The sequence below is a fragment of the Paramormyrops kingsleyae genome, chromosome 11, assembly GCF_048594095.1.
Source record: "Paramormyrops kingsleyae isolate MSU_618 chromosome 11, PKINGS_0.4, whole genome shotgun sequence".
NCBI lineage: Eukaryota > Metazoa > Chordata > Actinopteri > Osteoglossiformes > Mormyridae > Paramormyrops > Paramormyrops kingsleyae.
Window position 1 is genome coordinate 9,659,207 of NC_132807.1, and position 124,991 is coordinate 9,784,197.

Here is a 124,991-nt window from a genome sequence, read left to right on the forward strand (position 1 = left end):
ACCAATCAGGTGGCCAGCAGCCAAAGGCACATCCACCAATGAGGTGGCCAGTGCTGAGCGGTGCTGCCCTGGAAATCCGTGACGGAAGGTACTTTCACGCTAGTTTAGTTTCGGATGCCGCGCTGCGCGGGAGCCCCCTCCCCGGCAGCCACCGGACGCAGATCTCTCCCGTCTGTTCCGCTTTGCCAAGATGGATTACACACCAGAGCTTGTTACTTGCTGTTAAACCTGATGATACCCACCGATTCCATCATTACGCGGTGTTTGGTCCGTGGGTGTCCTCTGAGGCGTGTAAATTCCCGGAGGCTGAAAAAACGCAGTAAAGTCCCTTAACGGCAAATGCCACAGCACCTGCCCAGCCCACAGGCGGCAATAATGGACAGACGCAAGGAGGCCCTTGCTGTCCTCTCCTAGACAGAGCGGTGGCCGGTCTGCTGGCCCGCTTCCCCGCGTCTCCATCCATGCTGGATTATCTTATTACCCCACGCTACTCGCGGGCTCCTGCTCCCCAGCCAAAGCCGGTGGAAACTGCAACTCAGGCCAAACGCAGAGGAAGCCACACCACAGAGATATCCTTATGCTACTGCAGGAAATGCTTTAAGTGCCTATGTGTTTTTTAGAGAGCTCTGTTCCACATCGGGAATCCCACACAGATATTTTAAAAAATCTACTCGCTTCCAAATGATACATCCTGGAACAGCAACAGAGAGGAAGGACTTGATGGACGGTCCTGTAATTACAGAACACACATTCACCTTGAGTCACCAGGTGCATGAAAATACAGCATAACATCAGAGTTTTGTATCAAAATAAAAGTTGTTTTTTGACATATTTTCTTAGTATCTGTGGGATTAAGAAAAAACATTCTAAAAAAATATATTCTGAAAGGAAGACAATATTATGTTGAAAACAGTAATAATACATGGTTCAGTGAAAAATGTGGACAGTTGTAGAAGGTGGTGTAAAGAATGTTTGTGCATCTTTGTGTTTGTGAGTCTAGGTGTGCGGGTGGCTGTTTGTACAGGTGTATGCAACTCTTCATGTGCATGTGTGTGTGTCTGTGTGTGCACATGTGTATGCTTGCGTGTTTGTATGCGTGTGCTTCTGTGCATGCGCCTGTGTGTGTGTGTGCTTGAGTGCATGAGCATGTGTGTGTGTGTGTGTGTGTGTGTGTGATCCGACTCGCGGCCGCCCAGCATCCGGTACGGGGGCGCGGGGTGTGAGGCCCACAGCTCCCAGAGGATCCGGCTCCTCACACCCTGGCAGGCCTTCCAACAGAATGCGTAATTCTGGAAGAGGCACGACTCAAAGAGCCAGCCGATTTACAATTCAAACAGGACCCCAGCGTCTGGGCTCTAAAGTTGGAAACACTTTGTTTTTCCTGAGGCTTCAAGCAGCGGTCAGAAAGCCCTGAAGCCATTGAGAGAACTCAAACACCATTTTCTATGCTCTCTCCCTCTCACCTCACTCTGTTCACTATGTCCTAGTTTTTCATTTGTTTTAGTTTTGTTAGGTGCCGCTGTGGCCTCTTACCTGCGAGGATGGGGGTTCGAATCTGGCCTGCGCTCTCCGTGTACGACGTCTGCTTGTTCTGCACATGTCACTTGGGCTGCCTCCCGCTGCCAGCTGGTCTCTCAAAATTCCCCGTTACGTTTGGGGCATGACCTGAAGGAGACCGTGATGCCATTCAGCGCGTCCCCTGCCGGCCTTCTGCTGCCGGACCAAGATAACCATCCGGAGGAGGGCTGGACGGCTGGATGCATGTGGCCACACGCAGTGATGCACCCCCCTCCTGCTTTAGTGAGAGCTGCAATCCTTCCAAGGCCGAACGGCGGCCCGGCGACAGGGACGGAACGTAATGTGGCCGCTACCGACCTCGCCAAGGAGGTCTGCGCTTTTAGCGGCCGTAACAGCGCGTGGTGCTGTCCGAGCGGTAGCTCTGGTCGTGACCCCCAGGAATGACTGGCTCCTCAGTGGTTAACTTGCCTTCGTTATTTTAGGCCAGGTGATGGTTTGGTCCTTGGAACCGCAAAAAACGAGAGTCCCTGAAATATAACAAAATTCCTGCGGACATTCACGGGCCTTGATTCATGCCCCAGTCACATGGCCTGTCCTTGGCGGGCCGCCCTTTTGGCTCCTCCCATGCCGTCTGCGGGCCTTTCCGTGGCCTCACACCTCGGCCCATAAACGCCGAACATGCAGTTATACAACGGCACACGGCTCCCTGCTCCTTGTCCCTAATCCAAAGCTAATACTTCTTCCCTTGCCAGGTGGCTTTTTTTTTAATGCCGGCATGTTTGGACGACCCACTTCCCCGTCCATGAGATCCCGAGGTGACTCTGAGGCAGGCCAGCGCCGGGGTGTTGCCTCCGGGACTAACACGTCGGCTGAGAGCAGGCAGATGGACTCACAGAGGCGGCTTTAACAAGGGCTAGCTTTTGTTTGGGCTGGTTAAGGAGGAGTGTGTGTGTGTGTGTGTGTGTGTGTGTGGCGGGGGGGTTCCCACTCCCCTGTCTCTTGCTCTGATTACTGCAGTTTTGGCAGCTGACTTTCAGTAATGAACGCCGGGCTGTCAGGGAAATTACTATCTGCCTGCTTTACAGAGGCTCTTTATTGCAGACAGTCACTGTCAGCTGGGCCAGTCAGCTTATTAACGACAGACACTAACTGCCTTCAAAATGTTCCGCACAAATTGGAAGCCAGAGGAAAATCAGGTTATGCTCTCTCAGCGAGCCGCTGCAGGCTAATGCTGACGTCTCGCAAATCAGACAGCGGCAGAAGAGAGAGGCGGAAAAAAACCCACCATCGTTTTTTTTTTTTTTTGAAGGACGCCTTAAAACCGACGGCACTTGTTCTTCACTGCAGAGCCGCTACAAGAGCAGCTGTCTGGAGGTGCGAGATGAGGAAGTGCGGGAGCGATCTGGTGTCATCGCAGGGGCTCCCGAAAGCCGGGTCTGTTGTGTTTATCCGACTTCCAGCAAACATGATGCAGGCATGAGCGGATTAACAGCAAGCCGGTGGGCGTAACAGAGATGGCCTGGGGAGAAATGTGTGTGTGTGTGTGTGTCTGCTGTTAGCAACAAGAGGTTCAGTATTCAAGTGGGACATGGACCCACAGCTGTTCCATGTATCACGCCCCCCCGCCCACCCCGAAGCTGAGCAGCTCGAACAGGGCAGGTAAAACGCAGGCCTGACACAGCTGCATGTCAGCCCCTCGCTGGCTTGGTGTCAGGGAGTCGCAACAGATCAGTCAGAGCAAAGGCAGAGTAAAGGTGGAGCAAAGGTGGAGTACAGGCAGAGTAAAGGTGGAGCAAAGGCTGCTTACTGATGGGGATGATCAACCTGAGTGGTGTACATGCCCCCAGAACCCGGCTGGGGATCCGTCTCCTGGCTTGTGGCTAAAGCTGCATTCCTCCCTCCTGGCAGCAGGTGATTTTCCACCTGGGCGACGTGCAGCTGTTTTTGGGATGACCCCCTCCCGCCCCCCGCCCCCTAACGGTGAGAATTTGCCCCACGAGGCGGCCTCCGGGCCTCACTGCCAGGAAGAGGGGGAAAACTCATCGTTCCAGAAGAACAGGATGGTCCGGCACGTGCGTGACTCTGCTCTCAGAGAAGCCCTGAACCTTACAGGGAGAAACACGGGCAGCATGATCAGAGCAGGACCATTCAAAACGGCGCCTTAGTGTGACCCACAGCCAGGCTTTGTCTGAGACATCAGTACTGGTACCTTCATCTGAGCAGGGCCGGAAGAAAGGCCGAAAAAATGCGAGATAGCAGGAAGACAAAAGGAGGATGAGGAAGGAATGTCACGCTCCTGCCAGTTCAGACAAGTCCCAGATCTAAAGAAAGGATCCTGTATCGTGTAGACGGGCACACGTCCTCCGATTGGGCCATGATAGCCCACGAAGAGAGGGCAGGTGGGTGTCTGGGGGCCCCCGAGCGCGTGGGCCGGACCTGCCGTGCCAGCTGATCTCCGATAGCAGCTCGTGTTTCAATTTCAAATTTAGCATGGGGGTGGGGGGCACCTGGAGGCTCTGCTGTCAGCCCGAGACGCTCCATCAGGGAAGCGGCTCAGAAGCCACACTCAGCATGTCCTTGTGATGTGTGTCGAGATCCAATTTGGCATCCATCTTTATTGTTGTACTGTGTCTGTATACTTTATGTTTTACATATAAGCAGCGGACTGTGTGTGTGTGTGTTTGTTTGTGTGTGTGTGTGTGTGTGTGTGCAGTCATTGGGCATGCAGCTTGTGACAGCAGCTCTCAGCTCTATTCCGAGGCTGTGGGTGACATCCAGGCCAGGCGGGGGGGGAGATGAGCATCCTGCTCCCTCTAGGCTGTGACCAGTGTGTCCCCATATGGGGGGAGGGGGAGACCTCCCAGGGTGTGCCTGTGTATGCATGTGTTTGTGTGTAGTGACTGAAAAACAGCAGGATGTAGCCAAGCAGACAGCAGAAGGGACTGGAAACACCAGCACTGTCACCATTTTTAATGGAAAGCAGGTGTGGGACAGTCTACACACAGCCCGTCTACACGCAGCCCGTCTACACGCAGGCCGTCTACACGCAGGCCGTCTACACGCAGCCCGTCTACACGCAGCCCATCTACACACAGCCCGTCTACACACAGCCCGTCTACACGCAGGCCGTCTACACGCAGCCCGTCTACACACAGCCCGTCTACACGCAGCCCGTCTACACGCAGGCCGTCTACACGCAGGCCGTCTACACGCAGCCCGTCTACACGCAGGCCGTCTACACGCAGCCCGTCTACACGCAGCCCGTCCATGTGCAGGCCGTCTACACGCAGCCCGTCTACACACAGCCCGTCTACACGCAGCCCGTCCATGTGCAGGCCGTCTACACACAAGCCGTCTACACGCAGCCCGTCTACACACAGCCCGTCCATGTGCAGGCCGTCTACACGCAGCCCGTCTACACACAGCCCGTCTACACACAGCCCGTCTACACACAGGCCGTCTACACACAGCCCGTCTACACGCAGCCCGTCTACACGCAGGCCGTCTACACACAGGCCGTCTACACGCAGCCCGTCTACACACAGCCCGTCCATGTGCAGGCCGTCTACACACAGCCCGTCTACACACAGCCCGTCTACACACAGGCCGTCTACACACAGCCCGTCTACACGCAGGCCGTCTACACACAGGCCGTCTACACACAGCCCGTCTACACGCAGCCCGTCTACACACAGCCCGTCTACACGCAGCCCGTCTACACGCAGCCCGTCCATGTGCAGGCCGTCTACACACAGCCCATTTACACACAGCCCGTCTACACGCAGCCCGTCTACACACAGCCCGTCTACACGCAGCCCGTCTACACACAGCCCGTCTACACGCAGCCCATCCACGCGCCGCAGCACGTCCTTGTGCAGCCTGTCCACGCAGAGTATGTTCCCCAGCCCCCATTCACCCTGGGAGTCGTCCCCACTGCTGGATGTCCCTCCTGAACTGCTGGGGAGTGATGGTCCTATGAACCCTTCACCTTTCGGATCTCCCCGGGCTGACAGGCATCCCGTCCTTTAGGAACGCTTTGTAGATAGACACAGTGGGTGGAGAATTTGGGGGTTGGGTGTAGGAGGTAAACTCAAAACTTCACAAAACATATGGCAACAACGTGGGAGATGACAGCAGCGAGCGTGTTGGGACAAGGCCGGGGGGGAGGGGGGTTCATTTTGGGACAAGGAAGGGGGCAGGGGCGGGAGAGCAGTAACATGATACCTACAGCAGGAGTGACTGCAGGATCCAATGCAGCATCATAACACTAAACTGGGAACTGACACGTCAAAGGAAGGTTCCTGAAAGTTCTTCCGACTCTGTCACAACCCGACTGCCTACTGTAAGCCAAACGCTGTTGTCCGGATCACAGCATAAGTGCGGTTTACGCCAACTGCTGTGTGTGATGGCTAATTTCCCTCTGAGTCACAGCGAGTCAGCTGATCGAGCTCCCTGGGGACACAGAGTCTGGGTGCAAACAAGTGCTTCTGGTTCTGCCTGCCCCCCCCCCCCCCCTTTTGCTAGATGTGTGACCAAGAAGCCCCCGTCTGCCACCCCTTGCTGAGCTCACGGGTCCTGAGCACGGGGCGAGGCTGTGAAGCTGAGGTCAGGTCCCCAACGGGAGGGCATGGGCTCTCACGGCGCACAGCGTGTCGACACGGCAGGCCAGCAGGCAGACGGCACAGCGTCGCTGGAGGAGTGTGTAATGTCACGTTTCTCCACGGCCTCCGGCTGCCTCCCAAGGCCTCCCCGCCCCCATTTTTGCTCTCGGCTGCTATTTTGCAACCGACTGTAAATTAACTCACCAATCCGCTTTAAATTCGGCCACAACGCCCAGCCACGCCGAGGTTAGCATGTGTCCACCGCAGCCTGGGTAAGGGCAGATCGGGCGAGACAGGAAGCCACCGCCACCAAAGCTGCTACGTTTCAGAGGCTTACCATTTATCCTTGGTCTAAGCCTTGCTGCAATTAAACCAATCAGCCTCAGGCTTTCATCCCACCAATCAGCCCCAGGCTTCCTTCCCACCAATCAGCATGTAGCCACTGCCTGCCAGATCTACTTACAGTTTTTCTCATTTGCTAAGACACGCTCAGTGAAACTGGGATTCACTTGATCTTCATCATCACATTCTTAGCACAGGAGAAGTCTTCTCTTTCAAATGCCTTAACACTTTTTCATTTGTTTCGCACATTTTTCACACCCTTTGTCAAAACAGTCACCACAGATCTCATTGAAAGATCCCAAACTCCATTGGATTCACTGTGTTGAACAAAAGGAAAACATCTATTAACAGCTGATAGAAAGTACTTGCATAATTATGAATATCCAATGTACCTGTGTGAAACTTGTTTGCACAACTCTTCAATCAGCAATCAGTCTGTACACCTATAAATCAAGGTGTATATCAAGGTTTTTCACTGGGTGCAAGAGAGGATATTGAATGTGATGTGGATGAAGCCAGGTGGCCCCATCGTCAAGGCAGAAGAGACTGAGTATCAATAGTGGATATTTCTTTTTATTTATACTTTATTGTAATAGATTTTATTTTTATTTTCTTAGCATCTGATAGATGTTATTTTGGTTTACATGTATTTTCTGTAATATTTACAGTATTTCAGGTTTTGGCCACAGTTTGAAAAAAAAGAATGTCACGGAATCAATAAAATTTGCATCAAAGCATTTCTGATTCTGGATCCAGTTCTTTGCAAGAAGTCAAATTTGACACAGCCTATGTAGAAAGATAACAGTTGGCACTGGTAATGACAGCTATGTAATAGGCTACAATGACAAGCAATGGTGCACTGATTCGCACTGAGCGCTGCATTTTGAATTTTGTTGTCCATCGTGTAATGATTGATTGAAAGAATAAATTAATTTGACCACAAGTTGTGGTGTTTGATGGAAATATTTGCTTATGTTGCATGTTTTTAATGTTTTGTGAGTGTTAGAGCATTTTGCTAACAAAATGAGTCATTTTGGCCATTGAACTTCAGTTTTATCCTGTGTGTTAACTGTTTTGAAAATGTGATGTCAGAGTGGGCAAATGTGTTTAAGCAATCGAGAAAAACTGTAATTAAAGGTTCATATGCTGCTCCGACCCCACCCCGTCTTTTCGGGTCACTCTCTCTGACCTGCAGGGCTGACATCCTGCTTCCTGCTTGCATCACTTCCTTTGGCTTTGCATGTGCATGGTTTCTGTCGCTGGACACACACACACACACACACACACACACAAACATAACCACCCCCAGAAATTCTATTCTCCTATATTATGCTTATTTTGTTATTTTGTTACTACTAGTAATACTACTAATACTACTATTATTATTATTGTTATTATTAATATTATTATTATTATTATTAACCATGCCTCTGAAGAATTCTTAAAAGCCTAACATGTCATGTTTCAATCAGCTTCCAGGGCCAGAGGTCCGGGATAAAAAGGTTTTAAATATAAAAATTTATTACAATTTATTAACAACTACGGGGACATTACCTGAACATTTTGCATAAAGTGATACATGCATTTCCCAGCCACGTACCCAGGACACGGGAGACTGACCCAGGCAGTGCAGTGCTGAGGATGCCAGTGGACTGCAGGGCGGCGCTCTGGCCAGCTCAGGCACACCGTGGTGAGGATGCCAGTGGACTGCAGGGCGGCGCTCCGGCCAGCTCAGGCACACCGTGGTGAGGATGCCAGTGGACTGCAGGGCGGCGCTCTGGCCAGCTCAGATACACCCATTCACACAACTGGCTGGAGTCTGAGAGAAAACCTGAGCATCTGCAAGAAAGACACAGGATACAGGAAGATCATGAAAGCTCACAGACAGACACACAGACACACACACAACGGGGCGAGATTCCAAACCCCATGGCGCCCACTACAAAAACAGCCAGCCATCCTTCATGTTTTATTTGACCTGTGTGACCTTGCCAAGGCGGAGTCCTTCCAAAGCAGCCAGTCGATTAGCGACCTAAGGGCAGACAGCACAGACAGGGGGTGCTAATTAGCGGGCAGGGCAGCTCCTTTAAATGTCAGTTCCGGAGACCACAAGCTATAAAAATCTATTATGCTTTATGACAGAGCACCGTGGCCGGGCCGCTGAGCTGGTGATAAGCACTTTTAAAAGAGCATTAACAAAACGCGTCGGGAAAGAGGGAAAAGTGGAGGACAGGAAATTGGCCCCTATGATGAGTGAAATATGAAGTGATTTTTATTGACAGTGCAATAACCGTTAGCCCGCTAAATGTGCTAGCCTGGCCATTTAAGGGTTTTCGACAATTAAAGACATTGACAGGAGAGTCATCAGTCCGAGTGTCCACCCTTGGCAGCGTGCAGTCGAACCTCAAGTGCGTGCTACAGGGCAAAAGGGGGCGTAGAGGGGGGGACTGGCTGAGGGACGACAGAAACGCTTGGGAAAAGCGACAACCCAAGCCTACTAGACAGTGGCGCTTCTCGGCGGGGCCTGGGTAGGGGGGCCTGGGTAGGGGGGCCTCCAACTGCGGCAGAAATTTTCATTGGCTTTATGTTTTAGTTTTTCCTTTTTTATCCACATTTTCAATTTCGGCTTAGTTTCAGTTGGATTTAAAAGTTCATAAATGGCTTTGCTTGTTACCTGAAAATAACTAGTGTCAGTTTACTTTTTATTTAGTATTATTTTGCTGCACTATGTTGAAAGCCTTGGATAAGGTAGGTGGTTGATAAGAATAGGATAAAAGACGATCGTTTATCTCGACTCTCACACCAAATCAGCTGAATGAGACCAGTCATGTTGTGCAGATTTTTGTTCCCGTCAAAACGACAGGGTTCCTCCTACGGAATGCCTACAAATAACTAACAGATGCTAAATTGACGATAAGCTGATAAGAAAGATATTTAAGTCATCCGGGAATCGTGTTTGAGAGTTTTTAATGGCTTTGTTTTTGCTGATTTGATTTAATGCTTTTTCATACTTTTAAAAGACCTGCGGGTAAACTGATTCTGAAGGGAAAGAAAACAAAGATATGCTTTGGAGAAATTTTCCTTATGCATTTCGTAAAAAACAATAATAATAATAACGTGTAATTGGGCTTCCTCTTGTTTTGTCATTTTAGCTGTAATCCAGGATGAAAGGAAGCCGCATAAGTGGCATGATCACTGTAAAAGTTCGTTAAGTAACCAGCTAACTTTGGTCTCGCTGGCTTTTGTTACGTGAGCTTTTTTAGATAACCATCACTGCCTATGACAACACACCTGCCTTAATCGTAAACAAGGTCATATTCTAGGTGATCTCAAACTGGACTTCAATTTCGCCATTTACGTCAACAAGTCGGTTAGCATGACCTTGGAAGGTCAGGTTACAACGCTCACTTACGACGTCACCATCTTCTGGGCATTTATGATTTAGCTACATAGAAGGTATCTGGTTGTAAAAGGCCCCGCTTCACGCTATGAAAATATGAAAAGTTTTTTTCTTTCTATTTCATTTTTATTTTTGTTATAGTAAACATTTCAGTTTTTGTTGTTTTGAAAACTGATATATTTGTTTCAGTTAACAAAGACATTTTTTGATTTCTAATTATTGTTTACATTAATGTTAATAACCATGACATCACATGGGAGCTTCTGGAAAACAACCACACAGCAAAGGCTGGGGAAACTGAATGGGATAAAAAGTAGGGCTTCGTAAGCCTGCGGGCAGCTCGACCAAAATGTCACATCAAGTTTGGAAACCTAAAAATCATATATGAAAAAGAGAAAACACACTTCCGATCGATGGGGAAAATCTACTCTAAAATTCTGTACCAGACTGGACACTGGACTCCGACTGCCGCACATCAACACCGATCAGTTGGATATCCTCGACTGACATGCTGGTGTACTTTTTGGGAGACTTAAAGCACTGTAGGAATGTGAGGGATGATTCGCAGCACATTCACCCTGAATAAGACCGAGAGTGCCTCCTTGTGCCAGATTCGGAGGTTGGATCGGTTGAGAATGTTGACAAAGCCTTTCTCAACACCACGTTCCTTTCACCCACGCCCGGAGAGAGACTCGTCACTGCATCTCAATCAGTCTGCAGGCTTACCTCCAGGACATCTACACGAAACGCTGTAATTAACACAGGGCTTTTAAGCTCAATAACACCAGCAACACCTTGGAGAGTCGGGTAAATGATCTCACCGAAAGCTTCCATCTATAAATCATGGGTGTGTCTGCACCTCGACATACCTGGCTGTGGAGCTCCAGCCCAAAGCATAGTTATAAACACCCCCCCCCCCATGGCATGCTCAAAAACACCTGTCAGCCCGAGGAACCTTCATTAGAGAAATGGCTTATTTTCAGAGAACATCTAGAGTGCAAGGTAAGATGTGCATGTGTGTGGAACAAAGGAAATAGAAGCTACACTTCGCATGAAATCCTGGGGCAGGACTGATGACGGTCCTGGTGAAATACAGGAAGTATTTTGCACTTCTCTTTCCTTCTGTCTCTCCACAAAGACATGGTGTTGAGAGAGCAGCCTTCCCACACTGAGGAGCTCTCGGCCTCGCCATCGACAGCGATCTGTGCGGCGCCGACTGATCGCCGCGTCACGGCACACGGAAATGGCCCGTGGTGTACGGTGGCACTACTTTAATGGTGCCAAACCCTGGAGAAAGGGCAGGGCAACCGCCAGCTGAACTCAGTGGTTTAGCCTGACAGGAGGGACAGCCCCTCTCAACAAGTGTGTCTTCCACAACAAGCAGAAGAATGTGTCTGGGGGGAGGGGGGGGTTACAGGGGGAGTGGCAGGTGGAGAAGCTTCCGCGGTAAGAGCAGCAACTCCCAGCGGCGCCCTCGATCTCCGGTGTTTGTTTACATTCTTTGTCACTCCTGAGGCAGACGAGCAGCCCCCATCGTAAATCTGTCCCCTGCCTGGTAAGCACAAAACCTCCCTTTCATTAGAGATCTGTGCCCATACCCCTGCGCAGCCCCCCCACCCCGCCCCCGGCGGCAGTGCGCTCTGCCTGGTGTGACAGCCGGCAGTCAAACCATGGCAAACGCACAAGTGCCTGACAGGTGACTAACTGGTGCTTAATCAGCCACTGAGGACAGAGACAGCTTAAGAACAGTAATAATAATAACCATAATCATAAATTAGGATCTACGAGCAAAGGGCGTTGCAGGTTGCACTGCCGTTGTAGCCTGCAGTGATGCCAATCCAGTTCCAGCCCAAACACTCAGCTGTATAAACGGGTCAAGCTTAAATTGCAAGATACATGAGTCAGCAGGACATGGCGGACGCTCCCTAATTACAGCCGCTGTCACTGTAGGGAGGGGCTTTCTTTACAGGCTCCAGCCAAGCCTTGGAGTGCAGGAAGGGACGTACAGAAGGGCAAACATTCCAGGTGTGTGAATGAGATGCCAGTGATTCTCTTTTGTCTGTTTGCACAATAGGTCGGGATTATAGTGACAGATGAAAGGGAGCAAAGTCCTTTCAGGTGAAGATGGAGCCGAACGTTAATGCAGACCAAATGCTGCTGCATGCACTGGAACAACTGGGAACTGTGGAGTAATGAGAACAAGGACAGCCAGTGGGGGGGGGGGGGGGGGGCAGGGGGGATTACAATACCCCCCAAAACCCCCAAACTGCGGACAGCAGCTCCAAGACAGAAGTTCTGCTTTTCGTTTTGCCCCAACCCGCAAAATGGATGATCTCTGTCAGTAATGACTTGAATCCTCCAGATCTTAAACCTGACACTGCTGCACTGCCCTCTAGGTGGCGCTGTGAATCCCCATCACGAGTTGCGCAGACACCTCTGTGGCATTCTGCACAACCTTGTTAGGAGTCCCTGGGTACATCTTAACTACTCAAAAGTTCAGGCACTAGCATTTGGGTACCCAAGTCACAACCTGTTTTTAAACCTGATAACCGAGGACAAGTCTCTGCTGAAGCCTTGGCCATGGCGCAGTGGAGCCGTCGGATTGCGGTGCTGTTCACACTACACAACTTGTCGTCTTGTGATCATTAAGTCATTGCGGTTCACACACTACAGGACTGATCAACAACCGGGGGTGGGGTCACACACACTACAAGATGTTTCACCATGAAGAATCCACCTGGTCTCCAAGGTCAGAATTACACAAGGATATCGCATATATATATATATATATACACACACGCATCTCCCTGAACACTAAGAACAGTCTCTAAACAAATGTAACAACTTTTTACACATCTCATTGGCTGTAGCTGTGACACTTTTCACATCTACAGGATTTGCAGTCGCTGACAAGGTCTACATATTTTGAACACAACATTTCTTGCCTGCATGTGTGACTCCATCGGGTCACGTCTTTGAACAGTTGAACTGATTTGCCAGCCCCGATCATACACCGATTTGCTTTTGTCGGTCTCCATAAACTGTCGGCGAGGCGAAAATCAGGGGTAAAATAGGATCGTGTCCTTTACTCTATGATGAGTGAAATAGTCATGCTGATTTTCCCAATTCAGGGAATGATGGCGTCCAGGATGGGAGCATCGGCACACGACACGGAAAACTTCTACCACAAGTATGCGGGTATTGGCTTTATCGTGCAGAAGTGGGCCGGCCCGGTTTGACCGCAATCCAGCATCGCTGCTGATTTCCTGGGGGCTACTTTGTGGAAAGGCTTGAGCTAGCACATTAGCACTTAATTCGCCACCTCAGAGACGTGTGGTCTCCAGGGCTGCCAGGAGCAACAGACCAAAATAGACCTGCCCTCTTCCTCTGTGGCTGGGCTGAGCTGTTGTAAACGCAGGGGGAGGGGGGTGACACACTGCAGCTTTGAAACCACAGACATGTGTGTCAAACCACGCCTCAGGCGGGCTCATTCCCAGCATCATGCCCGGCCCCACCCCTCCCGCCCCCAGACTCCGCACGCAGGTAGTGGGATGATCTGAAATACACTGCACACAGCTGTGCCTCACAGATCGACTGCAGCGCCTGGCTCCGAGTTTGCAGTCGTACCACACTGGATCAGATGGAACCGGTAGCTGTTTTTTAAGTTCTGAGCTTCAGTCATGTTGGCGTGACAATCCTGCCCCAAAGGGGGCCAGCTGGCGACCCCTGCTGCCAGATGCAGGACAGGCACCCAACACACGAAGGTGAAAGTGGAAGCAGGTTTGCTAAGAGTGATATCTGATTGCTTCATATGGCCTTATGGGGGCAGCAGCGGCAAGGGAAGCACCATAAGTCACCTGATTTGGCCAGCTGGAGGTTGGGGGGCGCAGCAGGTAAGACAATTTATGCCACGGCCCGGGGGGGGGGTGCAGTGAGGGCGGAGGCGCTGATCGAGCATCAGATGATAGAGTGGTGCAGACTGACTGCTGAGAGCAGATAACACAATGAACATGGAGATGTGCAGTTCTGTGACTGGGCCATTAAGGGCTCTCAGCTGGCAGCGTTCAGGATGAAGTCTCTGCTTTACAGCTGGCACAGCAACATTAGTGCTGAGCTGAAGTGAGAAAAGAAACAATGAGCCACATCAGAAGGGCTGCCAGCCAACACGGGGGCAAGGAAACGCTTCTAATTAGAATTCATTAACAACGGGGAAAGACTATTTTGTTCCTTAAGTACTGTATTAGCTCACATCAGCAGCCCTGAAGAGGGGCAGTACGCTGCGGCTTTTTACGATGGGTTAACCCAAGCAGGACAGGCCTGACTGTGGACTGGCCAGAGTCTGATCTGAGCAGGACAGGCCTGACCGTGGACTGGACCAAGTCTGATCCGAGCAGGACAGGCCTGACCGAGGACTGGCCAGAGCCTGATCCGAGCAGGACAGGCCTGACCATGAACTGGCCAGAGTCTGATCCGAGCAGGACAGGCCTGACCGGGGACTGGCCAGAGTCTGATCCGAGCAGGACAGGCCTGACCGTGGACTGGCCAGAGTCTGATCTAAGTAAGGCCAATCAGATATTGACTGAATGCAGCATCTCCTGATGACTCTCTCTGGCCTGATTTCTTTTGGCTACTGAGTACATTTGGTCTCAGTTTATTTCTAGCTCTGTATCACAGAGGTACAGATCCTGGAGCAGAACCAAGATGGAGATATCCAGATCTGCAGGACAGCCTAATTTCAGTTTAACTGCAGTTAAACTGAGAAGGTCTCAGACCTGTAGAGAACTGGCACCACACTCAAAGCACACTCTCGCTAGCAAGTCTGCCGCTGGAGTCCAGGGGAGTTTATTTACAGTGAACTTGCAGGGTGGATTCCTGACCGCTTCAGGGCACTGAGATGGGGGCCGGTGCTGGACAAGATCGCGCTCTCCCCCCATCCTCTGGGGGTTTCTCACGCTCCTCCGGTTTCCTCCCCCAGGCCAAAGTAAAACCGCTTTGGATAATGGGTCGGTGTGAGAGTGTGTGCACGTGTGTGTGTGTGTGTGTGAGTACCCTGGGATCGGGCTGCCGTCTTGTCCAGCATGAACCCTGCTTCATGCCCTGTGGTTCCTGGAACACACTCCGGACCACAGCGACCCCTCCTGGATAAGTGGGTAAGTGCTTATTGGACGTGGACAGACTGGCGAGAGCTGAATGCTGTGCAGCGTGTAACAGCACTTGACCTGTTCTGTCTCTTGTCACCTGCGGTTTCCCCTCCTCAGGTCTTCTGATATTTTTATCATGCTACTGAAAAATAGAGACTAAAAACGTTCCCTGCATAGCTCTCTGCTCAAAGCTCATCAGTGATAATTTAGTCACTCAGGGAATCAGCAAGGATTAGTTAGCTAGCCAGATATGTCATCTTTAATAATACCTTTTTAGTATTCAGTTTTAAATGAATCATAATTAATCAGCCCAACTGTTTTCTGTCTCCTGCTTAGCTCTCTGGCTGGAGGGCTTGCTTGGCTCCATCACCATCGCTCCATGAGGTGGGCTACATAACGAGGGGCTTCCCGCCACAGGCTGGACCGGCAGCCATGCCCACCTCTCAGCAGCAGACCGGGCGCAACCGGCCTGATATGTCAAACTTTCAGTAAGGAGAGATTTAAAGTAGGACTTGCTCCTTTTTCTTCTCTAGTTTCTCCTAAATATATTTGTGAAGACTGTTTGTGTCCCCTGTTCTGGATTTTGGGCATGTGAAGGGGCTCCCAGCAGTGAGTCAGCACCCAAAGCCCAGAGACAGGCTGACTCATAAAGACTGCCCCCCCCCCTTCAGAAGAACATGACATTAAATAACTAATGACTTTGCTGGCATTTTTTTTTTCACGTGGGAAGGAGGGGGGGGGGGTTTAGTTCAGTCCCCAGACCTGTGATATAAACCCAGAGCCACACTCTGTCTCGGGGAGAGTGTTAGGTAGGTATAATATTACTCCCCAGGGAGGAAATTACTTTTCTGCGGCAGGTCTGGGTCCATGCAGCAGGATTAATGCCGACACAGTCACATGGTAAATATGACACAGTAATAAACACCTGCTGGCCTATAATAACCTGACACGTCAGCGGCTTGTGCCTTACAGTGACGTGCACGGACTTTTCGAGGGGCAGGTGCTTGAATGGGGGGCGCGGCTGAAAAGGGCACTCGGGACATCAAAGGGGCGAAAGGCCCCTGCCGGCCCCCTGTGCCTGGCGCTTCCTGTGGTGTAGGGGCCACGCGGGAGGGTCACGCATGCAGACCAGCTTCTGCAGGCTTAAAGAAAGGCTGAAGTTACTGGTGGATTTCACACAGCTGACTGGTGCAAGACTAACGCCCCCTCCAGGCCCAATGGGAGTCGGGCCGCAGGGTCCTGCCTGAGCGGCAGAACTTACACTAATGACAGTGGCACGTAATTGATGGTGGCAATTATATAATAAATGCTTACATTTACCAGTGTCTATAAAAAGGAATATTCGCCTGTTCTCCACATTATTACTGCAGCCAATTAAACATATATTTTCATATTCAAGCATCAGAAGCTTATTAGCTGTTTCGCTGAAGAACCAGCCAGTGTCAGCATAACCAGCATGGTTAATTAATGTATGCTAATATGACTCATACGGGAACTGAAACAAGAATAATATTGACCTTCACCGTGTTTGAAGTCTAAGGATAGCACTCACATACAAAACGTATTTCTCACAAATGAACTTCCTTTTCAGCTTAGAATTAAATGCATGTTCTTTCCTGGAAATCATTGATTTTTTTTTCCAGCAGAGTGCCTTTAGCTTCCTGAAGCCCAGTTATGTATAATGACGTAATGATCGTCACGGCGACCATGTGCACCCTGCTGGCGTTTGTCTGCTTGCCAGAGAGGCTTGTGATTGGACTGGCTTTCATGAAAGAACATTAAACAAACAGAGACGCGCTCGCTGGAGAGGCCCCACTGTTTGCTCCCCTTTTGTTCTCCATCTGTACGGCGAAACTATGTTTACAACATTCGGCAACTACCCAGCCCCCCCCCTCCCCCCCCCCCACCTCGGATTCCCCGTATACAGTGTCAATAATGACGGAGTCATAGATGTGGGAGGGGGGGTGGTGTTATTGATTTCTGCCGTCAGGGACACCAAGTCCCGTCCTTGATGCTGTGGTGAGGCCTCCTGGAAAAATGAACCTTTCCTAAAAGAGTAGGCTGGTGCGGAGAATCCCATCGCAGCGCGGCGGTAATCCGGGTTAAATGTAGGGGCCGAAAAGAGCTCTTGAAAATGGCAGGTCCACTAGCCAGGTGCTCCAGTGTGGGTCGGGGGTGCTCCTTTCAATCTCCGCGCCTGTCCGACCTTTACACTCCTTTCCCATGCCGACGGCACCCTCTCACAAATGAACCAACCGTCTGAAGAAAACACAACTCTGAGTGAGAGTTACAGCTGGGTCTGCCCCCCCCCCCCCCGCCCCGGTGGCAGCTATACTGTGGAGATAACAGTAGGAATCTGAGGCCAGCATCAGTGGCTGCTCTGGGAGACATGGGGGGGGGGGGGGGGGTTAGTCGGTAAGAAGCAGGAACATCCCCGTCAAACACAGAACCGCCCGTGGCAGAACCCTGCATTCCCCACGGCTGTTCTCCCAGTACTTGTTTATAGCAGCTGCTCTTGGGTTCACTGGGAGATGATTGCACTCAGCGCATGGCTACACACATAGCAACCCCCCCCCCCCCTTGTGTGTGCTCTGCTAATATTGACTCTCCAGCCAAACGCTGCCAATGTTGAGTTAGGCCATTCACAGTGGTGTTTGACCAGCATTAGAACAACATTGAGATAACAGCACAGGGTTACTGCCCTAATGACGCACTGGTGGCACAGACCCTCACGCCACGCTCGCCACATTCAGGGGCCCCTATCAGGTGCCAATCACTAGCTATGAAATGTTAAGGGATCCCGTGAGGTCCGGCATACGACCTATCACAAATTAGCATATAAAAATATACTGATGACTCATGAAAGATAATGTAATGAGAGAGCCATAGAGATCTTAGTTTAGCTTTCGTTACAGTCTGTACTGAAGTTCTAAAGCGACCAGGAGTGTCTTTCATTTCTGCCTTTTCTTTTGCTTTTGCTAAAGGAACTGCAGCCGGGGGAACTGGGGAAGAGGCCGGGGAAACCGGGGAACCGCAGCCCGGGGAAACGGGGAACCACAGCCGGGGGAAATAGAATTAAGGAACTGCAGCGGGGGCAACAGGTGAACTGCAGCCAGGGGAAACGGGGAACCACAGCCAGTGGAAACGAGGAACCACAGCCAGTGGAAACTGGGAACCGCAGCCGGGAGAAATTGGGAACTGGGGAACTGCAGCCGGGGCTACAGGTGAACTGCAGCAGCTGTGAAGTGAAACTTCTTCAAAAAGACTGTCTATGTCATTTGCTTTGCCCACTTAAGCCCTTAGAGTAAATGTTTTCCAGCCAAGCAAAATCCATGTTTCTTGGTTGCACAAAAACAGCCAGTATGTGAGATCATTAAATCTGTTATTTCTAACCAAGCTGTCAGTTATTAAAACAACTGCAGTCCATCGTCAATACGTTAGTAAGGTAAGAAGTGAATTTCGCTAAGCCTGCTAGTCTTTGTGCATGTAGCAGGGATGTGGTTTCAGGTTTATTCACTGCTTTCAAACATTGTGGTACTGTGACACCAGGGAAGTGAGTCAGTCGGAGACTGAGGGAACACAGAGGCCAGATTCAGATTGGCTGTTAGTGGCGGATGCTACTGCCATCTGCAGGATGAGCACATCACCCCCCACCCTCATGTTCGAGGCACATTATAATGCTCTGGGTTATGTTTTCACCATGTACTTCAGTCCCAGTCAACCATGTAGAATGTAAAGTGGAGCAGCCCGAGTAACACAGCGCAGGTCTGGAGCGCTGCTGGCCGTCAAAGCGCTCTCTGATCTCGCTGCCGCCATCGCCCCCTAAGACTGCAGAGCTCATTAACCCCCTCCTGTCCTGCTCCTCCTTCACCTCGCCTGTCCTGTCCTTGGTGCCACGGTGATAATGTTTTTATCCCCTAAGAAATTAACCTCAGGCGGACTCCCTGGAATCTGGTATAAGCTGCCCCTGGGTCAGTTTAATGATTTCATTTAAGGATCAGAACATTAGTGCAGCGGGGGGAAGTGGAGCTGAATGCAGGTCAGCATGCGGGTGGTGGGGGGGGGGGGTTTGGCAGCCAGAGCCTCGTCGTTTCCTACAAAGAGGGAGCCCGCTTCTCACAGCAACGGATGTTCTGTTCAGGGTCCGATGTGACTCTTTTGTCGACCAATCAGCAAATGCTACTCCTATATGGTTCCGGAGGGCGAAGGTTCCGAAAGGAGGTCCACGTCACCAGGAACCCATAGGTAGCAGGAGGAGCCACACCAGCGTGTGAATGACATGCCGTAAAAGCACACCAATAACAATAATTACATTGTTTGCTATCGCTCCCTCCACCGCCCCCTGTAATTATCCAGTTTGCTTGCACTTGGCACAGTCCAACAGACATGCTTTATTGTGCCCTTATTGAGAAACTACACCTTTTTTTATAACTGTTTTCAAGGAGCCTCGGCCAATGAAACGTTAGGTAAATATTGGACTTGGCAGGACAGGCAGAACACACCGGATCAGTAAAGCTATTGGCACCGCGGATTGGCTCAAGGATTCAACCGCTCAAAAAAAAAAAGAAAAGGGGGGATGAAAAGCCTGCTCTCTATTAGAATCTACTAGGTGTTTCCGCAAACAGAGGTAATTCTAGGCAAACATGGGTATTGGACAAGGTTCCCAGCCAGTGTTAGCTCAGCAAACCCAGACCTGGGCAAACAGCTTCAAAGAATGTGGCTACCTCCACATAACCTTTGATGTGGGTATTGATCTTGCTAGGGGCCTGTGAGAGTAGGGGAGGCGGAGGATACTCAGAAGGGGATGGAGGGGGGGATTATGAGGAGTGCGGGCCAGGGATGAAATGCAAATGCCTGCCCGAGGGGCATGTCACCCCCGTGGCCCTGACAGCTGGCTGTGCCTGTGATCAGCGGCCTGACAGCATAGCAAACACACCCAGCAGGCCTCCATGACAGCCCAGATCCTAGGCTAATATGGGCTAACATGCATCTCCATGCTACTGATGCAGGAATGTGGGCCAGATCATGAGCTAACATGGGCTAACATGGGGCTAACACGCATCTCCATGCTACTGATACAGGAAGGTGGGCCAGCGCATGAGCAAACATGGGCTAACATGGGGCTAACACGCATCTCCATGCTACTGATGCAGGAAAGTGGAATAGCGCATGAGCTAACATGAGTTAACATACAATTCAGCGCTGCAGATGCAGTGGAATACAGCAAGTACTTAGACATGTGACACAGTCATGCAAAGAAAGGCACGCAAATTCTGTATTTCAATACGCGTGACACCAGCATGATGAGACTGAGAATCCGCTCCTACGCTCTGTTCTACAGGTCCATTTACTCACACAGCTCTGTTAATTCCAGCGTAAACATTGCTATTTGGTGTCTGTGGACACTCCCATCATCACCGCGCTCTTCCGTAACACTCACGCTACTCAAGTTCATATTTATTTAGGCGCTTAAGAGAAATGCAGAAAAAGTAAAATAAAAAATCAAAAACAGAAAGCTTTTCATCAGCAGTCTTTGCAGCGCTGGAGCGTCTAAGAGCCAGCACCACTAAGAGCTCTTGTAGCTGTCCGCCAGAACAAGAGATCCTGTCCTAGGAAATAGTATTAGTGCATTAACTTAGAGGAAGGAGCTGCATCGTCTACATCAATACCCCAGATTTCTCTCACCCCCTCTGCCCGACTATTATGATCACTCTCAGCGCCCAGCCCAGACTAGGACTCTACTGCCACGGGTCTAAAGCCTACCGATTCAGAACATTAATCCATCCTTGGCACTATTAACCAGATCCTATACCAATCCAAACCTCTTCCAAGGGGCTTCCATTCCATTTTCAAATGCACACTTCATAGCCCCAAGGTGGGCAAAATGTTCCAGTCCAGCCAATGAGAGCTAGACAGACAGATGATTCATAATGATTCAGATGATTCATTCATAATGGTCATTGAGGACCATTCAATTATATTATGATCTGACACTCTGCACCCATTGGTTCCTTTTTGCTGTCCGATAAAAGCGCTGTGTTAAAAGTTTTCTATAATGTTACAATCATTTATTAGAAATGACCAAACGGTTACTATGTGAAACAATACTGCAGGCAAAATTTCAATAGAGAGCGCTTCTTAAGTAAATGAAGTTGTATCGATTTTTCTTTTACCTGTTCCAAAAATGAAAATAAGTAGCAAATGTGTTTCTCACACATGAAGCTCAGGGAAACCTCTACATACAACACAGAAGATTCTATCAGACTTTACAGGTTAGACAAAGACATTTTGTGTCTATGCAGAACAATGATCACAAACACAGAGCCACAAATATGGACAGCAGAGGAAGTGAAACCCGCATCTAATCTGACCGCATATTGATCCATTAATCAATAACTGTAGTCAGTCCCATGGCAGTAGGCCAGTCCATCACAGGGCACAAGGGAGGGGACACCCTGGGCGGGATGGCAGTACATGGCTTTGTACAGACAATCACACACTGCAGGCAACTGCACGTCACCAGTTTACCAAATCGCATGGTTTTGGACCCCAAGAGGGAACCTCCATAAACACAGAGAGAACAAGCAAAGTCCAGAGTGGGAAACAAGAGGTTACAGGGCTACTGCACCACCATACCATCACACACCAAAAGTTAACAATCATGTTAAGACAACTGCCCTCCTGCTTGTCCTTGTTTACAAGGTGTTTCTTGTGCAGCTTCTTCAGCAAGCTGTCGCTATGCCCACAGCCGTGGACAGCAGCCCCTCTCTCCCACGCCTTTGTTGCCACCAGCCTGGGCGCTTCCCTCTAGGTCAGCTGACCTACGTTGCGCTGTCGCTTTAAGGTGAGGCGAGCTCCAGGAGTCACATGTTAATGAGCTGCTGGGCTCTTCTGTCTGAGCTTTGATGTTATCAAGTATCTTGTCATGCTTTGTGCAACCTGCTTTGAAATAGTTTACCTAGGTGATTGAAATACCGAAAACTGGCATAGTAAGGCAATGCAAAAAAAGGTAAACACACACACACACACAAAGACACACACACACACTCAGACAAGCGCACATACATATGCAAAGATAAACAAAAACACACATATTAAGACACAGACAGCACATTTCCAACTGTCGATTCAGTAGCTTGTATAGCAGAGTGGAGTCAAGGTTAGGGTTAGTGTTGCACGCTCTGTTTCACTTGTGGCCAGCAGTGACTCCCACCGACAGGAGAGCCCAGGATGGCCGGGCGGCCCTGCGATAGTGACGCACGGTAATGCAGATGAATGTCCAGAACAGGCATGTGGGATGTGGACTGGGCCCAGTCAGCCAAGCTCCACCAAACCTCAAACCATTCAAGTCAGCAGGCATCACGATGGTGCCAAAGAGGATCCAGGCCACGCACTCGGCCCAGCATTGATCTGACCCTGGGTAGCTTCCTTTTTCCCCTCTCACACATGCCGTCATGCTCCATTGAAGAAAATACCCTCAGTCCTCTCAATAGCCAGCAGTAAAACCACAACACACTCTATCTGTGTGCTTCCATGAAAGAATGTTATCGAACAGTCATTAATGCTGTAACCTGAGTGTAAAGATTACTGGGTGCCAAAGGTTCCTTAAGTAAATCATGCACCACACTTAAGCAGAGATTATCAAGGTTGTCAGCTACCCTAGAACAACGAGACTGGAGGAAAAAATGTGAGTATCAAGCTGTCCCTGAGCCAGCTGATATCCCTCAGTGACTCTTACTTTATGCTCACATTGTCTCTGGCCAAACATCATCCACGGGTGGATGAGTAAATAAGTTACTCATGCGACTATTAAAGAGGTTCTTTGGGAGGGGGGGGGGGGGGGGGGGATTTTGTTCCGTCATTTATGGAGACCGAGGAGCAATACAAACAGTTTGCTGTGTCAATACCCGGTGCAAACAAAATCTGCAAGAGTTTTACTGCTTAATAAAGCATGTGTGTGCTTGCATGTGTGTGTGCAGTTGGAAGCGGAAGGTTTATGGGAAGGAGCCAAATCTCTAAGCACAGGGACAGCAGGGAGAAGGCGGCGGCCATGTTTGTGTGCAGAGACATCTTGGTGGGTGTTGGAGGTCTGGAGTGACTTCAAAGAAGCTGCGGTTTAAACCACAGCACATCATCGCGCTCCTGCATGAGGCGGGGGAAGGATGGCACAGCTGAAACCCTGTTTAGCCATTTGACAGTACCCTCAAATCCTAGGCTTTACCTCCCGAGGATGCCCATAGATCATATAGAGAGAGGGGAGGGAGAGAAAAGGATGATCCCTTCAATCCATCCTCCAAAGACACATCAGTGACAATGCAAGCGAGCTCGAGTAATCAGCAGCCCCGTTTCATCAAAGCTCAAAGCAGGCGGATGTAAAGGCAGGAACAGCACTGCACTGATCACTTAAGGTCTGGGCATGATATGACCATGCATGTTAACAGCCTGGAGGGGCTGGAAAGCGCCATCCCAGAAGGAGCAAGGTTTCAAGAGCCAGACGGGCCCCACTTTCAATTCATTACAGTTGCCACGGTACAAAGAGTCCGTGCTTCATGTGATGTCATTGTCATGCAAGCTGCTAGCACAACAGGCACCTGGCTGTGCCCTGGAATTAATGTCTGGATTCGGCTTTAGATGAGCATTATGAGTGCAGTTTTACATTCAATGGGTTAACTGTGCCATTCACAGGTCCCTTTCTGAGCCAAAACACTGGACAACAATGAAGATGTTTCTAAATTGAAAAGGTCCAATCCTTCATGATTTCAACGTGTTGAACACAGATATGACCATGAAGAATTTTCATTGGTTCTTGTCTTAGCGATACTCCATGTAGCCCGTGATGAAAGCTGTATTCAGTAAATACAATAAATACCTAGCTGAGAAATTCACTCAGCTCAGTGGTGCAACAATTAAAGGAGGACTTTTTGTAGGTGCTCAGTTTAGAGAGCTCTTCAGAGATGAGGCGCTTGACAGTCTGCTTTAGGGTGATGAGAAAATAGCTCGGGATGCATTTCCTCAGGTGTGTACTAACTTCCTCAGGATGTCACGGCAAGAAACTACAAGAATGTGGGTAACGACCATCGTTGCCATATCACAAACTTGGCTGCAACATGTCCTTAAAGATCCACTCAACATCTGCGGTGTGGTTAATGATGAGCACGGTGAACGTTTTCACAGTGACATCACGACAATGGATACCGGGGAGGTGGTCAGCTGGAATGTCGGCCGACTGCTGTTCGACGCTCGCCAGAGCTGCTCCTGAGCAGGTCTACAAGTGACGGGACAGCAAAGTCGCAAGCATGCTCGCATTTCTGTTCTTACACGTCTTATCTACACATTTCTCAAATACATTTTGAAGCTTTGCGAATTTTAAAGAAACCGTAGCCAGTTTTGTGTTTTCATTGTTAAATTCCCGCTCAGAACCTAGAAGTTAATCAGAAAGGGCTACTTTTACTTTTGCAACAATTTGCTGTCCAGTGTAATCAGCCACTACAGAAAGCTATCTCCCCTTACTTTGGCTGTATTGAAAATAAACTGTAATATGTGTAATTCATTCTGTTTTTCCTTTGGTTTTGCAGAGTCCGAAGTCCTCATGCTGCATGGTTAGCCAGTTTAGCAACAGTGCTGAGAAACCCACTAACTGTGTATCAATCATGAAGACACATTAATTCCCACCACAGTCCATGTTGATATCACAGGTACTTCAAGATGGCTCCTAGTGTTCTGCCAATGCATGGTGGCATCTTGGTGTGAGATGGGCATCTGCCCGATGCGCTTAGGTTGCTTGTGCAGCGACAGCTGCTGAATCACGACACTGCTGTGAAGGTCGTTTGCAGGGGTAAAGCGCCGTTTGGCAACAGGAATGCCTCGTTAGAGAAAAGCTCTTAATCACTAGTGCTAATTAAGTTCACGACCATGCTCACGCTTGTATTTCTGACAAATGGTTGTCTGTGATGGACCGCTTTTAGAATGCATGGGGGTGGAACGTTCTCTGTCAGCCCTTATAAGAGGTGTGACCTGTGACGATCACAGCTGGAGCGACCGAAGGCTGGCTCTACACCGCCGCTGAGAATGAGGACACGGAGGAAGAGTGGCCCTGGGCAACCAAGGCATGGCGGATATGTCACAAAAGCAGAGAAATGCAAGCCTGGCTCTCCCCCATACATGCAGTCTGTGCCCCCCACTCCGAGCTCCCGCCCCATCTGCACCTAGTAACCGCAGTGAGAGACACCAGAGAGAAGGCGGACACATTCTCTCAAGATCATGCCAGGCATCTTCCCCAAGGGATCCATCCCAGCAGTGAGCGGGGTGAATGTTGGGGGGGAGGCATGTCACAGGGCTGAATGACAATCGCCTATTTCTGGGAGCTCATTGGCAGTTCACCACCTCTTGGTTCCAGCATGTTAGCTAATGTGCAGCCACAGACCTGGCATATTGAGATGTAATGCTGTGGGCATTTGGCAGGCAGGAATACACTTTGTTCATGCATTATTTAGGAAGTTTCCTGCTAATTGAGTTTTAATGCGAATGACTGCTCTCCTGTGTATGTTTGACCGAGCGGGGGAAAGTTTATAACTGAAAAATGATAGCACACAGCTTTTGGGTTTGACAAAGAGGTCAACAGCAACACTGGACGAACAGGCACAAATTTAAGGTGGACCACGATCTCCCAAGGGCTTCTCAAGTGGGTCATGACCACGGAACAACCTGACTTTGTGGCTCTTTGTCCACTGTTGGTGTAGTTTCCTGTCAGTATCCCAAGTCCTTCATACACTGCCATCTGCTGTATAGAAAGAGCTTACCTAAGCATCAATGTCAAAAATGAGGATCTGCACATAGTTCAAATCTCTTAGCATGTGCTATCTCAAAGGAGTAAGTCTCACAAGGGTCTTATGGGGACCATCAATTCATTTCTATGGGCATAACCCTAATTCCAACTATCAGCAGTGTGTTCTCTTCTCTTACTGGATCATGTCTGTACTGCTTCTTACAGTTGGCCATCAGCAAGGTGTCCTGGTCTCTTACCGGATCATATCTGTCCAGCTTCTTACAACCAGCATGGATCGATGTCAACAGGCCCCTGAACGTTGCTGGATCATCTGTTACTGCTGTGCCACCAGAAAAAGAAAAGGGGAGGCAATTAGAAGTAATTGAAAAAGTAAACAAATATTATTGGAGGAAAAGACATGGGTTCTGCACAATGACTTTAATATGCCTGCTATAAACATGCAGGAATTAGCATTTTAAACGACCAGACAACGTGCGTTGCCGGTCCGTGGAGCTCATTAGCGGCGAGCTTACTCGGAATTATTCAGCACGTCCACCCCCCCCTGGCTGGAGATAGACGGCCCAAAGGAAAGGGAGAAAAAAAGAAAAATAAGAGCCTGAGTCTTCATGAGAGTCGCTCACCCAGACAGCAGATAAAGCAAAGCAATAATTTATTTTAAAAATCCAGACCGACTAATTAACATTGTGAATTCAAGCAGAAAGGCTGTGTTCCTCCGACAACTTTAATTGCATTGATGTGCACAGGGCGCGGCAGTGGCTCATATAGAGGGCTGCATTTGCTCAAACACTAATCAGCATTTCCTGCCTCCTTAAAGATCCCCCCCATCGCCCGTTCCTAGACACAGCGCTGTTTAGTTTCGCCGGACTGCATTTATTTGTTTTATTAGGCGCATTTTACATTTTGTTCGCCAGTTAGCAATGGCAAGAGAAATTACTCTTATTTCAATGCTCTATATTAAATGTGCATGAAAATGTTTTAAAAACACACATACATTATACCAGGGGTCACCAACATGGTGCCCGCGGGCACCAGGATGCCCCCAAGGGCCACATGAGCCACCCGCGGACCTGTTCTAAAAATAGCACAACTCAATAGTGAGCAGCATCTAAAATTTAATTTTATCCTGTTACTATTCTTCTTTAATCACATTTGCATTTATATAGATTTGAAAATGACAATATCTAAAAAAAAAGCATTTCAAACATGTTTATTATACATGAAGTTTAGATAAGTTTAGGAGGGTGTTTCAGACTGGTAGCCCTTCGTATGGCTCAGTACCTGTGAAGTAGCTCTCAGTTTCAAAAAGGTTGGTGACCCCTGGCTTATACACTCTTTGGCATGCTTTCTGTTTTCTCAGCATGGCTGGTTCGATTATTCAGGATTCTTTTTTAATAATAGGATTTTATGATCAATGTAGGATACAGGCTTTTAGGCATCAGTTATTACATTCGAATTCCCTACTCTCACGGACCTGTGACCAGGAATCTGAAGTATCAATTATTATTACTCAGAAAAGGTCTTCATATTCCGTTCACATATGTCTGTAAAGTATATTAAAAGTAGAATAGTGATAAGTGGATGTCTATTAAATATAAAGTTTTAACACATGTAACGTTGGTTACATCCTGAAATGAGCATTGGTTACTGAAGAATTAATTGTTACTAAGCTAATTTAATTACTCAGTGGGGAGAATGGATATCGTGTCATTGAATGGTTGTTTGGAAAAGGACAAGGTTAAAAGTGTTAGAAATAAATAATCCCCATATCATCTCCCACGCCTTTTTCTTCATCTACAATACTTTAATGTGTTTGGGAGTGTCTGATAAGATGCACAAAGTAAACCTTCTGCATGCACTACTTATGCTGGTCTGAATTTTCCTACACATGCACACTTTGTGGAGTATCTGCAGAGCACCGGCTCACGGCAGCCAATCAGTCTCCGTGTTACACTCACTCGAGAGGAACGGAGAGAGCCCTGAGCTACTCACTCAGGCAAATGCGGAGAGTTTAGTGTGGCTGAAAGCTCCGGGATTTAGGCTGCAGCGCAGCTCTACAGCCATACAGAGCTGCTAAACGCCTTTCACAGAGCAAAACTCATTAAACGTGGCTCCAAGCCCATAAAGAAGCCTAAATACAGTGTAACGGCCTAAGAACACTTCATATGATAAACGCTGAGATCTGATCCAAGCCCACGTTAGTCCCCAGACCACTGGATGTGCAGGAATGGCTTACATCGGCTTACAGCAGACCTGGAGTCATTCCCTGACCTCTCTGCCACTCTTTCACTCGATCTATACGCTTCTCTCTCTCTCCCTGGCTCTCTCCACTCCACTATTTTTCCGTTTTTTTAATCCCGAGTTGTGTAACACCTCTAATGTTCTCACACTCATCGCGGCCCCCAGCTCAGAGAACAAGTGATTATATGGTGGAGTGGCACCTCACGCACAGCGCGGTCAAAAAGGCGAGCACTCCACGGCGCACACGAGCGAAAGCATGATGGCTGCTCAGAGTGCCGGGCCCTTGACCTCCTCTGAAGGGCCCACTGTTAGTCACTCTCCAGCAATTTCCAATTGAAACAGAACCAAAGCAGGGGTCACTTTTTCTCTTCTTCTGCCCGCCCACTGGATCTGATCCACTCCAGGAATGCAAGGAAATACATCCATCACAATTGTCAGGGATGATGGCCAAAAGAAAAATGCAAATAAAGCAACCTCACTATTAAAAGAGTTATGAACAGATAATAATAATGATGATGATGATGATGTGCGGTTGCACGGTTGCATGTATGAGTGTCCAGGAACTAGCTGCCATCCCACCCCGGGGTTTCTCATCGGGCCCACATCCCACCCCGGGATTTCTCATCGGGCCCACATCCCACCCCGGGATTTCTCATCGGGCCCACATCACACCCCGGGATTTCTCATCGGGCCCACATCCCACCCCGGGATTTCTCATCGGGCCCACATCCCACCCCGGGATTTCGCATCGGGCCCACATCCCACCCCGGGATTTCGCATCGGGCCCACATCACACCCCGGGATTTCTCATCGGGTCCACATCCCACCCCGGGATTTCTCCTCGGGCCCACATCCCACCCCGGGATTTCTCATCGGGCCCACATCCCACCCCGGGATTTCTCCTCGGGCCCACATCCCACCCCGGGATTTCGCATCGGGCCCACATCACACCCCGGGATTTCTCATCGGGTCCACATCCCACCCCGGGATTTCTCCTCGGGTCCACATCCCACCCCGGGATTTCTCTTCGGGTCCACATCCCACCCCGGGATTTCTCCTCGGGCCCACATCCCACCCCGGGATTTCTCCTCGGGCCCACATCCCACCCCGGGATTTCTCCTCGGGCCCACATCCCACCCCGGGATTTCTCCTCGGGTCCACATCCCACCCCGGGATTTCTCTTCGGGTCCACATCCCACCCCGGGATTTCTCCTCGGGCCTACATCCCACCCCGGGATTTCTCCTCGGGCCCACATCCCACCCTGGGATTTCTCATCGGGTCCACATCCCACTCCGGGATTTCTCCTCGGATCGAATCCAGGCTCTCCGAGTCCCTGAATGCACATGCATGAACTGACCGGCAGGACCCAGTCAGAGAGACTCTGCAGGTCCATGGACGCTGACCCAGGGACATCTTCAACCCGGACGTATCACTCGGCCGCCTCCCACCACTGTCACTCCATTGCCACATCTCCACAGATAACCCATAATCACTCTTCTGGACCCCTGGTCCTCCCCGCTCCTCATTAGCAACGAGATCAACAATTATAATTATGGGGATTGATTGAGCTCATCTTTCAAGTTCCACTCCCAGCATCTGAAACATTTTCAGGTTCTGTAAATGGAGCAATTTAGATAATTGACTGTACAAGCACCATTAACATAACCCACTCTGCGGCACAATTAGATTAATTCACATAATGGAAAAGCCCTTGTACCTTTATTGTTCTTCATATCCAATTTGAGGGCCCATCCTGGAAGGCGGTCCCCAGCCTGGGCCAGTGGTGCTGGGATACTGGGACCACAGCAAGCAAGGGGGGAGGGGACTGGCATGTGACATGGAAGATGACAGGGCTGGCTGACATGGGGGTGCCTCAGAGAAGCTCCTCCCCTCCCAAGTGAGACAGGGGTCCAACCCTTCCTCATCTTCAGATTCTGTCACAATGGCAACAGCTAACCCCAGATTTGGGCTACACAAAAACACCGAATTTCTAAATGTATAAATGTACGTTTCCTCAAATTAATGTTAAAATAATTACACAGATTAGCCATAATCAATAACAGACATTAATAGACCATTAATAGCTTGATGCAGTGCATCCAGTATAGCAACTAATTCTTTGACTTATTTGTTATAAGTAAATAATTGATTAATCGAAAAAGCAGAAATGCCTGTTACATCCATCCATCCATCCAGCCTCCCCCTGACCGCTTGTCCTGGTCAGGGCTGCAGGGGGGCCTGAAGCCTGTCCCAGGGGGCAGTCTGGACAGGATACCACTCCAACACAGGACACGTACACTATGGGCAATTTAGAGATCTCAACTGAATATGTGACCAACAGAGGATGAACCGTCCCCCTCAATCTCCATGCATGCAAATCAGGAGACTGATGAGTAATGTAAGGTGCAGCAGTCTGTCGGGAGAAGGTGCTGCCTCCGGTTTGCAGTTCGCTCAGCGCGGGAGCCGGAGGAGAGCAGAGACCACCTGCTGCAGGCTGACCAAGTCAGCAATCAGGCAAAACCCTGCTGGGGATGGAAGCAACGCACTAGCATTCACACACTGGTTATAAGCACTCACTAAAACGAGGCTTATATCATTAATGCGCGTCTGTGCATTAGGAATGAGGATTAACTCAGCGTTCATGGCGCTACGCTGCCCAACGAGCCATCGCAGAAATGAGCTCATGAGCTCTCTGACCAGATCCTCGCCACGCCAGCTGATGAGACTGACAGCCAGCGCCGAGGCTTTATCGGCAGAAATGCATCCTAAGCTATAAAAGTTATACATACTCAGTATGAAAAGAGGCCTTTAATGTTCAATGGATCTATCCATCCATCTTCCAGTCCAGGATCTCAGAACAGTCTGCAGCCCATGCCAGGCTGCGTAGATCAGGAAGCGGGGGACGCCCTGGAGGAGATCCGCGTTAGGATCCCTCAGGTGCTATCTGGATCGCTCTGCGCAGCATTCAGGGAGCGTGCCCGCGCCCAGCACGCCATGTTTTTCGCACGCTGCATGTCCTCCGTAAAGCGCATGTCCGCAGACGAGACGCCAAGCCTCTGTCCTGACGGTGGCGAAGCTGCTCTCCAGATCGGTTCATCTCCTGCTCCAGTGTGCAGAGGTTTGCCGTCTCTTAAACACGGTAGCACATGATCCAGCGTTTCGCCTGGAAGGGTGACAACTGCAAAAGCATTTTTTTTTAAATCTCTTCCTCATAAACCACCGCAGATATTTCAGGTTTCTTGCCCCAGGCCACATTAAAAAAGAAGCACCCTTGTGACCCCAGTCCCCAATAATAAAGCTGTATGAGCTCTTTGTCCATGGAGCACCCCCCCCCCCCCCTCCTTGATTACTGAACAAATAAACACTGGCTCAGGATAAATAAGCCTGCTGAGTTGGGGAAGAATTTCAAATACTCAGAAATTAATTTTCCATGTGGTCTTGAGCATTGGAAAAGATATTTGGTAAATATTTCAGAGGAATTTGGCATTATTTGAAAGAGGATAGCTACCCTCTTCTCCCCTAAAACCGCTCTTACACATGCAGGCCCCCTGCGCCATCGCCATGCTGCACACCTCCTGCTCAGTTCTGGGTGCTTCTTCCCTCCCTCCTAAGCACACTTGTTTATTTTTCCCAGGCTTGCTACAAGCCCCCCCAAGAAGGTTCTGTGTATGCTGGGGCATGTGGACATAAAAGGTGGGGGGATATCCACAACAAGCCATCATTTACATCAGAACAGAAACAAACGACTGCAAGGATCCCGAGCTTCCTAAGGAATAGTGCGTTTTTTACGCCAAGAATCCATCTCATGTGGCTTCAGGCAGGCAGCCAGCTAAATTTAATATGGATTTATATACAAAGAAAGTGCCTAGTTTAACATAATGAATATTTAATCATGCATGGACCCGGTAAAGCAATTTCACAGAGGTAATTGAAAGCAGACTATTTATAACAAAAAAGGAGGTAAACTGTTGATCCAGAGGGGCCTGAAAATCTCACGTTGGATTAAATATTTACAGCGCTGACATACACTTCAGTGAAATGAGGTTAAGTCGTTCCCTTTGGTCCTCCGACGCTGACCCTTTTCGTTGAGCGTCAGCCCCCCCCCCCCCCCCCCCCCAGGATGGCAGGCTCAGCTACCTGCTTGTGGGACGCGGGGCCTTGACAGGGGAGCGGACGCAGTGCTGGGGGCCAAATCGCATCTGCTGTGAGGGACTGCACTTCAAACTCAGAACACCCAACAAATGCAAGCGTTTCTCTGTGACTGACGAGCGCATATATGAAATAATTTATTTTTCATCATCGCCTTTGATTATTGAGAAAGTATACAGGCCAGCGACGTCTTAAAGTAAAAAAGCCAACTAAACTGGCACAGGCTTATAATTAGGCCACTGAAGCTTATTTTACCCCCCAAAGACGAACTCAAAAAACGACAGGAAAAAAAACACAAAACACTCGGGATATGGGCAGCTAATAAAAATTACACCCCCAGCCCAATCCATAATGTTCGGTCTCAGCAGGAAAAAAACTGCAGCAAGAAAAAAGGAATAGAAAACCATTTAAGAGGATTTAACTGCCAGTAAGTGTTCACTTTATTTCTGCAAAATAAAACAGGTTATCAGGTTTATTTCTGATTCCTGGCGCCCTTAATAAATCCGCTTAACCACAGCATTACAGCTTCATTCGCCGCAAATCTGTCCGTGGCAATAACACGCACCACCGAGCACAGATTAATTTAATAACTATTTAATATTCTCTGTAAAAAAGGATTTGAAATTCCACAGCACACAAACCTTTTATACGGAATGAAATATTGGTGTGACTACAGATTGAAAATTACGTGATTATTTAATTTATAAGCCATACTCCTGCTTTGCGGCTACTTCTAGTATTTTGTCGCATTTCGTAGCACAGCGATAAATCTTACCCTGATTTATGGCAGGATTTAAACACTTAAATGGCCAATACAAATTAACCATGACACCAGGGTGTTCATTTTTAGTACGGGTAAGGTGCATCGGGCCAAAGAAAAAAACTGTTTGATTAATGATTTTTACCGTCTTCCCATTTACGTATTACACTACATCTTCTCGCCGCCATTCGAGTTTTCCCCGATTTCTAAAAAATGTTCTAGTTTGCTAATAATTGTGCAACAACGTGGCCTACTGGCTTTGGCTGATTTCTTCAGCGCCATCACTGGACTTATGGGCTAGTTATACGGGTTTATTTTATCCGACTTCCACTTGCGGATGGACCCCCAGGTGCACAGCACCCCTGCCCGCTGGACAGTGTCCGGTCGCCTCTCAATCACTGCAGATCACGCCTTCGGTGAGACCCGACAAAGCCTTTGTCACGCCGGTCACGTTCGCCTTGTTGCGGTGATCTGAACAACGGCGCGTGTCCGTTTCAGCGCGTCACTCAGCAGCGCGCTGCCGTCCTGTGGCGTGACTAAGGGCGACTCGCGGCTGGGCAGCGCGCCTCATTCTGGTTAGCCCCAAAACCCAATGTTTTCATGGACTTAAAAAAAAAACCTAACCTCTACTCCAAAACCCTACAATAGCAGCTAAAATAACAAGGATGTGGGTTTGTACAACAAGATCATTTACTCAGAGGGGGGAAAAGATATCTGTTTCCCATTACTGCAGAGACACTAAATATCCAGCAATCAGCAAACAGAATTATGCGTAACGACTAACATCAAATGTATGTCATTACAAGTGGTGGTGACGGTACAGCCAGCTTTAGCTGGCTTATAAGAAAATAAACAGAGTCAGCTGCAGACTATGTAATGAGAATTTGCTACATTTTGTGGCTGCCCACAGCAAAGGTCCCATCTGTTTTCTATTACACGGAAAGCCAAGACTTAAAAAAAATAGAAACTCATCGTTGTGCTACACTGACATCTCATGGCTGCCGGAAAGATCACACTAGCCGTGAAGGAAAGCACCAAAGCACTTCACTAGCGTGAGAAGAGTGAGTGGAGGTGAGTGAGAGCAAGCAGATGACTGACCCGCAGTCTGGCAGAGCGGCTGGTGAATGAGCCCCAAGCAGCGCTGGTTACATCGTTTGTTGTCTGCCTCATTGCCGCTTTCGGTCTCTGTGTAAACACTGGTCCACCGAAAGGCCAATGTTAAATATTCCCTTTACCTCCAACAGGCAAAACAGTATTTAAGAAGACAAAAATATTTTCTTTCACGTTTACACGGTTTACCTTAAGTCCAAGTTTACCTTAAATCTTTACTTTGGACTCGCCTTTTATTTTGGTGCCTTAAACTCTATATTACAGGAATATATCAAAATTTTCACAAAAATTCTCTTTCATGTTTGAAAAGAAAAAAATAAAAATAAAACGTATTTCTGCTATAAAGAAGTTTTTATACATGTCTGTATAAGAAAATCTTCCTTTTTCTCTAATGAGTCTGAATGACACCAAATCACAGATGCACAAAGATCATCTTTTGCCCATTCACTGTAAGAGTCATATGCATACACCTTAGTAAGGTCCTGTGTGCCCTGTGGAATATGGTATGGACAGCTCTCACAAGGTTTTTCTCATTACAATAAATCAACTTAAATAAATCAGCCGATATTCTCTTATTGTCTTTAATTTCCTGAGCAATCTGGACCTGGGTAAGGAAGCACCATTGTCCAGGGCTGAGATGATCACTGTGCAGTCAGGACAGTAAAAATATATATAAATAAAGCTTTGTTTACCAGAGTGACATTTTATTTCAGACACAGGACTTTGCTTGCAGAGAGACTTGCCAGCAGAACAGGGTCATTCTGAGTATTTTCATTTCAGGATAGGGAGACGGTAAACATGAAGACAAATAACCTTAAACTGCAGTATTTGGTGTGACCCGTAATTTATCTGACTGAGCTACTTACAAGCCACCACCACCACCACCCCTCCCCCCCCCCCAAAACACACAGGTTTGGCATCTGTGTTCTGAGTGTTAAGGGAGAATTTTACATCAAGGTGAAACATAGCAGTCAATGTTAAATGTGCAGAAGTACTTCAAACAGCAGGGCATTAATAGCACTATTAATGTGTGTGCTTAAATTGGGGGGGGGGGGGAGGGAGGAAGTTTGGCCTAGACAAACAGGCTGTCTGACGCTGGCAAACAGCAGCCCCGCACCGGCTGCAGCCCTCAGGTCACCGCGTCTGCCGCCCTCGGCCCTGGCTCAATATTTGCGCTTTTTCTCAGTGGATCGTTTTGTTCACTCACAAAGTGGACACAATTGCGTCTTTCACACCGCACACGCAGCCCCGCCTGCGACGGCCCCCTGTGTCCACGGCTGCGTGACCCACCGCAGCAGCTGCAACACAACGCTAACAGTGGGCTACTGTCCCCCCCCGCCCCCCTGGTCGTCGTCACTCACAAAAAACAGAAACACTCTTGCACGGTAAATGATTTGATTTTCTGTGTTTGTCCTGATGGGGACTTGCACGCCCTCAAAGCAAAACCGCATATTACACACAGAGGTAATTTCAAGAAAAAAAATACTCCCACAAAAAAACACAAAGACACACACAGTCATCAAATTCAATTGCAGACATGGCCCCGTTCATACAGTTTTACTCACACACACCTTCACAATCACCCTCCCTTTTCTTCAGCTGAATCGCTGACCTCGGTCGAGTGACACTAAGCCGAATTTTGAGCTTTATTTCTTTATTTACCCGCAACGGTAGATTCGGCAGATAATCCTCCCAGGCTTTCCTCTTTGATTGTCCCTTTATGATATTAATAACCCCTCCATTTTCCCAGTATTTACATCACTCCCCTGGGGGGGGGGTGGATTGGTGTGGCCCTCTACCGTAACCAGAAGATATGTGATGACATTCAATTAGAGGAAACTCTCAGGTCTCTAGGGTCCTTTCAACAGGTGACTGAGACTCAAAATGAGGAAACGCAAAACAAGTCAGATTCACACAGCCTGTAAACCTCATTGTGTGCTTTAAACACTGTGACGGCTGTGCAAACACTCTCTGTGTAATTAAGGCAGATGGGGGGGGGGGTGACTGTGGAAGAGCCTGTCATTTTCTACAACAATGGTTTAAGAGAATGTCTGTCATGCGGGGGGAGCGCTGTGTGACCCACCCTATCTTCCCTTTCAACGCCCAGCAAAATGATCAATGCCTGCATTCATGCATACTGGAGAGAAATGGGCACGCCGCTGCCTTGTAAGGGGCCGATTTCCAGGCGCAGCTGGGAAGGGAGTGAAAAGCAATGAGAAACTGTACCATAGAATGTGCTGGGAGGGCCCTGTTAGGGGAGTTTACTCAGCCAACAAAGACTAATAGCAAATACCACAAGGTAAGTGAAACACAGCATCCCCGTGATCTGTAGATAACGGTATATCTGCTCCAAAGGAATCCAGGAAAATACATGACAATATTAAAAAGTTTAATATTAATAATAATAATAATAATAATCATAAACACCACAATTGTCACCAATATGCAGGGGTGGATTAACTTACCTGGGCCACTAGGCTGACATCTGCACAGATACTTGCCGTTTTTAACTTACCGTTCCATTTTTCTGCAGGTGGGGCGGGGCCCTGATGTTTGACAGGGCCCTGGGCGATAGCCTCACACAGCCGGAGCAGTAATCTGCCCCTGCCAATAGGCAACAAACAGTGGCAGTTTAAAAGTTCAACAGGAGGTGAAAGGTATCCTACAGTGGTCTCAGGCAGACTTTGTAACCTGAAGTATATTGGTTCAAGTCCCAGGGGAGGACACAGTAAATTAACCTTGAGTAAGGTACTGAACCTGAACAGCTCCAGATGTAAAGAGGGATATACATCTGACCAGCAAAATGAAATAACTAAGAGAAAAAATAGTCAGGAATGACAACCTACTATTGACTATTTATAGCCAGGAAGCTGCACTGCTGTAGTGAGACCTCGCAGGTGAATGAGAGCAGTTTGATATGAAATGGATATGAGAGCATAAGCAAAGCAAAAAGAAAAAAAAAAAAACGCCAGATTTCACATTTTCCATGCTGCTGGAGAAGCAGCTTGATTACCTTCAGCCCTGACAGAACTGGTTCAGGGCTGTTGAACAAGGGCTCCCCTCCTGAATAGCTGCTGACAGACAGACAGCAGGACAGGCTTGCCCTCGCCTCGCTAAACAGTCACTCAGCCAGCCCGCAGGTAGGAGCCATACACAAACAAGAAAAAAACTGAAACAATGGCGCAGAAATAATACTAACAAAAGCTGACACGGCAGCATGTGAATTCCTCCTCAGACGGAATGTCGTGGCCTTCGAAACAGCTCCGTTTCTGTTTGCTTTGCATGCGCAAGCCCTGTCAAAATAACAGTCCTCAGTGTTCATCATTGTGGTTTGGCAAGCCAGCAGAACACAATGCTCTTATGCAAACACCGGCACCTAGGTAAGAGGGTATTAATGCAGCCATTAGCAAACGCGCACAAAAGGGGGATGCGCGGAAAGCTGCAGGCCTGTCTGATGTTTGTTCTCACAGCGCTCAAAGGCTGCCTGCTTACACAGAACAAAGGCTCCAAAGGAAGGTCAATATTTTCACAGGCAGTCCTGGAACCTGAGCTAGTGGAGCTGCAGTCTGGCTGAGAGTCATCACCCGGCTCGTTTAAAAATCACACCAACACCAGTCTCAGTTTAGCCCTGGGTGGGGGCTCACTGCTTTTAATTCAGAGGTTAATTTGCCTTAGAACAAATGCTGAGCTGAACCTTAGAGCTGTATTACTTTTAGCTCAGTTAAATTAGAGAATAGTTATTTTTTTTCTAATCACAATGATGTTTGTGCGACTGCAGCACTTGCTGCGTTTCGCATCCCAGAATAGTTTGACAATGAAAATATATTTGCACAAAGGATAATTTGCACATTGAACATTAGCCTTTTGCTGCCCTGAAATAGGATTAAAAACACGCTCTGATTCGGAATCCTCAGTTAACATTGAAGACCTAATGAGATATGGTAGGTTAAATCGGGGAAAAGCTATTTCAATAGTGGAACCTGATTTGCAGCTCATGGCTGCCACCTACTGTTTAAACTCTATTACACTATGCGATGATGTATTTAACCCTTGCATTAATGAACATAAATTATAGCTTTTGAGTAAAATGTAGGTTTAATGTATGAGTAAGAGGGTGTAAAATAAATGCTAATATCAACAAAAATGGGGGGGGGGGGGCCTTGGGAATCACCTTGAGTACATTCAAGGCATACCCATGTAAAGCACTAATTATATCATATGCGCACCTGTTGTGCAATGCACCATTTCTCAAGAGGGAAACACACCCTTTACCATAGTGACAAAGCAGCTGCCCTCATACAAACATTTTTATTGTTTTTCATATATTTAATCATAGTAAAACATGGACTGGGAGAGAATACAGATTTATATGCTTAGACAAGCCAGAAAACGTAATTTTACACAAATGTATTTAACATACATATAATAGCAAGTGACTGCATAGATATCTAAATACACTATAGTATACAGCGAAGAGCGGATAGTTAGGGCCAGGAGGGTGAATGTCGCGAAACGTTTCATAAACGTGCCCTTTTACAGGCATTACCCCGAAATTATAAAAACCAAAGTAGTACATTAAAGCATCAGATTCCAGAAAGCGCCACCGCCCTCAGAGGCGGCTATGCCATCCGGAAACCATGATGGATCTACATCTCTGGCCTTATGAATGACCTCCATTATGCTGCCGTTTCGGAAGTATATGTACAACCAACTCCATCACACAAAAAACATTTATTGCACAAGCAATGTGAGGATTAAATAGAAAGTGGCACTTGGTTCCACGATTGTAGTGAATATGCTCTTCAAGGTTTTCTGCGTCTGTGGGAACAAATTAAAATCATTTGTAAAGTTTGTTCCCCCACCTAATGACATCCAAGAGAAAAATTAACATTATTCAGCGATTCAGAAATCAGTGAGTGAGGATCTTACTTCTGATATCCATGATGCTGATAGCCAGGTCCCATTTGGGAGCCGGCCCTCATCTCCACAGCCACCGAGCACTATGCAGGAAGAGAACACCCAAAAAGCATTATTACAGAAGCACCACACCTCTGGGAGAACATTGCTCAAAAGCCCTGTTCATTTATAAACTGGATTAGGGGGGCACACTTGTCACTGGTGCATAGGTATTTAGCGATCACCAGTTTTGACAGGTTACATGAACCAATGTCTCAAATTCTGTTAAAAATTTCCCCACACTAAAGAACGTTGGAGGAACACAGCTGCTGAACATCCCCACCTGCATTAGTAGGTAGCAAAATTGAAGGTGAGCAACGCCCTTGGTTTGTACTTTCACCCAATGCAAAGAAATGTGCCTGTACTTTATCTGTACAAATATCACTCTCTGCAATTTAAATACACCCACAGCAGCCAAGTCTCCAGACTGTTTGCTGCGACTAACGGTTTTAAACAATGTTCCTGGGTTCTGACCCTCAAGGCAAATATCATTTATTTTTAGATTCTGTCCAGACACTCCTCCACCTTGCTTTTAAACTGGGTGTTTGGAAAGAAGATGGTCAGGAAAAACCAAGCTTAGTCATACTTCACATAAACCTCTAAAAACCTGATCTAACCGAGTATGTGTCAGCCGCTTACAGGTGTACCGTCTACATGGTCACCAGAGCAGCCAATCAAGTGAAAGCCTGCAACCGATTTCTCAGCCGGTGGATCCTTTGTTATTCAATGATCCAAGGACAAAAATACACATACACCTCGTTTATATTGCAACATAAAATTATGTCTATACATTTGTATCACTTTGTTGAGTTATTACATAATGTACTATTATCCATCTGACGTGTCAATCTCAGCCAGTATTTAAAACATCACCAATATTCAAAGTTAGGCAATATTATTCAAAAATACATCAGTTATCTGCATCAGTCAATTTCCGCATCGGTATAACAATGATGGTCACTGAACAATAAAATAAAAATCATTTTAAAAATTATAATCGTAGCAAATGGGACAGTGACACCAACTTCGGAACCTGGAAAGGGCACACTGCTGGTTAACAGACCTCCTTTACAAATACAAGAAGCATTTGCTCTTCACTGTAAGACTAGCGGTGCCCCCCCTGTGACCACGTGGTGTAAGAGTCCTCATGTGTCGATACAGCTTACAGAAGCACAAGGTTTGGTGCGACATCGCCCCGCTTATGCAAACAAACAGCAGAATCCATGTCATGTATGAAAGGTTGCATTGGGGTGTGCATCCAAAAACGATTCATTGTGAAATCCTATTTCCCCCCTACACACGAGATATCAAAGGCTGCTGAGGATTCACCAATTTTCAGTCTACAGTCGATCGTTTCCAGTCCAATTTCCCATATGTCCTGTCATCACCCAAGTTAACAGAATTAACCTATGTTTTATATTCTTGTATATTTTGTATTATGGTTTTATTATTTATATCGTTCTTTTGAATTCATTGTACGGTGTCATTGAATGCATCATTGTATTTTATTATTATTATTAATTATTCTTTCTGATTTTAGATGCTCTTTTTGCAATTTCTACTTCACCTGACTTTAATCCATTTTATATTTTGGCTCCAATTTTGACTACTTTCCTCAGATTCCTCCTCCATGACTGAATCCCATCCATAATCACACTAACAAACAGGTCACACGTCAAAAACGCATTCCAGCTCTTTTCCTTGAAGGCCATGGGGAACATTCATGTCATTCTCTCAAAAGGAATGATAAGTCCATCAGACCTCCAGCTTCACATATGCAAGTCATGATCTTTCCCCACAATCTGCTGCAGGCCACGTCTGTCATCTGAAATGAGTTCTTCCATTGTTTGCGACAGAGAATGTAGCCCATTGGATTTCAAAGATTTCCATCCTCTGATGTCCAATTGTTGTAAAGTCAACACTTTGTTTGGAGAAACAAGGTGGTTGGACTCACAAGAGCTGATTTGTGAGCTCCCCCCCCCCCCCCGGTTGTCATTCAGGTCTCCAATCACTAGTCATGTTTTTTGCATGTTCATTTACACCTGAGTCTAGTCAGGAAAACTTTTTCCATCCATAATAATAGAAGCATAAGCCTGTATAACTGTAATAACGAATGGATATGAAACCTATCACCATACAAACAAGGTGGGAAAACGTTTCTTGAAGAATGAGAAGGGCCAGTTGAGACTGGAACATGGGCTGGGTTAGGCCTGAGGGCCCAGGTTCGCCCCACCCTCCTGTGTGTGCGGCAAACAATTACGCTACTATTCATTACACTTCCAGTGCTGGATGAGATCCAGGGTGTCACAGGATGCCTCTGGAATCAGCTTTAACCACACCTTCAACACACCTAGCAGCTGTCCAGCACCTGAAATAGCCTGGAGAAAAACACGAGGCGGCATGGAATGCAAAGCTGCTTACTCTAGTCTCCACGTCAGTCCAGTCACCGTCCATGGCTGCATCCTTCGGGGGGTCATTTCCAGATGATCTCCTCTTGCGACTTGGGGGTGGGGGGGATAGAAGAAAAAAGCTGTTTGACTCACCCATTTTACAATAAATCATTGAGGCTTAGGTTACACTGCAAAAGACCCTGAAACCCTAACTTCATTTTAAAATGCATTTATTGGGCTAATCTGCTCCAATGAAAGTGGAGGAGGAGATACAGACCTGGGAGCCACAGGCAACTCCTGCTTCAGAGTCTCAATATCTGTGAACTGAACTGCTTGGCCGCCTCCTCTGGTTTTAAACACTTCTCCCTGCAGGACAGAAACATGCAGGAGGAGCACTTAATCGTCCACTGCTCAAGACAGCACCAGGATGATCAACAGAGTAACCACCCCCCCCCCCCCCCCCCAACGCAGAGACCTCCATTTCAGACAGAAGAGCAGAAGCAAGACAAGCCCCAGATAATTGGCAGCACTCTATTTCAAGAAGAACCATTACCTTGATAAGTTTGGTCTGAATCTCTCCGTCAGATGCAATCTCCTGATGAGTCAGGACATACTTGTCGCATTTAGACAAAGCTCTCTCGCTGGGTGCAGACACCTTGATTGCATTGGGTAAATTCGGCTGCATAACAGTGTCTAATTCCAAATTAGTGGATGGTTTGTGATCTACCCATCTCTCCCCACCTGCCGAGTGTGAGCGTCTGTGCAGGGGGCGAACCGGGGGCCCAGTCTATTCAATTAAGAGAGTAAAGCAAAAAAAAAAAAATGGTGATTTTAAAAACAGGGGGGGGGGGGGGGGGGTGTCACCATTACATTCCACCAATTAGATGACTTATGGCGTCATACAAATGTAAGTTGTACAAATTGTTGGCAAAACTATAAAACATATATAATCATAAATTTCTTGTAGGTTGTCAGTAACAGGAAATGCAGGAGGCGACTTGGAAGTTTACTTCGCGTTACAATAGCATGCATAGATCCAGCCACAGGATGCTACTGGGCAGAGACTCACATCCACACGTGTGGCCTTTCGGGGCCAGCTGTCGCTGATCACTAGGTTCACGCTTTAAGGCTTTGCCAACTTTCATACAAATTACAGATGCAAATATCACAGTCACTGGATACACAATCAGCCAAAATCACTTTTAAAGCCCTCAGCAGATTCATATCTAGAACCAACTACGTTATGATTTGGGGCCTAAGACCTCAAAGCCGGCTTCAGTTAAAGGAATTTCAGACATCTGCCTTTGATTCAGCCTAAACACTTCCTGACACCTTCAAGGGCAGGACTTATCAAGAATGTTTGCCTTCATCAAGTTTAGAATTTGCTTTCTCTACAATGCATGTTGAATTTTAAGTGACAGAGCCATAGTGGGGAATTGAACTAGCATAATGCGTTAGAGAAAATTCATCAATGCAGCACCATGTGTAGATTGGGGGGGGATCAGCTAAAAACTAACACTACAGTACACGTCATGCCATGCAGATTTTAAATCACAACACAGAAAGGAGACAAGAAATCAGGAACAGCCAAAGCATAATCAATGTGACTTACATTTCATATCTAACTCTCTAGTATGAATCAGTGACTATTACCTACAATTACTTGTTTTAGATCAACAAAGTACATAAAACTGAATTAGAAAGAAACCACACTTATGACAGTATGTCAATCTTGCAATGAACAAAATATACACATCAACTGGTGAGCATTTTGCCAATTTGACAGAATAACCATCTTCATTCTGCGATAGGCTGTCAGGAAACCACCCAATGCGAGGAGCAATATTTGATGGAAGGTGGTCCCTTTCTGGACCATGTTAGAGTCATGCATCCGCTTTAGCACTCTCCACTATCCATTTACTTACTAATTCATCTGTGCTTGGTGGGGGTGGGAATCAGCAAAAACCTGAACTAAGTGCTGATCGAAAGATTTGCAGAGTGAAGATGGAAAGTTAGTTTCAGTTCCTAAAACTCAGCCACAGAAAGCTAATGCATAGTAAATAAACAGGCTAATTCTAACCCGAAAAATCTACCTATAACAACTAGAGAACGGAGGCACTAACCCTTTGACCCAAATCCTCAAAGTCTACATCACTCGGCTGGACAGGGACTTCGCTGTCAGTCCAGCACCTGCCCCTCCTCCTGACGAGTTGGTTGGGGGTCCTAACCCTGCCTGGCTCCTGTAGCCTATTCCTACAGCTGGGGGGAGACAGACTAGCCTGCCTGGTGCTTTGGGGGTCTCGCTGCTCCCACTCCGAGACAGCAGAAGCTACAGAAACACTGCTGGAAGAGGGGGGGCTGGGTTCTTGCCTGACCTGGGGGCGGCTGAGGAGGCCATGCTGGGCAAGATAAAGGGGAGACTGCAGAGACCACAAGTTAGTATACAGCTGGTGAAATGTGCAGCCCGTGGACCTCAAAGAGCAAATTCCATTAATCTGAACTAAAGGAGAGACGTCTTTCCCCTGTCCTGTGTACAACGCTTGGTATTCGTGTAAATGATCCAACTGCCACAACTAAGCTAAACAGCTTGCTGCCAAGTGTATGACCTTGTAGTAGGGCTGGGTGGTACCAGTAAAATATTACATTGCGATTATTCATATGTGAACATTCATATCATCATCAGTATGGATATCGTATCGTGATATAGCATAAAAACATGTTTTCTTGCCTAATTCACAGTAATGATGCACTATTTGTACACAAATTCCATCAAGGTATGAGTCTTGTTGGCATAATTCATCATTATAGCTGCATGCCTCATACCTCAGTAAAGCAATTTAGTCAGAAACACTCAAAACTACCTATCATATGTTACTGCTGGCTACATATGACACTATTAGAATATTCAAAATACTGTGATATCGTTTACTGCACATCACCCAGCCCTACCTTGTAGCAGGCAAGTCACTCAAATAGTTGACAAACTGCAGTTTCGTATTTGCCATGATATCTCACAAGTTTGCTCACTGGCTACAATGAATCTAAGAAAACTACATTTTTTTTACATTAAAATGCCCAAACACTGCCAAGTTCACAGGTAAATTAGAAACAGAGTGATGAGCCCAAAGCACCCATAAGATGAGAATGGAGGAGTGTAAGTGTGACCTACTGGTGCTGGGGAGGGGGAGGCCGAGCGTTTGGGGGCCACGCGGTCCTTCTCCCGGGACGGCCGCTGGGGTTTGCCTGGCTGTTCTGCTTTGTTCTCCGTCACGATGGCCTTCAGCTGTTTCAGCTTCTCGTCCTTCACCCACAGCTTGTTCTGCATCTCCAGCTGTTTGGCATTGACGCGCCTCTCCTGGGTGCCATATGGGCAGGACAGAGGCTCCAGCTTGCTGAATACTCACAAATACGCTCAGAGTAGCTTTTTAGGTGCGCGGCCGGCCTGAACACTTACACACTCCTTCTCCCACTTCAGCTTGACGTCCGTCACCATGCCCTGCATGCGAACCTCCATCCGCTTCTTCTCAGACAGCTCTCTCTGCAGCTTGTGCTCTCTGTTCTCCAACTCATGCTGCAAGGAGCGCTTATCCTCCTCGTAGATGTTTGTGGTTTTCTGCAAAATGTCGATCTACATACAAGAATATCAGATAGAAACTAGCCCTGTGAGAAAACTAGGAATTAGGGAATTCCAAGCACCAGTCTGGGTTTTACCTTGTATTCCAGCATTTTTGATTTCTTTTCTAAACGATCTATTTCGGTCTTTTGGTTCAGGATGACTTTGTCCTTCTCTCCCAGCTTCCCTCGCTGATCATGAATTAAGTTCTCCTTGGCTGAAAGGTTGCCATCAAACTCCTGGAGCTTTGATTTCATCATGTTGGCTAGGAAAAAGAACACAAGAGATTCAGTCTAACTTTTAAGCGCTGATTTAGGGTAGCGGCTGGTGATATGATGATTTATCATGACTGGTTGCAACTGTAACCAAGATAAGCATTTCAGAGCAACAACTGTGGCCCCATACTACTTAACACTATTATTATAATGACAGGACAAACCGGGAAGCCCCTATTACATGATGCTTGAGTGTTCAGGGGATGTAACAGTACAACAGTGTTAAAGGGTAAAAAAACAAAACAAAACTTTAAAGCACTTTGATGTACAGAGTCAGTTCCTTTTATACATACAGTATTTCACATATCTTAATCATTAAGTTGATTAAAATGCAAGGACAGAATTCCTGGTGAAGTGGTCAATTAACGCTACTACATGCATTCAGATTTGGTTGGTTCTCATCGTACTTTTAGGTAGAACCATGGCCAGCCAGCAGGCGATGCGCCGTGATTCTAACCAAAAAACACAATTCGACATTCTTACCAATTGTCTAACACTAGATATGGGTGCAACCATATTACACCTAAGACATACTAAAAATTATTATTAACCTGGGCCACTTAAGATTTCTTACCGGTTTTATTAAACTCCTCTGTGATCATCTGGCGGATCCTGTGCCTCTTCTCCAACACCTCAATGAGCCTGGGCAAGGTTTGGTCATCAGAGGGATCTGTAATCTCGCTGGGGGGCAGCGGTGGGAAGCTTTGCAGAAGCTGGATAATGACTGAAGCACCATCTGGGGGTGAATACCATGGAAAACCTTCAAGCAAACCACCAGCGTCACCCTCCTTTCAACAGCACCGTTCACTTTCTGCTGGCCTCCATTTTGAAGCGTAGAAGTTACCTGCATTAATGGGTCCCCCACGTTCTTCCAGACGCCGAGACAGCTCTTCTTTAAAGGCCTGATTTCTTTGCCGACGCCCGGCAGTAAAGCCACAAATTGGCCTGTCCACTGGCCGCGCCACCTCCACTTCCTGTGTCATTTCTGCAAACCGCATTACGAGCTGCACAGGACACAGACACACCTTTAACACTTGGGAAAATGGCAAAACTGCAACTACATGCACAAATGCTACCCAGTACTCAGTCAAACTAAGTGGCATTCCACTGCACCATGAATGTTCAGCAGAGCACAACCAGGCCAAACTAATGCCTGATAAACACAATGGGACAGTATGCAGTCAGTGCCTGTATAAATCAATAGAACAGCTATGAAAAAGCATGCACACAGTCACTGGTGGTCCTACACAACCACCCATCCACGTATGTACCAGTGTCTTTTTTTGCCCTATTCTTGCACTATTTTGCACTGATGTACTTTATATGGATCTACAGAATCAAGTGTGAATTCCACAACCATGAACACAGAATATAGACTTGCATAAGTGACTTACCAAAGTTTCTTCATAATCATCAGCTTTGGGGTTGACACAAACTATCATCCTAACCTTTCCTTCTCCATCAAAATAGTTTTTAAATAGATGTGTCACTTTAGAATCTCGGTATGGCACCATCTAAAGAGGAAGGAACAGCTTTCAGGGTTGTCATCCATACATTAGCTGTAATCAATCTAAGTGAAGATTGCTTGCATTTCCCAAACAAACCCAATACCAACCTTGTTTGTTCCACACATTTGGTTCTCACGAAGAACCTCGATACACGTACGCAGTGTCATCAAAGACTGATTGATGTTGCCTGTAAGGTTGAAGTTAGCAAATGAGTGAGGGTTCCCCAAGGTAAATGACATCATCATCCCATCGACTCCAGCGTCACCTGCTTCTCGCAGCCGGTTCCCCTCAGCCCGAGTCCTGCTGGTTCGCTCACTCCCAGCCAGGTCTACCAAGCACAGCTGGCTCACAGTCACCTGGTTCTTGTCCTTTAGTGGAACGACAGCATTTGTAAGAAGCTCAACACTGAAATATACCTTATTCAAAATAAAATAAACAGTGGGGGGAGGGGAACCCTCATTTCCACACAAGCTCAGCCAACAGACCGGGTGCGGGGCATGATGTACCTGAAGAACATTGTCACCATCCGCATCCAAAGGTGCCTGGGCCAGTTTGATGATGAACACACTATGTGAGCGGCTGGACTCCCGATTCAGCTGGGTGTTTGCAATCCTGCGTCTCTTTTGACCTGCAAAATGAGCCAAGGTCAACTCGCTAATTCAGAGCACAAACTATTTTAAGCGTCCAAAACTAAAACATACCTCTCCAGAAAACCTCAAAGGCTTCTTCTGTGGACTTTACTTCAACTTCTGTACATCCAGCAACATACATATTGTGATTCTGATCTTCTCGCAGAATTTTAGACTGAGGCGGTCTACAATAATAATAATAATAAAAAAAGTTAATTCTGATTACCCACAAACTAGCTATTACGAGAAGTTGACCAGCATCATAAATCATCATAGCTCCTCAAGCTAGCAAGCAAAGGTTAAGCGCCAAACCACAGCGGCACAAAGGGGATCAAGCTCTAAATGAAGAGAACGTATAACACTGGAAAAAGCACAAGCATCAACCAGAGTTAAGAGCACTGTTATTTTTTCCATGAGACGACAAAGAGGAACATTCAGAAATGACGGCAACCTAAGCATATGTGGAAAGCATATACACTGGCCACATACATGAACTCAGTGTTCCGCAGAGGTGTGCCTCCACCGTTCCACCTAATGAAGGAAGAGACATTTTCATCTGAAAGCTAGACCAACACCAAGACTAATCATGCACCAGTGTGCCGATAACATGGTGTCAAGGGTGAATACAGGCAACAGCTTCAAATCTGAAAAGTACATTAGAAACTTACTTTGGTTTAATTAGGTCTATTGTCGCTTCTTCCAGAAGATCATAAATGTAGTTGTTATATATTTCTACATAGGAAACGAAGACACTGTAGCTGCTGTCCTCGTCCACTCCTTCCGCTTTGCAAGCTTCCCCTGGATTGATCATGTCAGCAAACTCTGGGTCGAGTCTTTGCCTGAAATAGATCCAAAGAAATAAATTCCACTTTGGGTTTCATGGAAAGGAAAAACCTAAAGCTACAACTTTCTTGGTTTGTTAAACAAGCACCTTGTGAGGACCGACACTCTACTCTTGGTTTTTGTGTCTAGGAAATGCTACTGTTCTGATCTCTTAGCTGTACCATTGTAAGTGCGAAGATGACAAATGAATGGATCTTACCTACATACTACCAGACCTTTATGATCATATATACACAGCCTTAAACCAGCAATACTGTGAAGCAGACCATTCTCGTGAAGAAGACTGATTAATTTACTTACTTGGAAGATGGAGTTTTCAATAATGACTGCTGGCTTTCCCTTTTCTGCCTCTCTAATAAGGCATCAACTTGATTTTGGATCTCCATGCCATTCTTATCATCAGTTTTAAACACCTAAAATGCAGATTATGTCAGATATCCAGTATGGTCGACTAATTGAGCCATTTCAAAGAAGGTCCACTCACAAATCGTTTAGCTTGGTATGGGCCTATGCTGTTAAAGATCATGTCCAGAGAGCGAGGAAGGAGGCCACCTTGTCCAGGAGATCCAGTCATGGTAAAGGTTTTGCCACTACCAGTGACACCATATGTGAATAGTAAACCTAGAACACACACACTAAAATCAACATTCAAGAGTAGATTTTGAGCTCCAAAGAGCTCTGAATGTTTCACATATTGAGGAAGATCAAAGCCTTTCTTACCATTTTTACCATGAATCAGGTCTTCCACAAGTGGCTTTGCCACATCATTAAACAGCTCGACCTGCGAAGTCTTAATTCCAAACACTCTCTTGAAAGAATACTGTGTCTATAGAGAGCCAGAGAACAAAACTCAGAGGCTTAAAATAGCAATAAATCAAATTAAACATGAAAGCACATGCTGATGACTGTAAATAACATGCAGGCATACCTCTTTGAACTCGCCATTCCTGTTGGCTTTGATGCCATCTGGAGGATGCAGCTGAATGGTGGTACTGCTGATCACCTCGATACAGCACTCCTCATCCTCAGTGGCAGGTGGGCGCACACGGCAGTACACCTGGACCACATGCCCAAAAAGCAGAACATGCAGACACATTCAATAATCAAGTACAGAAAGAAATGGGATAACAAGGAAGTTTTTGACAACACAACTGACGTTTTTTGTAGGTTGACATTAAACATTATGAAGTGACATTTCCTAATATGATTTAGGTGATTTGGTTACATTCACACTATCACCACACAGCAATTAGTGTTATTAGAAAAAATGAATAGTAAATGTACTACAGCGCAGGGTCATTTACTCACACCAACAGGATCTTTTTGGTTGCTGGATGGTTTCTTTGGGACAGGTCTCCGCGGAGTTTTACCTTTCCTGCGTACAAAATAATTTGGGAAGAGGATCAAACCATCACCTTAAACAGTACTGGATACCACCCCGTACTGCAAAGCGTTATCTATGACCTAATATGTTTTACAACGTCCGCAGGCTGCTTTAATTAGCCAATCGGGTAGCTCGTTTCAAAACTAGTTTCAAGTACTGTACAAGCACATGATTTGGATGTTTCATTTCAAAGCGACTTCAGATATTCTGCAGAAATATGAAATAGATATTGTAGCTAAATCCCACGAATAAGGCCCCACCGCACATACTAATGTACCAGCAAGTCTAATGACGCCATTGTCGTAACTTCGTGAGCTTCGGCTAACTAACGAATACCAAAAGTTGTTTATACTTTGGAATACGTTTACAGCTGAATGACATAAATAATGAAGACACAAAACATCTTTAGCACGACGATGCATATCCTGACATTACTGGCAAGGTGCTTAAACAGCACCGACATCAATAAGTTTCAAATACAAACGGCAAGACAGTAAACAGACAAAGCACGAAAAAAGACCACCGGTTCATGCTGCGGGGCTTCATATTATATGCAAAGATACCCACAGGTAAGTAATGCACTGTAATTAAATAAGTAAACTTTATACACTCACACAGGCCGGATCATTTTTGCCGTTTTTGTACTTCTCGCTTGGCACGCTCCAGTCACCGTCCTTTTCTGAATTCGTCTTAATTCGAAATTTCCCTCCTCCTCCCAGACAACGGCTTTTTCAAATCGCACCAATCAGCAGTCGAGCTGACCACCGGAAATCCAGCCCACTTACACTTACGCATTTCCGTAGTCTGTCAAAAATATCTTGCTCATGTACAGTGCGATAGAAATTGAAATAAGGATTGCTTTGACTAAATCAGTTCTTTTGAGTCCGTTCAATTTAAAGATTTATTTAGATTCGTTCGATTCTGAAACGTCCCTTTTTGGTATTTTGCATTTCATTTATTTTATGCTCCATTAATTGAATGTTTATAAATGTTGTTTATTCATTATACAGATTTCATTTTTAATTATATACTATACAGTGCTTAGCGTTATGCCGTCCATACTGACTCTTTCAAACGTCCATACATCATTACACTGGAAGGTGGCAAACGAGAGGGTGTCTCGGTCTTGACGAGCATGGTCCAGTTGACTCCTTGAACGAGCTGAACGAATCGTAATATTCAGTTGAAGGATTGTCTCGAAAAGAAAACAATCTTTCATTAACATAGGTCTAGTTAATTAACACGTTTGTTTCTACGTAACGTCCATCCATCCATCCATCCATTATGTTCTGCTTATCCGAGGTCGGGTTGCGGGGGCAGCAGTCTCTGCAGGGAAACCCAGACTTCCCTCTCCCCGGCCACTTCATCCAGCTCCTCTGGGGGAATCCCAAGGCGTTCCCAGGCCAGCTGAGAGACATAGTCCCTCCAGCGTGTCCTGGGTCTTCCCCGGGGCCTCCTCCCAGTGGGACATGTCCAGAACACCTCACCAGGGAGGTCGTTCTCCATGACCTCCCCAAACTCCTCCCATACCCGAGTTTTTGCCTCAGCGACCACCGAAGCTGCGTTACGTTTGGCCCGCCGATACCTGTCAGTTGCTTCTGGAGTCCCAATGGCCAAAAAGGCGCCTCCCCCGGGACATGTGAGAAGTTCTGCTGGAGATAGGTGTTGAAGCTCCTCCTGACAGAGGATTCCTCCAGATGTTCCCAGAAGACCCTCACTATTCACTTGGGCCTGCCAGGCCTGGCCGGCTTCCTCCCCCACCAGCGGAGCCAACCCACCACCAGGTGGTGATCAGTTGACAGCCCCGCCCCTCTCTTCACCCGAGTGTCCAAGACATGTGGCTGCAAGTCACTATAAAGTCCATCTATAAAGTCCATCATCGAACTGTGGCCTAGGGTGTCCTGGTGCCAAGTGCACATATGGACACCCTTATGCTTGAACGTGGTGTTCATTATGGACAATCCGTGACGAGCACAGAAGTCCAATAACAAAACACAGCTCAGGTTCAGATCGGGGGGGCCTTTCCTCCCAATCCCGCCACTCCAGGTCTCACTGTCATTGCCCACGTGAGCATTGAAGTCCCCCAGCAGAACAAGAGAGTCCCCAGGGGGAGTGCTCTCCAACACCCCTTCCAAGGACTCCAAAAAGGGTGGGTATTCTGAACTGCCGCTTGGCGCATAAGCACAAACAACAGTCCCCCCACCCGAAGTCGAACGGAGGCTACCCTCTCGTCTACTGCGGTAAACCCCAATGTACAGGCACCTAGCCAGGGGGCCATAAGTATGCCAACCCCTTCTCAGTGCCTCTCCCCGCGAGCAACTCCAGAGTGGAAGAGGGTCCAACCCCCCTCAAGGAGACTGGTTCCAGAGCCCAAGCCATGCGTTGAGGTGAGCACGACTATATCTAGTCGGAACGTCACAACCTCGCACACCAGCTCAGGCTCCGTCCCCATCAGAGAGGTGACATTCCATGTCCCTGGAGCTACGTAACGTCAATTTCTGAAATTTTTAATTATTGTTAGCCGACTAAAATCTAATTCAAATAAAAAATAAATATATTTCAATAATGCAATTTAAATGGTAAATTTGAAAAATAGCACATATTTGTGTTATTTATGTTGTTATACAGTGATTGGCATTTCTTAGGTGGTTACGTGAACAAAGATCGAATGAGAAATACATGGCCCAAAAATAAGATGCAAATTCATGTAATGTTTTTTTTAAAAAAACACATACATTTTTAAACGGCTGCAGTAGTCTCTGGTTTGGCAAATAACTGAATTATGTAGTAATTCAGCAAAGAGAATGGAGAATGAAACAAGGGAATTGCGATGTAATCTATCCAGGATTTTCGTACAGCGGTAATTTATTGTGAGCAGCCAGTTTAAAACTTGCCCTTTGTATAAGTTAGTAAAACATACCTTTCATTCATTTTAAATCGAATGTCATTAATCACGCAAGTTGGCCACAACTACTAAGTATCTAGCCAGTAAGCTGGCTTTTAAGAAAGTTGTAATGTGCGTATATTACCACTAGATGGCCACACCCCGAAGCACACGGTTAATACAGCATAACTATTAGTGAAGTAAATCTTGACTTTGTCTACAATTTTCATTAGAAACTATTATAGAAATTGATATTTTGGGGCATGTTGACAAATAAAAATTTATATAAATGTGTGGAGCAAGACTTAAAATAAAATACTTCATTTTTAAAATTATTATATTAACTTTTAATCAATTATATTATATTGTATATTGTGACATTATTATGAAGCTTTGAAGAAGAAAAACAGCAATCCTAAAGACAGAAAGGCATCTAATCAAAATGTCCCTATTTTCTTTTCTACTTTGACATTTTGTACCTCTTATTACATTTTCAAGAAGCCTCGAGTGACTTTCACTTTGAGGGAAAAAAAACAATGCAGTAATTTATCCTGCGCAGTTGTACATAAAAAAAAACATTAATTCCATTTAGTGAAAACTGACAAACACCACAACACATCTCTAACAGGTAGACTAAAACTAATTTAATGGTGGACTAAAATGAGGCTTGTGGTGAATCATACCATGATACAGTCTTCGGCTGAGTAAAAGCACCTGCTCCCTGAACATTAAACCTGGTACAGACTCAACAGCCCACAGACAGACCAACCAACCAGCCCACCAACTTGTTTAGTAAATAAAAACAAAGACCACTTACACCATTGATTAAAAAAGCAAAAACACAATTACAAATAAACGGTTTGCTTTATTAATTGCAACAGACCACATGTAAAGTAGATATCTGCATTAAAGAAAAACCTGAGTGTCAGCTGAACATACGAGCAATAGTGCATTGTTCTTTTCAAGAACTAACGTGAGTTGCAACTAAGCTTCGATAAACAATACACGATGTATTTCCCATACAGTCGTTCATAAGAGAATCAGTTGCCAGTAGTTTGTCCTGTAAGGTTTTACCATTTGAAGTAAAAAAATACATACATCAAATGCAAAAAACAAAGAAATCAACCATCATCAATTATAAAAGGGATTAAAACATTATTTCTGAATGAGTGCAATAAGTATAAATCAGATCTCTCAAAGAAAGGCAGGCCTCCTGCTGGCCTCCGAAAGGCCCAATGCTGATCGTAAGCCTGCCCGCTAAAAGCTGACCAATTCCCTGTACCAGAAGCACCAGTGAAATTCAGCAGCTAAAACAATAGCTTAGAACAATTTCTCCTCTAGAGAATCATCCTTGTCCTTCTAAAGTAACGTATATACGATTTAACTTCACCAGAAAATGGTGTGTATTTCCACCTCTTCTGCGATTACTCAAACACAATACAGTAGTGTGTCTATTTCCTGGGAACCTAAACCTAAATTGTCCCTCAGTGTGATTTAAATTTAACTAGTGATTTAATAAATTACCTTTATCCTAAACCAGTGAGACAAGATCAAAATGTAATTCAATATTTAAAAAGATCCGAAATACAAATTCTGCAACCAAAAAAACCACAAGTATTACACAAGAAATGTATAGCTTTAAACTGAGTGGTATTCCTGCTTCTTTAAAACACATAAAAGACAGGAATTCCACAGAAAGCTGCCTGTCTGTATTACAATCATAATGTCAATGTTAAATTGTTCTTTCAGTGCACTGCACATTCTTTAAAAGAAAAAAAACAAATATGGCACTTTATGTCAGTTCTTTCATTAATGGTTACATTAGAAAATACAGACATTACTTAATCAGTAAGACTTTAGAGACGAGACACATGTTCTGTGTCACCCAGCCTGAAAGGGTCAGTCACAGCATGGTGTGCTGCTTATGGCTCTGAAGGTCTCTGGTCTATAAACAAACAGCTGCGCTTTTCATTATACATCATCCTATGGACAAGATTATGGGCAAAGCAAGGGATCAATGTGACTCGAATGGCGTATTATAAGGAAGTAAGATGACAGCATAATGCTGAACTGCTTGTTCTACACTCCACTGTATTGAAAAATACCTTGCTGGTAAAATCTATAACTGAAATAATATAGTTTAAACAGTGAACTTGTTACAAATATATCTATGTAATATAATACAACTGTGTATAATTTTTTTGTCTCAGTAATTACTCAAAAACACAACATGTCAGAGAAGCATAACACTTGTACCTAGGTCAGTTATTTTAGCATAATGCTGACCTTGCTTGGGTATTTTTTTTAATTAAAAAAATAGGCTTTATCTAAAACAGTCAAAGTCTTATAAGAACTATATGGTGTATTTAAATGCATAGAACTTGCATTTAAGTCCTTTACATTTTGATTCCTGTATAGAGTCTGGCAAATGCTATATAAAATGTATAGTGTTGTCCTTTGTCTTTGGTTGCCTCTATGCTTTATGACAGTTTGCATGTGGGGCTCCGTGTGGAAACCCTTGGTATCCAATCTCTGCAGTCTAGGTTTCTTCTGTGTAGAGCATGACAGCACAGACCCTGACCCAGCACTGCTATGGCAATGGATAATCCGCTTGATTATCATGCTCCTCGTTACGGTGCCTCCCTTCAGTTTGTGCTTGAGTCTGAGGACCTCTTGGCTGGTGCTTAGCCGCGAACATGGTTTGCGATGTGGAGCATATTGTCTTGGGGAATTTTAAATTCCTTCCTTCTCAATCTGTATCACACACATATAGCCTAGACCAGGAAGTTTTGGTCCAAAGGTTTAGTCCTGGTGTGGGGATGGCTTACTGCAATCCCTGATAGCTGTAGGACAGGACTTGCTGGGCATCCAGAAGAGTGCTTGGCTGAAGGAGAAGATGATGAGAAGGCTGAGCGTCAGGGACAGCAGCAGCGCACCAAAGCTGTTGTTGAAGCTGGTGGGCAGCCCGTGGACTTGGAGCCAGGGCTGCCGCAGTGACATGTCCAGCAGAATGGCCTCCATCTGGACGTAGGTACCGATGATGCCGCACATGTGGAAGAGCTGATGACTATGACCTACAAGGGGTGAAACACAAGCCCCAGATAGCAAACATGACTGGCCAAGTAAAACCAAGACAAAGTGGAACATCTCCACTCACAATACACTCATTGAGGACATGCGGCGTAGCAAACATGCATGACTGAGGTGTCTGTCCTTCAGTCAACTACCGTGCCCCTAAATAACAGCCGGATGTGGTATCCTCACCGATGTAGTCAAAACGCCCAGGCGCCAGTCGCTCAGGGAGGTGTGTGATGAAGAGGAAGACGGTGAGGAAGGCCAAGGTGATGTGGCAATAGTGCAGGCCATTGGTCTCATTGTTTGTGCAGTCGTCACCGATGCACACGGATATCTGCGGAAAGGATAGCAGTTCAAAATAATCAACCTCTGGTAAAACTGTACATATGAATCATGCAGCCATGACAGACTACATTTCAGTTACCTCTGCATTCTGGAATTTATAAACTGGCATGTATTTACTCACTGTACCCCCACACATATATAGACCAAAATGTGTGTAACCTACCCTGTAAAACAGAGGGATGTTGTCAAACAGGTACGGGTACGCAAAGGCCAGAACTCGCACTGCTTTGCCCAGAGTTGGACTTTGGAGCTCAGTGAATCTGCCAGAAAGAGTTTCATTTCAGCATTTTCAGTTACACTTTCATCTCATCATTTCCATCTGTGCTTTCTGATATGACCTTTCTAATAGACTGCATGTCAGCAGAATAATCCATACTACAGTACACAATGGCATAGGACATAGTTTGATGATGGGGGAGACACAACATAATAATTTAAATACAAAGGTTTATTTATTGGGGGGATGGATGAATGTGATCTGTCTCATTTGCGCAATGAAGTTGCATGTGATTGTGCACTAGGACTGTGAAACATTCCTGGTTATTCTTCCTGTGATCTATCTGTACAATTCAATTTTTTGGTTTTTAAATTAACGCTATGGCTTGGATTCAAGGGATTTCTTCATAATTAGAGGCACTGCGTAATGAAAGTATATTAACTCTATGTTCACTTAAATGTGCAATAAAGAGTAAAAAACTTTCACAGCTTGACTCAAAGCTGCTTAAAGACTAGCGCTTGCGATACAGTACAGTAATGAGCAAAAACTATATCACATAAATTAATTTATGCATATCCATTTGCTTTCTAAACAATATTAACAGGTATAAACGTCTATATGCATACTGTTAAATAAATGTACCAAAACAAAGCATTTCTCAGCAGAAATCAAAAATGCATTTTAAAAAGCCTGACCCTCTTTCCAATCCCCACGGATTCAGGGTTAGTTAGCAGAGCACCAGGCTCCATGAAAGCACAAGCAAGCCGCTGGTTACCTTTTCACAGTGTCGCGGTTATATTGCAGAAATGGCAAGCCAAGCCTTGAGAGAAGCAGTTGAGAGGAAGAGAGCAGTGAGTATGCAGCAATGCAAAGTCATTATAAAAGGTCAGAAAAACATTGACACATTTTAACATTCAGTCTATTAACCCCGAGAGGCTGAGTTCACTGCAGGAAGTTTTAGTTTACCAGCTTTGTGCAAATGAATACAGGGCAGGGCTAAACCGGCCATCTGGCATATCGGGCATTTTGGGGTATTTTAGGTATGTGAGTTGGCAAAACTGATTGCTTAGCAAAAGTTATTGAGGAGGGAGCAGAAATTCCAGGTCCGATTTTTGATACCAGTCCAGCCCTGACACAGGATCAGTTTGGATTGCATAGGAAACAGCAGATGAGCGTTGACTGGATAAAGTGCAGGCTACATTTACAGGCACTCCTTAATTAATGGAATCAGCAAGCAAGGCCCCCTGCCCTCTGCAATGGACGGTACTCTGACACTGGTGTTGGTTTGGCCAAACAAGGAGGGGGACAAGCACACAGATAATCAGGGCCTCTTTACCTCGAGTAACAGGCCAGGGCGGTGCAGATTACCGTGTTAAATACTGCCACGGAAACATAGTATTGGTGGAATACACCACCCACCCATCTGTCTGGGAACACGTATGCAGAGTAGGTGACGGCTGAGCCTGACGGCAAAAGCACACACAGACATACACATTAAGACAGAAAAACAAAGGAACCACTGGAGGAACGACATAAAAATATCCCCTTTTTTTGATTTAAAAAAAAAAAAAGCACAAAGAGTTCTGATTTGTTTGAGGTTAAGGACCATTAATTTCATCAGAAAGAGTCCATTGGAAGACGATGTATGTTGGTGTGCGTGCATCTCATAGTGCTGCCTGGTGAAATTTGCGTGCATCTCATAGTGCTGCCTGGTGAAATGTGCGTGCATCTCATAGTGCTGCCTGGTGAAATTTGCGTGCATCTCATAGTGCTGCCTGGTGAAATGTGCGTGCATCTCATAGTGCTGCCTGGTGAAATGTGCGTGAATCTCATAGTGCTGCCTGGTGAAATGTGCGTGCATGTCATAGTGCTGCCTGGTGAAATGTGCGTGCATGTCATAGTGCTGCCTGGTGAAATGTGCATGCATCTCATAGTGCTGCCTGGTGAAATGTGCGTGCATGTCATAGTGCTGCCTGGTGAACTGTGCGTGCATCTCATAGAGGTGCCTGGTGAACTGATAGTTCTCATAGTGCTGGCAAGTGAAACGTGGGTGCAGCTCTGCTGGACATGGTGGCCATCGGTGTCGCTCACCCAGGCTATAGAAGCTGAGAGCCCCGTAGTCGAAGAAGAAGCAGATGTGCCTGGCCCGTGTGGACATGGAGCTGAAGGTGTGGGCACAGCTGGAAGTCAGGGGGTACAGGCAGCAGGACGCCAGGAATACCAGCAAAGGCCAGGAGTAGGCGTCGCGCAGGCCATTCTGCATCAACGCCACCATCAGCAGCTTCCACAGGAAGTACCTGCGTGGGACAGCGAGCGGCTGATGGGCGGCCCAGTGCAAGGCCAGTGACACGGCATGTGCATCCCAGCAGTGACGCAGCTACATCCACCACGAGGAGCAAGCTACTGCAGACCACGCAAAAAATGACACAAATGTCCCATAAAGCTATGAAAACGAGGGGGGGGGGCATATTTCTTTGGCTAAAACATATGCGAGTAACAATTCAAGCAATAATAGGTTTAATGAGTCTATTCACTTTGCCCACCATTGCAAGGTTTCACATACGGGGTTCAAGTGAGTCTGGGGAACTGCAGACACCCTGGGAAAGACAGACACACACCAAGGGCAACGTCCACCCATCTGTGCTATCCATCCATATTACAGATGTGGATGCAATACAGGGTCATTTGGGGGCTCGAGCTCATCACAAAGTAGGGGGCGCCCTGGGCGGGATATAGACATACACCATTACACACTGGGGGAATCTTAGAACCACCAGTTCACTAAACTGCAAGCTTTTGGACGGTGGGGGGTTATCTCAAAAACAAGTAGAAAGTGTCCAGGGTGCGGCGGACCAAATGTACAATGTAACTCCTTCAAATGCAATAGCATTTGGATTAAATGTTTATATTTCACACATATGATGTAGTTCAGGGGTATATATATTGGCCCCATCTGATAGCTGATTGGCCCATGGAGTGCCCCCTCCCCTGTCACTCACAGATTTAAAACATATCATTGGCTAATGATAAGCCAGGCCCCTGTATGAATTATGACAATTCTTATGTCCTCTTTAAAATGTCAGAATCACCCCAGATGTTGCTCCAGTACAGGACATTTAGAAATGTGGAAGTACCATGGTCAGCTCATCACTTACCTTGGTCTTGTCATCACTTAAGGCATAAACGGTGGACACTGACGTTCACACTGAAAGCCCCCTTTAACTCTGCCTTGCCTGTGTCACTTTAAAGATCCCTTCATAACTTCCTAAGCCTGAATGACGGGAGCTTCTCAGTCTCATTATTAACGCTTTGCTGATTAAACTGGGCCTTTGTGAAATTCACTAATGACTAGTGACTGTACCTGTCCATTCAGCTGCCTTCAAGGCCTCAAAAGTGTATTGATGCGACCATGCGTCCTCAGCAATAAGAAATGGCAAATTTCATATGACTCTATTAGTCTGCGGAGCTAAAACAAATGACAACTAATTAGCAGAAAACACATTACAGAACTTTAACAAGGAATGCCCAAACTGGCCTTGATACCACACGCTGCTGGGGGAGTAAGACACCCCACTGGAGATACACTGTGCACTTGCACACGCTGCTGGGGGAGTAAGACACCCCACTGGAGATACACTGTGCACTTGCACACGCTGCTGGGGGAGTAAGACACCCCACTGGAGATACACTGTGCACTTGCACACGCTGCTGGGGGAGTAAGACACCCCACTGGAGATACACTGTGCACTTGCACACGGTGCTGGGGAAGTAAGACACCCCACTGGAGATACACTGTGCACTTGCACACGCTGCTGGGGGAGTTAGACACCCCACTGGAGATACACTGTGCACTTGCACACGCTGCTGGGGGAGTAAGACACCCCACTGGAGATACACTGTGCACTTGCACACGCTGCTGGGGGAGTAAGACACCCCACTGGAGATACACTGTGCGCTTGCACACGGTGCTGGGGAAGTAAGACACCCCACTGGAGATACACTGTGCGCTTGCACACGCTGCTGGGGGAGTAAGACACCCCACTGGAGATACACTGTGCACTTGCACATGCTGCTGGGGGAGTAAGACACCCCACTGGAGATACACTGTGCACTTGCACACGCTGCTGGGGGAGTAAGACACCCCACTGGAGATACACTGTGCACTTGCACACGCTGCTGGGGGAGTAAGACACCCCGCTGGAGATACACTGTGCACTTGCACACGTTCAAACACATCAGCTCTGTTGTTATGAACACACACGCGGCAGTTACCATGGAATCAACAGCTAATCATCGCAGGGTTCTCGGTAATGTTTAGACTTGTGTTGTGTACAGTGTCGTCAAAATAAAAGCCAGCAGCTGCCTCGCAAGGGAAGCAGGCAGCATTCTCCATGAGCAGGACTCCGGATATCTTGTGTCCCATCCTAAACAAGAATGGACCGGAATTTTGGGAATCGCAGAAATGCCGCTCTCATGCACACCGCGATAAGCCAGCCGCGTGAGAACTGCAAGATAATCTAATCCAGTGTTTCTCAACCCAGTCCTCGCGGACCCCCAGACAGTCCACATTTTTGCTCCCTCACAGCTCCCTGTCAGACAGACCACATTTTTGAAAAATGTAGACTGTCTTGGGTGCCCGAGTGACTGTTCAAATCACGCCCGGCATTTGGAGGACTAACCCAACCGGGTGATCAGGATTTTAAAGCTCAGAGTCTTTTGTTCCCACTCAGCAATGACTTCAGCTTCAATAAGTGCACTTCGCTGTGCCTCCAAGTCAAATGAGGGCATGGTGTGACTCCTACTCTTCTTCAAAGAGGGGCACAGCCCAGGGGCAAAGCTGAGGGGTTCGCAGGCAGGGTCATCCAATGAGCGAGATGCCCAAAAGGTCTCCTGTTAAACTATGCTTTTGTTAAGGGCTCTCCAAATTAAATCGAGGGCGTAATCCCACCCTGGCCCCCAACACACCGGGCAGAAAAGAGCAGGAAGTCGTCTACCCCGGATTTGCCAGCATTAACAGCTCCCAGCGATCTCTGCGCAAACAGACCCATCCGAAGAGACTCACAGCCACAAGCTTCCCTGTCCCCTTTCACCCAGAGCCAGTCGGAGCACCCTGAAGATTCACCAGACGTACTCTCAGCCACACAGCTATAGTCTGAGCAGTACCATGTAGGTAGGAAGTGAGTCCAGATGTTGAGCGTCTCGTTGGTGAGCTGGAAGAGGCTGAGGACGCAGTCTGTGGCAGAGCTTCTGGGATGGCGGTACCCTGAGATGATGCTGTCCTCCTGGAACACCTGCAGGGGGGGCGTGAGAGGTGGGTGCGCTGAGAAACCCGAGAGCAGCTTCCTAATGCATCACTGATGTTCTTTTTTTGACCAACCAGAAAACACGGATTTCACGTTTTTTTTTTTTTTTTAAACAAATTGTTGTAATTGCAAAGAATAAAATTATGACACTTACCGTGGGCACTTGGTGGACAGTGAAAATGGGGGGAAATTTGATCAAGTTCAACATGGTGCCGGTGGGATCGCCAGTGCTCTGGGCCAGACAGACACCTAGAGACAGACACCTAGAGGGAGGGCGTGAGCTTTATACAGGGCAGTGGCTCCGAAAGCCCTCCCCTGCTTACATATGTCCTTCTCAATAATGAAGACCATTCACAATTGAAACAGGTCTGGTTTTACAGCAAACAACATTGTGATATCATGAGAATTCGCTTCACACAGAGTACACGTCTCTTGATGTAATGAGTATGTTTATTTAGTGTCACAAGTTTTTATTTGTGATTCATGATCTTCAAAACAAGCAATTGTCATGAGAGGAAGAAGCGAAAGAGAGGCACAGGAAAGAGGTACGGATGGTGAGTCAGTCTCTGACAGGCCGCTCTGAGGACACAAAGGTACATTATGGCACTGTGGCGGAGAAGCCGCTGCCGTCACCTCCTGTGTAGGAGCTGGACCCTACGGAAGGTCCCAAGAACAGCCCTGACAACCAAAGGCCTCTGCACTCAAAGAGCTGAAGATCGACACAGCAGCCTGCTCTTCTCGCTTCTAAACCGGCTCCTTGTTATTTAAAGGCTGCAAATGGATTTAGTTTAGCTACATAAACAGGTAAATCTGGCTTATTAGTTTGCAGCTTTCTGCATGGTGTCATGATGCGTAAGCGCCCAGAGCGCAGACAAATAGGCAGGAAGCCAGGGATCGGGAACACGAGGTTTAATTAAAGGAATGGTAGGCAAAAATAAAGAACACTATTACGCGTGACACTACACGCAACACTACAACATCAATGACCGGACTGGGGATACTAACACAGACGTGGACTAAATACACAAGACAAGTCAAAATCAAATAGGAAACAGGTGATAACAATTAGGAAATAACATGAGGTAACGAGGTGGGCGTGGCACACACGAGGATCGTACGGAGCTAGGCGTGACACATGGTGTATTATTTCACAGCAGTTGGGTTTTCTTTCCAAATTTGCATGTTTAACAAAAGAGAGTTTCTCCCAGATTCTTATGTAAGCGGCGGTCCGAGGCCCTGGCGGAGCAAGGGAGACCTGGTGTGGCCTGGCAAGTTGCCCAGACGGCGTTACCTCAGTTTCACATACACAAAAGAAAGAGCCGTCCCACCTGAGCTTTCTGCCATTCACTCTGGCTGGCCTGCCACACCCGAGTACCTGTCACACCCCAGGAAAGCGATTCTCAGAGCAATCAGTGCACTACCGTGTTGCGGCACCCTGGCTGACAAGCAGTGGAAGGTTCGGAAAGGGAACCGTCTCACTGGGAACACATGGGAGGGTGGTGGGGGGGTGTACACCACACTCAAAAAGAAAGACATCCCCTCGAGTCACACCTCCGGTCTTCACGATAATAATAACTCCCAAATTGTCGTGATGTGGGATAATGTTTCTGGAAATTTAACGGAAGCACAGAACAGTTTGAAGAGACGTATCAGTGACAGGTATGCGTTAGGGGGGTGGGGGGGGGAGGGGTGTTTTCCAGGTGGTGACAAGTTTCATGACACACTTCTCAGTGTGTCTGGTATGGGGTCAATTCACACCTCAGCTGCAGTAAATAACACAATGACCCCATTACTCGTTAATTATTTTTGTAGACTGTAAAAGGACGAGTTAATATTAAATCCCACCTTGTCCTACACACTGCAAAAAAGCCTGGAGTCACAGTCAAATACAAATACTACTTTAAGTTATAACACATGGAGGCTGTTTACAATAATTTATATGTATAGTTACTAAATGTTATTGACAAAGATCATATATTACTGCATTATTATATGTATTCATTTGCATCCTCAAACTGCCCATAGTGTGTGTGTATGTGTATATGTGTGGGTGTATGCACGTGTGTGTATGTCTGTGGTTGTGTGTGTGTGCTGTGTGTGTGTGTGTGCTGTGTGTGTGTGTGTGTTGTGTGTGTGTGTGTGTGATGTGTGTGTGTGCTGTGTGTGTGTGTGTGTGTGCTGTGTGTGTGTGTGCTGTGTGTGGGTGTATGTGTATGTGTGTGTGTGTGTGTGTGTGTGTGTGCTGTGTGTGGGTGTATGTGTATGCACGTGTGTGTGTGTGTGTGCTTTGTGTGGGTGTATGTGTGTGTGTGTGGTTGTGTGTGTGTGTGTGCTGTGTGTGGGTGTATGTGTGTGTGTGTGGTTGTGTGTGTGTGCTGTGTGTGGGTGTATGTGTATGTGTGTGTGTGTGTGTGCTGTGTGTGTGTGTGTGTGCTGTGTGTGTGTGTGTGTGCTGTGTGTGTGTGCGTGCTGTGTGTGTGTGTATGTGTGTGTGCTGTGTGTGTGCTGTGTGTGTGTGATGTGTTTGTGTGTGTGTGTGTGCTGTGTGTGTGTGTGTGTGCTGTGTGTGTGTGCTGTGTGTGTGTGCGTGCTGTGTGTGTGTGTATGTGTGTGTGCTGTGTGTGTGCTGTGTGTGTGTGATGTGTTTGTGTGTGCTGTGTGTGTGTGTGTGCTGTGTGTGGGTGTATGTGTATGTGTGTGGTTGTGTGTGTGTGTGTGCTGTGTGTGGGTGTATGTGTATGTGTGTGCTGTGTGTGGGTGTATGTGTATGTGTGTGCTGTGTGTGTGCTGTGTGTGTGTGCTGTGTGTGTGTGCTGTGTGTGTGTGCGTGCTGTGTGTGTGTGGTTGTGTGTGTGTGTGTGCTGTGTGTGGGTGTATGTGTATGTGTGTGGTTGTGTGTGTGTGTGTGCTGTGTGTGGGTATATGTGTATGTGTGTGTGTGTGCTGTGTGTGTGTGCGTGCTGTGTGTGTGTGGTTGTGTGTGTGTGTGTGCTGTGTGTGGGTGTATGTGTATGTGTGTGGTTGTGTGTGTGTGTGCTGTGTGTGGGTATATGTGTATGTGTGTGCTGTGTGTGTGTGTGTGTGCTGTGTGTGTGCTGTGTGTGCGTGTGCTGTGTGTGTGTGTGTGCTGTGTGTGTGTGCGTGCTGTGTGTGTGTGGTTGTGTGTGTGCTGTGTGTGGGTGTATGTGTATGTGTGTGGTTGTGTGTGTGTGTGTGCTGTGTGTGGGTATATGTGTATGTGTGTGTGTGTGTGCTGTGTGTGGGTGTATGTGTATGTGTGTGTGTGTGGTTGTGTGTGCTGTGTGTGTGCTGTGTGTGTGTGTGTGTGTGCTTTGCAATGGCTTCCCATCCTGTCCATGATGCAGCTCTGTCTTCTGCCCCAAGTTACCTGTGACTGCCATTGGAAGGTGGATGTATTTTTTGTTTATAGATATATACAGTCAAAGAAAATTACGTCTAAATGATTTTGGTTTAGACTTGTCCTGCTGTCCCAAAATCACCCCAGTACTTGCAGAAACCGCCCAATACACCCCGATATTCTCGCCTTGGCTAGAATACCATGTTTGGCTAATCAATAACTCATTGCGTTATTTAACTAATTAATTAATTATTCAATAGAGCTGGTGGTGAAATCTAATGAATAGATAGAATGGTCGAGGTGCTCCTGAGGAGAGGTTTGGGAACCTGGTGTCCATCTAGCCCCCAATGAGCTATCAGTAACTTTTAAGAGAACAGTTACTGCTGATTTGTTTTAATGTTGATGTTTTTCTGAGCAAATATGCACTTACTACCCAGACAAATAGCTTTTTTTTCTTTGACTTTTGTATAGTACTGTATATAAAGTTATATATCGATATATGTATACACACATAAACATATAAAATTAAAGAGTATTTAAAATATGTCAATAGAGATTTGATAGAGCAGGTACTTTAAAAATAGTTTAAATTGAAGAACAGAGGCGGCAGAGGAAGTGTGACCCAGCAGCACCGCGGAAAGACCACCAATGTCACCTCGCTAGCTTCAGAGTTTCGTGTTCATACATAAACCACCTAACAAACCTTTTTATGGGTAAATAAACATCATTTGTTCCAAAACCATGATCTTGTGCTTAAAATTTAAAAGGGGTATAAAAGTGAGGAGCCAGTATTCCCAAAGAAGGGGCAGAGAATGACCCCAGAGTAGCAAAGAGGGCTAGATGTTGGATGTGAAGCTAAACAAGCCGCTGGTGACCAACGCAGAGGAGGAGAACCAGGACCAGCAGAGGCAGGTGTCGCAGGGGCCCGACAGTCACAGACTGCCCTCAGTCTCCCACTGCATCAAGCTAATAATAGGTAACTGTATGTAGCGATTAGTCACACCTCATATACACCACTGAGGCAGCCTTAGGTGTTGGGCTGCCTTCAAGTTGAATTATAAAGTTTTTTCATCTGTGGAGCTGGGGGTTTATAAGCAGTGCACACCTGGAGCATGTAAATCTACCAGGATTAAGATGTTAAATAAACGAGGAAGACCAACACAGCAGAATTGTGTACTTGTGTATTTCGCAGGGGTAAAACAAGATAACGATTCCCCGCTTTTTTAAAACCTGAGTGCAGGAGAGAGTTTAACCTTGGAAAAGGCTGGTGTCAGGATGTTAAACGCACTGTAGTTCAATCAACCAGCAGAGATACCAAAGATATAACCGTGTCATATATACATACATATAAACAAACACAGACAAGCAGACAGACAGACAGGCAGACAGTCAGGCAGGCAGGCAGACAGACAAGCAGACAGATTTTTCCTAAAATGTTTGAGGCAAACCCATATGCCCAGAGTGTATTCGTTCATGTTGGATTACTAATAGAGGAAAAACCTTGACAGAAACAGGGGAGAACCCGCCTCGGTCAGGACCCAGATATATGACGGACAGAGATGGACAGTTCAGGTCTAGAAATTAAAAATCTAGACCAAGATTTTGGGCGCTTTCCCGCCCCACCAGGTACTTTCGTATATTCTTTTCCATTTTCCAATGACTTCCGGTCGAGTTCCAAAAGAGCCAGTACCTAAAGTACCAAACCAGCTGCGGTACTTTTTTGGTACTTCGGTACTGAAGCGCAATACAATCGCCGACTTGAAACAAGGTTATGAACTCAGAAAACGATAAGCGAAGTAAAAAGAAAAAAAAAATGGATGCCTGGACAAACGAAGACGCCCAAGTTTTAATTGCAATCTGGTCAGAACAGATTCAAGATCAGGACGGCACGGCAAGAAATTAAAAAACGTATTTTATATAAGAAGTCTATAATTGAGCAAACCGGTGTAGGAATTTATTTAAATTTCGCGATTTGAATTTGCTGTGAAAAATGTTGGGGCATTTCTAACGCAAAAAAAAGAAGTTCTACGGAAATTTCTCACATAGCCTACCCGCCTAGGATTGATTTAAACCGCAAGGATGAGAATGATCATGATTATCTCGGAGAAAGCATGCAACGGCCATGCAAAAGCAAAGGAGATAAACTTTAAACTGATTGTTAAACATATACTCAACAATATATCAAAGGAATAATAATTAAAATTGCAAACCATGCCAAGTTTTTTTTTTGTATGACAGACTGAAAATATTTAACGAAACTTAGACTCCCTGCGCTATAATGTAGGCCTACGTACAGAATTGAACGTAAGAAGAAGCCTGATCTTAATCTATCTGATTATAGCGATGTTTGTTTCAACCAACCGGTTGAGTACTATGTGTGTGACCGTGACTCACACTGAACTAGTTGTTGTTGTTTGAAACAACATTTTGGTCTGTATTTTCACTGTCTGGACCTGAACTATCCACGTCTGATGATGGGGTTATTGGATAGTTATAATCCACCATCTCCTAAAAACTATGACATCACCCATTGTTGGGATTAAGCATATTTGCCCCCAAAGAAAATAAATGGCAGCCTTGTGTTTTTAAAGCGTGCCACACAGTCCTGTTGGAAGCCCAGATAGCACACATATGTTGAAATGACATCGATTCCATATCAGACAAAAAGGCTGAAACAACGTTGATCTTCAATGTTTCACATTATATCAACATTGAATCAATGTTTAACGGCTGTTGTGCCAAAAAGTGATTGTCCGCCCGAAACTGATCACCATCCGCGGGAGCGCGCGCAGCCTGTTCCAGACGCATCGCAGTTTCTATGCGACTACAGCAGCTATTTTCGATATCAAATCGTTTTAAAGTGCAAAAACTATACAGTACATGTATCCCCGAGGTAATAGCGAAGGTATGTCTTTCTCATATTTAAAGGTTTGGTGAATTTTTAAATAAATAATTGTAATAAGAGTAAAAGGAAACCATTGTCATGTAAAACGCTTTAAAGCAGTCATCGGTCGTAACTGCGTTATAAAACTGTAACCTTATGTCATGAAGCCATGGAAGTTCAAATGCGACACATTAATGTAGATTTATGTTTATAAATGTCCCTACGTCTAAATGAGTTTCACTATACAGCCGATGTGGATCACTTATCAAATAAAGACATTTTTTCATCTCGCAGTCACATTAAAGAGTCAGTGGATTTTTCCTGCTCTGTGCTGCAGTATCAACCATCCAGTCCTTTCTACTACTTTAAACACCTCTATAGAACCAGTATAAGCAGTACAATGCAGTTTTCCTATTGCCAAAAAGTGATTACAGTTGTGTGTAACATCTTTGATTTACAGAAAAAGATAAATATTTATTTTGACTTCAATTCAGTGATCAGTATAGATCTCTACCTGAGTACCATCTGTATTTTAGTTCATTTGTGAGGCACAGAGGGCTTAATCCATCGAGATGGGCATGTGATACACGGCCTCACCCACTTCAACAGGATGCCTCTTCCTGTGGGGACTTTGTATCGAAGGTATGTATGACAGCAAGATGAAGAAGAAGAATTGGATTTTAATGCAAGAAACAATTGAGTCACCCGGGTGCATGTTGAGAATGAGGAGCGTGACAAAGGACACATTCTATACCCCAAAATGGCACAGTATTAGTTAAAGGTCATTTCAGGCCTCACATCATGTCTCTTCTATTACCTTCCATAGCAAGGACTCAGGTCCAGCAATAACACATACGCCACACATGCTTCTACTACTGCAACAAATTAATTCATCTGCTCTTTTTTACATTGCAAGTCTCAGGGCATGCCTCTGTACTGTCTATATTTAAGACTATTGTCTATATGACTTTTTGTGTGTTTTGTAATCTCCATTCATTTATTATTACTATTACTAATAACTGACCAACACAAATTTCTTGTATTCCAAACATGCTTTGCAAACAAACAATTTTCCGAGGAAGATTCTGATGTAACATCACTTTTAAAAGATTCTGACCATTTGTGTAATTGTTAAAGGCACAGTTAAAATGCTCCAATAAGGGCAACCCTTATGGGTTACTCGGCACTCATTATAGCTTTGTTACGTTAAGGTAACAAAAAAAGACTAAAACATTTTCTGCAACATGAGGTAAAAGATGTTTCAACCACATACAATAATCCCAACTTGGTTAAAAATGTATCATTTATTCACAGTTTGCTGAGTGCATCTTGCTTGGTTGCCCAGTGTCATTTGATTATTCATCCTCAAGCATTAATGCCACAAGAGAGCAGATTGCTGTACGTCTTCTTCAGAATACAGCTTAGACTTCTTAATAGGATTTTTATTTGCAAAGCGGCTGGAGGCAAATGCATGTAACTGCGTTCACTCTACAATTCTAAATTGTATTTGTCATATAAAAATTGCTTATCATTGTGAACTTGAAGTTGTTATACACTTTTTTTTGTATAAGACCTGGCTGTCATTTATGTGGGGGGCAGGCTGGTGACACTAATTGGGTTAGTGGTTATGTTTAACATGTCCTTCTCTAAAAAAAAAAAAAAAAGCTTTAAGACACTTAAAAATGTGAGTTTTCACTTAAAAGTATGGCTTTTCAAGAAACAATAAAATCTTGTGAAATTACACAGTAAATGTAACTTAGTTAGAAAACATCCAGGTGTTCAGTTGAGTGATTATGAACCATTATGAAAACTGCTGTGTGACTATGTCAATATTTTTTATTCTTCCTTTTGTCTATACAGATTGGCTGTGACATTTGTCCAATATGGAACCACAGGAGCTGGGCCAAAAAACCTCGAAAAAAGCAGTTCATTTGTGAGGCCTGCCAGTAAAATCTGTTCTTCACCCTGGTGTCTTGTACATATAGTAGTTCTTTTTGCATGTATATAGTTTTTTTATATTTTGGTCTTGCAAGCATCTGTTTTCTTTATTTTAGCACTAAGTATTGAAGAATAACTACATCTATGTTGTTTTGGGGAAAGATTAAGAAAACCCTATGTCCAACCACATTTATCGAAGATAAGAACACTCCTAAACTTATTAAGAAACAGTAATTGCACTGAATAAACGAAATATTAAGTAACAAGGTGTTACATGTAGTCATTTTTAATCAAGGGAGACCTTAGATTTAATAATAAATAAAACTCACAAGACTAAAGTATAGTTAATCTAAAACATTAATTCCTTGGGGACAAAACATAAGCTGTATTATGTCAGGTAGAAAACAGCACTTTACTAGTTGGGATGTTGCATTATACTTGTTTAAAGTGGTAAGATACAGTACATGGTTTAAAATGTTTTTATACATTTGTGCTAAAAAGTTAAAGTCAGACAGAAAAAGCCATTCAGTAAAAAGGTATTGGGGTTAATCACTTTTTGGCAATGGGTAAACTGCATTGTACTGGTTATACTGGTCCTATAGAGGTGTTTAAAGTGGTAGAAAGGACTGGATGGTTGATACTGCAGCACAGAGCAGGAAAAATCCACCGACTCATGACTGCGAGATGAAAAATTGTCTTTACTTTATAAGTGATTCACATCGGCTGTGTAGTGAAACTCATTTAGACGTAGGAACATTTATAAACATAAATCTACATTAATGTGTCGCATTTGAACTTCCATGGCTTCATGACATAAGGTTACAGTTTTACAACACAGTTACGACCGAGGACTGCTTTAAAGCGTTTTGCATGACAATGGTTTCCTTTTACTCTTATTACAATTATTTATTTAAAAATTCACCAAACCCCTAAATATGAGAAAGACATACCTTCGCTATTAGCTCGGGGATACATGTACTGTATAGTTTTTGCACTTTAAGACGATTTGATATCGAAAATAGCCGCTGCAGTCACATAGAAACTGTGCGATGCGTCGTGAACAGGCTGTGCGCGCTCCCGCGGATGGTAATCAGTTTCTGGCAGACAATGACTTTTTGGCACAACACCTCCATCAATTTTACAATAATGTGGTGCGATCTGGGAGGTCTGTTCCACTTTACCATCGTAATACATTTCTGGAGGTTTTAGGGGTGCGTGTCTGCCGCACAGTCTGCTCAGGGACGCTGGACAGCGGCGTTCAGTCAAACTAAAGAAGTTCTATTAAGAAAATTCAGCACAAAAGGGGAATGTGGCCCATTTAATATGGAAATCGTGGATGTTATTTTATTATAATGTGACTTTGCTGGTCAGGGCCAGCTGGCTTTCTTTATGATCTATACTGGGGTGGTGATCGGTTGCCTTAGCAATGCAAGAGTTTGCCCAAATACACGCGAAAGTACTCATGATTGTCTAGTAATGCTTGCAAGTATTAAGGATTTAGTTGCAATACCAGAGGCAGTTTTTCTGACTCATCTGGCCTACATGTTGGCATGAACCCTTAAATGGGTGTTGACTCTGGAATGGGGATTCTCTAGAAGCGGCACTTCTAAATGTAAAACGCGCGTGATAAAAAAAAGAAAAACGGAAAAATATGAATGTTATGTATTTTTTCTATAGTACTGAAACTGAAGAACGTGTATCTGCAGACAAACTGGATTCTCTTCTGCCAACTCATTACAGTCTGTCAAACCAGTCTGACGAGGCAGAGTAGCTAAGTCTTTTCTCCGTCTCCGTCTCAGCAAACGGCGAGCAGGACTTGCCTTGAGAGCAGAAACACAGCATTCGCGAAACAGAACTATTTCTGTATAAATCAGCAGCCCAACACACTGCCAACGTGCCCGGCGCCGGATCCCTCCGTCTTTAGGGCGCAGCATCGCGCAATCCAACCGAATGGGCGAATACACCTTGGTTCATTGATTTTACACTAAATACACTTAAGTGTACGAATATAACTGGCTCAGATTTAACATGCGCAGTTATATTTAGTGAAATGTGTTTCTAAAGTACACTTTAATGAACTTTTCCAGCTTTCTTCTTTATTGTCGCATTTGTTGGAGCAGGCTATATCCCCTCTCAGCACGGCTGACCGCTGAGGCTTTCAGGAAGTGCAGCAAGTTTATGAAAAGCAGGTGGACCAACGTGTACACTGACATTCATATGATTAACACTAATCATCAACATTAAAGTGTTTTCTGTCATCGCATTAAGTGACATTTATACTACTGTAAAATAAGATTTACTTGAAACCAACTAATCGAAAATTAACGAGCATTTAAAAGTACTATTGGTAACAATATTAACGAATTACAAAGTGTATTTTATAAAGAACCGAAAATACATATATCTAAACGTTTCTGTGATGTACTCGTCCACACCCATTTGCATTTAGGGATGCATGTACCTGACTTCAGCGTAACATATCGGCATAAATTTACCTATCCTCTCTGTCTCTAAATTATGGGAAAAAAATGAAAAACGCTCTTACACGTGTTTCCGCCGCAGAAGGGAGCAGGGAAGCGCTCCTGCCAGCCCCGGCCCTCTTAGTGGTTCCAGGTGCACCATGAACTATTCTCTTGAAGCATTTTCCACTCGCTTCACCCTCCCTTCGCACAATGACTGACAGGTGATCCTTGCATTTCGTCACGCACGTTTCGTTAACTTGTGCCGGTTAAAGAAAAAGAAATGAAACTTACTGAAAACAAAACCTTCTTTCTTCAGTACCCGATCGATCGATACCAGACATCTTTAATTACCATTTACATAAATGTATTTCCATTAGATTCCTCGTTATTAGATAAAAGCTCATGTTGGCACGTGGCTTTAGTTGTTGCTCTTTAACAAACCTGCACGGCAAGTGGACACTGGTTTCTACGAATTACAGTTTCTTTCTATTCTTCGAATAATTTAAAGCTCGTCATGGTTAAGAGTAAAAAAAATGTCCTAGTCTAGTTCTTTGTCCTTGCTCACATATACAGTATACACTGACCTTAGACTGAGTACCGAGACTTCCCATAAGTTCTGCGTTCGTTTGCTTTTTCTAAGTCAATAGATAACCTTTTCCACATAAAGCTACACACGCACACCAGTTACATATAAACACTATATCTCCATAATCAAAAGCAGTGTTTTTAAAAACAAGCGCCCAATATTTTGTAAGGGTACATCTTACAGTGTGTTGAAAGTGCCTTAAATATCTTAGTTACCTCCTGTAGTGTCTTATATAGCCATTGTTGCAGCACCAAAATACAGTTAGAGAACAAAGCCTTGTGCGTCATCGTATCCTTTCCTTCAAATACTGTGAGATTAGTAAATATGTACCCATTTTCATACAAGTGCAAATATGTGAAGGTTTGGCAACAGCAGCGGCCGCTTATGAAGTTTCTTTACGCTTTTACTGTAACCGCCAGTAGTTAGTCATTAAGGAAAATGAGGTTCCCTTCAGAAGTCTGACCAAGAGAAGTCTGGTATTTCTGACGGTGACTGAGAGCCAGTTTATATGCAATAATCACCATAAAACGCCTTGCGGTGATCTGCAGTAAGTAAATAGGTGTGTAACCCACACGTGTGGGGGGGTGATTGAGCTCCATGGGGGTCATAGCACCCTTAAGCAAGGCTGCTGTGGAATATCGATATTTTTGTAGATCACTTACTTTAATTATTGTTTTTGGGTCTCATTTTACAATAGTCCTCGACATCGGCAGTTGAGAATTGATCTTTCCCTCCCTCTCTTACAGACCAAGTTCAGGTAAAATGGAAGGTAAGCGTCTATCTGTCATTCCTTATACTAACCACAGGATGGCAGTGTGTAAAAGGAAATCGAAGCCTTGATGTAATGAAACGTCACCTCTGCTGTTAATTCAGACTTAAGTCCCGAACTTGAGTGCCGCTGGAGTTTTGACGGCAGTCTATTTTAATGCATTGGATTGCAAGACGACTTTCTGTTGCACAGAAGTGCACGTAAATAGTCATCACAGATGACAACTGCCAAGCCCGTTGTTCTCTCTTCACTCCCCCTCCTGTCTCTCACATAAAGGCAAACGGGCGCCTGTTCGCTCCTCTCATGAGAATAAGTTTAGTCAGCCTCCTTATCAAAAGTGTCACTTTTTCTGTCCCAGTATGCAAATGTGCTTCTGTGTTTGAGTCCCAGTCAGACTTCATTAGCAGAGTTTCCAGAATCATTGTCTATGGTCCAGATGGCAGCCAGTCAGTCCTCGCTGTCGCCGATGCTGCTCAACGGCATGAAGTTCCTGTACAAGTTCCTGTAATAGTGTGAACTACACTAGATGGAGTGAAGCCCTCAAAGCTCACACCCAGGAACTTCACAGAAGCACAACGAACACCAGTAAGATCCTGCCCAAGGGGACATGTAATTCCCAATAATAATATCGAAGTACCTTCTTCTACTTCAGTTCTACATTCTATCTACCAATTACATTTGAATTCCTATTAAATCTCCAGACAGCGATTCTAGTTTAAAAAAAAAAAAAGTTTACTAAAAAAAATGGCGCAATGGTTAAAAGAAAAAAATAAGCGGTGGAATTAGCCATTGTGTTGTGGTGATTAACTTTTTCTGCACATAAACACTCTATGGCAAAAAGTATATCGACAGCTTGCCCACCATAGCGTTCTGAAAAGAACATTAACATGAAGCTGCTCCAGCCTTTGCTGTATAACAGCTTCTGACCACCCAGGAAGGCTCTCCATTAGATGGGTGAGTTTGCTGCCAATCAGGTTGGGTATGGAGGGAATGCTATGGGGTTCCCAGTTAACCGCTGAACTTACAGACGTTTCCGCTTCATGGGCAGATTACCAGTGACACTCTAGCAAGTTAGAAGTTTCGAGACCTGACAGTGGAAAGATATATGATGGGACCAAGTGGAAAGTCATCTTCTGTACAGAATCTCACTCTGCTACTAATGTTTGCTGTAGGAGACTGCATGACTTTGCTTAATTACACACCTGTGTAAGTGACGGGGATAATTAGCCAGTCCCTCTAATTAAAAGGGGTGTCCTCATATTTTTGGCCATGCATTGTAAGGCCTATTATATTCAGTTCTTTATTATGTAGCACTTGTGCCATGAATTTGTAAACACTTCATTTGCTGATCATATTCTGAGCTGACCGCAGTGTTATCACTACGACTCAGTACTGAATATCCACACATCAGCAGAACTCGGCTTCCACTGTCAGACTGGAGAGGAAACATGGGCCCAGTGGGTCACATGACAACAGCCCAGCCTCAGATCTGTGACATGAAGTGGCTTCAGCAGTGAGCCACGCACCTCTGGCATACAGAATTCCGGTCGTTTCAAGAAAAACGATGGATGTCACGACAGACGCAGTGCTTACGATTTGAAATGTTTATTAGCCTTCACAAAACAACATATGTTATAGAACACCTGGACCTGGGCCGTCCTTCTATCACATCAGGTCTTCTGCCCCGAGACCAACAGCCCCAAAACTGCTGGAAACAGGGAATCAGGGGAACTCACACCACTGACTGGGTGGGTGGCTCCAGGATGAGATGAAGCAGAAGGCAGACCCATTCGCAGAGGAGCAGGAGAACCTGGGAACCTAAAAGGGGCAAGGCCACTAAACCCCCCGAAGACAGGACACCAATGCAATCGCCCCCAGCCCAGAGCAGACACGATTACCTGATCAGTAACCTGGGGGCAGTAACCTGGAGGAGGGGTGACAGGCGGCACAGTTCTGAGGCGTTACCAGTGAGATGTGAGTAGCACGGTCTTAACGGAACTGCATCCGGCAAGTGTCCTCTGCTCACCATGGCGATGACCTCTGACCTTTGAAGAGGGAAGCAAAAGCTGCTATCTGCAGGAACTGCTGCTGGGTCAGGCCAGTTAGTGATGTTTCACTTCCAAAAACAACCCTGTCTGGCTCTAAGGCAGCCCTGCCCTTCTTTTCCAGCATTACAGCAGATACGATGCCTAATTAAATGCCTGGAGAAGCCACCCATGTTTAACAGGCTCTCCACACAGCCCCATAAACTGGGTCAGCAGCGGTATTTAACGCCAATCAAAGCCCCCCCCACCCTGCCATCCACCCACCCACCCACTTTCGGCGGCCGCTCCATCCCCTGGTGCTCTCCTCGTGCAGGATTCACCCTGGTGACTGTGATCATGCCGTCAGTAATCGGATCATCCCGGGCAGACAGGGCAGGGGCCCTGCACTGCCGGCACCATCCTCTCAGTGCTATGGGGCTCTGATGTCTCACGCTAACGCTCTGCCATCCAGACAGGCAGAAGAGGAGAAGGTCCAGACCCGGTGGGGCAGGCCGTCTAAGAGGGGGCAGACAGACTGACCGTCAGGGCCGAGGCGACATCATGAGGCTAAAGGGGACAGGAGGACAGAGGAGGAGCCCGTGACCATGCACACTGAGCCGCTCCACCACGTTTACAGCCCCCCCCCCCGCCCCTTTAAGACTGCCAATCGCACGGAGGGGGCATGTCCTGTGGAAGAGAAGCAGAATCTAAAACAAAAACCAAATGCTGTTAAGCGCCTTTTGAAAAATTCTGCCACACCCACTGACGCCCCCTGCAGGTTTGCAGTCACCACTCAGAGGACAGAGGATCCAGACACTTGTGTAAGAAAAAATGCCTTTTATTTTACAACTTTAAAAAGCAATTCTGAGCACAAAGATTGACTATTTTTTTTTTTAATATAAACACTTTCTGCATTTAAAAAAATGGTAGCATGTGCACATTGTGCTTCAATTGAAAGTCTATACAACCTCTCTGGATGTCCCTGGCAACAGGAAACACAGTAAACACGTTATTGCATATGTCACATGTGACTCGAGCTGCACATGTCAGATTACAGGATAGTGGGAGGGGAGGGTAACGAGTACCACACAATTGTCAATTACACCATGAACAACAATAGCAGCTTTCAAGGGAAGGCCTTGCACATCGTCCAGGGAAATAATGCACACAATGAAAAGGATAAATTAACCAATGACACTACAGTTGTGCTTTTGTGCTCTTAACTTCAACAAACAGCTTGTCCTAAGCAAATGATTTCATAATTTAAGGAAAAAGCGACTCACTGAGATTTCTTTATTTTTAAAGAGCCTGCTTTCCTTTTACAACATCACTGATTTCTAACGTTAGCTGTACAGTTGCACGCATCCCCTTGACTGCAAAAAATATATTTTTTCCTGCTCATTGCATTTCAAGCACTACACTATAGAAACTGAATCTGAACAATTAAAACTCAGACCGGCCGTTTTGCTTCTATTCTTCTGAAGGAAAGCGACTCGCCCACCTTCAGAATCCTCATTATCGTCCTCAAAATTGACGTCTCCATTTCTACATTTACAGAACAAGGGCTTCATGGAGATCAGTCCTAGACAGTTATATTGCAGCTGCGTTTCATTCTCTCTGCAAAACCAATGAAAGCTCTTCCGAAAAACCCTTTAAAGACTTTGGTATGAACAGCGCATGAGCTCTATGTACAGTTCGAAACCAGAGACTACAGCATCCCCCTCTTTTGGAAGCCAGTTACTGCTCTCAGTTCGGTGATGCGGCAAGTGCAAAATGAGAAAACGATGATGCTGGACACGACCACCCGGCGCACATGTGGCAGGCTCTGTCCGGAGGGAGACGCAGGGTGTCATCTGTCACCTCATGTCTGGCTGGGCACCTGGACTGAAGACCACAGCAGGTGGGCAGGCGGGGCACACAGGAACTGGGGGAAAGAGCTGATGCTCCTGTTGCATTTCTGTACTGTACAGGTCATCTGGGATTGAAAACTCCCGAGTCAGAGGTAACCCCCACATATGGGGTTACAGTGCAAGATGCCTCAGACTCAGTGTCACACAACATTAAAACACATGCAGCCACTGACTGCGAGCTTCCTCAACTCCTACATCCAAGGTAATGGGATGGTTGGCAAATAGCAAAAGATGTCACTGATATCTGCCTGCCTTTCACACGTATGTGATTGGTTGAATCTGTGGAACCAATCACAGCGCAAGACTGCGTTTAATTGTCTTAAGTGTATTAACCACAGGAATTAACAGTACCTCCAGGAGTGGACTGCGGCATGTGTCAGTAGAACAGCCAAACGATTAATTAGGTTTAGCCCATACTTGCAGCCTATGCGCAGAGAGAGAGAGAGAGACTGTCATTAACTCTTCCTGCAAATCAGGTCCCTGTGCCAGGAAACCTTTGCAGACTAAGGACCTGCCGGCTGCGCGCTTGTTAAGCAGGCGCAGACCTCCCGGCTGCGCGCTTGTTAAGCAGGCGCAGACCTTCCCATTGTGCTCTGGCAAAGCATAATGACACCTACGCATCAGCAGCCCACTTAGACAAAACATGATTTTGTCTTGTGAAATCTCACACATGAGCTCTGCAATGCATCTCTGCAAAACAAAGGGGGACAGAAACACCCAATAAAACGTAAGCATTTCGCAAACCGGCATAAAGTGCAGGTAATATATGAAGGAGCATTCCAGAAAGCTCTAAAAATCATCCCTTTGGACACACATATGAGGACAATAATTCACTCATCTGCAACACTAATGTTTTCCCTTATTTTCCCTGGTGTGCAAAGCAAGAGATCCGTCACGTTGTGCACGGCGATATGCGTGGAACACCTGCCAGTCTAGAGGATTACAAGCTAAATGATCCCATGGGAAGAGCAACGCATTTTTCCGATTTAAGATAATTGCTCTCATCCTCTCCTCACATCTCCTCACTCTGGGAATACCGAAAGATGATCGGCATTCCATTTCAGGAAGCAGAGTCGCTATTTCGTCTAATGTCCTAATTTAAATGCGGAACCGCAGAGCTACAGCACTGTGCAGGACTGTCTAGGCGAAGGCCGGGCCGCCATGCTGCAGAAAACACAGCCAACCACCCAAGCAAACAGGCCATCACGCCTCTGCTGAGTAGAACTAACAACCACAGAGAGAAGGGTGTGGGCGGAGCTTGTAGGGATGTGGGGTGGGTGTGGCCAAAGTGGATCGTGATGTTGGGGGGAGGGACTTCTTCAGGAGGAATTTAAGACAAGCTCCGACATTCTAGCGACTTCTCTTGAACAGGGGAAGACACAAATGGGTGCTCTTCCCCTTAGTCAAAGATGATTGTTTAGGAAGATCTGGGTTTGAGTGATTTGAATGTGCAACAGAACTAAGCCCCGCCCCCATCATGTGAAATACCTGAGTGGGGAGGGGGGTAGAAAGTAGGCAGCCACCATCGGCACAAGCCCAGGCGTGACAACAGCAGAGCGTTCAGCTGATGAGGACATCAGCAATAAGTGTTCTGACATTCTGACCTAAGGTGAAGTCATTTCTTTATACTTGTGTCTTTGGGTTTAGAGAAGGTATCAGACGACCCATGTCACGCCTGTCGCCCATTATGCTCTACATTGGACAGTTTAAGCATCCCAAACATACTGGACACCAATTTCAGAGACAGATGAAACAATTTTAACAAAAAAAAAAAAAAAAAAAATACAGAAAAGAAAAGGGATAAACTATACTGGAAGAAATGCTTGACCGTCACAGGGCTGGATGCCAACCCTCTTCAGCGCCATTCCGCCTGAACCTGGTTTTCCAATTTCTCTGCAGATTTACCCAGTTTCCCCTCAATGTCCTGCAGACATCAGGATCTAATGCTCAGGAGTCAAGTAAGGAAAACAATTTCTGCTCCATTCCACACAACACAGACATACTCCCTGAAGCTGTGTTAGTAGTTCGTTAATGACTGCCAGCTCGGAGAAGACGAGACCGGCCACTCGCCACCTTGGTAGCAAACGAAGACAGCGATGGCGGTCAGTGCCGTCTCGGGTCTGGCGACTGAAGCGGGCCGTGTTTCTGCCTGACCTCGCCTGCTCCTACCCCCGCCCTGGGGGGGGTGTGCTGGGTCCTGGAGCTGGGCTTTGGTCGGCTGCTCTAGTTGTGCTTGGCCCTGCCTCCCTTCAGATAGGTCTTCCAGCGCTTGACGAAGTCCTTGAAGACAGGCGAGTTGTCGACGGAGGCAAGCAGCTGCAGCTGATTGATGTGCGTAGTGTGATAGTCCCAGCGGGCCAGGTTGGGGGCGGAGCCCAGCATGAAGTGCCGCAGGTCATAGATGGTTCCGGAGCCCGTGTCGTAGAGGGGCAGCATAGCCTTGAGGGACTCCATACCGCGGCTGAAGAGTACACCGGCCTCGCGGCCCAGCTTGTCGCCGGCCGTCTCGGCCAGATCGTACAGGCCGATCAGCGAGTAGATGAAGCCGTTCAGGACGAAGGAGCCAGGTGTAGTGGGATATTCCTCGTACCAGTCGTACTTGTTCATGAAGACGGCCTTAACGCCGTGCTGCTCCGAGGGCAGCTTGTAGGGGCCGGTGGCACGCAGGGCTGCGTTCAGGTACGCTGGCTCCTTGGTGAGCAGGTAGGCACGCACCAGCGTGGACATAGCCTGGCCCTGGGCCATGGCCGAGTACCAGCCGGGCTCTAGTGGGCGGAAGCCTTCACCCAGTTTGCGCGTGACCATGATGGGCCAGCCGCCGCGGTCGTCCTGGTTACGCACCAGCCAATCGCTGGCGGCGAAAAAGGCGGCGGTGTGGGCGGTGGTGGAGATGGTGATGTTGTCAATGAAGCCTCGTCCGTGGAGCACCAGCCGGAGCACACGGCGGGGCAGGATCTTGGTGGCCTTCACTGCCTTGGTATTGGAGAGCCCCACACCCTTGCGCAGATCTGTCAGCAGGTCCCGGGTGACGGTACTCCAGGCTGTCCGTGGACCCAGACCGTAGGTGATGTCCCGATCCTTGAAGGTGATGAGCTGGCTGCTGGTGACATAGTGGATGACAAACGGGGGGTTCTTCTCTGTGGTCTCCAGTACCACTGAGATGCTGCCGTTGGATGTGAACTTGAGGTCGAAGGAGATGATGAAGTCTTTCGAGTTCCCCAGAGGCAGAGAGATTCCCTCGGAATTCTCTGCATGACAGAATAAAAGCCAGCAAAGTTAATTAATTGACCTTCTTTTGATCAGCTTGACTGGACTGACTGTTCCTCCTCACAGAGACCTTTTCCCAGGACTCAGTAAATCTCTCTGGCTTTGAATGAACCAGCTCCGAAGGGAGGCCAGTTTAGGCATGTCACTGTTCACTGCAGCTAATTAGCAGAAACCGTTTGTCTGATGCGGGGGGGGGGGTGGTTGGGGCTCTTGGCCCAAATTCCGGTGTGAAATATTTCTACATAAACCGGCCCAAGAGAACCCTGCGACCTGGCACCCCTGTACCTTCCAGGCAGACAGAGCGCTCACGCAACCCACCCCAACGAATCCTGACCCCCCCCCCGCCTAATCCGCTACCCCACCGAGGACAACGCATGGGGCGTAAGCAACATCTACTCAACAGAACAGAAGTTCTGTTCTATTCAGCCCTCTCACTCCTGCTAAACGCTCTGCTGGGGTCTGGTCACCACAAGCTGAAGCAGAAAGGATGAAACAAAAGGAGGCTTTTGGTCAATTCCTTCAAAGTAAAAAGGGGGAATCCGAGCACGGCAGCTGCAGCCGCTCTGGCGGCCTCTTCCTGGCACTCCTTAATGCACTCATAAATCCATTACTTAAGGCAATCTCGGGAGTAAGTGGATTTGTACTGTGGTCATGTGATTACTCTGCCATCAATAAAGGATGAGCAGGGAATACATAAGAGATGCCATCTCCTCCATACGGCGTGTCAGCAACACAAAGGGTACTGGGGGGGGGGGCTCCTCCCATCAGCCTGCTCCATAAAGATCACTGGTTTCAGTGGTGACAGCCGTTATTTCATGGGTGCCTTAAAGAAGCGGCGTGCCGATACTAACGCATATCGATCTGCTGGGTCAAAACACGTCATCGCGTCATTAACGACAAGACGTGCACTGATGCCATGCTTAAAGTATCATTCCCGCGTACACGCCTGATATGGTCATCCCAGCGTCGCTCGTCGGCCTCCACTGAGGGCCACGTGGCAGAGGGAGAGTTCATGTGACAGAACAATGGCTGAGAAAAGTTGAGTAAGATGGCGCAGGCATCAGTCAACAGTTGAACAACATCAATCAAGTGGCCTCAAGCAAATAAGCAGCTGTAGTAGATCCAGCAACTAAATGACTCCAATCAAAGAAGCCTTTTGGCCAGTTCATACTTCACTTTTCCACGTAAGCTTTGGGCTGCGGACGGCTGCGTTCGGTGCGCGCGTAAACACAGATTTTTGTCTAGCGGAAACCTTACGCTACCACACATGCGGGAGACAATTCATTAGGTATTTCCAGTAGGTGGCAGCGTGGACTTTCATAGATCAGCGATTAACGCCAGAATAATAATAGTTCTTGTTGTCATGCCTGTACCTACCACTGAGGACTAACAAATTTAGAGCTGCAAACAATAAACCTGCCCTCTCCTGGTCGAATGAAGTATCACTGCTGTATGCAGAACCACCAGCATCCACAGCCAAACGCAGTAGGAACACAAGCTGCTGCGCGGACGACCGTCTGCAGTCCTACAGCGCAAACGGAAAAGTGAAGCATGAGCTGGACTTCAGGCTGGTCGTGAGCTGCAGCAGCACGCATGGCTGAGGGGCCGATACCTGGGGCGCTGAACTGCCGCACCATGGTGGCGCGGGTCTTGTCGTAGCTACGGCTGAGGGAGCACCCCCGGGACACCGTCCAGGCCGAGGGGGGGCCGTCCCGCTCCTCCGCCGCGTCGTACAGCTCCACATGGGGCGGCCGCTCTGTGAGGTTCTTACTGTAGTGGCTCAAGCCGTACTGTGCGATCTGGATGGCGTAGAAGTAACCCTGAGGGCCCCACTGCGTTGACACAGGTACACCTGCAGGGGGCGATGCAGCACCTCGTCACAATTCATATACATGGAAAATCAAGAACTGTGGGCGTTTAATATGAATTAATTTTATTTTAGACCTAGTTAAACAGGTCAAAAAGAAATACATATGTAATTCATACAAATATATATATACATTAGGGAGGCAGCGACTAAATTTCAATGTACTTGTGCAATCTCCCTTACACAGCAACAAATAAAACATTCTGACTCCTTTAAAAGATTTTATGATTACTATAAACGATCCGTTTCACTCTATGATGTCAGCTTTTCAGGCCTCCGTTTCCCATAATTCCTCAGCGGCATGAAGAGGGTGGCAAAGACGTAACATGAAAGTTTCACTCCGGCATTTACTTACTAAAATCCCAAATACAGCATTATAAAAAAAATCTGAGCTGCATCACATCCATTTCCATGGCGACACCAGCAGTAAGAACCTGCATGAAACTCCAGCAGCTTTTGATGGGACCGTGACGAATCGACTCTCCTTTGTGGAAGCTGAGCTTTCACATCAACAGAAGAATCCTCACTATGACCCAGCCTCTGGCAAAAAGAGTGAGAGCGTATCACGTGCCGTCTGGTAATGCAGACAATCGTGCGATGGCCATGTCTACGACACTAACAGCAATCTAGGGTGATATACTAGGCAGGAACCGCCCCGCACTGGCAACAAGGCAAGAATTGTCCTGCACACTGAGCAAATCAAAATAAAATGAATGTACCTTTTATGATTATTTATCCTAAAAAAAAAAATTAAAAAATACATGAGCAGTATTTCATGCCTAACTGCCCTAACCTCACTCTGCCTCTTGATCCTTAGATGCTCCCGAAAAGTTTCAGCCTCGACACCAAACTCACAGAAAAGTATTTTCAGCTAAAAGAGGCTTATTGCATCATTCCGTGAAAGGCGGTGTTTGTGCCGAGCGCGTGTGTTGCAGGAACGTGCGTCCTTGCGAGAGCGACGAGACAGCCGGGGAGGGACTGTCGCCGGGAGAGACAGCTGTACCGGGGGTCTTCCGCACCCAGATTTTATTTACAGGTTCTTTAAATCCCCCCCCCCCCTCCTTTGGAGGAGTGTGATTTGTCACTGCAAATGTATGGAGTCTGGCACTTGTTTTGTTCCCCTTTCGGGGGACGGACGCGGTGTGCTGCGTTGCGGGAGGAACCTGGGGAGCCGCTGTGGCTCCTTGTTACTCCTCAAACCGATGGGGGGGGGGGGGGGCTCCTCCGGTACCTCATTAACTACTAACGCTGCAGAGTCGCTGTACATGAGACACAAACTGCAATAAACAAAACGCCCGTCCGCTCAGGTTCAGCACAAATGAATGCACGCCTCCGATTCTGTGTCAGCTTATTATAAATTATTTCTGCTTGCATAAAAAGAGAAAAAAATCTTCAAAAAAAGTTGCAAAGCAGTGTTATATAATTTAAATATCAGTCCCAGTTTGGCTTAGTGACGCTTACAGGATTTAAAAACCAGCAGATTCTCACATCAGAGCACTGATGTAAGGGGTCTCATTTTGTTCTCCTCGTATATCATACAATCGCAGGACGCATTCGCTCTTCGAGTCTTACACTGAAACGGGATGCATTCTATTGGCCAGAAAGGATTACGGGTTACTGTGGAACAAAGACAAAGCGCCTTTGTGCATCACACCCTCGATAAATAACCTTCACTGCAGAGTGAGGAGACGTTTGAGTTTAAAGTACTGTGAACCCGGGGGGGGGGGGGGGCAAAACATTAGCTAGTTTCAGTGTGATGCAGAACTGGCTGGGGATGCTGCCAGTGTCCGGATATCTGACACGGCGGCGACAACGAACTCGTCCACGTGAGGAAACTCCAAATTTAAAAAAGCAGACAAAATTTTATATATATATATATATATATATATATATATATATATATATATATATATAATTATTCTGAGCAGCTGCAGACACTCATTGTGAACAATTGGGCAAGTTCAGGAGAGCGGAAATGCTTCCCCAAGCACGGCAAGAGGGGCCTGGAGAAGACTGAAGGAATGGAGAGGGGAGAAGGCAGCAAACTCCCCCCAGCCAGCAGGACAGCACCGTGGGTCAGCGAGCTGTTACCTGGGGGGGGGACTATGAGGCCAGGCAACACAAGTGATATTTCAGCTGACAAAATAAAGAGGAGAGGTTCAGAGTCTTTTCACCCCCCCCGACAACGGTGCCTCCATGGCCCCACCCTGCAAGCCAGCCGCTCTTTTCATCCCCACCGCGCCCTGCCCCCCCCGATCAGGATGTCCCCATGGCCCCACGCTGGAAGGCCAGTCGCTCTTTTCACCCCCCCCCCCCCCCCCCCCCCGTGCCCTGCCCCCCCCGATCAGGACGTCCCCATGGCCCCACGCTGGAAGGCCAGTCGCTCTTTTCACCCCCCCCCCCATGTGCCCTGCCAATCAGGACGTCCCCATGGCCCCACCCTGGAAGGCCAGTCACTCTTTTCACCCCCCCTCCTGTGCCCTGCCCCCCCCCCCCGATCAGGACGTCCGCATGGCCCCACCCTGGAAGGCCAGTCGCTCTTTTCACCCCCCCCCCCCGTGCCCTGCCCCCCCCCCCGATCAGGACGTCCGCATGGCCCCACCCTGGAAGGCCAGTCGCTCTTTTCACCCCCCCCCCCGTGCCCTGCCCCCCCCCCCCGATCAGGACGTCCGCATGGCCCCACCCTGGAAGGCCAGTCGCTCTTTTCACCCCAGCTCTGCTTTCGGCCACCAGTCCACCGCCGAGCTATAATGACAGCGATGCTGCAGCCAGCAGTCACTGCAAACGGGGGTGTGGGGTCATAAAAGCCTATTAGGCGGCTCACTCTGTGCCTCAAAGCAATTTGCTTAACCAGGACTGGATAGGCTCCAGCGACGATGACTGGCTAATGACAATGGGGTTTGGGGAAAACGCTTCAGAAAGACGTTATCGATTTTAGGGATTCGCACTTCAGCAGCACAGAGAGATGTGATGAGTTCATTAGAGACCAATTTTCATTATATTAAAACTTGGGGAAAAATGCGTCTTGTTCTCCATTGAGATGAACTGCGAAGTCAAACACTGAAAAATGAAACCCGAGGCATTAACCTTGCAAGCCAATTCCTGCTTTTATTTTATTTATTTTTCAGCTCACTGCAAAATAGGATTACTGCAAAATATATCAAGCTGCACTAGAAGTTAGTTGCATAATTCAAACGGACACGAACATTTAAAACACACGGTTTGCTTAATTAAATGAAGCATAATCATTGAGAAATATGAGTAAACATTTGTGGTATAAAAGACAAACACAGCGCTGAATAGTACAAGGCATAGACCTTTTTAGACAAACGTAACCTCGCTTATCGCACCAGAGTAAACAACCCCCTTCTCTAACAGCCAATCAGGTTCACATGGGGCCCGCACAGCCTGGGGGAGCCAGGATCCAGAAGTATAAGAGGGGAGGGGAGGGGTCACAGTGATACGGTAGGCCTGATCCCAACCGCGGCTAACGAGCAACGGGTAGAAGGACCAGGACCATGAAGAAGCAGCTCTTTGCACATGGTGGAAGTTCTAGAGACACAAATCGATTTCAAAACAGCCAGTGGCAAAGCCTGAAAAATATTCAGTCATCTGAGTTGAGCGACTGACATGGCCGGTCTAGACAGTTTGGGGAAGGGTAGTGCGCCGAGAAATACAGGGTACGATGCCCCCCCTCCCCCAGAGGACGCCCACCTCCCCACTTCAGCAGGAACCCCACGACCAAAGCCGGATCCCGTGCTGAAAAGGATGATACATGTTCCTACAAGATCTAAATGCTGTTCCATTAAGTTTTGGGTCACCACAATCAAGTCTTGTAATCTACAAAATCAATCCCATTTTCATTTGCTTAATGTACGTCAATTGATAGAGCATTACTCACCAAGGGCATTGGGGGTTGTTTTACATAAGTATGGCTTCTTGGAAAATTTTTTCCTTCAGACTGTCCAGCCAAATTGCTATTAATGGGCACTAACCCTTGACATTAAATGCAGACTTTATTTTCCAGGACTGGCTGCTAAGCCCTACAGTCACATGGCTTATGCACAGGTGCAGACCAATGGTAGCTAGAGAGCAGCCATGTTTATAGACATGCGGGACGAGCGAAAAGGAACGGAGCCCCTAGCGACAGGCAGAGAACAGCCCCGGAGGACCAAAAACCCACCTTCAATTCCGCTGATGCACTTGACTCGGTCGCGCACTTCCACGTTGTAGCCCTCGAAGGACATGAAGACCCCGTCAGGGTGGTAGGGCTCTCGTTGGGCGTAGACCTTGGAGTAGCTGTGGGAGAACTCAAAGCGGTCGTAGCCGTCATATTGCACCACCTTTCCATAGACCTCGAAGTACTTCTCCAGCCAGCTGAAGGGGAGATAGACGTCGTTGGCCTCCCGCCGGCCCTTGATGGTGACGTCATCGTTGATCAGGCAGTCGATCTCCTCGTATTTGAGCCCACCCACAACGGGCGGGGGCTCTGGAGGCTGGGGCTGCTGGGGACTGCGGTCTCCCTTGGGGGTGCTGGCTGGCGGAGGCCTGGGCGCCGCAGCAAGTGTGGTGTCACTGGAGCATTTGTTCCACAGCAGGATTGTGACCAAGGTGAAGAGGGCACAGATCACGATCAGGGTCTTGTAGTTGACCCGGGCCGCCAGGCAACGCATGTTTATGGCAGACCTGCATGCAAAGGGGGGGGGGGGGGCAAAGGTCACCTCATCCGGCCCCCTCAGGACATGCAGCATCACTCCAGGGAAGGGAAACAGCAATAAAAGTGAAGATGCAACAACAGCCCGGATGCTAAACATAATTCAACCTTGCTTATCAGCAGAACAATGAGAAATCCACCCAAACGGCACCTACAGTTCCCCAGCACAGAGGTTCAGCAGCCATGCCGGGTGATTAATGAGCACCTGCAAATGAATTCTCACAAAACTAATGCATGTTAAGTACAACGCGAGGAGTACCGACACCCCTTCCCGCTGACAAGCCAGGTTATCGTGTTTCCGTGCTGCCCCCACCGCCCCAGCCTCCCACGCAGGAAGCGAATGCCAGCTCACATCAGAACGGCTGTGGTTGTGCTCCCGAGACTGACTGCGCAGGTGGAGGTGTTGGGCCGGCCTGCGAATCGCAGGACACGACGCCGATCGACACGGCCGGCGGCCCAAGCAGTCGCGCTCTCCAGCATTTAATGCAACAGCCGGTGGAAAAAAGCAGAAAGATCGATACGCACACAGTGGCCAGAAGATCCCACCCCTGCTAATTACAGCTAGGGGGGCCAGAGGGAACAAAGGCACCCCCCTCAGAAATAATATGGGGGGGCAAAATGAAAATCACCTTCGAGTTCATCTGTAGTTTAAACCTGCCAAGTTTAAGGTCATTACTGAAAATAAAACACTGCATCAACAGGCAGTACTGCCTGATTTATACAACAACAGAATAGGGACAAACACAGCAGCACATCATTCCTGCAAGGGAGGTAAATACACTGACCACTTATAAAGGGAAGTCTGGGAGGCACCATTAAGCAGACGGTCACCGCTACGATACATTACCGCGCACAGCACAAGGCCAGCACGAATCGCTAAATTGGCTAAACTATGACATTCTTCTGCCCCCAGTTCCATAGCAACCGCATGGCTTCTATATTAAGTACGTCTGCCACCTGTCAGACTGGTCCATATGGACCTGCGCACGGCCACCTGTCCCAATCACCTGGAAGGCAGCTGACCAAGTAAACAACAGACACGAGCAGCAAGCACTCACAGGGGCCGCGCCTCGGCGGGGGATGCCACTCGGCCCAATAGAGACTCAGCGCCTCAGATTATGCTGGACAGCTAGTTAAATACTAACAGGAAACAGGCGGAATGACCGGACACTTCAGAGATGCTATATTATACCTATATGGACGTCATTAGCCATAATGACATGTGACAAGAATTATTTCTTACAAAACCGCGGCACGATGACAAATAGGACGTAGCTAAGACAGAACCACGGAGACCCGCGTCTGCGCAGTTTGTTATCGCTGTAACAAACTGTGCAATAACAACAATAATAATAAAAGTCTGGGCCACATTTCATGTTGTCTGGTAAAATAAGGGGAATAGTGAAGATTTAATAGGAAATATTTTCTGCTGGTTTTAATTTAAATCATGCTGCTTTGAGCTTTAGCTCATCAGACACCCCAGGAGCGCAAGCTGCCAGCGTCGCCTCATCCCCGTTTGTTCGGAACGCGCCACGTGACGCCACAGCCGGTGCTGGGAGGGGCCACGGCAGCCCGACACGGCGGGGCCCCCATCAGACGCCCCCCACGACAAAGCTGCAGCAAACCAACACAGGCGCAGCACTGCACGCACACATTCGGGCCTCTGGTTGCCACCGGGGGCTCCCCAGAGTGATGGATTTCAAGAGAGCCGCTGTCACTGCCTGCGATCATGAATCCACAAGGGGGGAAATAACAGATAAAAACAAAAGGCATAGCCAACAGCGAACCCGCCATTCCTCTGAAAACACAGAATTTCATTCTCTATCTTTAATAGAAACTACATGAACTCAATCACATGCAATTACAGCGGCAATGGAATTATGCTGCTGCGTTAGCGCCCCCAAGCGCAGCACCGACTCCGCGGGCAGAAGCACAAGCAGACCCAGGGCTGGCCGACGTCCCCCACACGCGGCCTGCTGAGGACCCCCCCTCGCCCCTTCCAGGGAGACGGCAGTGTAAGCGTGCAGCGAGGTCTGGAAGGATCCGCTGGCGGCAGAGAGGGTTATATAAACGACGGGGATGACAAAAGGGTCACGGCAGCGTCTGGGTCGCAAAGCAGAGAGCTGCCTACTCAGGGGGGGGGGTGCTATGGCAGATCCCAATATCTTGAAATATTGCTTCATAAAGGAGTATCATCGGTATTTGAGAGTGAGAGAGGAGATGAAAGATGGCAGAGATGAGCCTCGTGACAATGCACAGAGCTGCTGAGTCGCCGCATGCTGAAAGACACGCTGCCCGCCTCATCGGGCCCGACTATAAATAATTGGATCTTTTTACACTTGGCCACTGCAGCCAAGATGACGCTCCACAGGGTGGTCACCCATGCTGCAGACGCGGAGCTACGGCCAGGTAATAGCAGCCAGTCATTGCTAGAGACACTGACAATAATGGCTACGGTACAGGCTGAGAGGGAGAATCATTAGCAAAGCCAAGCGGGCTGAGTGAGCACCTGCATTCTAGCTGAAATCCCGCTTCAGACAGCAAAGGATGTGCAGTTGAAGGGGGTTAAGCGGCTTTCCGGGGGGGTCTCACTGTGCAGGAAGACAGGCCCGGGACCAGCCAGTCGGCAAGCCTACGGTCCATTTGCCCCACTGCAAACTACAGGGCGCCCAGCAGGGTATGCTCAGTGCCCACCCCCCTGCAGAACCCCACACCTCCCCCACAGTGGCCAGTTAGCACAGGTCAGGCCGCTCAGTAAGTGGGGGTGATGGAGACACCTGTGGGGCTGCTTCCGGGCCAATGACTGGGGGGGCTTTTCTGCTCCCAGTAAACAATCAGAGCCCTCAGCAAGCATCCTCTCTGCCCTGTCACTGTGCTCCGAGTGCTGGGTCACTTTAGCAGGGAACCTTTCTCACGAGCACAAGAGGAAATAGCTTGAAGTACGAGGAGGCAGAGCGAGAGACACAGAAGGGGGGGGGGGGGAGAGAAAGAAAGAGGGAGAACGAGAGAGGAGGAGCAAGTGGGAGACAGAGAGAGATAGAGACAGATAGAGCGAGTGAGAGATGAAGAGAGATAGAGAACAAGATAGAGAGAGAGAGAGAAGCTTTAGGGGTCTTTATAGTTACTTAGTCTGGCCCTTGGTTTCACTTTGTTAAAACAGGACAGGAAAACATCAGCCACCAGGACAGCTACCTGGATACTGACCGTAGATTTCTGAACTGGGAGGACGCAGCACACCAGTGCATAAGCAGAGCCCTGCGAAGGGTTCCCGACACGGCAACCGCGAGGCAGCCCTCACAGAGAGGCAGCCCTCACAGAGAGGCAGCCCTCACAGAGAGGCAGCCCTCACAGAGAGGCAGCCCTCACAGAGAGGCAGCCCTCACAGAGAGGCAGCCCTCACAGAGAGGCAGCCCTCACAGAGCTCAACAGCATCCTCGGGGGAGAAAAGGTGCCGCCCTGAGTGTGCTCTGCTGAGGGGTTTTGGCTTGACAGGTTTATGTGGAATTCAGATGTGAAACAAAGTATTTCAAGCTTATAATTTACACATAACCAAAAAATCAGCTCCCAGTAAAATGGTTTCACCTGATCAAGATTAAAGCAAAAATGCTGAACTTCAAGATTTTGCAGAAATGGAACACGTCAAAAAAAAACAATTAAATCCCTTCCCCCAGCCGTCTGGGGGGGGAGGGGGTGCATCTGGTGTTTCAGACACGCAGAACAGCATGGATCAGACAGCCGGCACCATCCAGAAAGTGGGCCAGTCAGGCTGCAGCAGGAAGCAGCTCTTCCTCCGTCTGCTGCCTCAAAGATTTATTTAAGCAGACAAAACAGGTAAATAAAGCAGAGCGCAGGCAGTAGGAGAGGTCCTCTGTTGGGGGGGGGGGGGGGGTTTGGTGCGCTGAAAGCAGGGGGCCTCCTGTCAGGAGTTGGGGGCAGGGTCTTTCCCTCTCTGCCCCAGGGGTCCATGCTTCCTTGGTCTGCTGCTCCTATTGCTTGTCTGCTCCGTTTACCGACCCCGCCCCCCCCCCCCCCCCATCAGACTGGCCATCAGCACCCTGCCCTGCACAGATGGATGCTGCACTGATTGCCACACACAGGCGCTGAATGACCCACCGGATGAAACGTGGTGCTAAACTGAGTAAATGTAATTTGTGTGGAGACGGCAGACACCAGCAGGGGGCGATGAAAGCCCAAGCGGGCGAGTGGAGCTGCAGATACGGGCGTGAATAATTAAAGGGTCATCAGCATGAGTGTGAAGGGCGGAGCCACAGAAGTCAGAGAGGAGAACAGGGAGGGAGGCCCAGGGAGGCACGGCGCCACAGAAGGTTCCAGAGAACGAGGATCAAAAGCCGATCTCAGCTCAGATATTAGAACAGAGCATGCCGATACAGGAGGCTGCCACTTAACTTGGCTAAGGTGATGGTAATAAACGGCAGACACTTCTACCCCTGCAATGCACAGCAATGTCCATTTACTCAGCCAGCTAATCCATAGCTTTTCAGGTGAAGCACTGTTGTTAAGAGTAAATCAGTCCTGGAACTGAACTGGTAGCATCCTGGTTAAAGGTGCGTGTGCTGAGGCCTGATGATGTACACAGTGCCTCCAGCAGAATCCCAAGCAGACACTGGGATGGACCACTAGGTGGCGCAAAGGGAGCAGGCCGCCTTTGAAGGGGGTCTAACTGGCTGGTGTCAGGCCTTCAGTGAGAGAATGAAAGGAGGAAAAAAGACAGGCATCAAAAGGGGAGAGCAGCAGCAGGACGAAGCACCGCCTCCCCACGTCCAAGGAGCTCCTTCTCAGCAGCTGAGGGGATGCCTGCACCTCCCTTTAATCCTCGAGTCTCGCATCTCATCTACACATAAAGCCAAATGCAGGCGCCGAAGCAATTCGGATTAAGAGTCGCCCTCCAAAATGGACCTTAAACCAGGCTAATGAAATGACGGGTGGCAGAAAGCTTATGGGGCACCGTGGCACACGGTGTCCACTCCTTATGCAGCAGGAGGAGAGGGTGAGCCTCCTGTCGGACATCAGGAAACCCCCCCCCCCCCCCCTCACGCAGCAGGAGGAGAGGGTGAGCCTCCTGTCAGACATCAGGAACCCCCCCCCCCCCCCCCTCACGCAGCAGGAGGAGAGGGTGAGCCTCCTGTCAGACATCAGGAACCAGGGTTCCCCCTGGAGTTTGATTTCAATTTTTCACTTTTCTTTGTATTTTTGCTTCTACTAATCAAATTCTTCACTTTTTTTCAGCATCCGTTTTTTTTAGTCACTCTCTCGCCGCTTCTTAATAAATTAATCATTAAACTCACTGAATATACATCTCTTCTGACAATCACACTGTGATTGGTCAACTAACGGCATGGGCGAGTCACGAGTCTACTTGATAAGGTTGGGAGAATCGTGAATACTGTGGAAAAATTTGCGTGCTGGCGTGCTGAAAACATGATGATATATATATATATGGTAAGCTAAATACTTTCCCGGTGTTTCATAGTACCTTTGAGAGGGACATTCTAAAACGCTTAATGTGGTTTAATGTACCAAAATAGCGACCAATAATCACCAAATTTCGCACACACACATCTGGTCATAAAGACTTTCACCTGACAAAAAATCTAAACCGAAATACAAGGAATATGGACTTTATTTTACATTAAGCCTTTTCCTTATAATGGGCGTCAATGGAGGGGAAAACGCTTAACGTAGTATAAAGTCCTTATTCTTAGCATTTCGGTTTAGATTTCGGTAAGATGTGTGTGTGTGTGTGAAATTTGGTGATTATTGGTCGCTATTTTGGTACATTAAACCACATTAAGCGTTTTCACATTAAGCGTTTTAGAATGTCCCCACACCGATCGATAACATTTGCTACTTTTAGAACGGCCCATGCTCATTTGACATGGATGATCGACGATCGGGTGTCCGGGGCGCCGGGCCAGTTTTGATTAGGCCCTACGGGTGCTATGGTTGAAAATTGGGAAAAAATTAAATTCGACTTTTCAAAAATTCAAAATTCGTCATTTGAAAATTGAATTGGAGAGGGTGAGCCTCCTGTCAGACATCAGGAACCCCACCCACCCCCCCTCACGCAGCAGGAGGAGAGGGTGAGCCTCCTGTCAGACATCAGGAACCCCACCCACCCCCCCTCACGCAGCAGGAGGAGAGGGTGAGCCTCCTGTCAGACATCAGGAACCCCACCCACCCCCCCTCACGCAGCAGGAGGAGAGGGTGAGCCTCCTGTCAGACATCAGGAACCCCACCCACCCCCCCTCACGCAGCAGGAGGAGAGGGTGAGCCTCCTGTCAGACATCAGGAACCCCACCCACCCCCCCTCACGCAGCAGGAGGAGAGGGTGAGCCTCCTGTCAGACATCAGGAACCCCACCCACCCCCCCTCACGCAGCAGGAGGAGAGGGTGAGCCTCCTGTCAGACATCAGGAACCCCACCCACCCCCCCTCACGCAGCAGGAGGAGAGGGTGTGCCTCCTGTAGACATCAGGAACCCCACCCACGGCTGGCTGCGTCCTCTACAGAAGAGCGGTGGCATGAGGATTCCCGTGGGGGGGGTGGGCACAGTATTAAAGAGGGACGTAATCTATCTGAGCTCAGGGAGCAACCCGGCAGCGCAGAGGAGGGGGTCATTACCAAAAACGGCCTCGATATTAAACACCTCCCAGGACATTACACCCAATAGAAGGCTAGCACAAAAAATAGCAATAAAAAACCATTTGATTTGTGTTATCGCCCTCCCGCAGACATCACACGCACATTAATACCATGAGGGGGCTAAAAGCACGCTGCGCTAATCTTTTCTTTTTTTTTTTTTTAGGTTTATTGTTTTGCAAGGTTTTGTTTTGAATGCAGAGCTCACCAGACACTCACCCAAATCCATTCAACAGAGGGACTCCGACAGGAAGCTCATCGTAGCCAATCAGAAGTCACCTGGCCTCTTCCATCCATAGGTCACTTCATACCTGCAACAGAAGAGGGGAGGGGCACATCATGAGAAATCATTATATATGACTGGCAGCCTGCTACATTCTGCTTTAACACCAGCATCACTGCCACCTCCCCCAGTAATTAATGCTCAGAGTTTCACAAGTTTCATAGAAACTCAGACACAGAGGCTGACATTTGAAGCTGGTATTTCAAACTTTTATTTGCTATAATGATACATCTGTTAATAAATATTCTGTGTGCACATTTCCCTAACCTTTCACGCCTCCCAAAAGGATCTCCTTCCTTGAGATCTACCGTGACAGATTTGGGGAACAAGCTCTGCAACTAGTGGCTGACACAGCAAAGGTCTGGGCAGACTGGGGTGAGACGAGGGATTCTACCTTGACAATAGGTGGCACAGAGGTCCTGCTGGGCCCCGTGCACATATACACACACACACACACGTGTGCATGAGTGCATTCGTGCACGTGTGTGTGTGTGTGTGTGTGTGTGTGTGTGTGTGTCTAAGAAAGACTGTGCACGCGTAAATCTGGCCATCAGACGTGGCATTCAGTAGTGTGGGTGTAACAGATGATCTAGGGCTGTTGCTAGGAGACACAGGGAATTTCCTTCCCGGAGGCAGCTCCCGCACACTTCAGCGTCATCGTGTCCCACCCCAACGGCAAACAAACCGCATAAAGAACAGCCTCCTCTCGTGACAAACCCTAAAACCAGGCGCTTTGTCGCCTTTGCTGTCGGCTTATTTTGATGCTTTAAAGATCACAGTGGCTGCGGTCTTCTCTCATGCATGCATTAGAAATGCGGCATTAGAAATGAGAGCCACTGGCCGTGATGCCTGGCATTGCACGGGCTCTCAGTCCATCCAAAACCACATGCGTCTTCAACTTCTGCCTATAAGGGCGGTTTTCCACCGCACCAAGTACAGTACTTCGGCACTTTCCCTTTTCCACTGACTTCCAGTCGAGTTCCAGTACCAAAAGTTCTAGTACCGAAAGTGCCAAACCAGCTGGAGCACTACTTTGGTACGGGAAACGTTTTCTTTGTCGATTGGTTATGCAAATAGCCTGCCTCTGAAACACAATACAAACGTCGTTTGAAAACAGTTTAGAAATTAGAAAATGATACCGAAAGTTTAAAAAAAAAAAAAAATTCATAAAAATATGGTGTGGTCGTTAGAACATACAACAAAAAAGATTCGGATGGTATAGCAAGAAATTAAAAAGTATTTTGTTGAATATGCCAATACAGCAGGCATATAGCGAGCAGTCCTAGCGGTGCGATTTTGTAGTAATAAATATTGGGGTATTTATAAAACAAAAAAAGGAGTTAATACATTTCTCACAAACCAGTCAGTGATTTAAACTGCAAGGATGAAAATGATTATGATCATCTCAGAAAAAGCATGCAATGCTCATGCAAAAGCAGCGGAGGTAAACTTTAAACTGATTTTTCAACATATATTAGATAACCTATAAAAAAAATTATTAAAATTGCAAAGCTTGCCAAGTTTGTTTTCCGTATGAGTGTAACAGAGTAAAATATTTCAGTGAAACTTTAACCCCCTGCGCTATGATGTCCATACAGAATTGAAAGTAAGAAAAAAAGCCTTATTTTAATATAGGTGACTAGCGATGCAAGAATTGTATGTGCATAAAATGTGATGTTGGAATATCGCACATCGCCAAGTTGCATAATAGTCATTTTTCGATTTCAGTACAAAATACCCCACCTCCAGTTGTGATGTCATTCGGTGCTGGTACCAGTTTTTACGCCGGTGGAAATCCAACACCATGAAGTTCCGTACTTTTTGGTACTTTGAGAAAGTATGGTGGAAAGACGCCCTGATAGGGGGGTGGGCATGTCTGGGAGGGACACCATGTGGAGCAAGAAATTGCATCTAGGATATTTTTTTACAAAACATTCCTACTAGTAAAAAAAAAAAAAAACGAATAGAACCGAGAAGAATGAGGCAGAAGCGGGACCCGAGCCGGCGACAGGAGCGCCAGTTACCGAGCCGGCGGCAGGAGCGCCAGTTACCGAGCCGGCGGCAGGAGCGCCAGTTACCGAGCCGGCGGCAGGAGCGCCAGTTACCGAGCCGGCGGCAGGAGCGCCAGTTACCGAGCCGGCGGCAGGAGCGCCAGTTACCGAGCCGGCGAGATTGTACCATGTACTGCACTTAAACTGCCGTAATTATGGGTTACACTGGCGAAAACCCAAGGGCCTGAATAGAACTCCACCCATCAAATTTATGATGTGGGCACAGAATTTGCATTATATACATTATTTAGTGGGACATTTGATCCTACAGTAAGCCATCATTTATATTTATTCGTTTAATTTAATTTCCATTTCCGTCTAACACATATTCATGCAAACAGCGCTGATGTTCATAATACGCAGTACATAACTTTATGCAACTGTAACTACGCACTGTGTAACACTGCTACAACACCCTTCAGAGGTAGTGTAACACTCTCCCAGGGGGCATGGCTACGGATTGTCTGCTAACCCATGGTTTCCCCACCCACAAAACATACCTAGGGCCCGGAATATCAGTATATATTCAAAATGAGATACAGGATGACAATACTGTTTATATCAATATACTTTTATTGTGTGTTAAAATTACGGTTACATTTTTTTATATTCTTCCTGGTTGTGAACAATGCCAGAGCTTTGTTATGATGTTGCACAGACTCCCAGAATTCACAGCTAGGATCAAACCGTTCAGTCAGCGTTTCACGGCCAGCAATGGGAACGCCGCCTTAGAACTGAGCTGTATCTTATGGTTTGTGGCTTCATTCCTTATAGGTTTGTTTTTCCTTAGGGGGAGGGGGGCTATGACAGTTATCTGTGAAATAATTACTAGGACAATAAAGTAACATTTCAATCAGATTCAGAAACCCTTTTATTGGCCCAATAAAAAAAAATAAGGATACTGAACTTTTGTGCAAAACAGATTTTAGTGCAAATCAGACAGAAACTTTGAATTGTTTGTTCATAAACAGTTACCCACAAATCCTGCTCATTCTACCTTTAAGTAACCTAACATGACGACATCTAGCTCTTGTGGCTGGCTGGTTCTCACTGTTCACGTAAAGGGGATTGGAGTGGATTTAGGTCTAGAAGTGAAATTCGGGTACAATAAAAACAGGGCTCTCAAAACAACTCTGCTCCCTTCTTTTGAACCCAAGAGCCATCCAGACGAACTGGATTATTGTGGAACATCACATCACTACTTACAGGGTGGCTGATAAAGGTGAAGAATAACTGGTAATTGTTTTATTTCATTTTAAAACACTGCCGAATGGCTCACAGGCTAAAAATATCGTAGCAATATCCTCCTGAGACCCAAGGAAAAAAGTGTCCTTCAATTTTTGGTTATTTGTCTTTGGAGGAAATGACATCTTACAATTTATTATTTTTATTTTTAATTTCACAACATGTCCTCTTTAGTGTACAACAGGAATAAATACGTTTCCTTACATCAGTGAAAAGATAGATGCAAAAACAAAATGTCCACTACAATGGACATAAATGAATGGGTGGGGTCTCAGGAGGAGATCGTTAAAGGGACTGGTTTGCATTTACAGTTGGAAGACACTGCCTTTCATTTTCCCAAATATTTAATAGACCGTCAACAGCTTCTAAAAGGGATGTTTAAATAAAAATAAAAAAATAAAAAATAAAAAAAAGACTAAACGAGTTCATTTGCAATACTGACGAAGTTTTCACTTCATCTATCAACTACAGAGTTAAACATACATAAAAGGGTATTAAGAGCTCAATGAAACCTGAAGCAGGAGCGATGTGTCACATATGGATGGTATTCTATACACATACAGATGACGGCACACTTCTGTGGAACAGCAATATTATGCTTTATATTTACTTGTGTTGTCACAAGGTGATTACAGTTTACATTTTAATCTGGGCTCATTCCATATAGAAACAGACTTAATGCATTAATTGGCATTTTTAAAAAGTGCCCCCATAATTTTGTGAATGCCCCCCATTTTTAGACTGGGTGGGGGGGCAACTTTTGCCCCCAAATATTTTTTAAAATTTCATACACTGGATAGTGATCAAAGGTAAAGCAGCGTGGGTAAAGTATTCTTTTAATTTCCGAAACAAAATACCACGCAGACTGCATAGGCAGACAGATTTAATTTTGCAGTGTTTCATCAGGGCAGGAGGCATCTGCCGGCACATCTGCAGGTGGCTTGATTTTTACTGTATTACTGCCGAAATGCACTTTACTGCTGACATTATTCATCAGAGCTGATCACAGTTGGTAAACATAATTAATGGAATAATACTGAAAAAAGGAAAAGGCCAATATCATATTGTTCATATATTTATCAGTGTACAGGATCCTTCTGGATCTCGGAAACAAGTTACTAAACGGAGAATCCCAAACTGCTGTGGTGAAAATGGGCAACTCTGAAGTCAGGAACAAAGCATGTTGTCAAGGAACCAAACTTACGCTGCCAGACCGGGAGGCTGCACACACGTGTGCATGAGAGCGCCGGGTGTTCACTGCCGGCAAGTTTAAAAACGGCCATCTCGTGACAGATTTTGTGATAAAGACGGGTTTCCTTGCTATTCACTGCAGACACCCTGAAATTCATCATTCTGTTCTTTCCCTCTAAAGATGCATAGAATGCTCCGATTTTCATTACATATTAGTGCCATTTGCCCTTTGTCCTCATTAACAGTGATTAAATCCATGGAACACATCGAACAACAAGGAGCTTAAAGAAATCATTTTCCAAGTGCCATCAGGGTCTTTTGCTTACAGGGCAATTAAAACGCCTCGCTGTAACCACACAGCCCACTGTGGGAGGCCAATCCGATGACAGACAGGCTGTAAAATGTCACTTAAATTTGTAAGAGGTTTTTAAAAATGCAATATTTAATTAGGCTTAACGTTTCCTGAGGCAAATTTTGATTTATCGCTGTTCCTGAGAGAGCAACTTGTCAGCGTGAAACTTTGCGAAATAAAAATGATCGCTATAATGGTTTTTGAACGGACCTAAACCATATTTCACATCAATGGCTATCGATTCCCAAGCCCTGGACTGGCCATTACAGACACGGGAAAAACAAACACGTTATCGTAACTGAGGCCACGACAAATCCGCAAGCCATGAACTGGCGGCACCGCGGACACGGACCAACAACCTGTCAGGAGAGATGCAAGGGGGGTGGGGGGGGCCAAGGTTACCTCATTCTGTCACTAATCTACACGGTGGAACGTTTCGGCTGTTACGTTAAGGGCCGTGTCACATCGCAGAGTGGCGAGAGGCCACGAGGTGGGTGGGGGGGGGGGTTCAGTGGGGTGTGGTAACACAGAGTCCACGTAAAAAAAAACAGGCCATCAAAGGTCTTCAGGTATTACACTTCTGATGTCACTTTTCATCCAATCAGCAAAATTACAGCCTGGGTTCTCATACAGTGGGCAATATGAGAAGATATAGGGCATATTCACAAAAAGATAGAGTGAAGCGTTACAACCCTGTGATGCCATCGCCCGCTGAGTGCTGCCCTGCCCCACACAAGAGGCCCCATCGCTGCCCACACAAGAGTGACCTGAAAAGCTGTCCAGCAGAAAACAGCACGGCAGCGCCAAGAAATCGGCCGAGTGGAAAGGAAACCAGGCCTTCTTTTCAGAAGGCCACTAAAGAGAGCAGGTGCGCATGGAACCACACGCACAGAACCACACGCACGCACGCACAGAACCGCATGCACGCACAGAACAGCCAGCGACACGCAGGTTAAGGGGACAGACCTATAACCCAAAGACTGCCGATTCAAGCTCCTGAGAAGTTCTGTTGTTGGACAGCTACATGAGTAATGCCGCTTCGGATAACAGCAATATACCACCACTACTACCCAGAGCAGATACATAGACAGCTAAATGTCCTACAGCACAAAAAAAGCCCCGTCACTCTCAGCGAAACACAACCATGCAGCCTGAATGTGTGAAAAAGCCAGAGTCACAAAGGCCCCTCCCATCACCGCGGGGTCTTCATACCAAAAGGGCAGCACGGCATTCCGCTTAAAGCCTCGCTTGCTTCACAAGCCTCGAAACTCCACTGCCACCCCACTTAAAATAGCTTTAACTCACATGGCTGCTTTTACAGCCCCCACTGCAGCCAGTGAGGATGTGAAACTCTTCCCATTTAGCAGGTCCAGCTACTCGCTGTAAGCCAAGCATTTAACTCTGAGCAGTGGTGGTGGTGGGGGGGGTTTCACACTGTACTAAACCAGTCTCCATGCTCCCTGGGGAGGCTGGCAGGTTTCTAGGCTAAGGTAGGGAGGAGCCACGCAGGGAACATGGCAGCAGCTGGGGGGGGACAGAGGGGAGGGCATCCCAGAGAGCAGCACACGCAGCCTGCCAGGCAGCCGGCAGAGTCGAAGCCACAGGCAGAGCCGAAGCGCACAGCAGACCCGCCATCGCGACTCGGGCCGCCCCAGAGTAACAGAGGCCGAACACAGCTGTGCTACACCCTGCATCCAGGTCACATTCCTGCGGCAGCGCCATCTGTTCACAGGAGGGGTCGGGCACGCCAGCCGCTTCTGTCACAGGCGGAGAGGCCGCGGCCACAATATGGCAAGACAAAAGGGCCAGCCCCGGTCTCCCATGATGGGCAAAGCAATGGCCCACCCAGCGGGCTGTGGAACGGTGCCTCTCTGCCAGCCGTCTGACAGACAGACAGCTGTGTGTGTCCCACTGCCACCCGGACCTCTGTTGCGGGGCTTCACAGAGAGAAACGCGAGGCAAGGCTTCAATGGTATCAAGCCAAACCTCAGCTGCAAACCCACAGCACTCAGGGCCATAAGCATGCAGAGGCCTGAAAACTCATATTTATACCTCACACCTGCAACATGGGACAGAGAGAGAGACAGACAGACAGACAGAGGGAGGGAGCAGAGGGGAGAGAGACAGGGAGCAGAGGGGAGGGAGAGAGAGAGAGAGAGAGGGAGGGAGCAGAGGTGGATGAGACAGAGAGGATCCCTGGTTGAAAGAGAGAGAGAGAGACGGATCAGGTCTCTGTGCAGAGAGACTAATGCACTGGGGGAAAGACTCTGGAAGCAGCAGCTAAAGCTCCACCTCACCAAGTCCCCCCCCCCCCCCAACCTACACAGACCCACAGGAGCTGGGTGGCCTGGGGCTGAGCTCTGCCGCAGCGTTGATATGCAGACTGAAACCGGGGGAGGGATCTCAGGCGTTCCTTTGGGCACTCGGGTTAAATGCAGCCTTTTTACAGCATAATTATCAGCACCTGCTTCGAGAGCCTTTAAAGGAACCCCAGCGCGTTTAACATCCCCTTCACAGAGCCTGCGAGTGCCACACATTTCACAGCTAATGCTGTTAAACAATAATCCATTCGGAATTATTTAGAGGAATTTCATTATGATCAGTGAGAATTTCTGCCGGTACTTTGAACCTCTAGTTCACCCTGTTTTGTGGTGCTCGCTAACCCTGGAAATGGGCACTCACATACGCGATATTGACAGTCAATGTGGTGGTATGGGGCGAATATTTATTCTGAAAATGTCAGCATCTTGTTTGTCTATGAGACATTTGAATTTTGATACTTAAACAGCTTGAACAACCAGGTCCTATTTGTATCAGTTAGCAGAACTGCTGACAGCAGAGAAAATCAGCACTGTCGCACTTCACATTTAAAGGACTTAAACGTATCGCCGTGTTTTTAACACAACATTCCTCAAGGCCCATTTTGTGCACTGGACACCTACTGTGACCTCAGTGAACCGTAAAACAGTCTGGAACCACGGGAGCTCAAACTGGCATCTTCTCTCTGCAGGCACGCCCCCCCCCACCAATCCTGCTAAGGAAACAAATCAAAATAGTGGGGCGAGGCGGTGTAAAGGAACGTTATCGCCACGAGGCAGGACCCGGACGCCCGGCGCCACTCAGAGAGATGGGAGAACACTGGGCAACATTAATATGCGTCTGCAGAAACAAGACTACACCCGCCTCTTTGGCGCCGATTTGCATTCTACATGAAATGTTTCAAATTAAAGTTCTGATTAAACAAAGAAAATGAACAACTTCTGAAGCTGTGCTTCAGAAACTGCCCTGTCTCACTGCCCACTGCACATCCCCTCCCCTCCGACCGACAGGCTTACAAAAACTGCCCTCTGGATTATAGCGAATACAGCCAAGGGACGGCGAGCTAAAATAAAGTCAGAGAAACATTCGCCTGTGGCTGAGCTGTAGGTAAACATTAGGGAAACCACATGGATCAACACAGAGTGTTCTTCACACTGGCTAAGACAACGTAAGAGACACCAGGCTCCCAGCAAGGAGGATCACGCAATACAGCCATGCCTGACCGACGGGGGAGGAAAGAGAGAGATTGGATTCAGGACACCTTGGCTTTGGGGATCATACCAGTACATCGTCTCTGAAAGCCAACCTGAATGCCATCACACCCAGCTAATTCCAAACACAAACCATCGCTATGTTTGGAGCAGGAGAGCAACACAATTGATAAATACTTTATGAGTTTAGTGAGTTACCAAAGATAATTAGGACGCTCTCACAAGCAAACAAATATTGAGAACAAACCGGCAGCAGACCTACTTGAGTGCACTTATGGGCGTCAAGACGTTTACCTTCATCCACTGTAATAGAGTCTTTGATGGGCTTGTTTTTTCATTCGCTTTAGCTGCACTCCCCTTTCACAGCCGCTGTTAGAGCCCATCAGCGCGGGACACATTCTGCTCCTAAAGAAAGTGCCCTGGGGAGGCGCAGCCTGGCCTTCCTGGGCAGGATGGCACGGCCCTCGGTGCTGGCTGGTTCTCACCGCCTCGCACCGGCCTCACCAGGCCTCCGGTATCCATGCGTGTGAACAATCTGCTCGCTGGATGCTCCATTTAAGGGACAAAGGGGCCTTTTAATCGTCGGCATCAGACATTCAGGGACGCGTCGTGGCTGTCAAGGGCTCTCAGGAATATAGTTAGTAAATCTGGAAGGTCCTCTTGGAGGCTTTGCATACATTTGGGGGTGACCCCCCCTGCAGACTGCCACGGCTATCCCCCTTACGGGATTAGGCAGCTCTGCCGGCCTGCGCAGAGGAGGCGGCGGCGGCCCATGTCTGCCCTGAGGAGGAGGAGGAAGAGGAGGCCCACGTCTACCCGAAGGAGGAGGAAGAGGAAGAAGAGGAGGTCCCTGGCTGCCTGCCCATGCAAAGGAGGAGGCGGCAGCCCACACCTGCCTGGATGAGGAGGAAGAGGTGGAGGAGGCCCACACCTGCCTGGATGAGGAGGAAGAGGAGGTGGTCCCTGCCCGCCCACCCAAAGGAGAATGAGGAGCCTGCCCGCTTGAAGGAGGAGGAGGAGGAGGCGGCCCCTAGTCGTCCTCCCACCTGCTAGCAGGATTAGATCGGGAGCCGCTTGAGGTGAAGTGGCTCTCCTTCGCTCTGCCAGCAAGGTTCTGAGGGTCTCTCCTCGGAGGCGGTGAAACCAGAGCCAGACGCCGTCAGATTACGACCTCATCTCTAGCACCTCGTCTCTCTCTCTCCCCCCCCCCTCCCTGCACGGTCTAAAATATTTAAATGGCTGCATGTGAGATCAAAAGGATTGTCGGGAGAGGGTTTCAGAAAGCAGACGGACACGGCCCGCTCTCCAAGGCGGCTCTTATAACAAAGGCAGAGCACAATGCCAGAGCATAATGCTTCCCTAAGAGAAGGAGAAAAAACTCCAGGCACCAGGCACTTAAATAAGGAAGTCCCTAATCACAGCAGCTAAACATCCTTTCATATGGAGAGGCGAGTCTCCGCACCAAACAATGGCGTATGCAAAGGTGATGGAGTATGCTGGGGTCTCGAAGAAAAGGTTCAGAGAAGCCTAACAAAGCAGCGGGGTGCATACTGATACATTACACAGCAATAAAGTCAGTCAGAGGAGCTCATCTGAGACGCCAACTGCAACTTCATCCGGAGTGCATGTGCACACACACACACACACACACACACACACACACACACACACACACACACACAGACACACACACACACACACACACACACACACACGAGGGAGACTTAAGAGAAAGGAGTGATAAATATTTTTAAAGAAATATTTACAGATTTGGGGCTGTCAGCTGCCAGAGGCCAATACGGAGAACATCGCTCACACAAATTAACGCTGAAGACTGTACTTCCACCCCAGGAAAACGCAGAGACAGCAGAGGCTCATCATCTGCAAGGCAGAGAGAGAAAGGCAGAATCGGAAGAGAAGCAAGTCAGAAGAACTCAAGATTGTTCCAGAAAAAAAAAAAAAAAAAAAAAACAGAGACAAGCCGAAGACAGATGCCTCGCCCCTGGAAGACAGAAGGCGCCTCAGAGAGCGAGCTGGGGAGGCGGGGGGGGGGCAGAAGAACCTACACCAGCTTTAACAAGATCTTAATGAGAATGTCATCAAGGTAGGCTTTGGCATCATTTATGACAGGAAAGTAGAAAAACTCACATCAGGGAGATGACAGTTGAGACTGGAGCGAGTGATCACTTCTGATCACTAGTGACGCCCTCATTACAGCAGGAATGACACAGTTTTCCAGTGGAGCGTGACCAGCATGAGTGGCTACAGTGAGCCTGACGAAGGTTGGGGAGGCCAGGAAATAAAGACAAACGGGAGAATTCTTTCTGAGGCCCTTAACTCCTGTGTACTTCTTGAAAGAACGTTCACAAAAGCACCAACATTTCAGCTTCATCAAACACGCTTTTTTTTTTTGATGCACGCCGGCTTTCAGGAGCTCTGCCCGAACCGTCTGCAGGTTTCTCTTAAATTAGGGCCACATCTAAGGCTCTCAACATATCAAATGCCATGTTCAAACAGCAGGAAAAAAAAAATAGTAGAGTAACTGCTTTTTAAAGTGCGTTCTTTAAAACCCGAGATGTCTCTGGGGAATGTTCTTCGCTTTTAAGAGGCCATTAAGAGAAAGATCCAAAGCGCTGCAAACACCGGCATCGCTGGAGAGGCTGACGTTCGACACGTTTCACCGGAGCGGCTCCGAAGTGGCTGACAGCAGCCAGAGTGCTTCGAGGCTGACGGAGGTCAGACAAGGTCACGGATGCCCAGAGACAGACAGCCATTAGGGCAATGGACCATCTCACATTATAGAAGTTACACTGACTGCTTAATCAGGTCACCTGGGAGGCAAAAAAAAAATATACAGAAAACAAAACAAGCAGAGGGGGATTAAATAAGAAGGGGAGCAAATATAATCCTCGCAGAAATATTGGCACAAGTTTGTCAACTAACACCGGCTGTTGATTTTAAGCTAGAAGCATGCTGTGAAAACAACATACGGCGATGCTCACAGGCGACGTGCAAGCATCAGGAATAGCAAACGTACGACACCTACACACGCTGCGATAGGCGCCACAACGGCATGCGAGACTCCCCACATCAGAGCAGCTTGAAAAGCAATAACATGCCTCAACTGGAGAAGAAAAAACTGTTGACCAATCAACCCCATCAGGGGCTCAGACGTACTGCCCTAAAATCGAATACCAGATAAAAAAAAACGAGCCTGTTAATTGGATGGACCCAAAGTGCTCATGCAGCACCCCTGCTGTCTGCCTCAGCGAATTGTGTCGGAGGGGCCTTGGGGCCGAGCGTGCACAGGAAGGTGAGGACAGCAGCTGAAAGGCCGGCTACAGACTGTTGGCAGAGAGGGGGTGCACTCAGGGTCATGGCTAACTGCAGTGCGCGAAGACCCAGGCCTGGACGGACATGTCAGCACGCTCTCCGTCTTTCAAACACAGCGAGCGCGCCACGAGATTCCCATGCGAGTACAAATGCAGATTACCCCCCCCACCCCCACTCACATAAACTACATCCCTAGTTTCTGAATGCAACAGCATAGATTTCTTATTAAAAAAAATAAACCGTAATAAAACCAGGTGCATTATTTTGAATACACATGTAACTACCTCAGTCCAATAACTCCTAAGGAGCCTCTGATTTGCAGGCAGTCAAGGTGTTTTATCCAAACAGATCAGCAACGGGCGCATTCCTGCCATTTATCCTGCGTTTTTGCCCAGAGGGAGCTGGTTTCATAACCGAGCCGTTTAGAGGGCGAGCATTTGGAAACACAAAGGCCATGAAGGCCAGGTCTGCCTGCTTGTAGGAAGAAGCCGGACGATTCGATTTGACAGGAAGGCAACCTCCGGATACAACAAGGTCATCTGAGAATGGCAGAGTTTATAAACAAGCATGCGACTGATCAAGAATGCAGACAGGTTCAGCCCTGGGATAAAAGAAGTTGTGATCTCTACCATACAGACTTCATAACACAAACTGAACAAGTTTGTTAAATGGAAATAAACGGGGAAAAAAAAAATCTGTAAACTTAAGAAAAAACAAAACTGTTGTGATACAAGTATTGCTTTGTAAAAACCCTTAACACACTATTCTTCAGTTATTTATTACTATGAACAAATGCATACTTCTGCCTTTTTGGGGTGGTAAATAAGGAATGTTCTGAACTTGGCATCTGTGCATGGTAACAATCGGGAGTATGTGGCGTTTCCATGTTAAGTTACTTTTCAGCGCATAAGTACCACAGACCTGTGGGCTGCCTGGCAGCCGAGCCCAGTGGGTACGACAGCAGGGCACCTGCTCTCAGCGAATCGATTCAAGTGTAAAAAGACACCCCTCTTGACCCCAAGGTCCATAATAAGTGCCCAACCCCCCCAACATGAAGCGACAAAGTGCCCATTGAGCCTCGGTGCACAAGAAAGAGGAGGCAGGAGAGGAGAGTGTCCATCCCAGCTCTGTCAAAGCTTAACCATACTGGAAATGCAGCCAGTACTGGAGATGAGAAAAAGGACCCTGATTCCAGTTGGACAGTTTTCAAAAACAAACAAATAGACACGCAAACAAAACCAACCAAGGAGGAAAACTGGGTCTTTCAAAGCCAAAAGTGAGAAACCCTCACCCAGAGTATGAATCACTGTACAAGAAGGGGAGAAACTAAATCTAGCAGCCATTATTAAAACCTTCAATAAACATACCTCAAAAACAACAAGTCTCTAAACAAAGCCGGATAGGCAGGAATACACTGAGCCTACAAACAGGGAGACTTGCAAGAACCAGACAGACATCCTGGAGGAGGGCAACTTAATACACACAGACAGCAATCCTACTCCATCGCCTTTACCAAGAATAATGGTGGGTGAAGGGGGAAAAAATACCGGCTGAGCTGTATGAGAATTTAAACCGTAATCACAAAAATCCACCGGGGAGTGCAGACTGTCTTTGACATCTGATCTGGACTGAATGTCAAGACAGCTACAAGACTAAAGAAAAACTTGAAATCGGGGATAGGGGCAATGGGGGGTGACAGGAGAGGAAGAGTCAGTCTCTCAGCCCCGGCTTAAATGACAGCCACAGTGGAGGAAGAGCTGATCTGTGCTAACGATTGACTTTTAGTCAATACGCCACATCCCTGCAGCTCCACAGGAGTGGCACAGAGCGGACAGGTGGCTCGGGGCCCGTCGCCGCGGCGCTCGGCTAAGTGGGATGAGGCCGCCGGATCAAGCCCGGCTCACGTCAGCCGTGTCTCGCGCGTGGCGGCGGCGGCATGCAGTAGGGTCTGGACAGCGGCCCCATTACGCCCATTAGACAGCTTTTCACACGGGTTTTTGAAAAGGCTGCAGATGACATCCACTGAATAATGGAGAAGGAATGACACATCTGTTTGTCCTGAAGTCCTGGCAATGATGGCCATCTTCATTACCAGGCTGGCTGCGCACATCTGAAAGGGGGAGGCAATCGGCGCCCCGCCCAGCAGAGAATCGGGGCCGTCTGGGGTCTCTCACTGCAGTTTTCAACACTGGACATGTGCCCTGGGGGAACCCAATAAGATCACATGGGCTGGGTGGGTGATGGTGATTTCACAATGGCCTCAACCCCCCCCGAAGAGCAGTTAGACCAATCGTAGCCCTTAACCCCGCTTTCACAACAGGCCACAGAAATTCTCCATGCAAAGAGTCCCGTGGTGAAAATTACTGGTTTAAATGCAACATATCATGAGAGAAACTCAATTATGCATCAAGAAATCATAGACATCACATAACACAATACGGCATTGACACTTTCATGATTTTGATAAACAAGCATCGTGTTTTTAAATTGAATAGATTTAAGATGAATTTCATGCCAAATAAGTTTTTCATACTGTAAACTGATGGACAAGATTGTTTTTTTTTTTTTTTTAATTATAATTCACCCAATGCAAGCTCGATCCATGTTTGAGAGAATGAATAATTTCACAAGTACCAATACTTGCATTATATTCCTTTGCTTTAAGCAAAGGCAAGAACAAGTTACACAATATTTTGATATTTTAAGTATGTGAATTCCTACTGGCACCTCTAGAAGGCTGATTTGCAAACAAATTAATCTCAGCACCTACAAAGGGAACCCTTTACATTTCTGTATAGAACAGTGCACAGATTTTTTCCCTCTTAATCTAAAAGATTCCACCAGGTTGTGAATCATTTTCTCTTCAGTGACAGTCACATATAATACAGGTATGACTCCGGTTCCTGTGGATGAATGATGCAAGAACCTGATAGAATTCTCTGGACTACTTCTATGGCAGAGGAAATGAAATCTGAAAGACTAAATGTCTGATATCCTACATGGATCCTGCAACCACCCTTCCTCCTCGGATCAGTTATTCTGGGTAAAGAAAAAGCACAATAAACAAACATTTCTTCAGTTTAGGTAAAAATGCAGCACAGTTATTCCCTGATGTTTGTTTTTTTTCTGCTTAAGGCATGATCTCCCCCAAAATACTCCACCAGCCGAAGCGGTGAGGTGGGATGATCTGAAGGCAACCTGACGGCGAGAAGGTCAGCCCAAACTCTGACGTGTTTTTATATCCGTTTCTTTGAGTGTCCTTTTTCATTAAAATGAGGAAATGTTCACATCTGACAAACTGTCTCATCACATCAGCTGTGACCGCTGCATTCATTTACATCTGATGTTCCTAACATGTGTTGCACACAATGTAAGATGAGTTTCATCCTCAAAAAATATCACATGCATAAAAATGCAGACAGATCCTTTCTACTGCAGAGTTACATCTGGGGCAAGCAGATCCTACACATCTCCATTCATGCTCATCCACCTGAACTCCGGCAGCATCTGTTGTACTTGCAAAGTCTATCACAGACATCGATAATATTTAGCTGCATCACAATTCTTATCCATGATTCCCGGCCTCCAAACAGGTTACGGTCGGTGTGATTCAGGGAAGTAACAGAAAAAGGCACAGAAATAAAGGGAATCTCAGAACGGAGCAATAAGTTCAGGATTCAGGAAATCCATAGACACTGCAATAGTAATAACATCAACAAATCACTGGCCTGCAAAAAAATCTTCAACACAATCAAAATAAACTATCAATTCTGCATGAACAAGCCCCTCCATGCCCTCAATACACCTGTTTGAAAACTAGAAAGGGCCAACTATCGATTCCACGAGCCCCATAAACTATTTTATTGATCTCATCTGAGTCCAATCCATTAGGAGGTTTTATATTCATGCCCCTTTGTGTTGCTGCTAAGAGAGGGCAGCCTTTTTATCACGTGTTACCATTGAAACAGAGCCACATGGTATGTTACGGAGCTGAAATGCACAGCGTCTAATATGTTACGGAGCTGAAATGCACAGCGTCTAATATGTTACGGAGCTGAAATGCACAGCGTCTAATATGTTACGGAGCTGAAATGCACAGCGTCTAATATGTTACGGAGCTGAAATGCACAGCGTCTAATATGTTACGGAGCTGAAATGCACAGCGTCTAATGGTGCCAGACAAAGGGCAAAGCGGCACCTCAAGCGTAGCGGTCTTCCCAAGAGCACACAGACGGGGGAGCATGCCATGTCAGGCTCTGGGGGGTGTGCCCAGCATCGAGCTGGAGCAGCACTGGCTTCCAACATCAATGCACCGGCAGGCATTGTAGGGGGGTCTGGCTCTGCACCACGCCACAACTAACTAAGACAAAAGTGTGCAGGGCAGGACACTATACCAGCTCAAGCTGAAGGGCAGACATACAGGAATAAGGGGCAGAATGTAGCAGAAAGCTGGAGCACCAAAGGGCAAGGCAAGCGCAATGCATAAGGTACAGCATAAGGTACAGCACACACACAGCATAATATACCTGAGGCTCAGGATGAGTGGGGACCAAAGAGATGCTGCCGATTAATGGCTAAAGCGGGGCCTGCTGCACCTCGACTACACATCCACCCAAACGTCTGACGCATCTCCAAAGATCTGTCTCCATCGGTCAGAGAGCTATTGACGAGAAACAGGAAGTGCCGAGCCACCGGGATGCACCGTCGATCGGGGAGGCTCATGTCGGCGTGGTGTTATGAGGCTCCGGTGGGGGACTCAGAGGGGGAAGCAGGCAGTACACGGCTGCCCAAACAGTGTACTGAAAGGCTGCCTCAGTCTCCTCACAGTGTGGCAGCACTAAGGTGATTCTCGGAGCCTGACGAGGAGTCGGCTTTAATCTGGCATGACAGTTAATCTTCAGGCTAATGCCTTCAAGTTCTCTCTGCCCTGCTTCCCGCTTTTCATCTTACAGGGATGAAGACCCTCATTAAAAAAAGAGCACGATGCTACGGTATTAAAAATAGACTATCATCAGGTAGACTGAAGGCTGAGTCGTTTCACTGAGCCCCCTTCCCCAGCCCCCCCACCCCACCCCATGACTCCCAAGCATAAATCACCATCAATGCACTGCTCTGGCGCCCCAACACCTTCATCTGTAATTATGCTATACGGAAATATCACACACACTTCTTAATTAAAGCACTCTGTGGACCATGGCAGGGTCCCTAGAGCTCCAACAAAAGTTTAAAAAGTTGACAACAGCAAAAGACTTGAAACGCAGGTGAAAGATTCCTCATTAATGCTGACCACTTGCTCACAGCTTCACGGCATTTGCTTCCTGTGCTTCAAGGGACTCAGAGGTCCCGCTGCTGACATTTGCGCGCTAAGGATGGGGAATTAACCCAGAGGGGGCCCATGTGCCGCACTGATTTCCTGGCAGCCTTCACCAAGGAAAATAAATTTAACCATCCACATCCAGGCCTTGAGGAGAACGCTGCAGAAAAGGCCAGACGGAACCAGCGCATCCTCTTTAGGGTACAAGGGAGTCGCAATCACACCAGAATAACTTCAAAGGCATTCTCCATAACAAGCCGATGAACCAAACATCACAGAACCACAGAGAGAAACAAGGAAATTACAGAGCGAGACTAAACAATTCACTTCTTATTTCAATGGCAAAATAAACATAGCTGTTTGATTTCCACCACCCCCCCCCCCCCAGATATCAAGAGTTCTGATTGTGCTCTTAATAGGATTCACTGTTATCATAGCTTGAAATCAAACATGTCAGGGATCTGACACACTTTTTTTTTGGTTTTTTTAAAGCAGATGGGTACAGACGTTCTACAAATGTATAACAGCAGAGCCACTGCTGGGCCAGCAAGCTGAGAACATTATTCCAAATCCTTTTAACTAGGCACCAGAAGCTGAAGACAGCCACCCATCCACCTGTACCTCCATACGCAGACATGTCCGCTCCATGTTGTCCACTCTGATTTTCATGGGGGATCAACAATAGGAAGGTGACTTGTGTCTGCAAAACCCAGAAGCCTTTGTAAGCCTGAGCCAACGGGCCAGATGTTATCAAAAAAAAAAAAAGAGGGGGAGAACACACACACCACAGAGGACAGACACACACACACACACACACCTGCGTTCCAATGCCAGGAAGTGAAGGAGAAAGCCCGACATTGCAACCGCATTACTGCAAAAGGCCAGCTGAAGGGTCAATTTAAATAAAGCAATTTAGAAGGCATGTCCTGGTCAGTTCAAGTGGGGGATGAGCAGCTACAGACAGGAATCGGCACTCATGCCATCTGCTCCCGCAAGCAAAGCCACGCAACCTCCAGTAATAGCACTGGTGCCCCCAGAATGCAGTGGCTCCGTCTGCACCCAAGGCTGGAGCGCACAAAGCCCTGTCCATCCTCAGGCATCACAGTAAGCCATGGTGTTTTAAAATGGCAACCGAGAGAGAGCCCCCCTGGTTACTCACGCCAGGCACCCCATGTAGAAAAACTGGACCATGAGAAATGCAAAAACAAGAGATTCCACATAACACACCTTCCGAAGCAACGATTTCTAGTGTTAAGCAACCCCAAGCGGTATCACCTGAGCGTACAGTTAGCTCCAGCTCCCTAAAGCTCTCCAGCTCCCAAGATCCCTTCCGGCACTGTAGAGGAAAATTGAGTTTGGCGGCCAGATGCTCTCTCGAGCTCTCCAACTCATGGCTTTGAAAACAAATTCCAACCAGGGAGAATGGAGCATCACCGCATCATTATAAAAGCTCCCTGCCTGGTCAACTTTCAATTAACATTCTTTCCTTAAAAGGCAGCTTTGACATACCCCAGATGGAAAAATACATCCGAAAGTCAAGGACTGCAAGATGGTCAGAGATTGAAAAAAAAAAATCCATATTCTCTGCCTCTTAATGTTAAGAAAAGCTGAAATTCACTCAAAATATTTTAATAGGCACATGATCAACTCAAAACAGAAAACCTGCAGGCAAACACAAACTATTATTATTATTTAAGTGGCCTACCAGCAAAGGGTGAAAATTCAGCATTAAAGACACAATATGACCCTTCAGCCTTGTCAACTCATAGGCATAAAATATTAGCGATTCCTCCACTATGGAGTTGAACTTTAAAAAAAACCCACAACATTCCCTAATTTTACTCTTTTTAAGTACAGTTTTTTTTTATATTTTCAGGGATTTGTCATGCAATGAGGGGGCAACAATAGAACAGACAGAACAGCAGATGAACAGACTGATCCAGCCACTCAGAGGGGCAGCATATCTGCTTCAAGACATGGTCACGCACAGCTGCTTGGAAAGATAAAGGGATCCGCGTGTCAAAACAGAGGGTCTTGCAGCACACACAGACACCCAACTGCTGGGTAACAAGTGCACATATACGAGCTGGTGATAGATCGGCAGCGTGCCAACTGGACATAAAGAAAGAGAAAAACCCAACAACACAAGGAACACCATGGAGCAGAACCAAACACAAGAACAGATAAAGTAGTGAAGGCACTTCAGCCAAGTACATTATTACATTACTATTATTAGATGAGTCAATGTCGACTGCTGGCGACCATATTAAAGGCATTCTTCCAGAATGATCCGTCTTCTCTTTGCATCTTCAGGCTTCTCGATGGCATGTGCAGCTGAGTAAGAGTGACTTTTAAATACTGCAATGTGTAAAGGTCACACAAGTCATCCAGAAGCCACACCTCGTGTATCCAAGAGTCTAAAGCAGCCACTTCATCACCACAAGAGCTGGCAACAAACACCCACTTGTTACAAATCCAGAAACATTAATTAAAATTCTGATTCAAAACAGCTCAGTCTGTAAGTCACTGCTTGCTCATTAGCACGTTCTCAAGTCGACTTCTAATTTCCTCTTAAATCTACAGACATATAGCTAGAGATTGTACATGATGAAGTTGTAATACTTAGTCTGTGGGTAAGACCTTAAGACAGACACTGTCCAGCATCTCCTACACGACTCAGCAGTGGTCCTCAGAACAGGTGCTTCTAGAGAGCTGCCTGTAGGGCAACCTACCCCTGACAGCATGACCTGTTACGGAACCATCACCATGAATTCTGGAGGTACTGTGGGACACACACACACACACAGACACACACACACACTGTTAACACCTAACACAGATTACTACTATTCCAAATTAATCATGGCACGGTACAATTCTGAAGATGCAATATGAAAAACAATTTATCCCAATACTTTAATTGCTTAAAAATCCATTGCAGGGTTAAATAACAGCACACAACAGCCAAATTTTGACATTATTTTAGCCATTTGTTTGCGCCACGATATAAGATTCAACAGGCTAACACGATACAGCATTGATTCTCAAACTGACAATTCTCTCCCACATACGAGAATGAAAAAGACAAGGAAACGTCACAGATAAGACAAGACCAAGATCTGCACGGAAACAAATCTTATCCCAGAAAAAGATCTGCCTTTCAAAGACTGTCATACATTTTATCATGTTACTGTACATATTGTCCAGCTGCAGCGACGCAGATTCCTCACATGAGAGTTGAATCACAGTATAAACATGCTGAAACAGGCAAGAATAAATCCAGATACAGCCATTTATGATCAGGATTGACTGAGCCTTCGAGGTACCAGAGGAGTCAAGTCCATGCAGTTGAAAGTCAGCGGTAACCTTTTCACTCCTTGTAGACAGACAGCTTAATCGTCTAGCGGGGTGATTTATGTAAACCGTACAGAACATGGGGAGCGACCAGCTAGAGCGTGCATCAACCGTTCTGTTCAAAACAAGCCTGAGAAGGCAGTGAGCAGACACGCTGGTCAGGACTCCACTGCACATCACCATTAACAAACCAAAGCCACCAATCCAAAACCCTAAGAGGTTTTTTTTTCCTCCAGTAGCCATTTTGAACACTGATTTATTCTGTATCTGAAGAAAAAAGGGTATTTTGTAAGAAACTGTAGTGCTCAACTGATCTAAAGCCAAAACAAAAACATTTTACATTTATACTGCATGACATCACTATGCTCAGGCAGGCAAATTAGTTAGAGGGGAAACAAAAAAAAACTACACTGCCTAATGATGCATACAAGCATGTCATCCTGTATAGCAGCATGCTGCTATTTCCACCCATTAACAACATGGACAATGTCAATCTTTGATAAGGGCTTTGGAAAGGCCATGCTGGGAATGACACACAAAACGATCTTACATTACTGTGCTCTCTGGATAGGACCGTCCACCGCCATGAGTAAAAGAAATTAAAATCGGTATTTCTAATAAGATGTCATTGATCTTCTCACAGTGTATGTCAAAATGGTAACGCCGAGGTGAAACCTCAGACATCTACTTGGGAGAACACATTATGTGAAAATAAAATTCGCTTCGGTACAAACATGTAAACTGCTACTGTCTGACAATGAATGAGCAATACCTGGAAAAACAGGCAATATTTGCAGCAGAGTTGTACAGAAAAATGAAGCTCCCTAGTGATTGGCCAGCCAACATTACAAATAGGTGGGATTGAACACTTAATGGTTAAAGCAGCATTTATCAAATATTTACTATAGAGCCACAGTATATGTAAAATTACTCTGAACATCATCGATTTTCACCTCTATTTTTTTGTAAATTATAAATTGGAAATCTGCATTGTCTATTTCTGCTTGTTCACGAAGCAAAGGATACAAAAACTAAATGACAAAGAATAACTGATATTTTAAATAGCGGACTGAAAATAGCGGGTCTTCAAATGTCTTTCTTTACCATGTCAGACTAATGAAAATTAATGAGAAATGCACACCACCCCGAACACGGTCTGTAAGAAGTCAAGGGAAAGTTAAGTACAGGAAAATTGATTTTGAGTGTAAATGCCCCTTTTCCCCAGAAAGCCGATGGCTGAACCTGCCGTACACCACCAGTGCAGATGTTTGCTCTCTCTCACACTTCCGATATGGCAAACTAGTGCTCCTAGTTTAAAAAGCTCTAAAAATGTGCATTGATACGATTCCACAGTAACCTTCCGTATTTATTATAAAGAGGCCAGGCTCCGTGAGGCAATGAAGATGAGAACCAGCAATAATCAGAAATTCATCTAAATATTTTAAATGACGCGACGCTTATAGCAACTAAACCTGGGATGTATCTGACACGTATGTAAATGGGAAGGAAGCCCCCGAAATAGCCTTCCAAAGGTTCCCGAAAAAGAGCAGAAAACGCCACGTACACAAAACACCACGATACTTCAAAATAAACGGGTAGCACTGAAAACTTGAGAAGTTCCATACTTATTCGAGTACTTACCTGCCTCGTTGGGTAATCAGCCAGTGGCTTGAGTATATGTGCTTACCGAGCGCAGGGCATTGCATTGCATTGCATTAGTCGGCTCTCGTACATCAGCTCTCCAGTTAGCCCCGGGTATGCAAAGGGGCAAATAAACGAACATTTGCCGCTATATGAAACGAGTAGCTCCCCACCCACCTGTAAACCAAACAAGGTGCGTCCCTTCCAGACACCGCTGCAACGAACCGTAGTGCGAGGCCTCGGCTCAGACGGGCTCACTCCTCACCGAGCTCCGCCGAAGAAAGGCGACTGTCGGCTACCAGGGACGCAACATTGTGATTGCAGCCGTGGCTCCTCTCCTCTCCGAGCCGCGCGGATATCGCGAGAGAATGCGCGAGGCAGGCGGCCCTCGCCCAGTCAGAAAGCTCAGCACGCTCTGCAGCAGCCAATAAGCTTCTCGCCGCCGCCCGCTCTGACGTCAACAGTGTCTCGTCGATTGACGACAATGAGGGCCAATGAGGACGCCCTGTTTGATGCTCTTTTGATCTATTGCGACATGATTCAAGTTCTCTTCAAATAAGTTGAGAAGAAAACTTAAACGTCAGAGAAATCTTAATTTAGAGGTCACATAAGTGATTTCAGAGATTTTTTTGTCGATTTTGTTATATTATACTCTGAGTATAGTAAAGGACATGTTTGTACAAAATTCTGTTGAAACCTAAGCCTATTTAATACTACAGAATCATTTCATAATATAGTCACCTATGTAATGACAAATTCAAAAGTGGTTAATGTGTACATCATCTGTTTATAATAATAATTTATTATGAAACCATTTTTTGATCATGGAACAAAGTTTTGAAGTAGTTAATTATGTGTGTATGAGAATCTGTACGAAACACATTTTTAATGTAAGACTGCAAGGCATAGGAAAGACCGGAAGGATGGCAATCACATTCTCCCAGCACTCCACCTCTGGTTTTATCAACAGTCCAGAAGCAGAGAAATGGGGAAGCAGAATGTACGGTACGGGGAAGGAGCTGGAGCCTTATCCCCCTCCCGATTACTGCAGTCTGAGCACTGAACATGACTGCTGATTGCCACAGAATCACACCCCCTTAATGATGTGGCCCATTAGCAAGACAGCAGTCAGTCACAGGGGCATCATACTCGCGTTGTTATGGCGCAGTATGGCACAGGCAGGAAAAAGGTGACGAGACAAAATGGCGTTAATTAATGAAAACAGAACACACTGGGGTAAAATATGAAATAAGAGGACCACAAGGGATCAAAAACAAACTGGGAGAAATAAGAATAAACTAAGTAACTCAACTAAGTAACACAACTGTAACAGGGAACAAGCCTGCAACATTCATTAAGTATTATTAATCTGCAGAAAAATCCACATTGCAATCATGCATACTTTTGCAAAACATATCTGTTAGGGAAGACACTTATGCAAGGAGCTATGCAAGGGGGAAAGAAGGAGTAGAGCCAAGTACAAACTGCACAGATGTGTGCAAGCATGCACTGGAATTCCTAATGTCTACTCACTCGAGTCAAAACAAAAACACGAAAGTAAAATTCAGGATAAAATCAGGAAGTAGAAGAACATATCAACACCACCATGAATGTATTTCTGTTAAAACGAGAATGTTACAGAAACTGGCCAAATAAATATATACTGGAGTCTATTACTTCTCTGGATTTTCGCCATGTATTTAGTAGTAAAAAAGTAGTGCATCTATCTGTAACATAAAACACAATAACTATCTCCGTTAAAGATTGTTAAGAAAGGCTGGAGCACTGCCTCTATACTGTATGTGCCCACTCAGTGTATTATGGGTGAGTTCTTTTCTGGGGATAACAACAAGCAAAGCTTTTTCTTAACAGTGTGTGTCATAAGCCCGATTGAGGCCGGAATCTTCTGTAAATAATTTGCCACTAAAAGATGACCATGAATCTTGTCCCTTTGTTTTGTTGAAGACTAGACAGATTATTTGCAGAGAAATACACTCCTGTTGTTAATGTGGGAAAGAACTGCATTCCTCCTCTCCCCTTCAGCCTTGGGGTGAATAGTGTAAGGCTTTACATTATAACTGACAACAGACATTCAGTCCAGTAATAAATAGATACTACTGTGTGTTCTTTAGCAGTAGTGGTATCAGCTAAAAGACGTTTTAAGCTACGGTGGTGGGGAGGGAAGGTGGGCGTGAAAGTATTCCACTTGGGAGGAAAGAGCTTAAGCAACAGACCCCAGAGCATTTCAGTTTCTTGGGTGACTGTATGATTGTTTTCCCTTCTGTGTCCTGGCTGGACCCTTGATTTAGGAGCTTCCCAGAAGTTCCCGAGTTTCCTACTGGTACATAAGATTTTGCAGTGGCATTCATGTGCTCTCATCTCATATTTATGATTTTTCTGACATGACTTGAAGGCAGACTTGCATGTGCATAACACATGATACCGGCCATATATCACAACGTGCAAAGGGGTTGTTTCTAACCCAGCATTTCTTAGACATCTAAGCATGAGCATTATCCTAACTTCTGCTGGAGGTGTACCTGTACCTGTACCTGTACCTCTACTTCTACCTGTACCTGTACCTGTACCTCTACTTCTACCTGTACCTGGACCTGTACCTGTACCTGTACCTCTACCTCTACCTGTACCTGTACATGTTTTGTGTCTGCGTTTGTCAATTCTCTCTTAATGACCGAAATGAAGAATTGCACAATTATATCTGCTCCTAAATTTCTAAAAAGTCTTTCTGAGGCCGCGCCTGGCATTCCCCCAGGAACGGTTTCACAGACACCTGGCAGAATTTAATGCCTGAATAAAGTGAAGGCAGCAATAAGCTGTAAAGTAGGCTGGTCGGTGCAGGTTGTAAACCCTACTAATATCTGTAAAGCTGTTCCCCCATTTGTCCCCCTTCTTCAGGACACCGCCTAAGCAGCACTAAAAGCATATTTGGAGATATGCAGTTGCGGTGCAAGTGTTTCTCGATACCATAGTTCAAACTATGGAGGTAACTACACTGGTATCTTACACAGAGCGAACCGTCATTAAACGACGCGGGTGTTTCCGAAAACCATAGTTTGGACGAATGTTCTCAAACATTGTCGTTAAGCTGCATAGTTCGTACTGCAGCTCTCGAGCTGAAGTTACAAGCTTACTTCCTACTGACCATGTCGTCGATGGTGGGAAATGCAGTCCAAGCAGGGCAGTCACCATGTAAGCAAGGTGAAAACAGCAAATAATCTTCATTTACAAACATCAAAAATTGTCAAGTGTTTAATATTTAATGCTGCACGATTGTGACATCGCAATATCACATGGAGTAATATTGCGATATTTATAAAACCAAAAAAGAAATTACCCTAAATAAACTACTGGCAAATAGAACGTACCTGCCAAATGAGCGTGTCGAGTGAGCTAGTGACCTTATGTCGAGATGTGTGAGCAGACACTAAGTAGTGCGGACAATGTTATATGATTATTATGCATGTGCACATGGTGAGATGACGGTGCTGAAACCATTTATCTTTCAGAGCTTATATACACACAGTATTAGACGGGAAAACATGCGGAAAGCAAATAAATCAAGGGCAAATTAATGGCTAAAAATAATAAATCAATTCTTAATCACTGAGTGCTTCCGTTGCTACATGAAAAAAGCTTCATGGATATGAACCTACAGCATTGTACCGTGGTAGTTCAATGGCAACCTGTGTCCTCGTTTGGGAAACGCTCTCCAGAGTTGCACCAGTGGCTCAGTTCTTTCTCTGGCCCTCATGCATTTCTGAGCCAATTTACACGTATGGGGCCGTAGCAGCAGGAGACCTCCAAGTGGTACCATTCTGTGCTGGGTGATGAGCTTCACTGGCCAGTAAGGACAGCCCTCTCTCTCCTTCTCCACTGCTTCCCACTGGCAGTGGCCCGAAGAGGTAGCCCAATAGGTAGCAGGGTGTTCATTTAGTGCACTGTATCTCTATGCATTTGTCTAGTGATCCAGCTAATTGACAATCTGTCTGTCTACCACAGCTTCCCAAGAGGCACGGTGAGGCACTCTCATTTAAAGGCACAGACTACGTGGTGATTGGGCCGTACAAGATAACCAATGGAATAGGACTATTGTGCTGCATTTGCAGAACATTCAGATTCGCAAATTTGCCATTCATTTATATTAATGAGACAATGATTTGAATATTTCTGGGGGGGGGGGCTTCTTGGCACTGAGCAATCAGTAGAGCAGCCCCTACCCAGTGAAGAGGTCCCCTAAGCGTATCCACTGACCAGATGGCACATCTGACAACAGCAATACTTCACAGGGGCTCCGTGTTTAGAAAAGGATGACATAAAGAATGGAAATAAAGACACAACAATCTTTTTTTTCCACACATAACCACAATCATATTAATAATTCACCAGTCGCTGCAGTCCGGATGCACGGGTCCCACGTCCTTTAGTCAGGATCCAACTACGTCATGTGACTTTAATCAGAAAACACGTGGCAAGCGTAGACATTAAGCATTACCTTCCATTAGGGCCACTCCTCAGCAGGGGGACAAGCTGCTGTGATAGACACCCCGGTGCAGTTTCCATTAGTATCAGCCCTCCGCACAGCATGAGTAATTTGACTGGTGCCTGATTGGTTGTTTTCCAAGCAACACTTTGCAACAGCTACATCCAGCACCTGTGTTTTCATCATAGGTGTCCAGTCTTATTCTTGCACAAAAGTCGCACCTGCGGTCAGTCAGTGTTTGTCCATCCGTTCGATCCTTTCACCAGGTTTAACACTGGACCTCTGGTGGCCAAACTGAACTAAAATAAGCTGAATGACACACAATGGCTAAATACTATCTGTCAAGTGTATTAATAAAGAAATCTATAAATCATAACTCTGCATCCTAAGTATCTGTTTCTCAGCATTTTCCAGACTTTACAAAGAGGTCTAAAATAATAGCCTCAGCAGCAATCACACACAGGTCTATCTGTAGACGTTCATATTTAGCCAGTATGAGCCAGGGGCTGGCATTTCAGAAAAAGCAAAAGCAATAAGCTGCGGATCATTGTCTTTAACTGTGAAAATTAAGTCTTTTTGTTCGTGTACTTTACGGATTTAACCTGGGAACTCACTTCCCATGCTTTCACCGGAATATGGATTATAATCGCTTGGAAGCCTGTATTTTTAAGGAGCAGACAGTGAGGGCGAGTGTGCACCTCCGGAGCCGCAAGACCAGCATGTGTCCTCCCGGCTTCGCCTGCGTCGGCGATGACTGACGGTGAGAGATAAGGCCCCCCCTCCGCCCAGCATCCATTTCATCCCCAATTTGTATTCCAACATGGTTTCTAATTTTCTCGCTGTGACAGCGACTGGGGTTTCTTAATTTTGTTCACCTATGTCTCTGACATTAACTCCCTTCCAAAATAGACAGCATAGACAAGAAGGACAGCAAAGCCTCACCGTAGGTATGACATCTATAATACTCCTTTTCTGTCACATTGCTTTAAACTGTCCAATAAATCAGCTTAAAATAAGAAATAGGTTTATTTATTTTATCTTATCATAAATATGCTCACTTTTACAGTTTTCTCAGACTTGTTTATTATTTACTTCACAAAATTCATTGCTCTGATTTTACATCAACAAAATCAAGTTGATTTGGATTGGACAATGAGGGCTAATGAAGAATGTTTTTCAAGGGTAGGCGGATAGTAATTAATGTACTGGGGATGACCTCTCAGACTTGGCCCGGACACACTCACTTGTGCAGTACAGCACAAGAAAGCTACAGTGCATCGGGATTAATTATGTGTTCAAGCAACGAGATGGAAGGTAATAAGATATTCATTAATACAAAGGTGTGATGGCAGGTTGTGGTTTCCAAATGAGCCATTTTTCCCCAGAAGCTGAGCATGGCAAATGTGCTTGATCAGTACATTTTCCAGGTATTAGATGGCAAGAAGGTTTCTTAAGGGTAACATTGAACACAGGAGCACCAGCATCTGGGCTGACAGCGTATGATCACCGAACAATTTCATTCCCTACTTATGAGCAAGTTTCTTATGCAGGTTCATGTACCATGAGTATGGGGGCAAAGTATCACTGATCTAGAAACAGATTTGGATCTGAAAGCTTACATCTGGCACCAAGGTAACAAAATTAATCTGTCTACCCAGGTCTATTAACTGTGTCAGAGAGTCTACCCCTAGTCCCATTTAGGGAAATGTAGAATTAAACACTCATGAAACGGGGTTTGTGAGGAAAAACAGAGAGTCAGAATGCCTGTTAGGTTGATAGCCTGGGGTGTCCTGGGAATTAAGAGAGTTAAATGCTATGATAGTACATTACAGCTTCCACTCGCCCTGATAGCAAAGTGGTGGTGACCTTGTAAAGGCAGCTGAATGTTAAAAATGCAGCCCTGCCTTGTGTGAGATGCTTTACTAAGAAGGAAAGACCATCTGCTACCCCATTCTGCGATTTTCTACGGTGAAGCTAAATTAAACCTTTTTGGTAACAATGTGCTTGACGGGCCACAGATACTTAGTAATAATTCAAATACTACTGAAGTACAAATCACAAATAAAATCGCTACTCGAGATAAAAGATGTGTCACGATTCCGTAATGATGAACAAATGAGATCAGTATTTCACTTGTGTTATTCATTAGTTGTTTCTTCAGTATTTCACAAGGGTTTACAACATTAAGATACAGTAACAAGCTGAAGCTGAAAAATGTATGGGCTCGTTAACTAAGCTCTGCTGTACTACCTGATAAATAATGAAGATTATCCTTTAAATTTGAAATATTCCATCCACAGGATGCAGGAGCCAATGTGCCATATTAAACATGGTAGATCTCGGGCGGAGCAATGGCCAGCACTGTCCGCTCACGCCGGCAGGGTTTCCGATTTCAGTCCCATTCTCTGTATCTCCTTCCTGTGTTGCATACAGCTTCCTGCCTTTCATTCACTTGCCTGATGCAGTTCAGTGAGCTGACATTTCTGACTGGCCTATTGTGTCCATGCGGTGTCTCTGCCTTCTGCTCTTTGCAGCCCCAAACTGACCCTGTACTGCCTGAATGGCTGTAAGATGCATGAGTTGATCAGGTAAAACAGAGTAAACTGGACGTATGTATGACAACGCATCAGGAGTAGTCATATGCGCAAGATTTGGTGGCAAAAGTGTATCAAGGTGCGCAACATCCTGCTTAGCTGCAGGTACCGGCCAGCCACTTAGCAGGTGTCCGCTCACGCCGGCAGGGTTTCCGATTTCAGTCCCATTCTCTGTATCTCCTTCCTGTGTTGCATACAGCTTCCTGCCTTTCATTCACTTGCCTGCTGCAGTTCAGTGAGCTGACATTTCTGACTGGCCTATTGTGTCCATGCGGTGTCTCTGCCTTCTGCTCTTTGCAGCCCCAAACTGACCCTGTACTGCCTGAATGGCTGTAAGATGCATGAGTTGATCAGGTAAAACAGAGTAAACTGGACGTATGTATGACAACGCATCAGGAGTAGTCATATGCGCAAGATTTGGTGGCAAAAGTGTATCAAGGTGCGCAACATCCTGCTTAGCTGCAGGTACCGGCCAGCCACTTAGCAGGTGTCCCCATTAATCTGGCTGCCTATGATTGGCCAGCCGCTTAGCAGGTGTCCCCATTAACCTGCCTGCCTATGCTTTTGTAGTAGCCTTGAGTGGCAGGAATTGGTTGAGAAAAGCTTTTCTGTGTGCTCACTGATTCAGGTGGGGGGGGCGGCTCGGGGAGCAGGGCTGCCTGCCTGAACCGGCGGTCGGCTGATTCCCGCGGTGCGGCTGATTCCCGCGGTCGGCTGATTCCCGCGGTGCGGCTCTCCGCCTTTTTCACCTGTTGTCTGCTGTCTCCTTCTATTTCCTTTGACTGCTGAGGCCATGAAAGATTCATGCGCCATCGGACGATGTTTGTTAAAGCACCTTAGGCAGGACGTCGCCGGAGCGGGGAGAGCACAGGCTCATGGCCCTTATAAATATTTACAATATCCCTCTTTCGGTGTCTCTCAGGAAGCCTCCTCAGCCTGGTGGAGGCAGCATCCCTGGGGGGGCAAGCTGACTACCAGGCCGGAGACAGCCAAACAAAAACAGGGAGAGTGCAGCAAAGCCCTCCAGTGTAATGTACGACACCCTGGGCCTACATTTACCTATTTGTATAGGCTTAGTGCTTCTAAATAAACCCTTAATTGCACATAATTAAATGTATATATTCCTTAAAGATACAGAAAGTCTTCAGTCACAGACAGCCTACCTCCACACACACAAAAAGATACACACACGATATGCCTTTTATGCTGTAGGAAAGGTCTAATGAAGTTATTTTCTCCTTGAGTCTTGCTGCTGACAGGAGTGGTGGAACAGCATGGCCGCCGCTGGAGCAGACCGCGCGCTCTGAGACAGTGGGGGGGGGGGCAGCCCCAGATACGAACAAAAGGCAGTCAGGTCTGGCGTGGGGGAACAACAACAGAAAGGCTCTTTTTCTGCTTGTTTGTTTCCCGCTTTTCTTAACATCAAGTTGTTGTTTTTTGGTTTTTTGTCCTCCATTGTAGATAAAAATATTGCCAAAAAGTAATGAAATTTCTTTCACATATTGACGAGTACAGCTTGAAAACAGAAATAGATATCTCTCATTTTCAATTTTCCTCCCTGTGATCTTTCCGGTAATTTCTCATCGGTTGCCGGGAGGCTGCATTTTCTGTCGAGCATTGTGCATCCCCGTGCAATCGACTGTGATTCCCAGGGCCCCCAGCAGCCGCGCCTCCATCATTTACCAGCCTCATAATG

At 46.7% G+C, this 124,991-nt stretch overlaps 3 protein-coding genes and 1 long non-coding RNA gene across 15 annotated transcripts; 1 reads left to right on the plus strand and 3 right to left on the minus strand.

Annotated features, from left to right (window-relative positions):
- Nucleotides 1–13,415: 13,415 nt before the first annotated feature.
- LOC111845630 (uncharacterized) lies at nucleotides 13,416–18,392 on the plus strand. Of its 2 annotated transcripts, XR_002838680.1 has the most exons (4): nucleotides 13,416–13,754; nucleotides 14,837–15,011; nucleotides 15,339–15,490; nucleotides 17,987–18,392. It is a non-coding gene; the product is annotated as an uncharacterized lncRNA (long non-coding RNA). The 2 variants fall into 2 exon arrangements; XR_011993683.1 differs by lacking the exon at nucleotides 14,837–15,011.
- Nucleotides 18,393–38,335: 19,943 nt separating this feature from the next.
- Nucleotides 38,336–50,360, minus strand: kif23 (kinesin family member 23). 5 transcript variants are annotated; one of them, XM_023815109.2, is made up of 24 exons: nucleotides 50,259–50,360; nucleotides 49,569–49,635; nucleotides 49,189–49,317; nucleotides 48,981–49,086; nucleotides 48,745–48,881; nucleotides 48,561–48,673; nucleotides 48,086–48,256; nucleotides 47,907–47,948; nucleotides 47,490–47,602; nucleotides 47,295–47,416; nucleotides 47,054–47,156; nucleotides 46,896–46,975; nucleotides 46,675–46,794; nucleotides 46,125–46,284; nucleotides 45,855–46,016; nucleotides 45,104–45,270; nucleotides 44,847–45,020; nucleotides 44,562–44,747; nucleotides 43,516–43,812; nucleotides 41,946–42,179; nucleotides 41,670–41,758; nucleotides 41,424–41,502; nucleotides 38,976–39,046; nucleotides 38,336–38,864 (listed from the first exon to the last, which is right to left on the minus strand). In XM_023815109.2, the coding sequence occupies exons 1-24, from the start codon at nucleotides 50,270–50,272 to the stop codon at nucleotides 38,849–38,851; spliced, it is 2,952 nt and encodes a 983-aa protein (XP_023670877.1). In that variant the 5' UTR covers nucleotides 50,273–50,360; the 3' UTR covers nucleotides 38,336–38,848. The 5 variants fall into 5 exon arrangements, with proteins under 5 accessions (XP_023670877.1, XP_023670878.1, XP_023670879.1 ...); XM_023815110.2 differs by lacking the exon at nucleotides 47,907–47,948; XM_023815111.2 differs by lacking the exon at nucleotides 43,516–43,812.
- A 3,013-nt stretch (nucleotides 50,361–53,373) lies between these two features.
- On the minus strand, nucleotides 53,374–73,433 carry paqr5a (progestin and adipoQ receptor family member Va). 3 transcript variants are annotated; one of them, XM_023815197.2, is made up of 9 exons: nucleotides 73,359–73,433; nucleotides 61,623–61,731; nucleotides 61,329–61,456; nucleotides 58,257–58,462; nucleotides 57,502–57,628; nucleotides 56,941–56,985; nucleotides 56,112–56,208; nucleotides 55,793–55,937; nucleotides 53,374–55,602 (listed from the first exon to the last, which is right to left on the minus strand). In XM_023815197.2, exons 2-9 carry the CDS (start codon nucleotides 61,674–61,676, stop codon nucleotides 55,331–55,333), a joined length of 1,074 nt encoding a protein of 357 aa, XP_023670965.1. In that variant the 5' UTR covers nucleotides 61,677–61,731; nucleotides 73,359–73,433; the 3' UTR covers nucleotides 53,374–55,330. The 3 variants fall into 3 exon arrangements, with proteins under 3 accessions (XP_023670965.1, XP_023670963.1, XP_023670964.1); XM_023815195.2 differs by lacking the exon at nucleotides 73,359–73,433 and adding an exon at nucleotides 72,194–72,379; XM_023815196.2 differs by lacking the exons at nucleotides 56,941–56,985; nucleotides 73,359–73,433 and adding an exon at nucleotides 72,194–72,376.
- Nucleotides 73,434–75,076: 1,643 nt separating this feature from the next.
- Nucleotides 75,077–116,575, minus strand: glceb (glucuronic acid epimerase b). 5 transcript variants are annotated; one of them, XM_023815177.2, is made up of 6 exons: nucleotides 116,378–116,575; nucleotides 104,325–104,439; nucleotides 94,126–94,217; nucleotides 86,717–87,219; nucleotides 82,279–82,518; nucleotides 76,307–80,647 (listed from the first exon to the last, which is right to left on the minus strand). In XM_023815177.2, the coding sequence occupies exons 4-6, from the start codon at nucleotides 87,204–87,206 to the stop codon at nucleotides 79,623–79,625; spliced, it is 1,755 nt and encodes a 584-aa protein (XP_023670945.2). In that variant the 5' UTR covers nucleotides 87,207–87,219; nucleotides 94,126–94,217; nucleotides 104,325–104,439; nucleotides 116,378–116,575; the 3' UTR covers nucleotides 76,307–79,622. The 5 variants fall into 5 exon arrangements, with proteins under 5 accessions (XP_023670947.1, XP_023670945.2, XP_023670944.2 ...); XM_023815179.2 differs by lacking the exons at nucleotides 76,307–80,647; nucleotides 104,325–104,439 and adding an exon at nucleotides 75,077–75,510 and having other exon boundaries at nucleotides 116,378–116,574; XM_023815176.2 differs by lacking the exon at nucleotides 104,325–104,439 and having other exon boundaries at nucleotides 116,378–116,574.
- Nucleotides 116,576–124,991: the final 8,416 nt, after the last annotated feature.

Bases quoted from the DNA above. Each gene is read 5' to 3' on its own strand.
- paqr5a (XM_023815195.2), bottom strand. From the start codon at position 72,270: ATGGTGCACCTGGAACCACTAAGAGGGCCGGGGCTGGCAGGAGCGCTT. The intron at 56,209-56,940 runs GTAACCAGCGGC...TCTTTCTGGCAG, and splicing joins AACCGCGACACTGTGAAAAG to ATTCACTGAGCTCCAAAGTC. The intron at 55,938-56,111 runs GTAGGTTACACA...TCCTTTCCGCAG, and splicing joins ACATCCCTCTGTTTTACAGG to ATATCCGTGTGCATCGGTGA.
- glceb (XM_023815177.2), bottom strand. From the start codon at position 87,206: ATGCGTTGCCTGGCGGCCCGGGTCAACTACAAGACCCTGATCGTGATC. The intron at 82,519-86,716 runs GTGGGTTTTTGG...CGCCCCCTGCAG, and splicing joins GTGCATCAGCGGAATTGAAG to GTGTACCTGTGTCAACGCAG. The intron at 80,648-82,278 runs GTATCGGCCCCT...TCTGTCATGCAG, and splicing joins GCGGCAGTTCAGCGCCCCAG to AGAATTCCGAGGGAATCTCT.
- kif23 (XM_023815109.2), bottom strand. The intron at 46,795-46,895 runs GTTGGTATTGGG...CTTCCTCTTTAG, and splicing joins AAATGTGTGGAACAAACAAG to ATGGTGCCATACCGAGATTC. The intron at 43,813-44,561 runs GTAGGTCACACT...TGGTCTCTGCAG, and splicing joins CCTCCCCCTCCCCAGCACCA to TCTCCCCTTTATCTTGCCCA.